The sequence below is a fragment of the Alnus glutinosa genome, chromosome 5, assembly GCF_958979055.1.
Source record: "Alnus glutinosa chromosome 5, dhAlnGlut1.1, whole genome shotgun sequence".
Taxonomy (NCBI): Eukaryota; Viridiplantae; Streptophyta; class Magnoliopsida; order Fagales; family Betulaceae; genus Alnus; species Alnus glutinosa.
Window position 1 is genome coordinate 5,169,043 of NC_084890.1, and position 144,179 is coordinate 5,313,221.

At 36.7% G+C, this 144,179-nt stretch overlaps 8 protein-coding genes and 4 pseudogenes across 8 annotated transcripts; 2 read left to right on the plus strand and 10 right to left on the minus strand.

The window, feature by feature from the left end:
- Positions 1-3,511: 3,511 nt before the first annotated feature.
- On the minus strand, positions 3,512-7,040 carry LOC133868854 (G-type lectin S-receptor-like serine/threonine-protein kinase RKS1; annotated as a pseudogene).
- A 1,702-nt stretch (positions 7,041-8,742) lies between these two features.
- On the minus strand, positions 8,743-9,162 carry LOC133868855 (uncharacterized). Its single transcript, XM_062305869.1, has one exon. It carries the CDS (start codon positions 9,160-9,162, stop codon positions 8,743-8,745), a length of 420 nt encoding a protein of 139 aa, XP_062161853.1.
- Positions 9,163-18,680: 9,518 nt separating this feature from the next.
- LOC133868856 (uncharacterized) lies at positions 18,681-37,165 on the minus strand. The gene is made up of 17 exons (XM_062305870.1): positions 35,771-37,165; positions 35,170-35,498; positions 34,841-35,051; positions 34,462-34,699; positions 34,111-34,261; positions 33,732-34,026; positions 29,749-29,935; positions 27,609-28,626; positions 23,684-23,739; positions 22,796-23,224; positions 22,101-22,678; positions 21,701-21,829; positions 20,457-20,650; positions 19,919-20,135; positions 19,593-19,830; positions 19,218-19,368; positions 18,681-19,117 (listed from the first exon to the last, which is right to left on the minus strand). The coding sequence occupies exons 1-17, from the start codon at positions 37,047-37,049 to the stop codon at positions 19,100-19,102; spliced, it is 5,718 nt and encodes a 1,905-aa protein (XP_062161854.1). The 5' UTR covers positions 37,050-37,165; the 3' UTR covers positions 18,681-19,099.
- Positions 37,166-39,985: 2,820 nt separating this feature from the next.
- LOC133868857 (FRIGIDA-like protein 4b) lies at positions 39,986-40,669 on the plus strand. Its single transcript, XM_062305871.1, has one exon. The coding sequence runs from the start codon at positions 39,986-39,988 to the stop codon at positions 40,667-40,669; it is 684 nt and encodes a 227-aa protein (XP_062161855.1).
- A 597-nt stretch (positions 40,670-41,266) lies between these two features.
- Positions 41,267-41,632, plus strand: LOC133868858 (22.0 kDa class IV heat shock protein-like). The gene has a single exon (XM_062305872.1). It carries the CDS (start codon positions 41,267-41,269, stop codon positions 41,630-41,632), a length of 366 nt encoding a protein of 121 aa, XP_062161856.1.
- A 14,806-nt stretch (positions 41,633-56,438) lies between these two features.
- On the minus strand, positions 56,439-58,126 carry LOC133868860 (receptor-like serine/threonine-protein kinase SD1-7; annotated as a pseudogene).
- Positions 58,127-63,528: 5,402 nt separating this feature from the next.
- Positions 63,529-77,241, minus strand: LOC133868861 (G-type lectin S-receptor-like serine/threonine-protein kinase RKS1). The gene is made up of 13 exons (XM_062305873.1): positions 75,928-77,241; positions 75,554-75,682; positions 75,016-75,206; positions 74,689-74,899; positions 74,314-74,551; positions 73,960-74,110; positions 73,586-73,880; positions 65,923-67,224; positions 65,547-65,675; positions 64,980-65,170; positions 64,653-64,863; positions 64,272-64,509; positions 63,529-64,074 (listed from the first exon to the last, which is right to left on the minus strand). Exons 1-13 carry the CDS (start codon positions 77,201-77,203, stop codon positions 63,873-63,875), a joined length of 4,764 nt encoding a protein of 1,587 aa, XP_062161857.1. The 5' UTR covers positions 77,204-77,241; the 3' UTR covers positions 63,529-63,872.
- Positions 77,242-89,988: 12,747 nt separating this feature from the next.
- Positions 89,989-95,499, minus strand: LOC133868329 (G-type lectin S-receptor-like serine/threonine-protein kinase At1g11410). Its single transcript, XM_062305176.1, has 7 exons — positions 94,121-95,499; positions 93,861-93,986; positions 92,937-93,130; positions 91,385-91,595; positions 90,991-91,228; positions 90,641-90,791; positions 89,989-90,563 (listed from the first exon to the last, which is right to left on the minus strand). The coding sequence occupies exons 1-7, from the start codon at positions 95,412-95,414 to the stop codon at positions 90,258-90,260; spliced, it is 2,520 nt and encodes an 839-aa protein (XP_062161160.1). The 5' UTR covers positions 95,415-95,499; the 3' UTR covers positions 89,989-90,257.
- A 3,790-nt stretch (positions 95,500-99,289) lies between these two features.
- On the minus strand, positions 99,290-100,671 carry LOC133868862 (cysteine-rich receptor-like protein kinase 19). Its single transcript, XM_062305874.1, has 5 exons — positions 100,650-100,671; positions 100,372-100,562; positions 99,889-100,099; positions 99,564-99,633; positions 99,290-99,461 (listed from the first exon to the last, which is right to left on the minus strand). The coding sequence occupies exons 1-5, from the start codon at positions 100,669-100,671 to the stop codon at positions 99,290-99,292; spliced, it is 666 nt and encodes a 221-aa protein (XP_062161858.1).
- LOC133868863 (G-type lectin S-receptor-like serine/threonine-protein kinase RKS1) lies at positions 99,895-102,075 on the minus strand (annotated as a pseudogene).
- Positions 102,076-108,061: 5,986 nt separating this feature from the next.
- LOC133868864 (uncharacterized) lies at positions 108,062-119,284 on the minus strand (annotated as a pseudogene).
- Positions 119,285-123,624: 4,340 nt separating this feature from the next.
- LOC133868865 (uncharacterized) lies at positions 123,625-135,518 on the minus strand. The gene is made up of 15 exons (XM_062305876.1): positions 134,096-135,518; positions 133,872-134,009; positions 133,590-133,780; positions 133,251-133,461; positions 132,931-133,168; positions 132,697-132,847; positions 132,309-132,609; positions 127,543-127,622; positions 125,981-127,286; positions 125,760-125,897; positions 125,288-125,478; positions 124,961-125,171; positions 124,641-124,878; positions 124,296-124,446; positions 123,625-124,213 (listed from the first exon to the last, which is right to left on the minus strand). Exons 1-15 carry the CDS (start codon positions 135,366-135,368, stop codon positions 123,908-123,910), a joined length of 5,124 nt encoding a protein of 1,707 aa, XP_062161860.1. The 5' UTR covers positions 135,369-135,518; the 3' UTR covers positions 123,625-123,907.
- Positions 135,519-144,179: the final 8,661 nt, after the last annotated feature.

The window sequence follows — 144,179 nt, forward strand, 5'->3', positions numbered from 1 at the left end:
TGGAGACAACCCCTACAGAAGAAACACATAGCAGTACCTTACATGATCTACATGCCAGAAATCTGAGGTCCGATCCCATGATTCGAGGCCATGAAAATCCGAGCCGAGGGTGAAAAATCCGAGGCAAGGGCAAAAAGTTTCCAAGGCGAAAAATTTTCCAAGTCTGAAAAAGTCTCCGAGACAAAAAATTTTCCTAGAGTAAAGAAGTCTCCGAGACGAAAAATTTTCTAAGACTAAAGAAGTCTCTGAGACGAAAAATTTTCCAAGTCTGAAAAAGTCTTCGAGACAAAAAATTTTCCAGAGTAAAGAAGTCTCCTAGACAAAAAAAATTTCGAGACTAAAAAAGTTTCCGAGACAAAATTTTCCAAGTCTAAAAAAGTCTTCGAGGCAAAAAATTTTCCGAGACGAAAAATTTTCCAAGTCTGAAAAAGTCTCTGTGACAAAAAAATTTTCCGAGAGTAAAGAAGTCTCCAAGACGAAATTTTTTCCAAGTCTAAAAAAGTCTCCAAGACAAAAAAAAATTTCAAGTCAGAAGAAGTCTCCGAGACGAAAAATTTTCTAAGTCTGAAAAAGTCTCCGAGACAAAAAATTTTCCGAGAGTAAAGAAGTCACTGAGACGAAAAATTTTCTGAGACTAAAGAAGTCTCTGAGACGAAAAATTTTCCAAGTTTGAAAAAGTCTCCAAGACAAAAAATTTCCAAGTCTGAAGAAGTCACCGAGATGAAAAATTTTCCAAGTTTGAAAAAGTCTCCGAGACAAAAAAATTTCCGAGAGTAAAGAAGTCTCCGAGACGAAAATTTTTTTTGAGACTAAAAAAGTTTCCGAGACGAAAAAGTTTTCCAAGTCTGAAAAAGTCTCCGAGACAAAAAATTTTCCGAGAGTAAAGAAGTCTCTGAGACAAAAAAAAAAATTCTGAGACTAAAAAAGTTTCCGAGACGAAAAGTTTTCTATGTCTAAAAAAGTCTCAGAGACAAAAAAATTTTCCTTGATTTCCGAGACGAAAAGTTTTCCAAGTCTGAAAAAGTCTCCTAGACAAAAAATTTTCCGAGACTAAAAAAGTTTCCAAGAGGAAAAGTTTTCCAAGTCTGAAAAAGTCTCCGAGAAAAAAAATATTTCCCGAGAGTAAAGAAGTTTCCGAGACGAAAAATTTTCCAAGTCTAAAAAAGTCTCCGAGACAAAAAAATTTCCAAGTTTGAAAAAGTCTCTGAGACAATTTTTATTTTTTTTATTTTTTTTCCGAGAGTAAAGAAGTCTCCGAGACAAAAAATTTTCCAAGTTTGAAAAAGTATCCGAGACAAAAAAATTTCCGAAACTAAAGAAGTCTCCGAGACGAAAATTGATGAGAAATTTTCCAAGCCTAAGAAATTTTCCAAATCTGAGAAAAATTCTGAGGCAAAAACAGGAAATTTCTCGAGACGGAAGTAAAATTTTGAGACAGAAACATCCTGAGGCTGAGATAGCTCGAGTATCTCGAATAGAAGATTGTCAAATAAAAAAAGATTACCGTATTCACACAGCTAGGAGATCTTCCGATTTGTCAACGGCCAGTGAAAGGCTCCAGTTGTGAACAACTTCGAGCATTCAAAATTTCTGCCACATGCAAAGTGAAATCTTCTACACTTAGTCTCCAAAGAGATTTCAAGTACCGAAGTCACAAGCACAATGGGGGTAAAAACTATGCCGCTTGCTAGGCACTCCGACAACCATGCTTTCCACCAGTGACTAACGATCAACATTGAATTCTCACTGTCAACGGTAAAAAAAGCCCCATATGCAAGTACAAAAGAAGATTCCCAATGCCCGACTAGTTGGACAAATCAACCAATGAGAATTGGGGGGTATCTGTTGGAGAAATTATCATCTCCTAGGCAAATGGGCCTATATCCGAATCTGGGCCCAGTTGATCTTGCTGGCCCAACTTGACCCGCTCAGTCACTAAGATTTAACAGAATCCTATAATGCCTTGAAGGCTATATTTGGAACACATGGGATAAGATACATGATTAAAATATCCTATGAAGAGTAAGTGTCCCACTCTTCCACTCAACCTCTATCTCATCCCACTAAGGGTCCCACTCAACCATGATATAAAGGTGGAACAATGCGGTTGATAATATGTGCCTATAAATAGGCTGCTACCCCAGGTACAAAATACATTATGAATATATACTGAAAATATACAAAAACTCTTGACTCTTAATACTCTCCAAAATGGCCCACTGACTTAGGCATCGGAGAGGGGACGTCAGGAGACCCCCCCTCTGACGCATCGTTTGTTTTTCCTTATAGATTACGAAGAAAAATGCGAATCAAAGATCCACACGTCACCAGACAGAAAACTGTTCTAACACCGCAATTTTCGGTAGAATCGGGATGGGTTGAACCCGGTAGTTTATCATTATGAGCTGTTGGGCCAAGATGATGACTCCCCCAACCGATTTGATCCATACTTTAACTGTTGCTGGGCTCGGGGGCTATTGGACTTGGCCCATATCTGGTAGGTTGGGATATTTTCCTAACACTTACCATCCCTGTCAATTAGGGTTTGATTGATTTGGGCGTCAGAGTGTCTCTATTTTTTAGACGGGAGGGATTTTCCTTATTTTGTAGATGCAAGTAAAACCCTTTCCTAAAAGGCGATTTGAAGTAAGTGTGAATGTTCTTTGCATCAACAAACCTTGTTAGAGTTTGGATCCAACCAAGATTTTCCGTAGTGTCAAACTGAGAGAGGGTGACATTGGGGACCCGGATGGCTGGCTCCTTATTAGAATATGTGGCTCTATCTTGATTGTTTAGTGTTTAATTAATAGCCTGCCAAGAATGACTTGATCATAGCCATGCTTTACAATCTAAAACTTAAGCCTCAGAAGATCTTTTGCATTGTAGAACTTTGTTAATTAGTGAGATAATTAACTGGAAGCTTGACAAGAGTGATTTGCGTTAAACCATACAAGGTAATAGAAAATAGATAAAAATTCTTTCAAATTGACATGTGCCCTTAAAACATGTGATTTTCACGTATAAGAATCATGAACTCTAAAAATACATGAGTAGTAGTTTATACTTAATTATAGGGATAATTGCATCATTGGTTCCTAAGGTATGCCATAATTATTTTTCACTCCCTATGGTTCAAAAAGTTCAAGAGAAGTCCTTGTGGTAAGCAATAATTACAAATCGATCATTGGAGTCAAATTCCGTTAAATTTTTTGACAGATTTTAATAAATTCATTTTTTTTATTAAGATGGACACATGTCGTTTTCTTATTGGTTTGACGTAGCATTTAACAAAATCTGTCAAAAATTTTAACGGAATTTGACTCCAGGGATCGATTTGTAATTATTGCATACCACAAAGACCTCATATGAAATTTTTAAACCATAAGGAGTGAAAAATAATTATGGCATACCACAGGGACCAATGGTGCAATTATCCCTTAATTATATTCTCTTGGTAATGATTTTATATTATATTCATATATAAAAGAGAAATACATATATCTGTGTACAATTGATTTACAGGAAATTAAGCTCAAGCTGTAATAGCATATTGGTGCACTATCCTAACAACTTGTGGTTAGCGAGCACTAATCATAGTAATTGTTACTTCATTTACAGAACAAGCACCTTCACTAATTGATCTATCTTTACTGTTGTAAGTGCTCTTCAGAATAAATGCTGGTTGTTTTGGATAAGAAAGATGTGTGTCATTACCCAACATAAAAACAACTGCTGACATAGTTGGTATATCTATTGCATATTCTTGCACACACAACAGACCAATTTGAATACATCTCAAAACTTCTTTAGCATATTGGTCACCCAGTGATGAATCAACTATTTCCATGGCTTTATCTTCTCTCTATAGGTCCCAAACCTACAAACAACATATTCATCACATTAGGTTTAAAAAAAAATAGCAGGCTGATTTGATAAACCCTTTGCCCATATTCTTACATGTCCAATCAAGTTTAAGGAGGGACCATCATGATAATAAGCACTGTTCTTTTTGCCAGTAATGAGCTCTAGCATCAAAATCCCAAAGCTATATACATCAGACTTCACTGAAAATAGCCCTTGCATTGCATACTCCGGTGACATATATCCACTGTAGTAGCAAAATAAAATGATCAAAGATAGCTTTATGTTTGTGCATTAACATGGCATATAAACTTTCTAAGAACACAATAGGAAAAAGAATTACAAAGGTTTGCTTAAAAACCACTTTGATTTGTACGTACTTTTAAGACATATAATAATGGAAGGTACCTAATAGGATGGAAACTATCTTTATTTTGTAATGCACTTACTATGTTCCAACGACGCGTTTTGTATTTGCTTCATTTTGGTCCCCTCCAACAATTTTAGCCATACCAAAGTCAGCAATTTTTGGATTCATTGCATTGTCAAGTAGAATATTGCTGACCTTTAAGTCTCTGTGGATAATTCTTAATTTTGAGTCTTGATGAAGATATAAAAGCCCTCGAGCAAACCCACAAATAATCTCGAAGCGTTTTCCCCAATCTAACAAGGACCTTTTTGTTTTGTCTAAATGAAGAAATGAGAAAATATATATGCTTCTGTATTTTTGCTACATACTAGGAATTAATTCATATGTTTGCAGTTGGAGGACCATTTTTGAGTGATATTGCAAGAAGTTTATGTGAAAAGTAGACATACTTACCAAAAATGAAAAAGTCCAGGCTTTTGTTTGGCAAGTACTCATAGATTAACATCTTCTCTTCTCCTTGAACGCAATAACCTAGAATCCTCACAAGGTTCCTGTGTTGGAGTTTAGCAATTATTTCAACTTCATTTTTGAATTCTTCTACTCCTTGTCTGGAAAACCTTGATAGTCTTTTTACTGCAATTTCCTTCTGATTATCTAAGAGACCCTGAAATTTAAGTACAAATCTCATTTAGTCATAATGCAGAGAAACAAATCTAGTGCATTAACACACATATGAATTGAAGTTACTCAAATTTTGGGACTTTTTCAAAGAGACTAGCTACCTTATAAACTGTGCCAAAACCACCTTCTCCAAGCTTGTTTGCATCAGAGAAATTATCTGTGGCTGCAGCTATGATATTTAGATCAAAGTATGGTAAATCTGAATTTCTTGTACTCTCATCAAACTCCCTGCTTTCTTGATGGTATTTTGAAGTTGAGGTACCACTAAACAGATTTTTCATCCTATTTTCATGCTCATTACGTCTTTTCACCCTTATTACCAGCCAATACACAATGGAGACTAAAAGAAACAACGTTACAGTAACAGAAACCACAAGAACTGCCAGCATCCTCTTGTTCCGAATAAGGCCATTTTTCTTTGAATATTGAGCTAAAAAAAAAACTTGTAAGAAACTTATATCGATTAAATAATTAAATTCATCATTTCTTATTAGCTTAAGTTCTAAAGATATGTGATGATTTAATATGATATCAAAGCAGACGTCTTAAATTCATAGGAGCTTAAATCCAGACATAAGTAAAGTGTTAAATATTAATTAAATTATTAAATTTACTCTTTTCTATCGATTTAAATTCAGATAACATTTTCCAATTCAACAAATAGTGACAAAAGAAAAGGCTATAAATGTGAAGAATACCTAATGTAGCTGCATCCACACGTACATACAAATCTTGTCCCCCATTGGCAAACGTTTTGGTGTCCACCAAGTCCCCGTGCCATGACAAGCACCCAATCCCACTCCTTGTCTCATCTGCACTGGTGGAAGCCGTACAAGAACAGTTCCTCAAGCACTCCTGCTCACATTCCTTCAAACTCAAACTCATGTCCACACGTGCTATAGAAGTATCCGGCACCTTCACACGTGGCAGCTTCACAAGCCCTTCTCCACTGTGGCACGCGGATACTCCTTGGCTCCTAACGCACCTGCCCGACTCGTCTCTCAAGTACCATTCACTGGTCAAATTGGGTTCAAACCCAGGTAAGCATGTGCACTAGAACTTGTTGGGATCGTATGGGTCGCAGTAACTATTTGGACCGCACTCTCCGTACGTATCACACAACTTTTTCGGTGTATACCAAAACACGAACCATCTACTCTCGTGCCACGTAGAACGAGCAACGACTCCTGATTCGTTCATCACCATTCTAGTGAAAATTTTAGGGTCGTTTACACTATGGGATTTGATTCATACACAACACTATCACAACAATCACACAACAACCCCTCACATGAGGGTGGGCCCCAGTATGTGGGGTCCACCATCATGTGAGGGGTTGTTGTGTGATTGTTGTGTTGGTGTTGTAAATTTAACATTTTCCTTACACTATACACCAACGTAACCTCATCTTGATTATTCACAAAACTAACGTTGAAAATAAAATGTTGATTCATTTCAGGTACACCTCTCCACCTTTGGCCAGTCCAAGGTCCGCCCCGCCACAATGGAAATCCACCCTTGTTTAAGAACAATTGTGGGTACCCAGTTGGGTCAATCTGTAATGAGCAGTTGCCAGTTGCCGGGTCATCTTCGGACTTCCAAGATGTTAGGTACCGGTTGAACCCAGTCCGCCTGTCCGGCCCAAATTTCGTGAACGCGAGCAGAGTATTCGTGGGATAATCGAAGCTTGCCATGTGAAATTTTGGCTGTCTCGTAGAACCAAAACAAGATTTCTAGAATCTAGGAGCCGAGCCGCCATAGAATTGTTCGTGGATGAGACTGAAGCGTTTGTTGACCAAACAGGAGTGCTTCGGTTTTTGCTGTTGAGAACGAGGTTTCCATAGCTGTTGATGGAGAGGACTCCAGAGGTATCATTGAGAGGGTTGTCTCTGTTTGCTACCCACACAACGGTTTGTTCAGGAACTTTGTTATACCATATTCTGACGTAGTGGCGGCCAGAGTTTCCGGGGCTGAAAAACCCATGGGCGAGAGTTTCTCCTTTCGAAACTAGGATGTCACCGTCTTTAGAGGGCTATTTCGGCGAAATGGTGTCAAGGGAAATGCAAAATCGGAAAATAATTAGGGAGAGAAGCAACCATGTATTCAATAGCTCTTTGGCAGGATTCATGGTGGTTTTTCCGGTGAAGATTATAGGTTGGTTGGCTAATGAGAATGCTTTGTGTCGGTGTTTGGGTTTAGAAAAATGAAGAATCAAACTCAACTTGAATAGGGGGACACTGAGGTCGAGATCTTAGGAGGAGAAAAATCTGGGAGGTAGGTGAGGGTTTTATGAAGGGTGATTGGTGCAACTGTTATGCACCTTTCAAGAAAGAGACTTGGGATAAGACCCACCTCATGTCTCTATGCTCTTGCATGAGCCTTTTTCCGGTTTTTAAATAGTAAGGTGCAAGAGGACGGGGAGGAAATAGCTAGGAAGACATTCAACTTTCTAACCTACTAGACGAGCCTGTTAATTCGTTTAAGGATAATCTTTTAGTATTGTCACATTTTTCTAAATTTAACAGCACATTATAGTTTTTACCTATCATTTTGAAATTCAGTCTAACAAATTTATTGATTCATTCCAAACTTGATTATACGATGATATATAAATTATTATATGTACCATTTTTTTTTTTAACAAGTTTAACTCCTTTCGGGCCATATTTGGATGTAAAATGAGTTTCCATTAGTAAAATAAAAAGCTATTACTAAGAATAAAAAAATGTGTTATGAAATAGCTATTCATATTCCTTTATTTAATTATAATACGGTAATAAAACTTAAATAATAATCAAACTTACTACAACGCCTAAGAATAGAACTTTAAATTACAATTTTCTCATTTCTCAAACTCGAGTCTCTCTCTTTTTTTTTTTTCTTTCTCTCAAGCTCTGTAATTCTTTCTATTTTGCTCGTACTCACCAGAAAAATCCTAAACATTTTCCAAAAATCAATAATATGCACGAGGGTTGCGTAAACTTTTGATTTGATCTCTATGTTGGTGCCTCTCTCTTTTTGGGTCCTTGATTTGAACTTTGACAATGCATATACAACTTCAACCGTCTTTCGGTGGTTGTTGCAGTTTCTATGTGGGGGTTCAAATAGGGTTGTCTTAATTTGCATCAATTTTACTTCTGTAACTGCATTATGCGGCCCATTAAGATGACTGAATTACTTTTTTGACTTTTTTTTTTTTTTTTAACCATTTATTTGTATTTTTACACCTTTTTCTTTTATTAAAAAAAAAAAATTCCTTTAGGGACTGTTGTTCATGTACTCAATTACTTGTAAAACCCTTTAATTCAATAACCCGTTAGCAAGATCCATGGTTTTCCTAACGAAGATTTTATATATATATATAACGAAGATTATATATATATAGGTCGTGGGCTAATCATATGAGGTTGCCGAAAGCATTGAAATCTAGCTAGGAGGTAGCTTGTAAGATTCACCCTTGGGACTTGGAAGTAGAAAGTTAGAAACCATGACAAAGACGTAATTTGTAAACTAATTAAAAGGCATAATTTGTTTTTTTTAGTAGTATCATTTGTTTATTATTTTCTATTCATTTTACACAGACTAATATAACATATATATATATATATATATATATATATATATATATATATATATGAATAAAAGCTTTCATTGAATCAACTCAACCATATACAACTCTCCAGTAAAATACTGGAGAAAACAATCACACTGTCCTTAAGATAGGAACTACACACTACAACCCAATTCTATACGCAAAAATGAAAACCAGGTAAACAGAACCAAATAGAGACCACAACCTACTGCAGAAAACAGAGAGACTAAACAGCAAACTAAACCAAAGTACTCAAATTCCATAGTTTAGCAAGCCTCTCATTTTGAGTAGATCTCTTGAACCTTCCTTTAGCCATCACCCTGGTCCGGACCTCCCATCTAATATTCTTCACCACCACCTCTTCTGTCCTAGGAGTGTTTCCATGACAAAGATCATTTCGGAGCTTCCATAAATGGTAGATTGATGCAACTAAGAATAATCTGCAGAGATTAGCCATTAAGCTTCTACCAATGAACTTAGCTTCATACCAGTCCTTTACTTTCTCCCATTCAATTTCAGGTCTTGTCATACATCCCTCCATAGCAGCTCTCCATACTCTATAGCTGAAACTATATTGGAAGAACAAATGCTCAACATTTTCCTGAGAGCTATAGCAGAAATGGCGCAGAGCATCTCCACCAAAACCCCAACCACACATTTTTTCTTTAGTGACAATGGCACCTCTAAAAACCAATCAAAGTATAAAAGCATGGCGATGTATTGCCAAAGGAAACCATACAACCTTAAACCTAGTAACTACAGGTTTTTTTTTTCCTAAGGAACTCCCAAGTTTCAGCACATGAATACAAGCCTTTCTTGGAATTCCAAATAGGCTGATCAGATTCACCTATAGGAATCTCAGGCAGCCGACTTTGAATTTGGACAAGTTGATCCGAACGAGCAGTCGGCCAGTACCACTCTCAATTTCTAATGATAGAAGAAACACGGGCATTCACATGACTACCTGCATCATACATTGCTCTATAACCATATTTCTCCAAAAGACACCCATCCGGATGCCAATGATCTCACCAAAGAAAAACTCTGTTGTCCCTGCCTATGGAGAATCGAATACATTTCTGAGCAAATTTTCTAAGCTTTAACAATTTCTTCCAACTCCAAGAACAAGAGCTTGGAACGGGGATATGCCAAAAGCTTGTCCCTTAAGCAAATTAAAATATAACGTATTTTAATTTTTTAATAAGACCGAGGATCAAATTATCGACATTGATCAACACACATGGGCAAGAAGTCGGCCATAGTTTTCAGCTTACTGGCTTGGAGCAAACGTGTCCAAATATTAATTGGTACCATGGAGATTATATAGTGGAAAAGAAAAAAAAAGCAAAAAAAAGTGCTGGAAAAATTCAATTTTCTATTGCACAATTTACACGTACTTTGACATTGACCTTAAACGTCTGTCCTCTTCGGAGGGTGATTTGTTGGTTTCAGTCAATGCCAATCTCTTTGGGGTGGATTCATTAGATGAATCTTCCAAATCATATCGCCTATTTGTGGTTTAGGGTTACCTTCACGGCCTGAGTATGACAATGCATTTTGGTATTTAAATATGAGACCAAAAATTGATTATGAGGGTACAAAGGTCCCCCATAGCTTGATGGTATCAGTTCAATGGAAGTTACATGACGATTGAAAAAGGGGGCACTACTGCATTTAAGAATGGGATGCCCATCATTTTATTTTATTTTATTTTTCTTTAACTCAAGTTGCCCCCTTCGTCGGTTTGAGTAACATAGCTAGACAATGACAAACAAGATTTAAAAAAAAAAAAAAAAAAAAAAAAAAAAAAAAAAAAAAAAAAAAAAAAAGGTCCATGGACAAAGATGAATTTCAGTAAAAGATGTGAAGAGAAAAGAATATTCAAATTCATTGAGGATAAAGGTTTTTCTCCAAATATATATAATGCATGTGATTATCACGTACATTTTCAAAATAGAGAAAATTCCATCATTTGGGAATATCATCCATCGAAAGCCATTTATTGATTTGTCAATTCAAATCAATTCAGATCTTAACATATAACCAAATAAAAGCTACATTTAATGCTGAAAATTAATACTCTTCTTTGTTAGAAAAGATAAACGAAAGCAGAAAAACGAAATGCTCTTAAGGCGCGTAACAACGTCGTTTTCCTTAAAAAATTATTTGCCCCCATCAGAAAGGTATGGAAAAAGGTTACAACAAATATTTCTCCAGGATACAATGAAGCCCAGAATCATCTTTTTGTTTAATTGCATTTTGCACTAACGAAAATTAAACCCGAACACTTTCAGATTTTTCTATTATAGCAAGAGACAAACAAAGACTTTTTTAATTTTAAATACAAAAGGTATCGGAAAAAGCATTGAAGATAAAAGAAATTTTGTTATTTCTTTTATTAAACACTGTACAACAGTTATTTTTCTGTATATTTCTGATAACTGGACAACAGTTACTTCTGTATAATATTGAAATAACTGCTAATCCAACCGTCCATAACTGCTGTTTTAACAGACACTTAACCACTGGATTTACCTAAGAAGCATCCTATGGTTTAGATTAAACCACTAGATCGATTGATCATGACCATCCAAGTGCGCCATCAAAACGCCACTAGCACCCTACAGCCCACTGCCACGCGCGCGCCCGTGTGCGTCCGATGCTTCGCACCGTACTAGAGTATACACATTAGAGTATACATCCAAGCATTACTTTAAATGCTTAAAGTGTGTTGGACCTTATAAATGCCAACTTCAGTTTCTCTTTTTTCCATGTGGGACTATCTTCATTTAATGCTTTTTAACACCATCCTTTTAACCATCCTTTTAAATCATTCCCAAGACACAAAATAAATATATATACATATTAATTTTGAAAATATTTTAACATTCTTTATTTTCAGTAATCAAGCATTGAAAATTAATACTTAATAGATTCTTCAAAATCTCTTCATTTTCCTAAATTTAGAGAAAAATCTCAAAAGAAAACAAAAAGCCACATGCATGAGATACTCTATAGATTTCTTATTTCTTATTTTAATTTTTAAATTAAAAAATATTTATCTCTCTTCTCTCCTCTTTGCCTCTCTTTGGAGACTGAATTGAGACTTGAGATTTTGTTAAAAAGACTTGCAGGTACGAAAGGAACTTGCATTTAGTAAAGAAAAAGGGGCACTTTATTTTAATAAAATTCCCCGTGACATTTACTCATTTAGGACCCCCTCTCCCATCCATGTGTAGACTTGACCTAGGGTCCATTAATTGATGAGGCAGGAGCACCTTACCTTTACCAACTTTTGCACGCTTTCTTGCAGTTGACAGAATTTATATATATACATACAGAACAACAATTTACAGGTGGATATTAATTGCTTTGTAGATGATGTGTACCGAGTCTTTCATGACTTATCTAATATCAGCCACACAAACACACACGATACTAATTCTAATTCTCACCTTTATTTATTTATTTTTTTCAACTCAAAAGATTGATTGATTTATTATAAATTTAATGATAAATTTAAAAGTTATATAAACTTTAAAATGACATAAGACAAACATAAAAGTGACGTGCAGCATTAGAAGTAAGAGTTTTGTCCTTATCATTTATAGGTGATAAGGACGACTCAAAGGCAATTTTGAGGACTTCATTCAAAGAAAAACTCTTTCAAATGTATTTATTATTAATAAAATTGAGAAATAACACTGATCGGGTAGCCATGCCGTCCTTAATGTGCTCCAATATAACTTAAGGACTTAGACCGGAAAAGAAAATTACAAAACTCACGTTATCACAAATTCACTCGAGTGAATGCTCTGTTTCTCTCTCGCAATTCCTCACTTGAGCGACCATCGATATTGAGTGAAAAATTTATTATAGTTTTGCTCGAGCAACCCTCGAGTAATAGTTAAGCAAAATATGTTGCTTGACCATAGTCAAGCAACCCTGTTATCAAAATGCTCCGAGGGTGATCACACTACCCCTGGATCTATATGATGCCTGGCGGACCACCCCAATGGGTGGTCGGCCAAGTAGTGTTCATGTAGTTTTTTTAAAAAAAAAAAAAAAAAATTGAAAAAAATTAAAAAATAATAAGTTATTTTATCTGGAAAATATAATTTATTCCTTTATAAATAACTATTTCTCTAATTTTTTATAGGAATAGTATTAAGAGAATAGTTATTATAACTATTTCAAGGAATAGACTCATACCATATAAAGTAATTACTATTCTTTAAAAATAAGGACAACGTACTTCACAAAATGGTATCTAATTATACCGCGTTTTGACGGAAAGGTACTGAACTATCATTTCTGTCGAACTTGGGGTTTTAACTATCAAAATGAGTCCTAGAAGAGCATTCTGTCTGTTATCGGCGTTAAAACGTGACAGAAGTTGATTCACGTGACTTCCACGTGACTTTTTTAATGCCATTTGTCCGTTTTGCCCCTCACTTTCTTGAATGTAAACACAACTCCTCAAGCTGGACCCACTCTCTACTCACACATGCAGATTGTAGTCGTCGTCATCAACCCAGAGAGAAGCTCTAAATGGTCCTTTGAGGAGTGGAAGAATCGACATGCATGACGACGTTAGAGAGACGAACCGGACAAGAGGAGACCGGCAGACGAAACTGGTTTAGTGAACAGAAAATGCCGCATGGTGCCGATGACGAGCTGCACACTCCTCTGGAGGGAGCTCTCGGACCACTTCTTGTCCTTGGAGCAAAACATCCTAAAGACGTCCGAGGCCCTCAGGAACAAAATCCAGACTGTAGACCACCAAACCAAGGCCTCCCTCAATGATCTCGAGAAGCGTGAGGTCACCATCCAAGGCAGCGTCGAGATCGTACTGGAGAAAGTGGAGGCAAAAACGGAGGCTGCACTCATGGCTCTTCGGAGGGCATCCCAAGAGGACAAGAACGGAGAGGTCGACAACGGCGAGGGCTTACTGCTGAGTCTAAAGTCGTTTTGCTTGAAAATGGACGCTCTTGGGTTTTGGAGGTTCATCGCTGGGAAGAAGAAAGAGTTGGACGCGTTGAGGGCTCAGATGCCTCTGGCTCTGGCCAATTGCGTGGATCCGCCGAGGTTCGTGTAGGAATCGATATCGAAGGTGTTTTCGGTCGACAAGAGGGTGGAGAAGAGTGATAAAGTGAATGATTTGGGCTGGGCTTGCATTCTAGTGCTGGAGTCGCTGATACTGTTGGTGGTGGATCCATGATCGGGAAGTCGAGGCTGCTGGTGATGTCGAGCGTGAAGGAGCGCACCAAGGAAATAGTAGAGAAGTTGAAGGCGAGCCTGGAGGAGTGTCGTGGGATCGAGAACATGACGATAGGCCTTCAAGCTTGTTAGAGGTCTCCTAGTCAATCTCACAGCCAAATCCAAAATATCTCTTGCAAGGAACATTGTAAATCTTCTTCTTCCCTGAATGCGAAGCCCATGCCTCTAATTAAGTGGCTTTTTCATGAGCCGAACCCCATTGGCTCAAACACTTTGTTACACTCTGTTTTGTGAAGCTAAAACAGAGGAAATTGTTTCATGAGTCACGTGACTTCCACTTTGCATGTGACCCACTCAAACAGTTTCCTGTAAGAATACATGAACTTCAAATTTCAGATCAAAGCTAATTTAAAAGTCATTCAGTGTTGAGCAATCAATGTGGTATTACTGGTAATCCTCACCAGATGTGGCTTCCAAATTCCGAGTTTCCAATTTGACATGGTTTGTACCCCAAGAAGCTCTTTTGGTTGGAGCCCTCCAAATTTCGCCACGTCTTTTACTTTTCCCCTTCCCTACATAAACAGCTAGTGTAGCACCGCCTCGCTCTTCACAAGTGAGAATCACAGAGCATGCTACAAGCCTACAACGCTCAAGCTCAACACCTCAATATCAGCGTTCTTCCACTTACCGAAACCTCTAAAACAAAAAAGAGAGAAATGAGATAACAAGCACAACAAGCTGTCCCCGCTTTGTTTGCTTGTTCTTAATGTTGGGTTCTCAAATGGGTCTTTGCTGCCACTCATAGATCGTACGGGGAGTATGTTGGCTGAATTCTGGGCAGGCCCATTTCCGAGTGTTGGAAAATATCCCATTTTGGCTCCATAGGGGCGACAAGTTCGATTGGAAAGAGACACCAAAAGGTCAAGTTATCATGCTGGATGTGCCAGGGTTGAAGGAGGAGGAGCTAAAGATCGAAGTGGAGAACCGGGTGCTGAGAATAAACGGAGAGAGGAAGAGGGAAGAGGAGAAGAAAGGGGATCATTGGCACCGGGTGGAGATATCGCATGGCAAGTTTACATGCATGAAAGTGAGGGGCAAAACGGACAAATGGCATTAAAAAAGTCACGTGAATCGACTTCAGTCACGTTTTAACGTCGAGAATAGACGGAATGCCCTTCTGAAACTTATTTTGATAGTCAAAACCTTAGGTTCGACAGAAATGATAGTTCAGTACCTTTTTGTTAAAACGCGGTATAATTCGATACCCTTTTGTAAAGTTGTCCTATAAAAATAATTATTCAATTTGAAATGCCTATTTCGCAAACCAAACCAGACATTTAAAGCAAAAGAAGTGATAACAAAAAAATATTTTGTGTACTCTATATAGACGTGTGACGTGAGGTGATATTTTTTATTTTCTAAATCTCAATAGAATCCAAAGGTCTTGAATGTGATTTATAACTATCTGTCAAAATCATTTGGTCATAAAAATATTAATGATCAAACGGTACAACTGACTTTTTTCCTTCTTAAAACTCACGTAACGAAAAACGGTAAATAAACAAATGATTGTGTTAAAAAAAAATAATAAAAAATAATAAAAAATAAAAAAATAAGCATTGATGGTTGTGTTAAAAACAAAGAAAAAAAATGTTGTGTAATATTACAAGATAAAATTTTTTCTACAAATCAGTTTATAAAAAATTTCTTACAATTCACATATAAGATTGACATGTGTCTGTTGGCATGTAAGAAGCAAATGTTATTTAAATAACTTGTGCTTTTTACATATTTTTTTAATAATATTAATAAAAAAATGTGTTTCTCACATGTTTAAAAAATATGTCCATTTTATATGTGAATGATAAAAAAATTTCTTACAAACCAAATTATAGAAAATTTCTATCAGTTAAAAAATATGGATAATTGCACCGTTAGTCCTTGTGGTATGCCATAATTATTTTTCATTCCCTATGGTTCAAAAAGTTCATGGGAGGTCCTTGCGGTAAACAATAATTACAAATCGATCCCTAAAGTCAAATTTTGTTAAAAAATTTGACAGATTCTGTTAAGTGCTACGACAACGCCATATCAAATCAATAAGATGGTGATACGTGTTCATCTGAATAAAAATATATAAATTTATTAAAAAAATAAATAAATAAACTTATTTTTTTAAAAAAAAAAAAGAAAAGAAAAGAATAAAAGAATAAAAAAAAACAAAAAATGGAAGGGTGGCTGGGCCACCCTTCTATTTTTTGTTTTTGTTTTTTTTTCTTTTTTTTTTTAAAAATAAGTTTATTTATTTATTTTTTAATAAATTTATATTTTTTATTCATATGGACACGTGTCACCATCTTAGTGGTTTGACGTGGTGCTGATGTGACACTTAACAGAATCTGTCAAATATTTTAACAGAATTTGACTTCAGGGATCGATTTATAATTATTGTTTATTACGAGGACCTCCCATTAACTTTTTAAACCATAGGGAGTAAAAAATAATTATAACATACCATAAGGACCAACGATGCATTTATCCCTAAAAAATAAATTCCGAGCTTTTTATGATCGAGACTGAATAGTTGACTGTTTTCCACTGCCGATGTCAGTGAATAACTGTCGACATTGTTGGCCGGTCGGCGGCACATTCTTGCACGCATAAAGTAGAAAGGTCAACTTCGATAGTTTTCAAAACTTTAAAGAGTAGCATAAAGATTACTTGACAGTTGACACTTTATCTTAAAAATTAAATAAAATAAAAGCATATTGCTGATTCACTGCTGACTCAGATTTGGCCACGAAAATTAATTTCATGGCTTGAAATTTGAAGAATATATAACTTAGAAGCACTTTATAATTTTACACACCAACTTTATCAAATCTAGGGATGAAATGGTTCTACTGGAGTAATAATAAAAGCAAGAGTAATCTTCTTATTGAACCATCCTAAAATTGATGTGGTTTTTATTAGATGTGTTAGAAATTATTATTGTATTTTGATTCAATAATAATTTTAAAAGATACATCAATTTCGATAGAATTTAAAGAGAATATGAATTCTCCTTATAACATTTACTCGTTAAATTGATGAGAGCAGACTGCAACAAATTTAAGGAATGGAAATGAAGAGAGTCTTCTTATTGAGCCATCTTAAAATTGATGTGGTTTTTATTAGATGTGTGATAAATTATTATTGTATTTTGATCTAATAATGATTTTAAAAGATATATCAATTTCGATAGAACTTAAAGAGAACATGAATTCTCCTTATAACATTACTCATTAAACTGATGAGAGCAGACCGCAACAAATTTAAGGAATGGAAATGACGAGAATAGACTGCATCGACCTTCAAGCATGGTAATCAGGTAATGGTCATCTCATTTAGAGAAGCAAGTGCTCCTTTAGAACCTGAGGAATCCATACCAGAATTAATGGTTCTGTTGATAAATGCTGGCTTGTTAGGAGATGGAACAGTTGCTTCATTTCCAAGCATGAAGACAATTTTAAGCATGGTTGACTAATCTGTGGTTTAATTGTTCTTGCACATATAAGAGCCCTATTTGAGTACATCTCAAAACTTAATGAGCAGATATTCCTGACAATAATGAATTGACTATTTCCAAGGCTTTTCCTTCCATCCATAAGTCCAATACCTGGAAAAATTGAAGAGTTTTTAACTTTTTCATGAGCTTAATTAAGCTTTTGAAATAAGAGGTGGGTTATAAAAAAAATAGTAGCAAAATGTATTCATTAAGGCATAACACATAAAATATTTAACTGAAATGTAAAATAAATTGACAGACACAAAGTTTGAACTCAAAACCTGTTACTCTGATACTATGTCAAGTACTCAACGTTTATCCCAAAAACTTTAAAACTTATAAAAAATAATAATAATAATAACTTAATCAATACTTTAACGCTAGCTGCGGACTTCTTCTACTGCATGCATGACTTTAGAAAATGTCATATGGTCCCCTGCCTTCTTCTGCTTCCTTAATCATGTAGCTTGGGTTAGCTGATTTGGCCTCGTGGCAATGAGTTGCTATCATAGATATTAATTGCTTTGTAGAATTAACATGTGTCAATTTTTTTCTGAAACCGATCGAGTGTTTGGGTACGTATCTAATATCAGCCATGTTATTTGAACTACTCCCACCACTATCATCACTCCTAATAGGTGATGGGGACGAGTTAAAGGCAATTTGAGGACTTCATACTAATGCAATATAAATTTGTGAGGGGCGTGGGTTTGAACGCAAAAGAGCTCTTCGATTATCGTGGGATCTTTTTTTTTTTTTTTTTTTTTTTTTTTTTTTTTTTTTTCAATTGGGACAAAAGAGGAGAACAAAATATTGCAAATGAGCGTCTTTACCACTCTTAATCTTTAAAGCAGAAAGAAAATGAGAGCTTTCGAGAATGCTTCCAAACACCAAGCAGGAGGCGGTCCATTTAGCAATCGAGCTACTGTGCTCGAGAGTTGGATCTTAAATTTGCTTTCAAGGAGATTGTGATGTTAAATTAAGTTGCTGAATTAGCTAAAAGTCATAGTGACGGGCGCAATTCAATTTGATCTAATTGACATTAAAAGGACCGTTCCCATCTGCTCAAACGTGGCGTGGTGAGGAGCATAATCAACCTTGAAATAACTCACAATTCTTTTGTAGATTTTAAAAAATTCTAAGACTTTGTTGCACATAAAAACCAATGAAAAAGAAAAAGAGAGAAAAAAATAAGAAGAAAAAAAAGAAGAAGAAAAAAGATAAGAAAACTAGGGAAGAAAGGAGAAAAAAGAAAGAAAGGGGAAGGGAGGAGAATGGAGACAAGCTCCATACTTCCTCCCTCAGTCACTCACCAAGGAGAAGAAGGATCTCACAAGATGGGGAAAATATGGCTGATTCACTACTGACTCAAATTTGGTCGCAAAAATTAATTTCACGTGTTGAAATTTTGAGGATAGAACTTAGAAGCACTATATATGGTACTCAACAATATTTATAATTTTACAGACCAATTTTTCAAATCTAGGGATCAAATAGTTCAACGGATGAGAGCAGACTGCAACAAGTTTAGGGCACGGAAATGATGATCATGAGAGAAGACTTCAACGACCTTCAGGCATGGTCATGGTTATCTCATTTAGAGAAGAAGGTGCTCCTTTAAAACCTGAGGAATCCTGACCAGAATTTGTGGTTCTGTTGATAAATGCTGGCTTCTTAGGAGATGGAACAGTTGCTTCATTTCCAAGCATGAAAACAATTTCAAGCATGGTTGGCCGATCTGTGGCTTGTTCTTGCACACATAAGAGCCCTATTTGAATACATCTCAAAACTTCTTGAGTTGGATATTCTTGACCCAATAACGAATCGACTATTTCCAAGGCTTTTCCTTCCATCCATAAGTCCCATACCAGCAAAAGTTGAAGAGTATTATGTTAGAGAAGTTCATCACTGAATCATAATGAAGAGTGATAATATATTTTGCTTACATATCCAATCAAATTTAGGTTGGCACTTCCAACGTGATGATAATTGTTTCTCTTGCCACTAATTATCTCTAGTGTCAAGACACCATAGCTGAAGACATCTGATTTTATAGAATATAACCCTTCCATTGCATACTCTGGAGACATGTATCCACTGCAATTGCACCAAAAAAGTAAATAAATAAATTTGAAGCTCGTCTAAGTTTTGCTTTTAATTAGCATTGTACGTTCATGTGTGTGCAAAATGTTAAATCACTACTAATTCCAAAATATATATAAAAAAAAAAAACTTATAAGAAGAGATGAATTTAATAATTTAATTTATATAATTGTAACAGAGAGAGAGAGAGAGAGAGAGAGAGAGAGAGAGAGACATACTATGTGCCAACAACTTTTCTTGTATTTGCTTCATTTTGATCATCACCAAACATTCTAGCCAACCCAAAATCTGAAATTTTTGGATTCATTTCCGCATCCAGTAGTACGTTACTCGCTTTTAGATCTCTGTGGATGATTCTTAGCCTTGAATCTTGGTGAAGATATAAGACTCCTCGAGCAATTCCATAAATAATTTGAAATCGCTTCCTCCAATCTAGCAATTTCCTTCTTATTTCGTCTGAATCGAAACATCAAACATGAATTTAAGCTTCAATCAATAATTAATACATATTGAAAACAATTGCATGCAAAAATATCAAATTTACCGAAGATGAAAAAGTCTAGGCTTTTGTTTGGCATGTATTCATAGATCAACATTCTCTCTTGTCTGTTAATGCAAAAATTACAACCAAAAAGCTTCACAAGATTCCTATGCTGGAGTTTTGCAATCAGGTTAACTTCATTTTTAAATTCTTCTGTGCCTTGTTTTAAACTTCTTGAGAGTGTTTTCACTGCTATTTCTTGTCCATTGGCTAGTTGACCCTGCATTTATTATAAATTTATAATGGGGACTTACACCAATTAACATATATTATTTGATTTTTTTTTTTCATTATATATATATATAACTTGCAGTGAAATGAATAGTGCTATAAGGCACATTTTCATCACACTATTAGCAGACTTTCTGTGCCTACGTGGCATATGGTGTGGTGAGATGAATTATAAAAGCTTCTCAAACTAATTCATCTCAACACACCATATACCACATAGACACAAAATTCTGCCAATATTATGATGAAAGTGTGCCTTATTGCACTACTTTATCATGTATCACGGGAAGAAACTAAACTTATTAATTACCTTATAGACCGGGCCAAAACCACCTTGTCCAAGCCTATTAGCCGGGGAGAAATTGTCTGTGGCAACAATTATGGTGCTCAGATCGAAAAATTGTACATCTAGTTTTCGACCAGTTTCATCAACCTTCTTAGAATCTTGGAAGGATGGTGAACTAGTAGTAACATCATTAAACAACACGAACTGTCTTCTGTTCCCTGTCCAATCATGCAAGCACATGCTTAATTACAATTTACAATATACAAATGATGGTTGTAAAAATTTTAAGCAATTATTTATATATGAAGCCTATTCAAATGAAGAGAAAATTAGGATTAAAAACAAAAAAAGCTATCGTCCTTCTTAATTTACATGAAAACTGAAAAATATGATTGAATATGGAAACCCTAAAATACATGACCTACTCAATTAAACTTTTTTTTTTTCTTTTTCTTTATGGTTAATACAAAGATGGGAGAAGGATAATTAAGGATGATGTTCCTTTTCAATATCCAGTCATAAATTAAGAAGACGAAATGAGGTATCAGAAGGAAAAAGAAATGGCTGGCTAATTTTTTACGAGGTTAAGAGGTGAGAAAATGAGGTTTTCTAAGAGTTTTCTTTACATGTAAAGAAGATAATGATATTTAAGAAAGCTGCTGCTAATGCTTTAAGAAATTAAGGCCAGGGGTAGCTCCGCCCCTGCTTGTAAACTGGGCGAAAACTACCTTCTCCAAGCTTGTTAGCAACAGAGAAATTATCGGTGGCTGCAACTATGATATTTAGATCAAAGAATGGCAAATCTGAATTTCTTGTACTCTCATTAAACTCCCTGCTTTCATGAAGGTATGTTGAAGTTGAGGTAACACTAAATAGATTTTTGCTTTCCCTGCTTTCTGTCGTCAAACACAGTTACAAATATTATTTCATGGTGCTAAGTTTTTGCAATGATGAATATATACCTACACAAAAAGCTCCCTAACGAAATTGATCGAGGAAATACAAGTAGAATTCAAGCTTATAGTTTTCATTTGTTATCATTGGTAGGTTTATAGTTCTTTTGCTAATTGAATAATTATGAATGTAAAAATTAACTCAGACTTTTTTCTTACCTCCTCAGTTACCAAACTAATTCTTTTTTAATATCTGATTATTGGTCACCTTGGCAGCATTCATTACCAGCCTTTAAATCAAAGAAATAGGTGAATAGAAACAAGAAATAAAAACTGCTTCAAATAAATTAAAGAGTGTAAAACAAGTTTACTTACCTGTTTTCTTCCTCATTACCAGCCAATACACAATGGAGACAAAAAGAAGCAACGTTACAGCAATAGAAACTACAAGAACTACCAGCATCCTCTTGTTCCGAATAAGGCCATTTTTCTTTGAATATTGAGCTAAAATAAAAATAAATGTAAGAAACTTAAATTAATTAAATGATTAAATTTATCATTTCATATTAGTTTAAGTTTTTAAAATATTATGTGATTTAACATGGTATCAGAACAGACGTCTTGAGTTCATTGGAGCTTGAGCCAACACATAAGTAAAGTGTTAAATATTAATTAAATAATCAAATTTACTCTTTTCTATCTATTTAAATTCAGATAACATTTTCCCAATTCAACAAATAGTGACAAAAGAAAAATCTATAAATGTGAAGAATACCTAATGCAGCTGCATCCACACGTACAAACAAATCTTGTCCCGCATTCGCAAACGTTTTGATATCCACCAAGTCCCCGTACCATGACAAGCACCCGATCCCACCCCTTGTCTCATCTGCACTGGTGTAAGCCGTACAAGAACAGTTCCTCAAGCACTCCTGCTCACATTCCTTCAAACTCAAACTCATGTCCACACGTGCTATAGAAGTATCCGGCAACTTCACATGTCGCAGCTTCACAAACCCTTCTCCACTGTGGCAAGCGGATACTCCTTGACTCCTCACGCACCCGCCCGACCCATCTCTCAAGTACCATTTACTGGTCGAATTGGGTTCAAACCCGGGTAAGCATGTGCACTGGAACTTGGTGGGATTATTGTATGGGTCGCAGTAACCATTTGGACCGCACTCTCCATACGTATCACACAACTCTTTCGGAAAATACGCAACCACGACCCATCTACTCTTGTGCCACGTGGACCGAGAAGCGACTCCTGGTTCGTTCGTCACCATTTTAGTGAAAATTCTAGGGTTGGTTACAGCAGACACCCAAGTGACCTCATCTTGATTATTCACATAACTATCTTTGAAAATAAAATGCTAAGTCATTTCAGGTATACCGCTCCATCTTTGGCCGGTCCAAGGTCCGCCCCGCCACAATGGAGATCCACCCTTGTTTAAGAACAATTGTGGGTACCCAGTTGGGTCAATCTCTAACGAGCAGTTGCCGGTTGCTGGGTCATCTTCGGACTTCCAAGATGTTAGGTACCGGTTGAACCCGGTCCGCCGGTCCAGCCCAAGCTTCATGAACCCATACAGAGTATTCGTGGGATAGTCGAAGCTTTGCCATGTAACCCTTTGGCTGTCTCGTACAACCAAAACAAGATTTCCAGAATCTAAGAGCTGAGCCGCCATAGAATTGTTCGTGGATGAGACTGAAGCGTTTGTAGACCAGATAGGAGTGCTTCGGTTTTTGCTGTTGAGGACGAGGTTTCCATGGCTGTTGATGGAGAGGACTCCGGAGGTATCATTGAGAGGGTTGTCTCTGTTTGCTACCCACAAAACGGTATGTTCAGGAACTTTGTTATACCATATTCCGACGTAGTGGTGGCTAGAGTTTTCCAGGCTGAAAAATCCAAGGGCGAAAGTTTCTCCTTTCGAAACTAGGATGTCACCGTCTTTAACGGTCTCGTTCGGTGAAATGGTGTCAAGGGAAATGCAAAATCGGAAAACAAGTAGGGAGAGAAGCAACGACATATTCAATAGCTCTTTGGCAGGATTCATGGTGGTTTTTCCGATGAAGATTATAGGTTGGTTGGCTAATGAGAATGCTTTGTGTCGGTGTTGGGGTTAAGAAAAATCAAGAATCAAACTCAACTTGAATAGGGGGACACTGAGGTCGAGATCTTAGGAGGAGAAAAATCTGGGAGGTAGGTGAGGTTTTTAATTAGTAGGGAAGTGTTGGAAAAGGGGAATGATAAAAAAACTCCTGCTGCACAACTTGTGTCTTGTGCACTCACTCCTGCTGCATAACACCTCATCGATATTAAGTAAAAAATTACCCTCGAGCAATAGTCAAGCAAACCTCTTGAAACGTTCTTCCTCGATCCTCTCAAACCTCTTCATGAAGCTATGGGCAATCTAATCTACATACATGGGTGGAACCAGAATATCAATAGAGTGGCAAAACTAATTAAAACAAAAACTTTTCAAGTGGTAATTAAAAACAAAATTTTAAAGGGTTTATTCCATTAAAAAAAAAAAACCTATAATTTGAATGAATTTTCAAAATTTTGGTCGAGTTACTGCCCCTTGTGTCCTCATTTGCACAAGGGATACAACTATTTAATTACGTAGGATGGTATTAATGAGTACTGTGAATTATTTTTATTGTTACCACATCTAATGAAGAAGCTCCTCCTTCAGCTTGCTGTTACCGAGTGTAAAATGTTGTAAAATTAATTTTGATGGTGCAAAATATTTTATTAATACTAAATAATATTAATAAAAAAAAATTAACAGTAAGATAAATATAATACAAAAAAAATAAAATAAAATAAAAATTAATAACTGCCGATCAACATTGTTGACTGAATAGTTGACTGTTTCCGACTGCCCAAGTCTGTCGATGTCAATGAATAACTGCCGATCGACATCGTTGGCCGGTCGGCGGCACATATTCTTGCACGTATAAAGTTACGGGCAAGGTCAATTATAAAGATGACTTGACAGTTGACACTTTACCTTAAAAATAAAATAAAATAAAAGCATATGGCTAATTCACTGTTTACTCAAATTTGGTCACGAAAATTAATTTCTTGGCTTGAAATAGTTCAACTGGAGTAATACTAAAAGCAAGAGTAATCTTCTTGTTGAATCATCTTAAAATTGATGTAATTTTTAAAAATATTATTAAATATGTGATAAATTATTATTAAATTTTGATATAATAATAATTTTAAAAAATATATTAATTTTGATAGGACTCAAAAAGAACATAAATTCTCCTTATAACGTTACTCGATGAACTGATCAAAGCATACTATAAGAAGTTTAAGGAATGGAAATGACGAGAGTAGACTTCATCGACCTTTAGGCATAGTAATGGTCATCTCATTTAGAGAAGCAGGTGCTCCTTTAGAACCTGAGGAATCCAGACCAGAATTTATGGGTCTGTTGATAAATGCTGGCTTGTTAGGAGATGGAATAGTTGCTTCATTTCCAATTTTCCAAGCATGAAGACAATTTCAAGCATGGTTGACTGAGCTGTGGTTTAATTGTTCTTGCACACATAAGAGCCTTATTTGGATACATATCAAAACTTAATGAGCAGGATATTCCTGACCCAATAATGAATTGACTATTTCCAAGGCTCTTCCTTCCGTCCATAAGTCCAAGACCTGCAAAAATTGAAAAGTTTTGACTTTTTTATGAGCTTAGCTTTTGAAATAAAAAGTAGATTAAAAAAAAAAAAAAAAAAAAAAAAAAAAAAAACCATGCATTCACCAACAATTAAACCATGTCCCCTCTATGACCAACAAAAAAAAAAATGACCCTAAATTTTTTTGATTAAGACAAAAATGTATTTATAAATTCGAAAAAAAAATAATTAAAAAAAAAGGAAAAAAAATAATAAAAAAGAACGATTTTCTTTTTTAAGAAAAAAAACAAAAAACAAAAAATAGCTGAAATATATAAAAATAATTTTTTTAAAAAAAAAAAAGAAAAAGAAAAACCAGTTTTTTTTATTAAATTATAAAACAAAAAAATATATATTTTTTTTTTGAAAAAAACAAACGAAAGAATAACTGAAAATTAATTTTTTTTTTTTTTAAAAAAAAAAGAAAAACCATTTTTTATTTTTTATTTTGTATAAATTTTTGTTATTTTATATTTTGAAATAATTTTTTTAGTTTTTATTTCATTTTAATAATTTTATGAAGGGAGTTTTTGTCATTATGAGGACACTGACATTTTTTTTGTAGTTTAGGGGGGGGACATTGACAATGTGATAGTAGTTTGAGGGAGTTATGTGTACTTTTCCCATAAATTATCAATGCAAAAATAAGGACAGAAAATCGAATTAGAAAAACAAAAGCACATAAAATAAATACAAACAAACATATTATTTACAATTCTATTATTCGGTGCTTGAACACAACCTCTGCAAACTTAAAAGCCAAACTACAAAAGCAAATGCTAAAGAAAATTTTTATCATTAAAAAAAGGGAAATTTTAATTTACGTGGTTGTATATATATACACACACATAAACGAAACTACTTTTAGAACAAAAATTAAAAATAATATATAAATTAGAACTGAAAATAATAACAAAAAGAAGAAACAAATGAACAGAACCACAGTTAATAAAAGACAAATTGAAAATGAAAAAAAAAAATACTAATACAATAAAAAAAAAAATTTGTCTATTTATATACTTTCCTCTATTTTAGCAATATTCATAGCATTTTGGAGATATGATTATATTGTGGGCATTGCCTGTTGTATACATATATAATCCAATGCAATGCGAACGAAAGCAAACAAAAAACATCACATATATGCATGTATGGGTACCATAAATTTTGCTATTGATCGGCACAAACAAAAACCACTATATGTTCAACCACTATATGTTCATGAGAGTTGCAGATTAATTGCTGATTCATTGTTTCATGCATCATTTTAAGATTGAAATATGATCAAGTAAAGTAAAAAATCAACACTTAATACATGAATTCTGGAAAATTGCAGAAAGACATTCATTAACCTCTATTTTCTTTGGTTTCTTTGTTTAAAAACTGCCATTATTTTGTTGTTTGCAGACTTGCCTTAAAAATGGGATGCTAATATATGCAAGACACACAAAATAAAATAAAATGTACAATCGGTTATTTTGTTGTTTGACAAAAACTAAATTCAACTTTTCACTAATGGCTTCAACGTTTCACTAAGAGCGATGCATGGGAGGAGGAGAAAATGCCAAATGTGAAACAAAGTGTTTTTCCGTTCAAAAAAACTTGACGGAAACTTGTCAAATTTTTAAGCAACCACTTGTCATAATTATAGGCACTACTCTTATTGATTCCCCTATTAAATAGGATACAATTATTTGCTAGGAAAAAAAAAAAAAAATTCTTTTACAATGTTATTAAATGTACGGTTTAACTTTAAAAGGATACTTGGCTGCATTTTAAAAGACCACTTGTCACAATATTATGCAACGCTCTAAGTAATTCTCCTATTATATATATGATGTGCTTCTTACTTGCTTTTTTAAAAGCATTAATAAAAAGAATATATGTTTCTTTTATGTTTAAAAGACACATGTCAATCTTTATCAAACAGTGGGCAAAGAGTAGAAGAAGAAACATTGAAGTAACAAGTATAGCCACCACCACGTACAACTGCCAGCCTCCTTTTATTTATTTATTTATTTTTTTGAACGGAATCAATTATTATTGCAACTCTGTAAAGAATACATCAATATTGATCCTATGAAAATAGGATCTTAGGGACAAAGTTGTTCCCTAAAAACAATGTTACGAACACTCAAAGGAGTGTCTTCCAGCCAATAAAGATCTACATTATTATGAGCGGCCTCCTTAGCCAGCCTCCTTTTATTAGCAAAGGATCTCTGACTTCTTTCTCGAACCTGTAGTGGAAGAAACTTCCATTGTCATGCAACAAAAGCAGTAAGTGCTGTAAAGACCAAAAAATTAAATAGAAAATTTAACAATTTAATAAATTATGTTTATTAAATGGATGAGATTAATAATTATATTCTAGATGATTGTATTTATATTATCAAAATAAAATAAATCTGAAATGTAATAATAATAATAATAATAGAGGATCATAGTGAACAATTAATTATAGTAGATGGGTGGTGAGTAATTAAATTAAAAGTGGGGCTAGACGTTAATTAATAAATGATAAAAATAAAACAAGATGGGGTCCTACTATAATTAATAATAGTTGAGAGCTTTAAATGAAATGAAATCCTACCTTGCCACTTGTCTCGTCTGCGCAGGCGTAAGCCGTACAAGAACAGTTCCTCAAGCACTCCTCCTCACATTCCTTCAAACTCAAACTCATGTCCACACGTGCAATTGAAGTATCCGGCACCTTCACACGTGCCATCTTCACAAACCCTTCCCCGCTTCGGCACGTGGATGCTCCTTGCCACCTCACGCACCCGCCCAACCCGTCTCTCAAGTACCAATCACGGGTCGACTTGGGTTCGAATCCGGCAAAGCACATGCACTGGAATTTGTCAGGATCGTATGGGTCGCAGTAACTATTCGGACCGCACTCTCCATGCATATTGCACTCTTTGGGGACGGACCAAAACACGACCCATTTGTTATCGTTCCATGTGAACCGTTCAAGGGCTCCTGATTCATCCAGCACCACTCTTGTGAAAACTTCAGGATTAGTTATGCCATACATGCCAGTGACCTCATCTTGATTGTCCACAAAACTAAGATTCATGAAATTAGTTATCCTCATGGGTGCACCGCTCCATCTTTGGCCAGTCCAAGATCCGCCCCGCCACAAGGGAGTCCCGCCCTTGTGCAAGAACAATTGTGGGTACCCATTTGGGTAAATCCCATATGAGCAGTTGCCGGTTCCCGGGTCGTCTTTGGACTTCCAAGATGTTAGGTACCGGTTCAATCCGGTCCGCCGGTCCACCCCAAGTTTCATGAACCCAAGCAGAGTATTCGTGGGATGGTCGAAGCTCTGCCATGTAACCCTTTGGCTATCTCGTAGAACCAAAACAAGATTTCCAGAATCTAAGAGCTGAGCCGCCATAGAATTGTTCGTGAATGAGACTGAAGCGTTTGTAGACCAGATAGGAGTGCTTCGGTTTTTGCTGTTGAGGACGAGGTTTCCGTGGCTGTTGATGGAGAGGACTCCGGAGGTATCATTGAGAGGGCTGTCTCTGTTTGCTACCCACACAACTGTCTGTTCAGGAACTTTGTTGTACCATATTCCGACGTAGCGGCGGCTAGAGTTTCCAGGGCTGAAAAACCCAAGTGCGAAGGTAAAACCTTTCGAAACTAGGATGTCACCATCTTTAATGGACTTGCTCGGCGAAATGGTGTCAAGGGAAATGCAAAATCGGAAAACAAGTTGGGAGAGAAAGAGAAGCAGCCATGTATTCAATAACTCTTTTGTTGGATTCATGATGGATTCTCCGATGAAGATTATAAGTCGGCTAATATGTCGTTGCTTTGTGTCTGTTTTTTACTTGTGGGACACACGTCACTACAAAAAAAATTGTTTTTTGCCACTTGCATTTCGCCACGTGTACAGTCACTGTACACATGGCGAACTGTTGGCCACGTGTAAGTGGCCACATGAAAACACGTGGTAAATTCTGGTAGCACTAAATGCACATTTCGCCACGTGTATTTTAATACACGTGTCCAAGTGGCCACGTGTATTAAAATACACGTGGCTGACAGTTAGTCACGTGTACTACAGTACACGCGGCTAACAGTTAGCCGCGTGTACTTAAATACACGTGACCACTTGGCCACGTGTTCTACAGTACACGCAGCCAACATTTGGCCGCGTGTACTGTAGCACACGTGGCCAAATGCTTCAGTTTTTTCAAAAAAAAAAAAAAAAAAAGGCGGCTTCTCTAATTTTATTATTTTTTTTTATTATTTTTTTTTTCACCGGTATTTTCTTTCGCCGGAACAACAAAACAACAACAGAATCCAACAAAACTTCTTCCGGCCAAAAAACCACCAACAAAACAACAGATTTTTTTTTCCCTTCCGGAAACATCTTCGAGGCCAAAAACACCAAAAAAATCCTAGACAGCAAAACAACACCGAAACAGCAAAAAATACCAACATAATAGCAAAATATCAACAAAACTGCAAAATCTCCGGAAATTTTCATTCTGGCCCAAAATACCAACAAAACAGCAAAAAATCACCAACAAAGACACAAAGTCGCCCAGTCGCCAGAAATTAGATTCAAAACTACAAAAATCAAGAACCGTCCACCCATATTTTTTTTTATAGATACTTTGAAAGAAACAAGCAACAGGTGGAGAGAGCCCCTTATATTCCAAGGGCCTTGCAGGAGAATAAGATCAACATGGCTTTGTAAGGAGACAACAAATAAAAACTTGTTTGGTGCAAGAACCTCTATAGCAAGTGGTGCAGCAAACTTCCAGGCTATTGCTAGCGTAGCTTTGATCAATTGAGAGTGGAGAGGTTTTTTTGTTAAAAGCTTACCAATAAGGGCAAAGCCTTCACGATTTGGGGGGGCTTCTTCAAGGACAGGGAAGTCCCATACTGGAGCTTTCATCTCGTCTATGAGTTTTTGAACAACGGCAGTAGAGCAAGGCAGTTGAGATTGATGGTGAAAGAGGGAAAGACAAGGTGTTGGAGGTTGATGGTGAAAGAAGGAAAAATCAGGCTTTCAGAAAAGTTCTGTCAAAGAGGGCACAGGGAGAGCTCAAGAGAGAGAGCGAGCATTACCGTCCACCCATTTTTTTTTTTTTTTTTTTTTTTTTTTATATATATATATGACCTCATATTAAACTGTACTGTCCACCCACACATTTCGAACAAACATTTCTTTTTGTTCGAAATGTGTGGCCAGGTGCCGCGCGGGAATTGTCCCGCGTGGAGCACCTGGACCAGTGGCGACGTGGCTCAAAGCCACGTCGCCATTTTAAAAAAAATTTAATACTAAATGTGCCGTCCGTCCATCCATTATCCGAAGGGAGAAAAAAAAAGAAAAAATAAATGATAAGAGAAGTCAAAGAAGACGGCGGTTGCAGAAGAAAAAAATAAAATTGAAAAGATTGAAATTGGCAACGTTTATTTGATACACGCGGCCAATTGGCCGCGTGTGAAAAATAAACGCGGCCAATTGGCCGCGTGTAATAAATACACGCGGCCAATTGGACGCGTGTACAAAATACACGCGGCCAATTGGCCGCGTGTACAAAATACACGCGGCCAATTGGACACGTGTACAAAATACACGCGGCTAATTGGCCGCGTGAATTTATTACACGTGGCTACTTGTTTTTCGTAAACAGTTTGCCACGTTGTCATTAAGACACGTGGCTAATTGACCGCGTGTCTACAGTAACAGTTACTGTAGACACGCGGCTAATTACAACTTTTTTTGTAGTGCGTGTACAGTATGATAATTTTGATTTCAACGAGAGCATTGAACCTGCCTCAAATTCCAAAGGCTGTGCAAATTTTACGTACAATGAACTTCGTCGGGCCCAACAACCGACAACTCTTCCAAAAAAGGACGCGCTCATGAGGCCACGACCTGTGAAGATAGCAGCTTTCGACCCGAACTGGAAAAGGCTTGAAAGACAAATTCCTATTTCCTTTGTATGTGATGTGAGAAACAACGATACCCAAACTCCCTATTTGTGTGAATCTACACGGAAACTACTAAATAGAGCAATATATATGCAAAATATATATTCAAATACCACGAGCACAAGACACAATTTTTAAGTGGAAAACCTGCTCAATGTGAGAAGGAAAGGAAAAACCACTGGGTCACTCAAACAATTCCACTATCAACAATTACGGAATACAAGAGTCTTCTCTAGTCTCAACTAGAAGCATACAATCAGCAATCATCTTCAAGAAGTACAATTTTTTGGCTTAAATCAACTTTTAAAAGAATAAAAGAAAGATCTCACCAAAGAGGAGGTTACTGTTCACGGGCTGAAAAATGACCACCGGCTGCTCAGAATCTGATCTCCACCGTTCACAATGAAGATTCACGTGTCATGAACATCCCCACAAAATTTCAGCTCAATCGGACCACAAACGCTCGTTGATCGTAGCACTTAATCAAATCTGAACGGAAACTCCAGAAACTGGCGGCAGCACTCTTTTTCTTTTCTTCATGTGTTTTCTGATTGCTCCCTCTCTTACCTCTTTGCTACAGTAAAATATAGTGTTATTAACCCTCTTTGGGCCTCTCTACCCATGGGCCGAAAACATAGACAAACTTTGGGCCACTCTCACTTATGAGGGAAACCCAAACCCAACAGTATGATCAGTTCACTAATTAATTAGGGAATTGAGGAACTACTCTAGGACTATATCACATACTGATGGGCCTTCAAAGGCCTGACTTGTAAAAATGCCCAAGGAGACTTAAAAGACGTACACACCAACTTAGTGGAAGGCCCAAACACACGCTAAAACTACCACACTGCTAGAGGTACTCTCCATATATACACAGCTGACACGCCCCAGATGAATTCCCTTACGTTTTTATCTAGCTTTTTTACTAATCTTATAGTTAAAATAAATTTATGTCCGGTGACGTGTTGATCTTTAAAAGACTTCAATATGCAAGAAAGAAAACTGAGTTGGAAGGCTGACAATCCCACTCTGATGCTTAAATTAGTATTAGCTTAATTATGAGATGTTTAGAATAATAGAGAGTAATCCTTTATGTCTGTGCATTAATGAGGTATTTATAGGCGAAATAGTAAGAGTAATTCCTCTTTTTCATTGGGCCACATGTCAGGCTTAGAGGGCTAGTATTTGAATTCAAACACTCTATATGTGACAGAGTTTGTTTTGGACTAGGAGTCTTGCCGAGGGAAGCTTTTTCCCTTATAGTTCAATCTTCATGGCATGCATGCCGCAATTTTTGGTAGAATCGGGATGGGTTGAACCTGGTAGTTTATCATTATGAGCTGTTGAGCCAAGATGATGACTCCCAACCGATTTGATCCATACTTTAATTGTTGCTGGGCTCGGGGGCTATTGGACTTGGACCATATCTGGTAGGTTTGGATATTTTTCTAACACTTACCATCCCTCTCAGTTAGGGTTTGATTGATTTGGGCGTCATAGTGTCTCTATCTTTTAGACAGGAGGGATTTTCCTTATTTTGTAGATGCAAGTAAAACCCTTTCCTAAAAGGTGATTTGAAGTAAGTGTGAATGTTCTTTGCATCAACAAACCTTGTTAGAGTTTGGATCCAACCAAGATTTTCCGAAGTGTCAAACTGAGAGCTGGTGACATTGGGGACCTGGATGGTTGGCTCCTTATTAGAATATGTGGCTCTATCTTGATTGTTTAGCGTTTAATTAATAGCCTGCCAAGAATGACTTGATCATAGCCATGCTTTACAATCTAAAACTTAAGCCTCAGAAGATCTTTTGCGTTGTAGAGCTTTGTTTATTATTGAGATAATTAACTGGAAGCTTGCCAAGAGTGATTTGCGTTAAACCATACAAGGTAATAGAAAGTAGATAAAAATTCTTTCAAATTGACATATGCCCTTAAAACATGTGATTTTCACGTATAAGAATCACAAACTCTAAAAATACATGAGTAGTAGTTTATGCTTAATTATAGGGATAATTGTATCATTGGTCCATAAGGTATGCCATAATTATTTTTCACTCCCTATGATTCAAAAAGTTTATGAGAAGTCCTTGTGGTAAGCAATAATTATAAATCGATCCTTGGAGTCAAATTCCGTTAAATTTTTTGACAGATTTTGTTAAATGCCACATCAGCGCCACGTCAAACCAATAAGATGGTGACACATGTCCATCTTAATAAAAAAAAATATAAATTTATTAAAAAAAAATAAATAAATAAAATAATTATTGTGGTAAGTAATAATTATTTTTCACTCCCCAATGGCCGGGGACCCCCGGCGGCCCCCCCTTTGCCCTTCCCTTTTTTTTTTTTTTTTTTTTCGTTTTAAAAAAAAAAAGTATATTTATTTATTTTTTAATAAATTTATATTTATTTATTAAGATGGACACGTATCGTCTTCTTATTGGTTTGATATGACATTTAACAGAATCTGTCAAAAATTTTAACGGAATTTGACTCCAGGGATCGATTTGTAATTATTGCTTACTACAAGGACCTCCTATGAAATTTTTGAACCATAGGGAGTGAAAAATAATTATGACATACCACAATGACAAATGGTGCAATTCTCCCTTAATTATATTCTCTTGGTAATGATTTTATATTATATTCATGTATAAAAGAGAAATACATATATCTGTGTACAATTGATTTACAGGAAATTAAGCTCAAGCTGTAATAGCATATTGGTGCACTATTCGAACAACTTGTGGTTAGCGAGCATTAATCATAGTAATTGTTACTTCATTTACAGAACAAGCACCTTCACTAATTGATCTATCTTTACTGTTGTAAGTGCTCTTCAGAATAAATGCAGGTTGTTTTGGATAAGAAAGAAGTGTGTCATTACCCAACATAAAAATAACTGCTGACATGATTGGTCTATCTATTGCATATTCTTGCACACACAACAGACCAATTTGAATACATCTCAAAACTTCTTTAGCATATTGGTCACCCAGTGATGAATCAACTATTTCCATGGCTTTATCTTCTCTCCATAGGTCCCAAACCTACAAACAACATATTCATCATATATATTAGGTTTAAAAAAAAATAGTAGGCTGATTTGATAAACCCTTTGCCCATATTCTTACATGTCCAATCAAGTTTGAGGAGGGACCATCGTGATAATAAGCACTGTTCTTTTTGCCAGTAATGAGCTCTAGCATCAAAACCCCAAAGCTATATACATCAGACTTCACTGAGAATAGCCCTTGCATTGCATACTCCGGTGACATATATCCACTGTAGTAGCAAAATAAAATGATCAAAGATAGCTTTATGTTTGTGCATTAACATGGCATATAAACTTTCTAAGAACACAATAGGAAAAAGAATTACAAAGGTTTGCTTAAAAACCACTTTGATTTGTACGTACTTTTAAGACATAATAATGGAAGGTACCTAATAGGATGGAAACTATCTTTATTTTGTAATGCACTTACTATGTTCCAACGACGCGTTTTGTATTTGCTTCATTTTGGTCCCTTCCAACAATTTTAGCCATACCGAAATCAGCAATTTTTGGATTCATTGCATTGTCAAGTAGAATGTTGCTGGCCTTTAAGTCTCTGTGGATAATTCTTAATCTTGAGTCTTGATGAAGATATAAAAGCCCTCGAGCAACCCCACAAATAATCTCGAAGCGTTTTCCCCAATCTAATAATGACCTTTTTGTTTTGTCTGAATGAAGAAATGAGAACTTAAAATATATATGCTTTTGTATTTTTGCTACATACTAGGAATTAATTCATATGTTTGTAGTTGGAGGACCATTTTTGAGTGATACTGCAAGAAGTTTATGTGAAAAGTAGACATACGTACCAAAAATGAAAAAGTCCAGGCTTTTGTTTGGCAAGTACTCATAGATTAACATCTTCTCTTCTCCTTGAATGCAATAACCTAGAATCCTCACAAGGTTCCTGTGTTGGAGTTTAGCAATTATTCCAACTTCATTTTTGAATTCTTCTACTCCTTGTCCGGAAAACCTTGATAGTCTTTTTACTGCAATTTCCTTCTGATTATCTAAGAGACCCTGAAATTGAAGTACAAATCTCATTTAGTCATAATGCATAGAAACAAATCTAGTGCATTAACAAACATATGAATTGAAGTTTCCCAAATTTTGGGACTTTTTCAGGGAGACTAGCTACCTTATAAACTGGGCCAAAACCACCTTCTCCAAGCTTGTTTGCATCAGAGAAATTATTTGTGGCTGCAGCTATGATATTTAGATCAAAGTATGGTAAATCTGAATTTCTTGTACTCTCATCAAACTCCCTGCTTTCTTGATGGTATTTTGAAGTTGAGGTACCACTAAATAGATTTTTCATCCTATTTTCATCCTCATTACGTCTTTTCACCCTCATTACCAGCCAATACACAATGGAGACTAAAAGAAGCAACGTTACAGTAACAGAAACCACAAGAACTGCCAGCATCCTCTTGTTCCGAATAAGGCCATTTTTCTTTGAATATTGAGCTAAAAAAAAAAAAAATTTGTAAGAAACTTATATCGATTAAATAATTAAATTTATCATTTTTTATTAGCTTAAGTTCTAAAAATATATAATGATTTAATATGATATCAAAATAGACGTCTTAAATTTATAGGAGCTTAAATCCAGACATAAGTAAAGTGTTAAATATTAATTAAATTATTAAATTTACTCTTTTCTATCTATTTAAATTAAGATAACGTTTTCCAATTCAACAAACAGTAACAAAAGAAAAAGCTATAAATGTGAAGAATACCTAATGTAGCTGCATCCACACGTACATACAAGTCTTGTCCCCCATTGGCAAACGTTCTGGTGTCCACCAAGTGCCCGTGCCATGACAAGCACCCAATCCCACCCCTTGTCTCATCTGCACTGGTGTAAGCCGTACAAGAACAGTTCCTCAAGCACTCCTGCTTACATTCCTTCAAACTCAAACTCATGTCCACACGTGCTATAGAAGTATCCGGCACCTTCACACGTGGCAGCTTCACAAACCCTTCTCCACTGTGGCACGCGGAAACTCCTTGGCTCCTCACGCACCCGCCTGACCCGTCTCTCAAGTACCATTCACGAGTCGAATTGGGTTCAAACCCGGGTAAGCATGTGCACTGGAACTTGTTGGGATCGTATGGGTCGCAGTAACTATTTGGACCGCACTCTCCGAACGTATCGCACAACTCTTTCGGAGTATACCAAAACACGAACCATCTACTCTCATGCCACGTAGACCGAGCAACGACTCCTGATTCGTTCATCACCATTCTAGTGAAAATTTTAGGGTCGTTTACACTATACACCATCGTGACCTCATCTTGATTATTCACAAAACTAACGTTGAAAATAAAATGTTGATTCATTTCTGGTACACCGCTCCACCTTTGGCCGGTCCAAGGTCCACCCCGCCACAATGGAGATCCACCCTTGTTTAAGAACAATTGTGGGTACCCAGTTGGGTCAATCTCTAATGAGCAGTTGCCGGTTGCTGGGTCATCTTCGGACTTCCAAGATGTTAGGTACCGGTTGAACCCGGTCCGCCGGTCCAGCCCAAATTTCATGAACGCGAGCAGAGTATTTGTGGGATAATCGAAGCTCTGCCATGTGAAATTTTGGCTGTCTCGTAGAACCAAAACAAGATTTCCAGAATCTAAGAGCCGAGCCGCCATATAATTGTTCATGGATGAGACTGAAGCGTTTGTTGACCAGACAGGAGTGCTTCGGTTTTTGCTATTTAGGACGAGGTTTCCGCGGCTGTTGATGGAGAGGACTCCAGAGGTATCATTGAGAGGGTTGTCTCTGTTTGCTACCCACACAACGGTTTGTTTAGGAACTTTGTTATACCATATTCCGACGTAGTGGCGGCCAGAGTTTCCCGGGCTGAAAAACCCAAGGGCGAAAGTTTCTCCTTTGGAAACTAGGATGTCACCGTCTTTAAAGGGCTCGTTCGGTGAAATGGTGTCAAGGGAAATGCAAAATCGGAAAACAAGTAGGGAGAGAAGCAACGACGTATTCAATAGCTCTTTGGCAGGATTCATGGTTGTTTTTCCGATGAAGATTAATCATAGGTTGGTTGGCTAATGAGAATGCTTTGTGTCGGTGTTGGGGTTAAGAAAAATCAAGAATCAAACTCAACTTGAATAGAGGGACATTGAGGTCGAGATCTTAGGAGGAGAAAAATCTGGGAGGTAGGTGAGGGTCTTTAAGAGGGGCGATTGGTGCAACTGGGGTGCACCTTTCTAGAAAGAGACTTGGGATAAGACCCACCTCATATCTCTATGCTCCTGCGTGAGCCTTTTTCCGGTTTTTAATTAGCTAGGTGCTAGAGCAAATAGCTAGAATGACATTCAACTTTCTAACCTACTGGACGAGCCTGTTAATTCGTATTGTCATGTCATTATCGACGTTGATCAACACACGTGGGCAAGAAGTCGACCATAGGTTTCAGCTTACTGGCTTGGAGCAAAGGTGTCCACATAATCGGTACCATGGAGAATATATGGTGGAAAACAAAAAAATGCCAAAAAAAGTGCTGGAAAAAATCAATTTTCAATTGCACAATTTGCACGTACTTTGACATTGACCTTAAACGTCTGTACTCTTCGGAAGGGTGATTTGTTGGTTTCAGTCGATGCCAATCTCTTTGGGGTGGATTCATTAGGATGAATCTTCCAAATCATATCGCCTATTTGTGGTTTAAGGTTATCTTCACGGCCTGAGTATGACAATGGATTTTGGTATTTAAATATGAGACAAAAAAATTGATTATGAGGGTACAAAGGTCCCCCATAGCTTGATGGTATCAGTTCAATGGAAGTTACATGACAATTGAAAAATGGGATGCCGATCATTTTATTTTATTTTTCTTTAACTCAGGTTGCCCACTTTGTCGGTTTGAGTAACATAGATAGACAATGACAAACAAGATTAATAAAAAAAAGAAAAAAAAAAAAAAAAAAGAAGGTCCATGGACAAAGATGAATTTCAGTAAAACATGTGAAGAGAAAAGAATATTCAAATTCATTGAGGATAAAGGTTTTTCTCCCGGTATACATAATGCATGTGATTATTGCATGCATTTTCAAAATAGAGAACAATTCTATTACTTGGAAATATCATCGATCGAAAGCCATTTATTGATTCGCCAATTCAAATCAATTCAGATCTTAACATATAACCAAATAAAAGCTACATTTAATGCTGAAAATTAATACTCTTCTTTATTTCAGTAATCAAGCATTGAAAATTAATACTCAACAGGTTCTTCAAAATCTCTTCATTTTCCTAAATATAAAGAAAAATCTCAAAAAAAAAAAAAAAAGAAGCCACATGCATGAGATAATCTATAGATTTCTTATTTATTATTGTAATTTTTAAATTAAAAAATATTTATCTCTCCTCTCTCCTCTTTGTCTCTCTTTGGAGACTGTATTGAGACTTGAAATTTTGTTAAAAAAACTTACAGGTACGAAAGGAACTTGCATTTAGTAAAGAAAAAGGGGCACTTTATTTTAATAAAATACCCCATGACATTTACTCATTTAGGACCGCCTCTCCCATCCATGTGTAGACTCGACCTAGGGTCCATTAATTGATGAGGCAGGAGCACCTTACCTTTACCAACTTTTGCACGCTTTCTTGCGGTTGACAGAATTTATATATATACAGAACAACAATTTACAGGTGGATATTAATTGCTTTGCAAAAGATGTGTACCGAGTCTTTCATGACTTATCTAATATCAGCCACACAAACACACACGATACTAATTCTAATTCTCACCTTTATTTTTATTTTTTTTCAACTCAAAAGATTGATTAATTTATTATAAATTTAATGATAAATTTAAAAGTTATATAAACTTTAAAATGACATAAGACAAACGTAAAGGTAACGTGCAGCATCAGAAGTAAAAGTTTTGTCCTTATCACCTATAAGATGACTCAAAGGCAATTTGAGCACTTCATTCAAAGAAAAACTCTTTCAAATGTATTTATTATTAATAAAACTGAGAAATAACACTGATCAGGCGGCCATACCATCCTTAATGTGCTCCAATATAACTTAAGGACTTAGACCGGAAAAGAAAATTACAAAACTCATGTTATCACAAATTCACTCGAGTGAACGCTCTGTTTCTTTCTCGCAATTCCTCGCTTGAGCGACTATCGATATTGAGTGAAAAATTTATCATAGTTTTGCTCGAGCAACCCTCGGGTGACAGTCAAGCAGAATATGTTGCGCAACCCTCATTATCAAAATGTTCTGAGGGTGATCGTACTACCCCTGGATCCATATGATGCCTGGCCGCCCATTGGCCAAGCAGTGTAAATGTGGTTTTTTTTTTTTTTTTTTTTTTCTATTTTATTTTAAAAAAAATTGAAAAAAAAATTAAAAAATAGAGTTATTTTATCTGGAAAATGTAATTTATTCCTTTATGAATAATTATTTCTCTCATTTTTTAGAGGAATAGGTATTAAGATAATAGTTATTACAACTATTTCAAGGAATAGACTCATACCATATAAAGTAATGACTATTCTATAAAAATTTGGACAACTTCACAAAAGGGTATCGAATTATACTACGTTTTGACGGAATGATAATGAACTATCATTTCTGTCGTACCCAGGGTTTTAACTATCAAAATGAATCCCAGAAGGACATTCCGTCTGTTCTCGGCGTTAAAACGTGACGGAAGTTGATTCACGTGACTTCCACGTGACTTTTTTAATGCCATTTGTCCATTTTGCCCCTCACTTTCTTGAATGTAAACACAACTCCTCAAGCTGGACCCACTCTCCATTCACACAAGTAGATTGTAGTCGTCATCATCAACCCGGAGAGAAGCTCTGAATGGTCCTTTGAGGAGTGGAAGAACCGACATGCATGACGACGTTAGAGAGACGAACCGGCCAAGAGGAGACCGGCAGGTGAAACTGGTTTAGTGAACGGAAAATGCCACGTGGTGTCGATGACGAGCTGCACACTCCTCTGGAGGGAGCTCTCGGACCACTTCTTGTCCTTGGAGCAAAACATCCTGAAGAAGTCTGAGGCCCTCAGGAACAAAATCCAAACCCTAGACCACCAGACCAAGGCCTCCCTCAACGATCTCGAGAAGCGTGAGGTTACCATCCAAGGCAGCGTTGAGATCGTACTGGAGAAAGTGGAGGCGAAAATGGAGGCTGCACTCACGGCTCTTCGGAGGGCATCCCAAGAGGATGAGAACGGAAAGGTCAACAACGGCAAGGGCTTACTGCTGAGTCTAAAGTCGTTTTTCTTGAAAATGGACGCTCTTGGGTTTTGGAGGTTCATCACTGGGAAGAAGAAAGAGTTGGACGCGTTGAGGGCTCAGATGCCTCTAGCTCTGGCTGAGTGCGTGGATCCACCAAGGTTCGTGCAGCAATCGATATTGGAGGTGTTTTCGATGGACAAGAGGGTGGAGAAGAGCGATAGAGTGAATGATTTGGGCTGGGCCTGCGTTCTAGTGCTGGAGTCGTTAATACTGGTGGTGGTGGACCCGATGATCGGGAAGTCAAGGTTGCTGGTGATGCCGAGCGTGAAGGATTGCGCCAAGGAAATAGCCGAGAAGTGGAAGGCAAGCCTAGAGGAGTGCCGTGGGATCGAGAACATAAAGACAGGCCTTCAAGCTTGTTAAGACAAGCCTTCAAAGCTTGTTAGAGGTCTTCTAGTCAATCTCACAGTCAAATCCAAAATACCTCTTGCAAGAAACATTGTAAATCTTCTTCTTCCCTGAATGCGAAGCCCATGCCTCTGATTAAGTGGCATTTTCATGAGCCGAACCCCATTGGCTTAAACACTTTGTTTTGTGAAGCTAAAACAGAGGAAATTGTTTCATGAGTCACGTGACTTCCACTTTGCATGTGACCCAGTCAAACAGTTTCATGTAAGAATACATGAACTTCAAATTTCAGATCAAAGCTAATTAAAAAGTCATTCACTGTTGTGCAATCAATGTGATATTACTGGTAATTCTCACCAAATGTGGCTTCCAAATTATGAGTTTCCAATTTGACATGGTTTGTACCCCAAGAAGCCCTTTTGGTTGGAGCTCTCCAAATTCCGCCACGTCTTTTACTTTTCCCCTTCCCTACATAAACAGCTAGCGTAGCACCGCCTCGCTCTTCACAAGTGAGAATCATAGAGCACGCTACAAGCCTATAATGCTCAAGCTCAACACCACAATATCAGCGTTCTTCCACTTACCGAAACCTCTAAAACAAAAAAGAGAGAAATGAGAGAACAAGCACAACAAGTTGTCCCCGCTTTGTTTCTCCTACTCTTTCTTAATGTTGGGTTCTCAAATGGGTCTTTGCTGCCACTCGTAGATCGTGCAGAGAGTATGTTGGCTGATTTCTGGGCAAACCCGTTCCGAGTGTTGGAAAATATCCCATTTTGGCTCCACAGGGGCGACAAGTTTGATTGGAAGGAGACACCAAAAGGTCACGTTATCATGTTGTACGTGCCAGGGTTGAAGGAGGAGGAGCTAAAGATCGAAGTGGAGAACCAAGTGCTGAGAATAAGCGGAGAGAGGAAGAGGAGAAGAAAGGGGATCATTGGCACCGGGTGGAGATATCGCATAGCAAGTTTACATGCATGAAAGTGAGGGACAAAACGGACAAATGGCATTAAAAAAGTCACGTGAATCAACTTTCGTCACGTTTTAACGTCGAGAATAGACGGAATGCCCTTCTGGGACTTATTTTGATAGTTAAAACCCCGGGTTCGACAAAAATGATAGTTCAGTATCATTCTGTCAAAACGCGGTATAATTCGATACCCTTTTGTGAAGTTGTCTCATAAAAATAGTTATTCAATTTGAAAGCTCTATTTCGAGAACCAAACCAAATATTTAAAGCAAAAGAAGTGATAATAAAAAAATATTTTGTGAACTCTAACCTGAGGTGATATTTTTTATTTTCTAAATCTCAAGAGAATCCAAAGGTCTTGAAAGTGATTTATAACAAACTGTCAAAATCATTTGGTCATAAAAATATTAATGATCAAACGGTATAACTGACTTTTTTCCTTCTTAAAACTCACGTAACGAAAAACGGTAAATAAACAAATGAAGTATACTTAAAAAAAAAATAAAAATAAAAATAAAAAAAATAAAAATAAAAATAAAAATAAAAATGAAGCATTGATGGCTGTGTTAAAAACAAAGAAAAAAAAAATGTTGTGTAATATTACAACATAAAACGATAAAATTTGTTTTCAAATCAGTTTATAAATTTTTTTTTACAATTCACATATAAGATTGACATGTATCTCCTGACATGTAAGAAGCAAATGTTATTTAAATAACTTGTGCTTTTTACATATTTTTTTTTTTTAATAATATTAATAAAAAACTGTGTTTCTCAAATGTTTAAAAAATGTCCATTTAATATGTGAATGATAAGAAATTTCTTACAAACCAAATTATAGAAAATTTCTATCGGTTAAAAAATATGCATATGCACCCTTGGTTCTTGTGGTATGCCATAATTATTTTTCACTCCCTATGATTCAAAAAGTTCATGGGAGGTCCTTGTAGTAAACAATAATTACAGATCGATCCCTAAAGTCAAATTCTGTTAAAAAATTTGACAGATTCTGTTAAGTGCCACGATAACGCCACATCAAACCAATAAGATAGAGACACTTGTCCATCTGAATAAAAATATATAAATTTATTAAAAAAATAAATAAATAAGCTTATTTCTTTTAAAAAAACAAAAATGAATAAAAGAATTAAAAAAACAAAAAAATGGAAGGGTGGCTGGGCCATCCCTTTGGGGGTGGCCCAGCCACCCTTCTATTTTTTGTTTTTATTTTTTACTTAAAAAAAATAAGTTTATTTATTTATTTTTTTAATAAATTTTTTTTTTTTTTTATTCAGATGGATACGTGTCGCCATCTTATTAGTTTGACGTGGTGCTGATGTAACACTTAACAGAATCTGTCAAAAATTTTAACAGAATTTGATTTCAGAGATTGATTTGTAATTATTACTTATCACGAGGACTTCTCCTAAACTTTTTATACTATAAAAAGTAAAAAATAATTATGACATACCATAATGATGATGCATTTTTCTAAAAAAATAAATTCCGAGCTTTTTGCTATGGAGACCGAATTGTAGACTGTTTCCCATTGCCAATGTCAATGAATAATTGCCGACATTGTTGACCGGGGAGTGATAGTTGTACACCAAGTGTACAACAAATGCACAACACCCCTTCACAAGGGGTGGGCCCTACAGTGTGTGGGGGCCACCCCTTGTGAAGGGGTGTTGTACATTTGTTGTACACTTGGTGTACAACTATCATTATTCTTGTTGACCGGTTGGCGGCACATTCTTGCACGCATAAAGTAGAAAGGTCAACTTCGATAGTTTTCAAAACTTTAAAGAGTAGCATAAAGATTACTTGACAGTTGACACTTTACCTTAAAAAATTAAATAAAATAAAAGCATATTGCTGATTCACTGCTGACTCAGATTTGGTCACGAAAATTAATTTCATGGCTTGAAATGTGAAGGATATATAACTTAGAAGCACTTTATAATTTTACACACCAACTTTATCAAATCTAAGGATGAAATAGTTCTACTGGAGTAATAATAAAAGCAAGAGTAATCTTCTTATTGAACCATCTTAAAATTGATATGGTTTTTATTAGATGTGTTATAAATTATTATTGTATTTTGATTCAATAATGATTTTAAAAGATATATCAATTTCGATAGAATTTAAAGAGAATATGAATTCTCCTTATAACATTTACTCGTTAAATTGATGAGAGCAGACTGCAGCAAATTTAAGGAATGGAAATGAAGAGAGTCTTCTTATTGAGCCATCCTAAAATTGATTTGGTTTTTATTAGATGTGTGATAAATTATTATTGTATTTTAATCTAATAATGATTTTAAAAGATATATCAATTTCGATAGAACTTAAAGAGAACATGAATTCTCCTTATAACATTACTCATTAAACTAATGAGAGCAGACTGCAACAAATTTAAGGAATGGAAATGATGAGAATAGACTTCATCGGCCTTCAAGCATTGTAATTAGGTAATGGTCATCTCGTTTAGAGAAGCAAGTGCTCCTTTAGAACCCGAGGAATCCATACCAGAATTAATGGTTCTGTTGATAAATGCTGGCTTGTTAGGAGATGGAACAGTTGCTTCATTTCCAAGCATGAAGACAATTTTAAGCATGGTTGTCTAATCTGTGGTTTAATTGTTCTTGCACAGATAAGAGCCCTATTTGAGTACATCTCAAAACTTAATGAGCAGATATTCCTGACAATAATGAATTGCCTATTTCTAAGGCTTTTCCTTCTATCCATAAGTCCAATACCTGGAAAAATTGAAGAGTTTTTAACTTTTTCATGAGCTTAATTAAGCTTTTGAAATAAGAGGTGGGTTATAAAAAAAAATAATAGCAAAATGTATTCATTAAGGCATAATATATAAAATATTTAACTGAAATGTGACTTTGGAAGATGCCAGATGGTCCCCTGCCTTCTTCTGCTTCCTTAATCATGTAGCTTGTGTTAGCTGATTTGACCTCGTGGCACTGAGTTGCTATCATGGACAATTGGATATTAACTGCTCTGTAGAAGATGTGTCAATTTGTTGCTGAAACCGAGTGTGATCGGCACGTATCTAATATCAGCCACATTATTTCAACTACTCCCACCACTATCATCACTCTGTTCACTCACAATTGGTGATGGGGACGCGAGTTAATGGCAATTTGAGGACTTCATGCTAATTCAATTTGACAATTTGTGAGGGGCGTGGATTTGAACGCAAAAGAGCTCTTTGATTCTTGTGGGATCTTTTCTCTTTTTCTTTTCTAATTTTTTTTTCAAGTGGGGAAAAGGAGAAGAAGAAAATATTGTAAATGAGTGTCTTTACTACTCTTAGACCTCGTTTGGTCTGCGAAATGACCATTCCATTAGGAAAAGAAATAGCTATTCTTGAGAATAAAAGGTAGTGGAATGGAATGACTATTCCTATTCTTTTGTTTGGTAATAACTCACACATTTTAATTGGAGTTCAAAAAAGAATTACTAAAAAAACCCTACATTATATATATATTTTTTTTAAAAAAAAATCAAATTAAAAAAAAAAACAAAAAAAAAAAATTGAAATAAACTGGTGAGTGGCTGGCCACCCACCGTTGAACCGGAGGTGGCTGTAGCCACCCCCAATTGGCCTCCGGGGGTGGCCAGCCACCCCTGATGAGACGAGGACCGGGGGTGCGGTAGTCGCACCACCTCCGAAACGCCTCAATGGTCCCCTTGAGACATTCTAGGGGTGGTGCAACCACTCCTGACCCTCCACAGTGGCTGGCCGACCACCCATTGGGGTAGCCGGCCAACCACTTTGGGGTTTAGATTTACTTTTTTTTTTCCTTTTTTTTTTTTAAAAAAAAAAAATGTCGTCTTTACCCCACGGAATAGCTATTCCTCTAATTTTTTGAGATGAATATGTATTCCTCTTTGTAAGGGAATAGCTATTTCATGGAATATACCCCTACCAAACTAAAGAATTGTTATTCCTATAGAATAACCATTTCATTCCAGTGGTCTATTCTGCGAACCAAACGATGCCTTAATCTTTAAAGTAGAAAGAAAATAGGAACTTTCGAGAATGCTTTCAAACACCAAATAGAAAGCAATCCAATTAGTAACCGAAGTGCGCTTGAGAGTTGAATCGTAAATTTGGTTTCAATTCAAGGAGATTGTGATGTAAATTAAGTTGCTGAATTAGCTAAAAGTCATGACGCGCGCAATTCAACTGGGACTAATTGGCATTAAAAGGACCATTCCCATGCCATCTGCTGAAACGTGCAGGCGTGGTGATCGAGGAGCATAACCTTGAAATAACTCACGATTTTTCTATAGATTTTAAAAAGTTCTAAGACCTTGTTGCAGAAAAACACCAATGAAAAAAAAAAGAGAGAAAAAGAAAGAAAGAAAAAATATAAGAAAACTAGGAAAGGAAGGAGAAAAGAGAAAGAAAGGGAAGGGGAGGAGAATGAAGACAAGCTCCATATTAGAGAATATATTTCTTATATTGAAAGGAAATATATTATATTGATATTATACGTTACTTTGTTGATTGTAATTAATTAGGTTGGATGATACAGTAATCAAATCAATCAAATTTTTTTTTTCATTCTTACCTATCTCAATTTTGTGGACGTAGATTATAGATCGAACCACGTAAAATCTTTTGTGTTCTTATTTTATTATTTCCGCATTTTATCTTTAGTTTTCCATTCAATTATATATGTTTTCTTTCACTCCATACTTCCTCCCTCAGCCACTCATCAACGAGAAGAAGGATCTCACAAGGTAGAATAATTCATTTTTATACTTCTCAAAACTTAATTAAAGCGTAGTATATGGCTGATTTACTGCTGACTCCAATTTGGCCGCGAAAATTAATTTCACGTCTTGAAAGTTGAAGGATAGAACTTAGAAGCACTATATATGGTACTCACATTACAAACAAACAGGTGTTTTGAATCGTTTTTTTGAGCTGTTTTAAGGCATTAAAACGGCTCAAAATGTTTTGTGCCCCTTTTTTGAGCCGTTTTCAAAATGGCTCAACATATTGTGTATTAAAGTCTCGGTTTGAGCTATTTTGGACTAAAACGACTCTAATTATTTAGAGTCGTTTTAAAGAACCTAAAACAGCTCTAAATTTTTTTTAAAAAAAATCCATTAATTTCTTTAGAGCCGTTTTAGGGTCCCTAAAATGACTCTAAATAAAAAATTTTACAAAAAAAATATTTTTTTAGAGTCGTTTTAGGGACTCTAAAAAGACTCTAAATAAAAAGAAATTAAAAAAAAATATATATATATATCAAAATCCCTTTTTAATACACTATATACATCCGATCAAAATAACTCCAAATCAAAATACCTATCAACAAAGGTCACAAACCAAACCCACAAATACTCATCTAAATTTATCACAGCATCAAGACCATTAGGTTACTAACATTACCACAACCCACAATACACAACTTGCCGGAACACCACACCACCAGAAAACCGTCAAAACATAATCACATTCACGGCTAAGTCCATCAAGAACCCCAAAACAGAGAAACATCCGGTTAATACCAAGAATAGTGCAAGCAAACCTGCATTGGTAGCATTGTTTATTGCAACTGTTGCAATTGGGACACCCCTTGGCATCTGCATAATCATAAAAGAGAAAAAAAAAAAAAAAAAAAAAAATTAGGACTGTCTGCCTAACAATTGAAAAAAATAAAAAATAAAAAGAATCAATAAAAAAAAAAGAAAAAGAAATAGAGATCAAATATGGACTGGGAGATCATAAATAAAGCAACGTATTTTACAAGAGTTATTTACCTAGATGATTTTCGTAGAAAATCCACCGGAAATCATGTCTCATGCCTCTGGAAATTTCACCAGAAGCCTCCCCTGGTTCTGTCGTAGTCGACCCCTTGTCCAGCCGCCGGAAATCGCTCCTAATCGCCCGAAATCGACTTTCTGGCTGGGTGTCTTGAGACCCAACCAGACGGTGGTCGTAGAGAGAGAGAGAGAGAGAGAGAGAGAGAGAGAGGAAGAAGAAAAAAGGGGGGTAATTACCTTTTCCCCCATCAACTACCAGCCATTGTCAACATGCCCCCATGAATTGACACATCGACCAAAATAGAGTATTCAACTACCAGCTTTACATATTTTGCTCCCTTCCGTCAGTTAGACTCATTATGTTGGATGGTCAAATGGTCTCATATATAGGGTTGGCAATTTTTGACACGATCCGCGAACCCGACACGAACACGACATGGGAAAATAGGATTTTGGTTTTACATAATCGGGTCGACCCGATTATGACCCGATTAAAATCGTGTCTAGTGGGTTGACCCACCAGACACGATTATCACCCGGTTATATTATATATATATATATATATATATTACAGAACCTTCAGGAAACGAGCAGGCCTTTTCTTCTTTTCACTTTCACTCGTTTCCTAACTTCCTTTTCACTCCACACTGGCCCTCTGGAAGAGCTTTTTCTCATCTCCGGCGGTTGACTCCTTTGTGTCGTCAGGCGAAACGACGCCGTCTGCACTCGGCTCCGGCACCTTCTTCTTGGCCCGCTTGGACGAATCCTTGCTATCGGCCTTGGAAATCGGCCACTTGGTCGCTATCGATGATCTTGAGGCCGACGAGGCTCGCTTGGATCTGGGCTTGGTGGTGGCCTTCAGGGCCAAGTCTTCCAAGGGCTTGGATGTGATGGGCTTTACGGCGTTCACACTCGTGCTCGAGGTGGAGGGTTTTGGAAACTAGGGTTTGTTTGTTCATTGAGAGACAGTGAGTGAGGATTGTGATTTTTGGATTGTGTTGTTTGCTTCTCTCGACTGGATGATCCTTCATCCTTCTTCTTCTTCTTCTTCTTCTTCTGAGTTCTGGTGATTGTCACACCGGGTTATCCAGGTCGAATTCGGGTAACACAGTTGGCAAGTGGGTCGTGTTCGGGTTCCAAAACTCAACCCGATTAATAATCGGGTCGGGTTCGTGTTGAACCCGAATATGTAATCGGGTCAGTCGTGTCAACACGAACCCGACCCGCTGACCCGAATTGCCAAGCCTACTCACATGCCATTTAACACTTTTTTCTCCAACCTTTTCCCTTCTATTGTTAAACGATTCTCAAACAAAAAATATTAAAAAATATCCTTGTTGACAATGGCCACGTCATCGTCTTCTTCCTTGGTCACCCCCTCTGTTCCATCACTCCATGATCCAGCCCATGGCTTCCCCTGCAACTTCGTGGGCATTCTGCAAGTCCAAGTCTGTGTCGTCCATGGGAGAATACACAGGCGGTTCCATAAGGAAATGGTGGGACTGGAGCTGGTCATGGGTTCTCTCACGGAAGCCCATTTTCGCTTCAAATTTGAAAATGATAGACATTGTCCAGTTTTCTTGATTGTTCCAACTGTTTAGGGAACTAATAATTATTCACCAAAGTTGAAAGTAGAGCAACGTATTGAAGTAGATCTTAGAGGAAGTTAAGTCACGTTGGCCTCTGAGAAAGACTTGAACATAGGAGAATCCATATCATGTGCATACTGGAATTTTTTTGTTCAGAATAAACTCAACCAAGTCCTCTGTTCTATACTTTACTATATATATATACACACACACACACACGCGTATACAGAAACATGTTCGCCGAAACTGTCCAACAGTTCCTTGATGGACACGTGGACTTCACCTATGTTTCTGTCTCTGAAGTTTCGTTCCGACTTGCACTTGACAACGAGGGTGAGGTGGTTCTGCTCGGCGGCGGCACTATCTATGGTGAATTTCATGGGGAAGTTCCATTTGGGGTTCGTACCGCAGTCTTTCTCTGTGGGTGTCTTTTGCTTGGAGGATTTGAGGTTGTGGTCTCCGTGGATTATGACGACGGCGTAGACGTCCATCTTGGAGAAAGATTCACGTCCTTCCTTTCTGTGGATGTAATATCCACAGCAAGCAAGAAGATGAAGTGCAATCAACAGTTGGCAACTTCCTCTGTTTCAGTTCCCATAAACAGAGTCTAACAGAGTATGAGAGAGGTTGTCCATGAGATCTGTAAGGCTGAAAATTGTTCGTGCGGTGAAAATTGTTCGTCCTAGGAAGAAGAAGTTGTCTATATTGGTAATTCTCTGTTAACAAAATAATCTTTTATTTAGCAGCATGCATTACATCTAGCCTCATAGTTTACAGCTACCAAAGGCACATAATAATCATGTGCATAGTTATCTTGAAGTTAATAGGTACGTATATTAGTTTCGATCATGTGCTGAGAATATTGAAGGAAATGGAGGGCCTGAAACCATCAAGAAGATCACATTTACTGAAGGTGTGTAATTAGTTTCGATCCTCTCATTTTTCCTTGTATATATGTATCATAGATTCATACGTACGTCGTCGTAGATACATACTGCACGGAAGAAGTAACATGTTCTTTTATATATATATTTTTCAAGCAGCCATGTCAAGTACACACAAAAGTCACGTATATTTTTGACTGTTTCTTACGTTGTTTTCTAGTGTTTTATGTTTTTGTTAACTGAAAGTTGTTTTTTTTTTACTTTTTTTTTTGGAATAAGAAGTTGTTATCTGTTAACACACAAAAGTCACGTAATTTTGAGAAGGAAAACCAAGAATGAGATCTTAAAAATGAGTGATATGTCATAGTGATATGCCACAACTATATTATTTATACTTTTTTTTTTCTATCTTTCTTCTTCCTACCGAGGGCCTTCCACAGATGAGCTGTCAACTTGAACTTGTAGTGAGATTTTGGACATGCCTCTTGTATGTATCTTAACAAGGCTCTGTTACAGAACAAACGTGACGCAATGAAGTATACACTCAATGGTCCGTATATATAGAAAGCTTCAATCTTTGAACAAGTAGTAGTAGAAGAAGAAGGCCCTTTTTAGTGTTTCTTCCACCTTTTGTCCAATTTTTATTTTTATTTTTTAAAAAAAAATTAAATAGACTTCTAATTTTAATAAGTGTGTGTGAACAGTGTGCAACAAACACTACAAAAAAAATAGTAATTAGCCGCGTGTCTACAGTAACAGTTATTGTAGACACGCGGCCAACTAGCCACGTGTCTTAATGACTACGTGACAGATTGTTTGTGAAAAACAATTGGCCGCGTGTATTTTGCACACGTGGTCAATTGGCCGCGTTTATTTTTTACACGCGGCCAATTGGCCGCGTTTACTTTTTACACGCGGCCAATTGGCTGCGTGTATCAAATAAACGTGGCAAAGTGATTTAAAATTCCCTCCTTTTCTTTTTTTCTTCTACACCGCCCGCATTGTTTGACTTTTCTTTATCATTTCTTTTTTCTTTTTTTTTCTTCCTTCGAGGATAATGGACGCCAGTTCCTTCTTCTTCTTTTTTGTTTCTTCTTTTTTTCTTTATCATTTCTTTTTCTTCTTTCTTCTTCCTTCAAGGATAATGGACGGCCGGTTCTTTCTTCTTCTTTTTTCTGCCTTCTTCCTTCTTTCTTCCCCTTATTTCTTTTCTTCCCCAGCCTTATTTCTTCACACAGTCACAGAGAGCCAGAGAGGGAAATGGAAGACGGAGACCGAGAGAGCTGGAGATCCGGTCTGTGGTATGATTTCCGCGTGTATTTTTTCTTTTCCTTCTTTCCCTTTTTCCCACGCTCTTTGTTCCTAAATCTCTTTTTTTTTTTTGTTCTTTTCTTCACACAAAGGGAGATGGAAGAGGGAGACCGATCGGAGCTGGAGATGGAAGAGGGAGACCGATTTTCGGCGACCGATTCTCAGGGATTGGTATTTTTTTTTTCTGGTTTTATTTCCGGCGATTTGCTGTTGTTTGGGTGTATTGAATTTGATTTTGGGTTTCGGGCGTTTTGGTTTGATAATTTCCGGCGAATTGGTTTGATGATTTAGGGTTTCTCTTGTATTGATTTTTTTTTTTTCCCATTTTGGGTTTTATTTCCGGCGTGATGTTGTTGTTTTGGTCCCGGCGTGATGCTGTTGTTTTTTTTCCCATCTTGTATTGATTTTGGGTTTCGGGCGACTGGGTTGAATGGCCGGGTTCTTGCTATTTTTTCTGGCTTCTTGCTGTGTTTTCTGGGTTTGGGTGTAATGAATTTGCTGTTGTTTTGGTTATGGATTAATGGGTTGAATGGCCGGATGTATGCCAGATTGGAGAAGAAAAAAAAAAAAACAGAACAGAATTCTGTTATGTTTTTTCTTTTTTCTTTTTTTTTTTTTTAAAAAAAAGGACAAAAATTTTAGCCGCGTGTATTGAAATACACGCGGCTAGAATTTCAAAAAAAATAAATTTCTGTTAGCCACGTATTTCTTGCAAGTGGCTAAATGATACATGGCTAAATAGCCACATATATAAAGGGACACACGGCTAATTGTGCATTTAAACACAACAGGATTTACCACGTGTAATTGGCAGTGGCTAAATGCAATTAGCCATGTGTATGACCCTATACACGTGGCTAATTGCAAGTGGCTAATAACAAAGTTTTTTGTAGTGAAAATATTAAATGCGAAAATTAAAGGAGATAAATATTTTGTTGACGAAGTGAAAACTCAATTAAGAAAAAAACTATTCCGGGGCAGCCAAACCCAAGATATCCACTATTCAGAAGACAAAGCTAGTTACAAAGCAATAACACTCACATACCCCTGATGCAGTGGTCGTACCTTGAACTCTAACGTGTAACCCAACACGAACGCCTCCCAACTAGGTCTCCTACCTGAAGGGGTTTTCAATGGAATCATTTACCTTAGGGCTAACTCCTAAGATAGACTTCACAGCTGATCAAATCATACACTGCGAAAAGATAGAGAGCTAGCATATCTTCAATATCTCCCTAAACACCATCTCCAAGCTGTAAGGAATTCACTACTGAATTCTGTGTCAAATACATGCCTAGAACCTCTTATTTATAGGTTTTAGAAGTCCTAAATCAGGTCAGAATCGGAGTCTCTGGCACGCGCGTCCGGACGGTAGCCTTGGGCGTCCGCATGGGCAACTGTTTCCGTTTCTAGAAAGCAATTCTGAAAAATTCTCAAATTTTGGCAGGGCCTTCCGAACGATTCTATTGGCCGTCCAGACCATCAAATTGCATCATTTTTCGTTAGCTTTCCAATGACGCCAATTTCGTCCCAATCCGATATTTGACCAAAAAGTTATGATCAAAATACTCGAGGGTGTCTGAACGGCTTGATCGAGCGTCCGGACGGTCAACTGCAACCACCTTTCCAAAATAGCGCTGAAAGCTTCCATAACAAGGCTGTGTCCGGACGGTGTTGCCCTAGCGTCAGGACGGTTGCACTTCGGCTTCATGTAATTACCATAATAAGGCTTTGAGCGTCTGGACCCTGAAAGCTGATGTCCGGATGGTTGAACTGGTGCACGCAATTTCCATATATGATGCTTGATCGTCCGGACGGTTGAACTTTGTATGCACGACTTGCCTTGTGGAGGACATCGTCCAGATGGTTGCACCCGTCTTCCCATAACTGTGTCTTGAGGCAAAAACCCTAATGCTTGTCAAACATTGAATGGCGTCCGGATGGTATAGCCACGTCGTCCGAACGGATTCACTGGAACACTGGGATCTTCTCGAACTCTGAAGAGCGTTCGGACGATTTGCCATTACATCCGGACAGATGAAACCTTGAACTATTCGAAGCTTCTAGACACTGATGAGTGTCTGGACGGAAAGTTCTCGTCGTCCGGACAGATGTTGCTGACTGATGAGCGTCCGGACGGAATACCGCGTCGTCCGGACAGATGCAAGGGAACTGAACTGACTAATTTGAATTCTGTACAGAGTCTTCTTGAAGCTCATAACTAAAGTGTAGACTCTGAATAAAATAGCATTCCTGTGAAAGCAACAACATTACATAGAAGTGATTTTGTCCAATATAATGCAGCCAACACAAAAACTAACATTTTTTATGATTAAGAATGGAAAGGAAATTAGCTCATTCAGTACGTACTGTTTCCCTTTGCTCATCCAAGCACCTCTTCAAACCCTCCACCATAGCTTATTAATTAATAATGGCCTCACTTTTTCAAACCTTCACAAGTTGTCAATAGTGGAAGCAAGAAGCAATTTTGTTGACAAACTGAAAGAGAGATGGGACTGAGGAAGCTGTGGCAGCATAGGGGCATAATCAGAGAAGCATGGGATCAAACCATGGCTGTGGCAACGTTACCTGGCCTCCAAGTCACCAACACTGACCTCTGCACAATTGGCTTGCTAAGTGAAAGAACGAAAATCCTCGTTACGCCTCTGCGGACAAGTTGGAAATGATAATGTGGTGCGAGCAGGCCTACGGATTAGCTGCTCTTTCCCATGAAACGGTCACCAAGTAGTGGCTAGCTATCGAAGAGCAACGAGGAGTGATGAAAGAGGTCGTAAGGGGCCTACAGGCTGTCCAAGGGACATGAGTTCTTAGAGTCGAGCCTGAGCCAGGGCATGCCCTTGCCACTCCAATGCAAGAGGCTCACTGGTCCAGGGTGAACAGTAGAGATCTTCTCGTTGACCTCTGGTTCTGGCTATGCATCACCACCTGACCGTGTTCTGCCATAGCAGCTCCATAAGGTACCAAATGTGGATAGCTGGTGAACAACCATGACGTTGGAGGAGAGGCCCAGTGGGAGATAAGAGAGGGAGAGAGATAATTGCAGAGATGAGAGAGAGCAAGCGAGAAATATTATGAGAGAGAGAGCAAGCGAGAAAGAGAGATTAGAGAGTGAGAGGACTAAGGGAATGAGGGCAAAATGGGGAGAAAAATTATTAAAATGGCACGTGAGGTGCACATGACCCTTGGACCGTCCAACATAACGGGTTTGACTGACAAAAGGGGGCAAAATATGTAAAGTTGGTAGTTGGATACTCTCTTGTGGTCGATGTGTCAATTCATGGAGGCATGTTGACAATGACTGGTAGTTGATGGGGGAAAAGGTAATTACCTCAATATAGGGAGAAAGGAAAACATGGAGAGATAAGAGTGACGGATCATAGATAGAGTGAGGAGATATTTTATGGGTGTGTGAAAGGAAAAAAGAAATTAAAATTCAAAACTTGAATTTCTCTTTGGCTGTGCGCGCACGGGACTCGAAAATTTTGTGTCCCACGCACAAGGCCCTAAAATCTAAAGTCGTTTTCTTCCAAAACGGCTCCAACTGGGAAAAGAACACATAAAATATATTTTTAAAAAAATAAATTAAAAAAAATTAAAAAAATTAAAGAAAAAAGAAAAACAAATAAAAAACAAATTTTTGTTTAAAAAAAAAACTGAAAATTATAAAAAATAAATAAATAATAAATAAATTTATAAACAAATGAAAAAAAAAAATTAAAACTAGCTTTTATTTTATTTTTTTCTAGAATTTATTGTTATTTTATATATATTTTAAATTTTATGAAGGGTATTTTTGTCATTATGGGGAACATTGACATTTTTTGGTAATTTGAGAGGGGACATTGATATAATTGGTAGTTTGGGGGGACATTGACAATTAAATGGTACCACGGTCGATATAGATCGTGCCATGGTCGATCACATAGATCGTCTCGTGATTGATCACATAAATCTTACCACAAACCGTCATATTGATCGTACAACGATCAATCACATGGATCATACCACAACCGATCACATAGATTGTACCACAATTGATCACATTGGTAGTACCACGATCGATCACATGATCGTACCACGATCAATCACATGATCGTACCACGACCGATCACATAGATCGTTCGATCGATCCATGTGATCGGTCGTGGTACGATCAATGTGATGGTTCGCGGTATGATCTATGTGATCGATCGCGGTACGATCTATGTGCTCGATCATGGTGCGATCATGTGATCGATCGTGGTACGATCTATGTGATTGATCGTGGTACAATCTATGTGATCGGTCGTGGTACGATCAATGTGATTGGTCATATACAATCTATATGATCGATCGTGGTACAATCTATGTGATGGAACGTGGTACGATCTATGTGATCGATCGTGGTATGATCTATGTGATCGATCGTGGTACGATCATGTGATGGATCGTAGTACGATCTATGTGATGGATCATGGAACGATCATGTGATTGATCGTGGTATGATCATGTGATCGATCGTGGTACTGCCAATGTCATCGATCGTGGTAGGGCCAATGTAATCGACCGTGATACGATCTATGTGATCGATCACGGAACAATTTATGTGATCGGTCGTGGTACGATCTATGTGATCGATCGTGGTACGATCAATGTGATGATTCGTGGTACGATCAATGTGATAGATCGTGGTACGATCTATGTGAGACCTTTTTTTGTTTAAATGGCTCTAATTTGAGACTTTTTTTTCTTTTTTTTTGTTTAAACAGCTGCAATTAGAGCCGTTTTGATCAAAACAGCTCTATTTCGAACTGTTTTCGTTAAGACGGCTCTAACTAGAGCCGTTTTAAAAACGGCTCTAATTTGGGCCGCTTTTGTTAAAACAACTCAAACTAATTTGAGCTATTTTTAACTAAAACGGGTCCAATTGGAGCCGTTTTTACAAAAATGGCTCGAAATTAATTAGAGCCGTTTTAAAAAAGCGGCTCTAATTAGTGCCCTTTTTATTAAAACATCTTTAATTAGAGCCGCAAAAACGGCTCTTAATGGAGCCGTTTTAATTAAAAATGGCTCAAATTAGAGCCGTTTTATTAAAACGTTTTTTTTTTTTTTGTAGTGTCAACATTTATAATTTTACAAACTAATTTTTCAAATGTAGGGATCAAATAGTTCAACTGATGAGAGCAGACTACAACAAGTTTAGGACACGGAAATGATCATGAGAGAAGACTTCAACGACCATCAGGCATGGTGATGGTCATTTCATTTAGAGAAGCATGTGCTCCTTTAGAACCTGAGGAATCCTGACCAGAATTTGTTGGTCTGTTGATAAATGCTGGCTTCTTAGGAGATAGAACAGTTGCTTCATTTCCAAGAATGAAAACAATTTCAAGCATGGTTGGCCGATCTGTGGCTTGTTCTTGCACACAAAAGAGTCCTATTTGAATACATCTCAAAACTTCTTAAGCAGGATATTCCTGACCCAATAATGAGTCGACTATTTCCAAGGCTTTTCCTTCCATCCATAAGTCACATACTTGCAAAAATTGAAGAGTATTATGTTAGAGAAGTTCATCACTGAATCGTAATGAAGAGTGATAATATATTTTGTTTACATATCCAATCAAATTTAGGCCGGCACTTCCAACGGGATCACAATTGTTACTCTTGCCATTAATTATCTCTAGTGTCAAGACACCATAGCTGAATACATATGATTTTATAGAATATAACCCTTCCATTGCATACTCTAGAGACATGTATCCACTGCAAAAATAAAAAATTGAAGCTCATCTAAGTTTTGCTTTGTAATTAGCATTGTAAGTTCATGTGTGTGCAAAATGTTAAATCACTACTGATTCCAAAAAAAAAAAAAAAAAGAAGCTTATAAGAAGATATGAATTTAAAAATTTAATTTATATAATTGTAACACATAGAGAGAGACATACTATGTGCCAACAACTTTTCTTGTATTTGCTTCATTTTGATCATCACCAAACATTCTAGCCAACTCAAAATCTGCAATTTTTTGATTCATTTCCGCATCCAGTAGTACGTTACTCGCTTTTAGATCTCCGTGGATGATTTTTAGCCTTGAATCTTTGTGAAAATATAAGACTCCTCGAGCAGTTCCAAAAATAATTTCAAATCGCTTCCACCAATCTAGCAATTTCCTTCTTATTTCGTCTGAATCAAAACATCAAACATGAATTTTAGCTTCAAGCAATAATTAATACATATTGAAAACAGTTGCATGCTAAAATATCAAATTTACCAAAGATGAAAAAGTCTAGACCTTTGTTTGGCATGTATTCATAGATCAACATCCTCTCTTGTCTGTTGATGCAAAAATTACAACAAAAAAGCTTCACAAGATTCTTATGCTGGGGTTTTGCAATCAGGTTAACTTCGTTTTTAAATTCTTCTGTGCCCTGTTTTGAACTTCTTGAGAGTGTTTTCACTGCTATTTCTTGTCCATTGGCTAGTTGACCCTGCATTTATTATAAATTTATAATGGGGACTTACACCAATTAACATATATTATTTGATCTTTTTTCATTATATATATATATATATATATAAAACTTGTAGTGAAATAGGAATAGTAATATTGGTAAATATTTACATTTAATATAAGTTGACAATTCTGAGATTCTTATCATCATATCATGTATAACGGGAAGAAACTAAACTTATTAATTACTTTATAGACTGGGCCAAAATCACCTTGTCCAAGCCTATTAGCCGGGGAGAAATTGTATGTGGCAGCAATTATGGTGCTTAGATCGAAAAATTGTACATCTAGTTTTCTACCAGTTTCATCGACCTTCTTAGAATCTTGAAAGGATGGTGAACTAGTAGTAACATCATTAAACAACGCGAACTGTCTTCTGTTCCCTGTCCAATCATACAAGCACATGCTTAATTACAATTTACAATGTACAAATGATCGTTGTAAAATTTTTAAGCAATTATTTATATATGAAGCCTATTCAACTGCAAAGAAAATTAGGATTAAAAACAAAAAAAGCTATCGTCCTTTTTAATTTACATGAAAATTGAAAATATGATTGAATATGGAAACCCTAGAATACATGACCTACTCAATTCAACTTTTTTTTTCTTTTCTTTTCTTTATGGTTAATACAAAGATGGGAGAAGGATAATTAAGGATGATGTTCCTTTTCAATATCCAGTCATAAATTAAGAAGACGAATTAAATGAGGGATGAGAAGGAAAAAGAAATGGCAAACTTTTTACGAGGTTAAGAGATGAGGAAATGAGGTTTTCTAAGAATTTTCTTTACATGTAAGGAAGATAATGAGATTTAGGAAAACTGCTGCTAGTGCTTTAAGAAATTAAGAGTTTTTTTTTTTTTTTTTTAATATATATATATGGCTTGTGTCTTCTATAATGATTAATTAATGATATCTATGACCATCAAAATCTTGTTCTAGCTATCATGTTATTTTTTGATTTCCAACCAAATATAGATATGTTCCTAGATTCCTTACAATTTATCAAAAGTACTTGTATTAGTTCACCAACAGGCAGCTTGAGATGGACGAAAAAAGAAAACACTGCAAAATAAAATAAAAAGAAAAATTAGTATAACATAAAATGACAGAAATTTCATACAAACCGATTTGTAGGAAATTTATTACAACCCACATATAAGATTGACATGTGTTCCTTGGCATGTGAGAAACATATGTTATTTAAATATCACGAGCATGTAATAACCCGTGCAATGCACGGATTGTTTTTTAATTGTTTACTGTTATTATTATTTCCAGATTTAATTAACAAAAAACAATTACTTAATAATAACCAACCTTTTTTCTAAATTGTTAAACAAATTATATTTCTCTGGTTCTAATGAAATCTTGAAAGCTAATGTCGTCCATCGATTAAGCACGTAAACAATTTGTATTACACAAAGTAAAAAAAAAAAAAAAAAAATAGAACCATAGAAAATATAAACAAAAAATGAAAAATACTAATATAATAGAATAGAGTTATCTTTTCTGTACACTTTTCCGGTTCATATGAAGCCTTGAAAGTCAATGTTGTCTATCAATTAAGCACGTTAACAATGTGCATTACACAGGAAAAAAAAAAAAAAAAACAATTCAGTGAACAACGTAAACTAAAAATCGTCATACCTAGTACGAAAAACAGCAATTAATGTAAACTCTCTCTCACCATGGTTTCCTGGAATTCAATGTAAAATGTAGAAAAAAAAAAAAGAAAAAAAAAAGAAAAAAGAAAAAAATAAGCAGTTTGAACAAAAGAAAATAATATAAATTAGAAAATAGGGACAAAAAAAATGCAAACGAAAGAACAAAATCACAGGAAATAAAGTAAAAAAAAAATGTAAAATGATAACCACTAACATAACAGAAAATAACTTCTTCTTTTTTCTTTTTTCTTTTTTTTTTTTTTTTTTTTTAATATATACTTTTCCCAGTTCCAATGAAATTTATAAGTATAGGAAGAAGTCTCGTCAAATAGAGATTTTTTCTTTCGGTTATCCTTCTTATATGTAGTATAAAAGAAACTACTTTTTGAAAAGAAATTAAAAACAATATATTTTTTTTATAAGTAGAAATTAAAAATAATATATAAATTATGAGAAAAGTACACATATCCCCTTCAAACTACCACTCAATTGTCAATGTACCCCAAAAATTATCAATTGTATCAATATACTCCCTCAAACTACCAAAAAATGTCAATGTCCCCCTTAAGACCAAGAAAAAGACAAAAATGACCCTAAATTTTTTTGAATAAGACAAAAATGTTTTTATAAATTCGAAAAAAAATAACTAAAACTAAAAAAGAAAAAGTAAAAAAAAAATAATGAAAAAAAAACGAAAAAATAGGTGAAAAATATAAAAATAATTTTTTTTTTTAAAAAAAAAAGAAAAAGAAAAACCAGTTCTTTTATTAAATTAAAAAACCTTAAATATATATATATATATATATATATTAAAAAAAAACAAACCAAAAAATAACTGAAAATTATATAAATAATTTTTTTTTAAAAAAAAAAAACCAAAAGAAGAACCAGTTGTTAATTTTTTTTTTTTGCATAAATTTTTGTTATTTTATATTTTGAAATAATTGTTTTTAGTTTTTCTTTTATTTTAATAATTTTATGAAGGGTGTTTTTGTCATTAGGGGGACATTGACATTTTTTGGTAGTTTAGGGGGGGGGACATTGACACAATTGGTAGTTTGGGGGGACATTGACAATGTGGTAGTAGTTTGAGGGGGTTATGTGTACTTTTCCCATAAATTATCAATGCAAAAATAAGGACAGAAAATCGAATCAGAAAAACAAAAGCACATAAAATAAATACAAACAAACATATTATTTACAATTCTATTATTCGGTGCTTGAACACAGCCTCTGCAAACTTAAAAGCCAAACTACAAAATCAAATAAAGAAAATTTATATCTTTAAAAAAAGAAAAATTTTAATTTACGTGGTTGTATATATATACACGCACATAAAAGAAACTACTTTTAGAACAAAAATTAAAAATGATATATAAATTAGAACTGAAAATAATAACAAAAAGAAGAAACAGTTGAACAGAACCACAGTTAATAAAAAGACAAATTGAAAATGAAAAAAATACTACAATAAAAAAAATTTGTCTTTTTGTATACTTTCCTCTATTTCAATAAATTCATAGCATTTTGGAGATATGATTATATTGTGGGCATTGCCTGATGGATACATATATAATCCAATGCAATGCGAACGAAAGCAAACAAAAAACATCACATATGCATGTATGGGTACCATAAATTTTGCTATCGATCGGCACAAACAAAAACCACTATATGTTCATGAGAGTTGCAAATCAATTGCTGATTCATTCTTTCATACATCATCTTAAGACTGAAATAAGATCAAGTAAAGTAAAAAATCAACACTTAACACATGAATTCTGGAAAATTGCAGAAAGACATTCATTAACCTCTATTTTCTTTGGTTTCTACATATGGTGCTGAATATTTGTTTAAAAACTGCTATTATTTTGTTGTTTGCAGACTTGCCTTAAAAATGGGATGCTAATATATGCAAGACACACAAAATAAAATAAAATAAAATGTACAAACGGTTATTTTGTTGTTTGCCAAAAACTAACTTCAACTTTTCACTAATGGCTTCAACATTTCACTAAGAGCGACGCATGGGAGGAGGGGAAAATGTCACATGTGAAACAAAGTGTTTTTCCCTTCAAAAAAACCTTAACCGATACTTGTCAAATTTTTAAGCAACCACTTGTCATAATTATAGGCACTACTCTTATTGATTCCCCTATTAAATATGATACAGTTATTTACTAGAAAAAATAAAAAATAAAAAATAAAAAATAAAAAACTTCTTTTACAATGTTATTAAACGCACAGTTTAACTTTAAAAAGATACTTGACTGCATTTTAAAAAATCACTTGTCACAATATTATGCAATGCTCTAAGCGATTCTCCTATTATATATATGCCATGTAACCCTTTGGCTGTCTCGTAGAACCAAAACAAGATTTCTAAAATCTAAGAGCTGAGCCGCCATAGAAATGTTCGTGGATGAGACTGAAGCGTTTGTAGACCAGATAGGAGTGCTTCGGTTTTTGCTGTTGAGGACGAGGTTTCCATGGCTATTGATGGAGAGGATGCAGGAGGTATCATTGAGAGGGCTGTCTCTGTTTGCTACCCACACAACGGTTTGTTCAGGAACTTTGTACTACCATATTCCGACGTAGCGGGGGCTAGAGTTTCTAAGGCTGAAAAACCCAAGTGCGAAGGCTTTTCCTTTCGATACTAGGATGTCACCGTCTTTAATGGACTCGTTCGGCGAAATGGTGTCAAGGGAAATGCGAAATCGGAAAACAAGTAGGGAGAGAAGAAAACATGTATTCAGTAACTCTTTAGTTGGATTCATGGTGGTTTTTCCGATGAAGGGTATAGGTCAAAATATGTTGCTTTGTGTCTTGTGGGACACACGTGTACAGTATGATAATTTTGACTTGAACGAGAGCATTGAACCTGCTTCAAATTCCAAAGGCTGTGCAAATTTTACGTACAATGAACTTCGTCGGGCCCAACAACCGACGACTCTTTCAAAAAAGGATGCCCTCATGAGGCCACGACTACCTGTGAAGACAGCAGCAGCTTTCGACCCGAACTGGAAAAGGCTTGAAAGACAAATTCCGAGTTCCTTAGTATGATCAGTTCACTAATTAATTAGAAAACTGAGGAACTACGTACTCTAGGACTATATTTCATACCGATGGGCCTTCAAAGGCCCAATTTATTAAAAAGCCCAAGGAGACTTAAAAGACGTACGCACCAACTTAGCGGAAGGCCCAAACACACACTAAAGCTACCACACTGCTAGAGGTACACGATCGATCTCCATACACACGCAGCTTACACGTCCCAGATGAATTCCCTTACGTATTTATCTAGCTTTTTTTACTAATCGTACTGTTAGAATAGTTCCGTCCGGAAACGTGTTGATCTTCAAGAGCCTTCAACTTGCAAGAAAGAAAACTGCGTCGGTGGGTATTGGACTCGGCCCATATTTGGCAGATCGGGATATTTTTCTGACACTTACCATCCCTCTTAGTTAGGGCTTGACGGATTTGAGCGTCAAAGTGTCTCTATTTTTTAGATAGGAGGGCTTTCTAACTACGCTTTTCTTATTATGTAGATGCAAGTAAAACCCCGGCCATTCCTAAAGGGCGACTTGAAGTAAGTGTGAATGTTCTTTGCATCAACAAACCTTTGTTAGAGTTTGGATCCAACCAAGATTTTCCCAAGTGTCAACCTGAGAGCTGGTGACATTGGGGACCCAGATGGCTGGCTCCTTATTAGAATATGTGGGTCTGTCTTGATTGTTTAGTGTTTAATTAATAGCCTGCCAAGAATGACTTGATCATAGCCATCTGCTTTACAATCTAAAACTTAAGCCTCAGAAGATCTTTTGCGTTGTAGAACTTTGTTAATTAGTGAGATAATTAACTGGAAGCTTGCCAAGAGTGATTTGCGTTAAACCATACAAGATAATAGAAAGTTGATAAAAATTCTTTCAAATTGACATGTGTCCTTAAAACATGTGATTTTCACGTATAAGAATCACAAACTCTAAAAATACATGAGTAGTAGTTTATACCTAATTATATTCACATGGTAATGGTTTTATATTATATTCATATATAAAAGAGAAATATATGTATCAGTGTACAATTGATTTACAGGAAATTAAGCTCAAGCTGTAATAGCATATTGGTGCACTAACCTAACAACATGTGGTTAGCGAGCATTAATCATAGTAATTGTTACTTCATTTACAGAACAAACACCTTCACTAATTGATCTATCTTTACTGTTGTAAGTGCTCTTCAGAATAAATGCAGGTTGTTTTGGATAAGAAAGATGTGTGTCATTACCCAACATAAAAACAACTGCTGACATGGTCGGTCTATCTATTGCATGTTCTTGCACGCACAAAAGACCAATTTGAATACATCTCAAAACTTCTTTAGCATATTGGTCACCCAGTGATGAATCAACTATTTCCATGGCTTTATCTTCTCTCCATAGGTCCCAAACCTACAAACAACATATTCATCATATATATTAGGTTTAAAAAAAAATAGCAGGCTGATTTGATAAACCCTTTGCCCATGTTCTTACAAGTCCAATCAAGTTTGAGGATGGACCATCATGATAATAAGCACTGTTCTTTTTGCCAGTAATGAGCTCTAGCATCAAAACCCCAAAGCTATATACATCAGACTTCACTGAAAATAGCCCTTGCATTGCATACTCCGGTGACATATATCCACTGCAGTAACAAAATAAAATGATCAAAGATAGCTTTATGTTTGTGCATTAACGTGGCATATAAACTTTCCAAGAATACAATAGGAAAAAGAATTACAAAGGTTTGCTTAAAAACCACACTTTGATTTGTACTTTTAAGACTAATAATGGAAGGTACCTAATAGGATGGAAACTATCTTTATTTTGTAATGCACTTACTATGTTCCAACGACGCGATTTGTATTTGCTTCACTTTGGTCCCCTCCAACAATTTTAGCCATACCGAAATCAGCAATTTTTGGATTCATTGCATTGTCAAGTAGAATATTGCTGGCCTTTAAGTCTCTGTGGATAATTCTTAATCTTGAGTCTTGATGAAGATATAAAAGCCCTCGAGCAACCCCACAAATAATCTCGAAGCGTTTTCCCCAATCTAACAATGACCTTTTTGTTTTGTCTGAATGAAGAGATGACAACTTAGAATATATATACGCTTATGTATTTTTGCTACACACTAAGAATTAATTCATATGTTTGTAGTTAGAGGACTATTTTCGGGTGATACTGCAAGAAGTTTATGTGAAAAGTAGACATACGTACCAAAAATGAAAAAGTCCAGGCTTTTGTTTGGCAAGTACTCATAGATTAACATCTTCTCTTCTCCTTGAACGTAATAACCTAGAATCCTCACAAGGTTCCTGTGTTGGAGTTTAGCAATTATTCCAACTTCATTTTTGAATTCTTCTACTCCTTGTCCCGAATACCTTGATAGTCTTTTTACTGCAATTTCCTTCTGATTATCTAAGAGACCCTGAAATTTAAGTACAAATTTCATTTAGTCATAATGCATAGAAACAAATCTAGTGCATTAACACACACATATGAACTGAAGTTACTCAAATTTTGGGACATTTTTAAGGAGACTACCTTATAAACTGGGCCAAAACCACCTTCTCCAAGCTTGTTAGCAACAGAGAAATTATCTGTGGCTGCAACTATGATATTTAGATCAAAGAATGGCAAATCTGAATTTCTTCTACTCTCATTAAACTCCCTGCTTTCATGAAGGTATGTTGAAGTTGAGGTAATACTAAACAGATTTTTGATTTCCCTGCTTTCTGTCGTCAAACACAGTTACAAATATTATTTCAGGGTGCTAATATAAGTTTTTGCAATGATGAATACCTACACAAAATGCTCCCTAACGAAACTAAGAAAATACAAGTAGAATTCAAGCTTATAATTGTCATTTGTTATCATTGTTAGGTTTATAGTTCTTTTGGCAATTGAATAATTATGAATGTAAAAATTAATTCAGACTTTTTTCTTGCCTAGTTACCAAACTAATTCTTTTTTAATATCTGATTGTTACCAAACTAATTCTTTTTTAATATCTGATTATTACCAGCCTTAGAATCAAAGAAATAGGTGAATAGAAACAAGAAATAAACGCTGCTTCAAATAAATTAAAGAGTGTAAAACAAGTTTACTTACCTGTTTTCTTCCTCATTACCAGCCAATACACAATGGAGACTAAAAGAAGCAACGTTACAGCAACAGAAACCACAAGAACTGCCAGCACCCTCTTGTTCCGAATAAGGCCATTTTTCTTTGAATATTGAGCTAAAATAAAAAATAAATGTAAGAAACTTATATTAATTAAATGATTAAATTCATCATTTCGTATTAGTTTAAGTTTTTAAGATATTAGGTGATTTAACATGGTATCAGAACAGACGTCTTGAGTTTATTGGAGCTTGAGCCAACGCATACGTAAAGTGTTAAATAGTAATTAAATTATTAAATTCAGATAACATTTTCCAATTCATTAAATAGTGACAAAAGAAAAAGCTATAAATGTGAAGAATACCTAATGCAGCTGCATCCACACGTACAAACAAATCTTGTCCCGCATTGGCAAACGTTCTAATGTCCACCAAGTCCCCGTGCCATGACAAGCACCCGATCCCACCCCTTGTCTCATCTGCACTGGTGTAAGCCGTACAAGAGCAGTTCCTCAAGCACTCCTGCTCACATTCCTTCAAACTCAAACTCATGTCCACACGTGCATGTGAAGTATCCGGCAACTTCACATGTCGCAGCTTCACAAACCCTTCTCCACTGTGGCACGCGGATACTCCTTGACTCCTCCCGCATCCGCCCGACCCGTCTCTCAAGTACCATTCACTGGTCGAATTGGGTTCAAATCCGGGTAAGCATGTGCACTGGAACTTGGTGGGATTGTATGGGTCGCAGTAACCATTTGGACCGCACGCTCCATACGTATCACACAACTCTTTCGGAGTATACCAAAACATGACCCATCTACTCTCGTGCCACGTGGACTGAGAAGCGACTCCTGGTTCGTTCATCACCAGTCTAGTGAAAATTCTTGGGTCGGTTAAAGTATACAGATACGTGACCTCATCTTGATTATCCACATAACTAACGTTGATAATAAAATGCTGAATATTCATTTCAGGTATACCGGTCCATCTTTGGCCGGTCCAAGGTCCGCCCCGCCACAATGGAGATCCACCCTTGTTTAAGAACAATTGTGGGTACCCAGTTGGGTCAATCTCAAATGAGCAGTTGCCGGATGCCGGGTCATCTTCAGACTTCCAAGATGTTAGGTGCCGGTTTAATCCGGTTCGCCGGTCCAGCCCAAATTTCATGGACGCGAGCAGAGTATTCGTCGGATAGTCAAAGCTCTGCCATGTAACCCTTTGGCTGTCTCGTAGAACCAAAACAAGATTTCCAGAATCTAAGAGCTGAGCCGCCATAGAATTGTTCGTGAATGAGACTGAAGCGTTTGTAGACCAGATAGGAGTGCTTCGGTTTTTGCTGTTGAGGACGAGGTTTCCATGGCTGTTGATGGAGAGGACTCCAGAGGTATCATTGAGAGGGTTGTCTCTGTTTGCTACCCACACAACGGTTTTTTCAGGAACTTTGTTATACCATATTCCTACGTAGCGGCGGCTAGAGTTTCCAGGGCTGAAAAACCCAAGGGCGAAAGTTTCTCCTTTCGAAACTAGGATGTCACCGTCTTTAACGGTCTCATTCGGCGAAATGGTGTCAAGGGAAATGCAAAATCGGAAAACAAGTAGGGAGAGAAGCAACGATGTATTCAATAGCTCTTTGGCAGGATTCATGGGGGTTTTTCTGATGAAGATTAATTATAGGTTGGTTGGCTAATGAGAATGCTTTGTGTCGGTGTTGGGGTTAAGAAAAATCAAGAATCAAACTCAACTTGAATAGGGGGACATTGAAGTCGAGATCTTATGAGTACAAAAATCTGGGAGGTAGGTGAGGTTTTTAATTAGTAGGGAAGTGTTAGAAAAAGACTCGTCACACAGGTGGACTCACCCATACGAGAGGGGTGGTGTGTAAATTGTGTGTAACAAATGCTTTTATATCATTTCCCTAATTAGTAAGGTGCAAGAGGGAGGAAATAGCTAAAAAGACATTCAACTTTCTAACCAACTGGACAAGCCTGTACGTTTAAGGATGATCTTTTAGTATTGTCATGTCAGCATCACATTTTCCTAAATTTAACAGCACATTATAGTTTTTACATCTCATTTTGAAATTCAGGCTAACAAATTTATTGATATATTTGAAATTTAATTGTATGGAAATGTGTAAAGAATTGTGTGTATTATTATTATTATTATTATTTTACAAGTTTGCCCCCTTTCGGTCCATTTTTGTGTGTAAAATGAGTTTTCATTAGAAAAATAAAAAGCTATTACTAAGAATAAAAAAAATGTGTACAAACGGTAATAGAACTTGAATAGTAATCAAACTTACTAGAACACCTAATAATACAATTTTAAATTACTATTTTCTCATTTCTCATTTCTCAAACTCAAGTCTCTCTCTTTTTATCTTTTTTTTTTTTTTCTTTAAAAAAAAAAAAAGCGCTCTTTCTTTCTATTTAATTTGCTCGCACTCACGCAGGAAATCCCAAACATTTTTCAAAAATCAATAATATGCACGGATAATTATATTCCTGTCATTATCACTATTTTGCTCGAGCGACCCTCGAGCAATAGTCAAGCAAACCTCTTGAAACGTTCTTCCTCCTCTCAAACCTTTCATGAAGCTATGGGCAATCTAATCTAAATACAAGGGTGGAACCAGAATATCAATAGAGTGGCAAAACTAATTAAAACAAAAACTTTTCAAGTGGTAATTAAAAACAAAATTTTAAAGGGTTTATTCCATTAAAAAAAAAAAAAAAAACCTATAATTTGAAGGAATTTTTAAAATTTTGGTCGAGTTACTGCCCCTTGTGTCCTCATTAATTTGCACAAGGGATACAACTATTTAATTACGTAGGATGGTATTAATGAGTACTGTGAATTATTTTTATTGTTACCACATCTAATGAAGAAGCTCCTCCTTCAGCTTGCTGTTACCGAGTGTAAAATGTTGTAAAATTAATTTTGATGGTGCAAAATATTTTGTTAATACTAAATAATATTAATCAAAAAAATTAACAGTAAGATAAATAGAACACAAAAAAAAAAATAAAAAAATAAAATTAGAGGTAAGAAAGATCTTAAAAAAATGTTATAAAATCATGTAAAAACGTTTTTTTAAAGGTTGATTTTGTGTCTATCGGACTATTTAACGCGGTGCAATTAGGTGATCTTTTGAACCTTCTAAGATTAGATTATAACGTTGATCTTCGTTAATAATATAATTTAAAATATGAAAATTAAATGAAGAACCTTTTAATCAAAATGGACGAAGGACAACATTATTTCACCCTCTGTGTCACTCACTATGGAATTGTTTGAAAATAAGTATTTTTAATTAACACTGTATGCTTTTTCTTTTTCTTTTTTCTTTTTTTTCTTTTGAGAGGAACGCCGTATGCTTTTGGAGCCAAAGAAGTGATAATAAAAAAATATTATGTGAACTCTGTATAGACGTGTGACGTGAGGTGATATTTTTTTTCTATTCTTTATTTTCTAAAGGAATAATTGCACTACTGATCCCTGAGGTATGCCATAATTACAAATCACTCTCTATGGTTTAAAAAGTTTATGGGAGGTCTTTGTGGTAAACTATATTTACAAATTGATCCATTGAGTCAAATTCTGTTAAAAATTTTGACAGATTCTGTTAAATGCCACGTCAACGCCACATTAAACCAATAAAATGGCAACACGTGTCCATCTGAATAAAAAAATATAAATTTAGTAAAAAATAAATAAATAAACTTATTTTTTACAAAAAAGAAAAAAAGAAAAGAAAGAAGGGGTGGCTGGGCCACCCCTTTGGGGGTGCTACCACCCCCAGAGGTGGCCGGGGGTGTCCGCGCGCCAACCTAATGGCCGCTGGGGGGTGGCCTTCAGGTCATCCCTGGACCTTTAGGGAGTGGCCCGATGGCCACCCCAGAGGTGGCCTGGGGTGGCAATGCGCCACCCTCGACGGCCACTAGGGGTGACGCATGGCCACCTCCACTGGCTGGGGGTGGGGGGGTGACCCAACCACCACTTTCTTTTTTGTTTTGCTTTTTTTTTTTTTTTTTTTTTAAGTTTATTTATTTGTTTTTTTTAATAAATTTATATTTTTTTATTTAGTTGGACATGTGTCGCCATCTTATTGGTTTGATGTGGCGCTAACTTGGCATTTAACAGAATCTGTCAAAATTTTTAACGAAATTTGACTTCATGGATCGATTTGTAATTATAGTTTATCACAAGGACATCTCATAAATTTTTTAAACCATATAGAGTGATTTGTAATTATGGCATACCCCAAAAATCAGTGGTGCAACTATCCATTTTCTAAATCTCAAGAGAATCCAAAGGTCTTGAAAGTCATTTATCACTAACGGTTAAAATCATTTGTTCATAAATATATTAATGATCAAATGGTATAACTGGCATTTTTCCTTTTTAAAACTCATGTAACGAAAAACGGTAAATAAACAAATGAAGCAATAAATAATTTGTTCATATATATATATATATAAACGTACAATTGATGTGCAAAAAGTATTACTCAAAACACATTGGGTTGTTTGAAATAGATTCTAGCCCTGATCGGCAACCCCTTCCCTCAAATATGAGGAGAGTTTTTTTTTTTTTAGTGATAATAAAAAGTGATTGATGTGATATAAATTAGAAATAATTTAGGAGAGTGATTCCCTCACAACCTCTCCCATACAACCCCCACACAACCCCTTTCACATTGTGTGAGTTTCATACATATGGGTGGGACTCACACAATGCTTCACACAATACGAGAGAGAGTTGTGTGGGAGTTGTGTGGGGGTTATAAGGGAAACATTACTCAATATATAATTTATACAAAAAAGTGGAAAACAATTATATTTTATTAAATTTTTTTATTTAAATAGTAATAAAAAAATTATTGATGTGATATAAAAAATGAAAAAAAAAAAAGAAAAAAGAAAAAAGAATGTTTTGAAGTTAATGCATTTTTTAAAATAAATGAAAAAAAAGAGGGAGAGGGGGAGGGGGGGGGGGGGGGGGGGAGAGTTGTGAAATAGAGCCCGAACATTTTACCAGACTGAATAGTTGACTGTTTCCGACTGCCTATGTCCGCCAATGTCAGTGAATAACTGCCGATAGACATCGTTGGCCGGTCGGCGACACGTATTCTTGCACGCATAAAGTTATGGGCAAGGTCAATTATTAAATATATGATAAATTCTTATTAAATTTTGATATAATAATAATTTTAAAAAATATATTAATTTTGATAGGACTCAAAAAGAACATAAATTCTCCTTATAACATTACTCATTGAACTGCTCAGAGCATACTACAAGAAGTTTAAGGAACGGAAATGATGAGAGTAGACTTCATCGACCTTCAGGCATGGTAATGGTCATCTCATTTAGAGAAGCAGGTGCTCCTTTAGAACCTAAGGAATCCAGACCGAATTAATGGGTCTGTTGATAAATGCTGGCTTGTTAGGAGATGGAACAGCTGCTTCATTTCGAATTTTTCAAGCATGAAGACAATTTCAAGCATGGTTGACTGATCTGTGGTTTAATTGTTCTTGCACACATAAGAGCCTTATTTGGATGCATATCAAAACTTAATGAGCAGGATATTCCTGACCTAATGATGAATTGACTATTTCCAAGGCTCTTCCTTCCGTCCATAAGTCCAAGACCTACAAAAATTGAAGAGTTTTTGACTTTTTTTTTTATTTTTTTTATTTTTTTTTATTTTTTATGAGCTTAGCTTTGAAATAAAAAATAGATTATAAATAATAATAATAATAATATCAAAATGTATTCATTAAGGCATAATATGCAAAATATTTAACTTAAATGTGAGATAAGTTGACGGACACAAAGTTCGAACTCAGAACTTTTTGCTCTAATATCATGTTAAGTATTCAACACTTATCTCAAAAAGTTTAAAACTTATAAAAAAATAATTAATAATTTAATCAATACTTTAACACTAGTTGCGAACTTATTCCATTGCACTACTTTGGAAGATGCAAATTACCCCCTTCCTTCTTCTACTTTCTTAGTAATAACTTAATTAGTACTTTAACGTTAGCTGTGGACTTCTTCTACCGCGCGACTTTGGAAGATGCCAGATGGTCCCCTGCCTTCTTCTGCTTCCTTAATCATGTAGCTTGTGTTAGCTGATTTGACCTCGTGGCACTGAGTTGCTATCATGGACAATTGGATATTAACTGCTTTGTAGAAGATGTGTCAATTTGTTGCTGAAACCGAGTGTGATCGGCACGTATCTAATATCAGCCACATTATTTCAACTACTCCCACCACTATCATCACTCTGTTCACTCACAATAGGTGATGGGGACGCGAGTTAATGGCAATTTGAGGACTTCATGCTAATTCAATTTGACAATTTGTGAGGGGCGTGGATTTGAACGCAAAAGAGCTCTCTGATTCTTGTGGGATCTTTTTTCTTTTTCTTTTCTATTTCTTTTTTTCAAGTGGGAAAAAGGAGAAGAAGAAAATATTGTAAACGAGCGTCTTTACTACTCTTAGACGTCATTTGGTTTGTGAAATGACCATTTCATTAGGAAAAGAAATAGTTATTCTTGGGAATAAAATGTGGTGGAATGGAATGACTATTCCTATTCTTTTGTTTGGTAATAATTCACACATCTTAATTGGAATTCAAAAAAGAATTACTAAAAAAACCCTACATTATGTTTTTTATTTTTTTATTTTTTTTAAAAAAATCAAATTAAAAAAAAAACAAAAAAAATTGAAATAAACTGGTGAGTGGTCGGCCACCCACCGTTAAACCGGAGGTGGTCATAGCCACCCCCAATTGGCCTTCGGGGGTGGCCTGTGCCACCCTCACTTGCTTCAGGGGTAGTCGCACCACCCCCGAAACGCCTCAGTGGTCCCCTCGAGACATTCCAGGGGTGGTGCGACCACCCCTGGCCCTCCACAGTGGTTGGCCGACCACCCATTGGGGTGGTCGGCCAACCACTTTGGGGTTTAGATTTACTTTTCTTTTTCTTTTTCTTTTTCTTTTAAAAAAATATATTTGAAAGAAAATAAAAAATATGTTTTTTTTTTTAAATGTCGTCTTTACCCCGAAGAATAGCTATTCCTCTCATTTTTTGAGAGGAATATGTATTCCTCTTAGTAAGGGAATAGCTATTCCATGGAATATACCTCTACCAAACTAAAGAATTGTTATTCCTATGGCATAACCATTCCATTCCAGTGGCCTATTATGCGAACCAAACGATGCCTTAATCTTTAAAGCAAAAAGAAAATGGGAGCTTTCGAGAATGCTTCCAAACACCAAATAGAAAGCAATCCAATTAGTAACCAAAGTGCGATCGAGAGTTGAATCGTAAATTTGGTTTCAATTCAAGGAGATTTTGATGTAAAATTAAGTTGCTGAATTAGCTAAAAGTCATGACGCGCGCAATTCAATTTGGACTAATTGGCATTAAAAGGACCATTCCCATGCCATCTGCTGAAACGTGCAGGCGTGGTGATCGAGGAGCATAACCTTGAAATTACTCACGATTTTTCTATAGACTTTGTTGCAGAAAAATACCAATGAAAAAAAAGAAAGAAAAAGAAAGAAAGAAAAAAGATTAGAAAACTAGGGAAGGAAGGAGAAAAGAGAAAGAAAGGAATTGGGAGGAGAATGAAGACAAGCTCCATATTAGGGAATATATTTCCTATATTGAAAGGAAATATATTATATTAATATTATACGTTACTTTGTTGATTGTAATTAATTAGGTTGGATGGTACGGTAATCAAATCAATCAATTTTTTTTTTTTCCATTCTTACTTATATCAATTTTGTGGATGTAGGTCATAGATCGAACCATGTAATAGCAGTGATTTTCACGGATAAGAATCACGAACTCTAAAAATACATGAGTAGTAGTTTATACTTAATTATATTCTCTTAGTAATGGTTATATATATATATATATATATAAGTGTACAATTGATTTACAGGAAATTAAGCTCAAGCTGTAATAACATATTGGTGCACAAAACCTAACAACATGTGGTTAGCGAGCATTAATCATGGTAATTGATACTTCATTTACAGAACAAGTACCTTCACTAATTGATCTATCTTTACTGTTATAAGTGCCCTTCAGAATAAATGTAGGTTGTTTTGGATAAGAAAGATGTGTGTCATTACCCAACATAAAAACAACTGCTGACATGGTCGGTCTATCTATTGCATGTTCTTGCACGCATAAAAGACCAATTTGAATACATCTCGAAACTTCATTAGCATATTCCTCACCTAGTGATGAATCAACTATTTCCATGGCTTTATCTTCTCTCCATAAGTCCCATACCTACAAAAAACATATTCATCATATTCGCTTAAAAAAAAATAGCAGGCTAATTTGATAAGCCCTTTGCCCATGTTCTTACATGCCCAATCAAGTTTGAGGAGGGACCATCATGATAATAAGCACTGTTCTTTTTGCCAGTAATGAGCTCTAGCATCAAAACCCCAAAGCTATATACATCAGACTTCACTGAAAATAGCCTTTGCATTGCATACTCTGGTGACATATATCCACTGCAGTAGCAAAATAAAATGATCAAAGATAGCTTTATGTTTGTGCATTAATGTGGCGTATAAACTTTCCAGGAACACAATAGGAAATAGAATTACACAGGTTTGCTTAAAAACCACTTTGATTTGTACTTTTAAGACATAATAATGGAAGGTACTCAATAGGATGGAGACTGTAATATATCTTTATTTTGTAATGCACTTACAATGTTCCAACGATGCGATTTGTATTTGCTTCATTTTGGTCCTGTCCAACGATTCTAGCCATACCGAAATCTGCAATTTTTGGGTTCATTGCATTGTCAAGTAGAATATTGCTGGCCTTTAAGTCTCTGTGGACAATTCTTAATCTTGAGTCTTGATGAAGATATAAGAGCCCTCGAGCAACCCCACAAATAATCTCGAAGCGTTTTCTCCAATGTAACAAGGACCTTTTTGTTTCGTCTGAATGAAGAGATGATAACTTTGAATATATATGCTTCTGTATTTTTATTACATACTAGGACTTAATTCATATGTTTGTAGTTGGAGGACCATTTTCGGGTGATATTGCAAGAAGTTTATGTGAAAAGTAGACATACCAAATATGAAAAAGTTGAGGCTTTTGTTTGGCAAGTACTCATAGATTAACATCTTTTCTTCTCCTTGAACGCAATAACCTAGAATCTTCACAAGGTTCCTATGTTGGAGTTTAGCAATTATTCTAACTTCATTTTTGAATTCTTCTACTCCTTGTCCGGAATACCTTGATAGTCTTTTTACTGCAATTTCCTTCTGATTATCTAAGAGACCCTGAAATTTAAGTACAAATTTCATTTAGTCATAATGCATAGAAACAAATCTAGTGCATTAACACACACATATGAATTGAAGTTACTCAAATTTTGCGACATTTTCAAGGAGACTACCTTATAAACTGGGCCAAAACCACCTTCTCCAAGCTTGTTAGCAACAGAGAAATTATTTGTGGCTGCAACTATGATATTTAGATCAAAGAATGGCAAATCTAAATTTCTTGTACTCTCATTAAACTCCCTGCTTTCATGAAGGTATGTTGAAGTTGAGGTAACACTAAACAGATTTTTGCCTTCCCTGCTTTCTGTCGTCAAACACAGTTACAAATATTATTTCAGGGTGCTAATATAAGTTTTTGCAATGATGAATACCTACGCAAAAAGCTCCCTAACGAAACTGAGGAAATACAAGTAGAATTCAAGCTTATAATTTTCATTTGTTATCATTGGTAGGTTTATAGCTCATTTGGTAATTGAATAATTATGAATGTAAAAATTAATTCAGACTTTTTTCTTGCCTCCTCAGTTACCAAACTAATTCTTTTTTAATATCTGATTATTACCAGCCTTAGAATCAAAGAAATAGGTGAATAGAAACAAGAAATAAAAACTGCTTCAAATAAATTAAAGAGTGTAAAACAAGTTTACTTACCTGTTTTCTTCCTCATTACCAGCCAATACACAATGGAGACTAAAAGAAGCAACGTTATAGCAACAGAAACCACAAGAACTGCCAGCATCCTCTTGTTCCGAATAAGGCCATTTTTCTTTGAATATTGAGCTAAAATAAAAAATAAATGTAAGAAACTTATATTAATTAAATGATTAAATTCATCATTTTGTATTAGTTTAAGTTTTTAAGATGTTATGTGATTTAACATGGTATCAAAACAAACGTCTTAAGTTCATTGGAACTTGAGCCAACAATCAGATAACATTTATTCTTTTCTATCGATTTAAATTCAGATAACATTTTTCAATTCAACAATCAGTGACAAAAGAAAAAGCTATAAATGTGAAGGATACCTAATGTAGCAGCATCTACACGTACAAACAAATCTTGTCCCCCATTGGCAAACGTTCTGATGTCCACCAAGACCCCATGCCATGACAAGCACCCAATCCCACCCCTTGTCTCATTTGCACTGGTGTAAGCCGTACAAGAACAGTTCCTCAAGCACTCCTGCTCACATTCCTTCAAACTCAAACTCATGTTCACACGTGCTATAGAAGTATCCGGCACTTTCACACGTGGCAGCTTCACAAACCCTTCTCCACTGTGGCACGCGGATACTCCTTGACTCCTCACGCACCCGCCCGACCCGTCTCTCAAGTACCATTCACTGGTCGAATTGGGTTCAAACCCGGGTAAGCATGTGCACTGGAACTTGGTGGGATTATTGTATGGGTCGCAGTAACCATTTGGACCGCACTCTCCATACCTATCACACAACTCTTTCGGAACATACCAAAACACGACCCATCTACTCTCGTGCCACGTGGACCGAGCAGCGACTCCTGGTTCGTTCATCACCAGCCTAGTGAAAATTCTACTATCAGTTTCAGCAGACACAAACGTGACCTCATCTTGATTATTCACAAAACTATCTTTGAAAATAAAATGCTGAGTCATTTCAGGTATACCGCTCCATCTTTGGCCGGTCCAAGGTCCGCCCCGCCACAATGGAGATCCACCCTTGTTTAAGAACAATTGTGGGTACCCAGTTGGGTCAATCTCTAATGAGCAGTTGCCGGTTGCCGGGTCATCTTCGGACTTCCAAGATGTTAGGTGCCAGTTGAACCCGGCGTCCAGCCCAAGTTTCATGAACCCAAATAGAGTATTCGTGGGATAGTCGAAGCTTTGCCATGTAACCCTTTGGCTGTCTCGTAGAACCAAAACAAGATTTCCAGAATCTAAGAGCTGAGCCGCCATAGAATTGTTCGTGGATGAGACTGAAGCGTTTGTAGACCAGATAGGAGTGCTTTGGTTTTTGCTGTTGAGGACGAGGTTTCCATGGCTGTTGATGGAGAGGACTCTGGAGGTATCATTGAGAGGGTTGTCTCTGTTTGCTACCCACACAACGGTTTGTTCAGGAACTTTGTTGTACCATATTCCGACGTAGTGGCGGCCAGAGTTTCCCGGGCTGAAAAACCCAAGGGCGAAAGTTTCTCCTTTCGAAACTAGGATGTCACCGTCTTTAACGGTCTCGTTCGGCGAAATGGTGTCAAGGGAAAAGGAAAATCGAAAAACAAGTAGGGAGAGAAGCAACGATGTATTCAATAGCTCTTTGGCAGGATTCATGGTGGTTTTTCGGATGAAGATTATAGGTTGGTTTGCTAATGAGATTGCTTTGTGTCGGTGTTGGGGTTGAGAAGGAATCAATGATCAAACTCAACTTGAATAGGGGGACACTGGGGTCGAGATCTTAATTAGGAGGACAAAAATCTGGGAGGTAGGTGAGGTTTTTAATTAGTAAGGTGCAAGAGGGAGGAAATAGTAGAAACACATTCAACTTTCTAAATTTAACACCACATTATAGTCGTTACATTTAATTTTCAAATTTATTATTGATTTATGGAATTCATATTGAGTCTATCAAATTTATTGATTGATTTAGAACTTGATTATGGTTTTCCTAAGTTAGAAACCATGGCAAAGACATAATTTGTAAACTAATTAAAAGGCATAATTTGATTTTTTTTTTTAATAGTATCATTTGTTTATTATTTTATATTCATTTCCTACTGACTGATATAACGTGTTTTTAATAAGACCGATGATCAAAATTATCAACGTTGATCAACACACATGGGCATGCAAGAAGTTGGCCATAGTTTTCAGCTTACTGGCTTGGAGCAAATGTGTCCAAATAATCGGTACCATGGAGAATATATATATATATAGTGGAAAACAAAAAAAGCAAAAAAAAGTGCTGGAAAAATCAATTTTCTATTGCAAAATTTGCACGTACTTTGACATTGACCTTAAACGTCTGTCCTCTTCGGAGGGTGATTTGTTGGTTTCAGTCAATGCCAGTCTCTTTGGGGTGGATTCATTGGATGAATCTTCCAAATCATATCGTGTAACTACCCAAGGAAAAGCGCTAGCCAAATCTGCGCTATCATCCCAAAATGACTAATCAATTTGAAGCTTTCTTAGAATCCATTATAAAGCCCAGTTTCACCTAGTAACTAGGCAATCTCACTCTGTGAACTATTCATCTCTTCCCAATATGGGACTGGGGGTGTTACATATCGCCTCAATGGAAGTTACATGACGATTGAAAAAGGGCATTGCTGCATTTAAGAATGCATGTGATTATCACATGCATTTTCAAAATAGAGAAAATTCTGTCATTTGGAAATATCATCAAAAGCCATTTATTGATTTGCCAATTCAAATCAATTTAGATCTTCATATATAACCAAATAAAAGCTACATCTAATGCTGAAAATTAATACTCTTCTTTATTTTCAATAATCAAGCATTGAAATCTAGGAAGTATGTAGTTAGAACACTTTCAACAGCTTTTTCAAAATCTCTTCATTTTCTTAAATGTGGAGAAATTTTTTTTTAAAAAAAAAAATTAAAAAAGCCACATGCATGAGATACTCTATAGATTTCTTATTTCTTATTTTAATTTTTAAATTAAAAAATATTTATCTCTCCTCTCTCCTCTCTCCTCTTTGCCTCTCTTTGAACACTGTATTGAGACTTGAGATTTTGTTAAAAAGACTTGCAGGTACGAAAGGAACTTGCATTTAGTAAAGAAAAAGGGGCACATGCAAGACCCCCTCTCACCTCTCACATGCATGTGTAGACTCTAGGGTCCATTAATTATGAGGCAGGAGCACCTTACCTTTATCAACTTTTTTACTCTTTCTTGCAGTTGACACAATTTATATATTTATATATATATAGAATAACAATTTACAGGTGGATATTAATTGCTTTGTAGATGATGTGTACCGAGTGTTTCCACACAAACACACGATACTAATTCTAACTCTCACCTTTTTCTTTTTCTTTTTTTCACTCAAAATATTGATTTATTATAAATTTAATGGTAAATTTAAAAGTTATATAAACTTTAAAATGACATAAGACAAACATAAAGGTGACGTACAACATTAGAAGTAGGAGTTTTGTCCTTATCACCTATAAATGATAAGGACAACTCAAAGGCAATTTGAGGACTTCATACAAAGAAAAACTCTTTCAAATGCATTTATTATTAATAAAATTGAAAAATAACATTAATCAGGCTGCCATGCCGTCCTTAATGTGCTCCAATAGAACTTAAGGACTTAAACCGGAAAAGAAAATTACAAAACTCACGTTATCACAAATTCACTTGAGTGAACGCTCTGTTTCTCTCTCAACACTTCGCTTGAGCGGCCATCAATATTGACTGAAAAATTTATCACAGTTTGGCTCGAGCAACCCTCGAGTGATAGTCAAGCAGAATATCAGTAGGGTGGCAAAACAAAAACATAATATTTTTAAGGATAATTAAAAACAAAAGTTTAAAGGGTTTATTTCATTAAAAATAATAATAATAAAAACCTATAGTTTTGAAGGAATTTTTATAATTTTGGTGGAGCTACTACCCCTTGTATCCTCATTTGCACAAGGGATAAAACTATTTGATTACATATGATGGTATTAATGAGAACGTACTCTGAATTATTTTTATTGTTACTACGTCTAAAGAAGCTCCTGGCCTCCAGCTAGCTGTTTACCCAGTGTTAAACGTTGTGAAATTAATTTTGTTGGTGCAATTTTTTTTGTTGATACTGTATAATATTAATCCAAAAAATTAACGGTAAAATAGAAAAACAATAAAATAAAATTAGAGCAAAGAAAGATCTTACAATATTATAGAATCATGTAAAAATATTTAACGTGGTACGATTGAGTGATCTCGATCTTGGCTCTAATTAGAGCCGTCCTTGTTAAAACGGCTCCAACAAATTAAAATGGCTCAAAAAGCCATTTTTTTGTAGTGTCTTGACACTTAACCTTCTAGGATTAGATTATAAAGTCTACTTTCCTTAATGACACACTTTAAAATACGAAAATTAAATGAACAATCCCTTAATAATAATGGATGAAGGACAACAATTAATGGCACAAAAATTTATGAATTGCAAATACTATTTCACCCTCCCATCACCCACTATGGAATGATTTAAAAATAAGTGTATTTAACATTATCCTCGTTTGGTTTACGGAATGAGTATTCTATTAGGAAATTGAATAGTTATTATCGAGAATAAAAAAGAGTGGAATTGAATAATTATTCATGCTCTCTAGTTTGGTCACAACTCATATACTTTAATTGGAATCTAATCAAAAAAAATTTAAAAAAAAACCCACATTATTTTTTTTTTTAAAAAAAACTCAAATAATAATAATAATAAAGAAATTTTTTTTTTTTGAAAACTAGTGGTGGTCGGCCACCCACAAAATGAGCGGGGGTGGCCTTTGCCACCCACAAATGCTCCGAGGGTGATCGCACTACCCCTGGATCCATATGTTGCCTAGCCTACCACCCCAATGGGTGGTCGACCAAGCAGTCACTACAAAAAAAGACGCAATTAGCTGCGTGTCTACAGTACCGATTACTATAGAGACGCGGGCAACTAGCCACATGTCTCGATGACAACGTGGCTGGTAGTATAAGCAGAACAAGTGGCCGCATGTATTTTTTACACGCGGCCACATAACTGCGTGTAATAAATACACTCGGCCAATTGTACATGTGTATAAAATACACGTGTCTGATTGGACACGTGTATTAATACACGTGCCTGATTAGACACGTGTTTCAATATACGCGGCCAATTGGACGCGTGTATTAGTACACGCGTCCAATTGGCCGCGTGTATTTGTTACACGTGTACAATTGGCCACTTATATTTACTACACGCGGCCATATGGCCATGTGGATTTATTACACGCGGCCATGTGGCCGCGTGTATTATTACACTTGTCCGAATGGACACGTGTATTTTTACACGCGGTCATATTTGGCCATGTGTAATAAATCCACGTGGCCAACTGTTATTTTTTTCCAAATATATATTAAAAAAAAAAAAATTGTAGTTAGGATTATGTACATAATGCATATAAATCATTGTATCACTTTGTGTTTTTTTTTTTTTTTTTTTTTTTTTTTTAAAAAAAAAATCTTATTTTCTTAACTATATATCATAATCTTAAATTTGTGCTATAGTATATACACATAAGGTTAAGTTTTAAGGCTATATGATATATGCTATATGCTATATGCTATATGCTATATGTAAATACTATACTTGACGTTTACATGTTGAGTTCCTTATATATATATATAATGTACTTATAAGTATGTAAACCCTAACCTAATTTACATATTGTACTATATGCATAATTAAACCTAATTTGGTGCTATATATATATATATGCACAGTAATTTATAGTATATATATATAACACCAAATTAAGGTTTGGTTTTGTACACCATCTACGTTTAGGAACAAAAAAAAAAATGCAACATAAGAAAGTTAAAAAACCTATAATTAATACTATATATATATATATATATATATATATATATATATATATATGCATGCATGCATATAAACGGTTTAGAAACTATATACATTTATAATGACTTGCATATACCCTAACCTTGGGGTTTATGGCTATATATAGTAAATGCAATTATTTTTAGGGTTCCGTGCTATATATAAATAGTATACTTATGGTTTAGTCCCTTATATAGTACATACACTTAGGATTAGGGTTTAGGGCTATATATAATACATACACTTAAGGTTAGGATTTATGATTATATATAGTATATACACTTAGGGTTAGAGTTTATAGCTATATATAGTATATACACTTAGGGTTAGGGTTTATAGCTATATATAGTATATACACTTAGGGTTAGGGTTTATAGCTATATATAGTATATATACTTAGGGTTATGGTTTATCGATATATATAGTATATACACTTAGGGTTAAAGTTTATAGCTATATATAGTATATATACTTAGAGTTAGGGTTTAACGATATATATAATATATACACTTAGGGTTATGGTTTATAGCTATATATAGTATATATACTTAGGGTTAGGGTTTATCGATATATATAGTATATACACTTAGGGTTAGGGTTTATAACTATATATAGTATATACACTTAGGATTAGGGTTTATAGCTATATATAGTATATATAATTAGGGTTAGGGTTTATCGATATATATAGTATATACACTTAGGGTTAGGGTTTATAACTATATATAGTATATACACTTAGGGTTATGGTTTATAGCTATATATAGTATATATACTTAGGGGTAGAGTTTATCGATATATATAGTATATACACTTAGGGTTAGGGTTTATAGCTATATGTAGTATATATACTTAGGGTTAGGGTTTATCGATATATATAGTATATACACTTAGGGTTAGGGTTTATAGATATATATATAGTATATACACTGAATGGTGAGGGTTTATAGTTATATAGCTATATATAGTATATACACTTAGGGTTAGGGTTTATAGATATATATAGTATATACACTGAATGGTGAGGGTTTATAGTTATATATAGTACAGACACTTAGGGTTATGGTTTATGGCTATATATAGTATATACATTTACGGTTAGGGGTTTTAGGGTATAATTTTATGGTTAGAGTTTAGTTTTAATTTAGGGTTTAGTATAGTATATATACTTAGTGTTAGGGTTTAATTTTAGGGTTAGGGTTTAGTTTTAAGGGTTAAATACCTTTAAGGTCCCTGAGTTTTGACAACTTTATTTTTTAATCTCTGAGTTTCAATTCGCATCACAGATGATGCATCAATTTTGGGAAATGACCAAATTAGTACCTCGGTTAACTTCTCCATCCAAAAATTAACGGTCCGCCACGTGTCAACCTCAGAAGTTGATACGTGGCACTATATAAAAAAATAAAAAATAAAAAATAAAAAATCTTTAAAAATTAATTAAAATTTTTTTAAAAAAATTGAAAAAACTAAAAAAAAAAAGGGGGTGGCTGAGCCACCCCCTTGGCCACCATGGGGGTGGCCGGCCACCCCCATTTTGGCCAGGGAGGTGTCCGGCCGGTCTGGGGGGGCCGAACCACCCCCATGTGGTGGTTCGGCCACCCCCTGGACAGAAAAAAAAAAAAAAAAAAATTGGGTTTAGGGTTTTGCCCTTGGGGTTGGTTCAACCACCCCCAAGGGGTACAGGGGTGGTTCGGCCACCCCCAGATCGGCCGGTCTGGGGGTGGCCGAACCACCCCCAAGGGCCACGGGGGTGGTTCGGCCACCCTAAGGGGAAAACGGGAAATTTTTTTTTAGGGTTTATTTTTCCCATTTTGCCCTTGGGGTGGCCGAACCACCCCCAAGGGCCACGGGGGTGGTTCGGTCACCCCCAAGGGCAAAACCCTAAACCCAATTTTTTTATTTATTTTTTTTTCTGTCCAGGGGGTGGCCGAACCACCACATGGGGGTGGTTCGGCCACCCCAGACAGGCCGGCCACCTCCCTGGCCAAAATGGGGGTGGCTCAGCCACCTCCTTTTTTTTTTTTTAGTTTTTTCAATTTTTTTTTTAAATTTTTTAATTAATTTTTAAAGATTTTTTATTTTTTATTTTTTTATATAGTGCCACGTGTCAACTTCTGAGGTTGACACGTGGCAGACCGTTAATTTTTGGACAGAGAATTTAACCGGGGTACTAATTTGGTCATTTCCCAAAATTGATGTATCATCTGTGATGCGAATTGAAACTCAGGGACTAAAAAATAAAGTTGTCAAAACTCAGGGACCTTAAAGGTATTTAACCCTAGTTTTAATTTATAGTTTACGGTTTAGTTTTAGGGCTTAGGGTTTAGCAATATGTACAGTACATGTACTTAGGGTTGCATGGGTTTGTATTTGTGTTTACGTGACTAAATTATATATATATATATATATATATATATATATATATATATATATATATATATATAATTATAATACAATTTTTTTATTTAATAAAACTGCTACAATTGGCTACGTGTATTTTAAATACACGTCGCCAATTGGGGACGTGGCATAATACCACGTCCCTGATTGGACACGTGTACTTAGTACACGTGTCCAATTGTTTGGCCAGGTCCACTGCGCGGGAGTTCTCCTGCGTGCCACCTGGCCATACAATAAAATAATTTAAATTTAAATTATTTAAAATTAATTAAATTAATTAATTAATATAATATATATATATTATAAATGGGTAGCTTCCAGAGAGGAAGCTACCCATTTCACTCTCTCTCTCTCTCTCTCTCTCTCTCTCCGTCAAGCACAACCGGAGACAGCCCATTCCACCGCCTCTCGACCTTGTCTCCGGCGTGGTGACCGTCCACCACTGATCATCTCTCTCTCTCACCGGCTATCTCTCTCTCTCTCTCCCTCTCTCTCACGTATATACACCGGATCTCTCTCTCTCTCTCTCTCTCTCTCTCTACTGGGACTACTCTCCGGTAGCCCACTCCAGCCGTGCGTGGATTTGCTCCGGTAATGGTCAACTTGGTTGAGCTGATCATTTTACTCTCTCTCTCTCTCTATCGATTTCTACATATATACATGTAGATATTTAATTTCCTAACTTTTTTTCTTCTTTGTTCCTCCAAATATGCAGGTATATATATAGGCTAGCAACCCTAAATCCATAAACCCCGAAATCTATTGTGAGTATTTTGTCCCTCATTTTCTGTATTTAAATTTTTTTCTTCTATATATATATCCCTGTGCATTTTGTTCATTTCCTTGTGATATTGTGTGATTTAAATTAGGTTGGAGTATTGGGCAAACAGCAGGGTTTTTCCTAATATATATATATATATATATATATATATATATATATATATATATATATATATATATATATATATATATATATATTATTGCAATGTTACTAATTTATTGTAATTTGAATACATATGATTTTGGTTTTTTTTTTTTTTTTTTTTTTTTTAAAAATTCCCCCTTCTTTCTTGAAGCTTTCGGTTTTCAGCTCTTTCTTCTTTGACATCTTTTTCCAAACACCCTAGTTGCATAAATGGCCTTTTCCACAAACCCAACCACGCCAGTTACCTCCTCACCCACCAACACTCCCATCTCCACAAAAACAAATCCTCCCATCCCCACTGAAATTCACGCTACCCATAACCCATCCCCTGCCTCTCTTTCCAGTTTTGCTCAATCCATTTCCAAACTCACCAAGACCAATTTCTTGGTCTGGCAGCATCAACCTGAAACCTATCTGCAAGGCCATGATCTATATGGGTTCGTGGATGGTACCAGAATACCATCCCACCCATATACCTCTACTTCAGCTGATGGATCTCTTACCATCTCCACTGATTCAACAACGCTCTAGTGGTTCCGCCAAGACCAACTCATCCTGAGTATGCTAATGCCGCCATCTCCGACTAGCTCCTTCCGCAAGTCCTCGGTTGTCGCACTGCCCAAAAGCTCTGGAATTCTCTTTGCCAGACCTTTGCTTCAACCACATGTGCTTGGACGATGAGTCTTCATTACGAGCTTGCCACTGCCAAAAAGGGCAGCTCCTCTGTCACGGATTACTTCCAGCGGATCAAGCAGATTTCCACCACTCTCGTTGCTCCCAAACAACCGCTCAATGATTACGAGTTCACCTGGTATTTCCTTGCCAGTATGGGTCCTGAATACAACCCCCTCGTCACCTCCATCACGACACGGCTCGAGCCCCTCTCCATGATCTCCTCGGGCACCTCCTTGCCCATGAAATGTGGATTGAGAAGCACAACTCCACTACCACCCATCATCGAAACTCTGCTCGTGGTCGAAGCTGGCACAACCATGCGTGGCGCCATTTTACATCCTCTGGAATGTCCAGATTTTTTACCCATGGATCGAGACCATCTGGTGCCCCAAGACACAATGGTCGTGGTTTATTACCCACACCACCTTCCGAATCCTTCTCTCAAAATGGGTCCACTACCCACTCTGGCCCACAACACTCTTCAAGGTCTACATGCCAAGTCTATGGCAAAATGGGCCCCATTGCTCTAGCTTGTTATCGCAGGTTTGACCATGCTTTTCAAGCCGTCGAGCCCACTCTTACAGCCTACACTGCTAGCCCATCACAACCACGGGATCTCAATTGGTATCTCGACACAGGCGCCACTCATCACATCACTTTCAACCTCAACAATTTGAATCTTCACTCTGAAGCCTATGATGGACCTTGATGAAATCCAAGTGGGCAATGGTACCCGTTTTGCCATTAAAAATACAGGCATCTCTAAACTCTCTCCTAACTTTATTTTACGTTCTGTTCTTCATGTTTCTCAAATTATCAAAAATTTACTTTCTATTAAAAAATTTACTTATGATAATAATGTTTATATGGAATTTCACCCATCTTGTTTTTTTGTTAAGGACCGTACCTTCGGAAAGATTCTACACCACAGCCTAAGTAGACATGGCTTTTATTATTGGTTTCCTCCTACATTTGCACCACCCAGTATTTTCTCCACTTCTCGCACTACCTTTGTGAACTGGCACACTCGTCTTGGTCATCCAGCGGATCACATTGTTCACCATGTTTTGTCAAAATTTCAACTACCTTCTATTTCAAATAAGAAGCTCACTGTTTGCCCTGCCTGTCAGCAAGGCAAAAGTCATCAGCTTCATTTTTCCCTTTCTGAAAATAAATCAAGTGCTCCACTTGAATTAGTTTTTTTCGATGTTTGGGGACCATCCCCTATTTTATCTAATAATGGTGCACGTTTTTATGTTATTTTTGCCAATCATTGTAGTAAATTTACTTGGCTTTATCCAATTGTTTGCAAATCTGATGTTTTCTCTATTTTTTCCAAGTTTCAGGCTTATATTGAACGCCAATTTAATCATAAAATAAAATCCATCCAAACCGATGGTGGTGGCGAATTCACAAAATTACACCATCTTTTTGTATCACATGGCATCCATCATCGAATCACATGTCCCCACACCCATCTACAAAATGGGTCCATCGAACGCAAACATCGCCATATTGTCGAAATGGGCCTTACTTTCCTAGTTCCGCTCCTCTTCAATATTGGGTGAGGCATTCCAAACTGCATGTTACATCATAAACCGTTTACCCACACCTGTCCTAAACAATGACTCACCCTTTCAAAATCTTTTTCCCTCTTTACCTAATTTTAATTTCATGCGCGTTTTTGGATGTGCTTGTTCGCCTCACCTTCGACCTTACAATCAGCATAAACTCGACTTTCGCTCCAAAACCTGCATCTTCATCGGCTATAGTCCCTCCCACTGTGGCTACAAATATCTTCATTTACCTAATGGCCGCATTCACATATCTCGCAACGTCATCTATGAAGAATTTGTTTTTCCTTTCCAAGCCTCATTACCATCTCCCCCCAACCATTCTCCCAACTCCCACACCACACTCTACCCTCCCTATTTAGAGAACTTTACCACTCCCCCTCCCCCCAGGTGCCCCAAACCCAACCCCAGCACCCTCCCCTCCTGGCCCTCCCGAGGCGGTCCCTCAGGAATCCCCTCTTCCTCACACTTCATCATCACCTTCCCCTATTAACACTGTTTTATCTCCTCCTGTGCAGGTCCCCTCTGACGATCCTGACCCCACTCTAGTGCTCCCACTTCCGCAGCACGCCATGCAGACTTGCTCCAAGAACAACATCTTCATGCCCATGACGCTCTCCAATGGTTTCATCCACTATCCTCTTCCTAGAGCACTCACTGCCACCACAGGCGCCGCTGATGTTGAACTAACCTCCTACTCTACAGCTTCTAAGCACCCGGCTTAGCGTGATGCCATGAATCTTGAGTTTGATACCCTTCTCCGCAACGGCACTTGGACCCTTGTTCCTCCCACTTCTAACATGAACATTGTTAGGTGCAAATGGGTGTTCCACCTCAAAAGCCGATAGCTCCGTTGATCGCCAGTCGCCACAAGGCTCGCCTTGTCACCAAAGGATTCCACCAACAACTCGGTGTCGACTTTGAAGAAACTTTCAGTCCAGTTGTCAACCCTACTACTATTAGACTTGTTCTCTCCCTTGCCACCTTTGCCGGCTGGCCCATCTGCCAAATCGATGTCCAGAATGCCTTCTTACATGGATGGCTCTCCGAAGATGTGTTCATGACTCAACCCCCCGGCTTCATTCATCCCCAATTTCTCAACCACATCTGCAAGCTCCACAAAGCGCTCTATGGCTTAAAGCAAGCTCCCCATGCCTGGTTTTCTCACATTAGTGATCGCCTCCTAGAACTTGGTTTTACCAGCTCCCGCTCCGACCCCTCCCTATTCATTCATCGCACACCTCAAGAAACTACCTTTGTCCTCATCTATGTTGATGAAATCTTCATCACTAGTTCCCTCCTTCAAGGCACTACATCTCTCATCCAATCTCTTCGTGCTGAATTTGCAATCTAGGACTTAGGCCTCCGTCACTACTTCCTCGGTATGGAAGCCACCTCTACTCCCGATGGCCTCATTCTCTCCCAACAACGCTACATCCTTGATCTTCTCCACAAGAGCCACATGTCCGAAGCCAAACCCGTCAAGACTCTTATGTCCACAGCACATGCTTTCTCCCTCCTCTTTGGTGACCCCTTTATCGACCCCTCCTCCTATCATAGTCTTGTTGGCTCCCTACAAAATCTCTCCCTCACCCGTCCTGATATATCTTTTGCTATCAACAAAGTCTCACAATTTATGCATCGACCTACTTCCTTCCACCTACAAGCCGTCAAACGTATCCTCAGGTACCTCAAATCCACAATTTCTTATGGCCTACTCCTTCGTCGCTCCTTATCCCACACCCTCCAAGCCTACTCCGATGTTGACTAGGCCAGTTGCCCTAATGACAAAAAATCTACTGGGGGCTTTGTATTTTCCTCGGTCCTAATCTCATCTCTTGGTCCTCCCGCAAACAACGAACAGTTGCTCGATCCAGCACTGAATCTGAATACCGCACCCATGTTACAACTGCCGCCGAGCTCATTTGGCTCCAATCCATGCTCCGCGACCTTGGCATTTTTCTTTCCTTTTCACACACCCTTTGGTGTGACAAAATTGGAGCCACCTACCTATCCGCAAATTCGGCCTTCCATGCTTGCACCAAACACATTGAAATTGATTTTCACTTCGTTTGTGACAAAGTCGCCTCCAAAACCTTGGCTTTCCACTTCATCTTCAGCAAAGACAACCTCGTCGACATTTTTACCAAACCCACTGCCTCACCATATTTCTCTCTCATGCGCACCAAGCTCAATGTCATGTTCCCTATGTCTCGCTTGCGAGGCCGTAATGAACCATCAAAGGAAAGCAACCAATAAGGAAATCACACCAACACACAACGGCTAGGAACCACACAAGGGGACCAAATCAACCCACAAAAAGCAACATCTCAAGAAGGAAACTCAATCAACACCATTGGCTAGCAATCTCAAGAAGGAAATCAACACAACAGCCAGTAATATTATTTTCTGTCTAATCACATGATTTATTTCCATTTGTAAAATATAAAAAATGTGTATAAATACCAACTATCAATAGAATGAAAAGCAAAAAAAGATATTCTTCGAATTACCTCTTTTCCTCTATTCTATACAAAGGAGCTTGCTGGGAGTGCCAGCTTGCCCCTCTTCGATGCTTAAGTCAGTCTTTGGAGAGAACTTATATCAAGTCTTTTTAATCAATAAATCATATAAAGAATACCTGGTAGTGTGCACCTATTTATAGATGTGACTTCACCTACTTAATCCGGATAAGGTGGAAACTAATTCCTAGATTCCGATATTTCTTTCCGGCCTACCCGAGATTTGAGCGATCCGAGTATCTTGGGATTTGACGTTCTAGATCCGAGTATCTCAAGATTTGATGCTCCCGAGATAATTCTGGCTTCTTGTGAATTATTCCTAAATGGGATTTAACTTTTGTTTCTTGATGGGCCTCAGCTAAAACTGTTAATATATCTAAATGGGCTTGTAGGAATTAAATAAGCCAATCTATTAACTATTGGAAATATTTCCCAACAATTGGGTATATGAGACTGAATCAGTTTATTGGGGACAATAAAGTTAATTTACTACTGACTCAAATTTGGTCACGAAAATCAATTTCACGTCTTGAAATTTGAACGATAGAACATAGAAACACTAAGGTACTCAACATTTATAATTTTACAGATCAATTTTTCAAATCTAGGGATCATATAGTTCAACTGATGAGAGCAGACTGCAACAAGTTTAGGGCACATAAATGATGATCATGAGAGAAGACTTCAACGACCTTCAGGCATGGTGATGGTCATCTCATTTAGAGAAGCAGGTGCTCCTTTAGAACCTGAGGAATCCGGACCAGAATTTATGGGTCTGTTGATAAATGCTGGCTTCTTAGGAGATGGAACAGTTGCTTCATTTCCAAGCATGAAGAGAATTTCAAGCATGGTTGGTCGATCTGTGGCTTGTTCTTGCACACATAAGAGCCCTATTTGAATACATCTCAAAACTTCTTGAGTAGGATATTCCTGACCCAATAATGAATCGACTATTTCCAAGGCTTTTTCTTCTATCCAAAAGTCCCATACCTGCAAAAATTGAAGAGTATTATGTTAGAGAAGTTCATGACTAAATCGTAATGAAGTGTGATGATATATTTTCTTACATGTCCAATCAAATTTAGGCTAGGACTTCCAACATGATGATAATTGTTTCTCTTGCCACTAATTATTTCTAGTGTCAAGACTCCATAGCTGAAGACATCTGATTTTATAGAATATAGCCCTTCCATTGCATACTCTGGCGACATGTATCCACTGCAATTGCACAAAAAAAAAAAAAAAATTATATATATAAAATTGATGCTTATCTAAGTTTTGCTTTTAATTAGCATTTATATTGTTCGTTTATGTGTGTGCTGAGTGTTAAGTCACTACTGATTCCAAAAACTTAAGCTTATAGGAAGATATGGATTTAATAATTTAATTTATATAATTCTAATAGAGAGAGACATACTATGTGCCAACAACTTTTATTGTATTTGCTTCACTTTGATCATCACCAAACATTCTAGCTAACCCAAAATCTGAAATTTTTGGATTCATTGCTGCATCCAGTAGTACGTTACTCGCTTTTAGATCTCTGTGGATGATTTTTAGCCTTGAATCTTGGTGAAGATATAAGACTCCTCGAGCAATTCCAGAAATAATTTCAAATCGCTTCCTCCAATCTAGCAATTTCCTTCTTATTTCGTCTAAACCGAAACATGAAATTAAGTTTCCATCAATAATTAATACATATTGAAAACAGTTGCATGCTAAAATAACAAATTTTGCTCTCAGTGTCTCTTTTTTTCTTTTTCTTTTTTTAAGTTGAAAATTAGTGGTGATTGAGGATAATGCATACGTACCGAAGATGAAAAAGTCTAGGCTTTTGTTTGGCATGTATTCATAGATCAACATCTTCTCTTTTTGGTGGATGCAACAACCAAAAAGCCTCACAAGATTCCTATGCTGGAGTTTTGCAATCAGCTTAACTTCATTCTTAAATTCTTCTGTGCCCTGTTTTGAACTTCTTGAGAGTGTTTTCACCGCTATTTCCTGTCCATTGGCTAGTTGACCCTGCATTAATTATAAATTTATAATAAGGACTTACACCAATTAGAGAAATGATCCCTACACTCATTTTTCACAACAGCCCCACAACAAGCTGACGTGGCTGGTATTATTTTATTATTTTTTTTGTTTTCTTTTTGTAAAAAAATAATAAAATATTACCAGCCATGTCAGCTTGTTGTGGGGCTGTTGTGAGAAATGAGTGTAGGGATCATTTCTCCACCAATTAACATAAATTATCTAATTAATTTTTTTATTTTATAAATATATGTACATACACACACACTATTCATGTAGCCATGCATGCATGAAAACCATGTGAATCCCTCCATCAAATATTATTTTAGGTGCATTTTAAAGTATTATTTAAGTTATTAAATTCATTATTTTTTATCAGTTTAAACTTTTGATATAAGAGGTGGTTTAACATCAAGAAATCCGATTATTACAAATTTAAATAAAATGATATCATGAGAGCTTCTTCCCCATATTCGTACAATAAATTGTGATACTAGCTACGTATCAAGCTCAACCCTAACCTCTCTCTCTCTCTCTCTCTCTCTCTCTCTCTATATATATATATATATATATGTATATATAAAACTTGTAGTGACATAGGAATAGCAATATTGGTAAATATTTATGCACGGTTTGTTTCGATGTAAAATGTTTTTTGTTGTAAAATATTTTTAACGAAATGATTTTCCTAAAAATATTTTCCGGCGTTTGGCTTGTACGAAAAAATCACCAACGGCGATAAATCACTGGTGACGAGATTCCGTCACTAGCCGGCAGGATTCTTACCACTTTCACCAGATTTCAACTACTTTTGCTGGATTCCGGGGATAAAGGCCAGAATCCGGCGACAATGGCAAGATTATGGCCAGTTTCTTCGGAATCCGGCCTAGTACCGCCAGACCAGTGAAACTAGCCGAAATTTGGCACAGTACAGCCGAGCGATCGGATACCAAAATTTGAGAACCTTCAATAGTAGATTCGGGCTACCAACATATTTTGATGCCCGGCGGTGGCGGATTCTGACAAAAGTGCTTGCAAAAATAAAGAGTTTAAATCCAGAAAATGATTTACGGTTTTTCTTTTTTTTTTTTTCTTTTTTTTTTTTTCTAAAAAAATCGTAAATCGTTTTCTAAAAATTAAGGAGACTTTTACGGTCAAACTGAAAATGATTTTCATTGACCATCATTTTGAGTTGCATCAAACGCTAAAAAATACAAAATATTTTTCAAAAAATATTTTACACTCAAACACAGACCATTACATTTAATATAAATTGACAAAACTTAACTTACCACCATATCATGTGTAACGGGAAGAAACTAAACTTACCTTGTAGACCGGGCCAAAACCACCTTGTCCGAGCCTTTTAGCTGGGGAGAAATTGTCTGTGACAGCGATTATGGTGCTCAAATCAAAAAATTGTACATCTGGTTTTCTACTAGTTTCATCAAGTTTTGCAGTATTTTGAAAGGATGGTGAACTAGTAGTAACATCGTTAAACAATGCGAATTGTCTTCTGCTCCCTGTCCAATCATGCAAGCACATGATGGTTGTAAAAATTTTAATCAATTATTTGTACATAAAGCCTATATTATATATTCAACTGCGGAGAAAATTAGAATTAAATATGATTGAATATGGAAACCCTAGAATACATGACCTACTCGATTCAACTTTTTTCTCTTTATGGTTAATTAATACAAAGATGGGAGAAGGATAATTAATGATGATATTCCTTAATTCTCAATATCTAGTCATAAATTGAGAAGACAAATTGAGGTAATTATGAGAATGCTTTTTGAGAAAAAAAACAAAAAGGAAAGAAAAGAAAAGAAGAAAGTGGCTATTTTTTACGAGATTATGTGGTCAGAAAATGAGGTTTTTTAAGGGTTTTTCTTACGTATAGAAAAGATAATGAGATTTAGAGAAGTTACTAAGAAATCACACAAAAATTTAAACAAAAATTTCACAACACAACCACGCACCAATCGCATTTTACATGACTTTTGTTTTTTTATGGCTTCTGTCTTGTGTAATGATTAATTAATGATATCTATGACCGTCAAAATCTTGTTCTACCATTCATGTTATTTTCTCATTTCCAACCAAATATAGATCTGTTCCAGATTCCTTACAATTTATTAAAAGTACTTGTTTTAATTAGTTCACCCACAGGCATCTTGAGATGGATGAAAAAAGAAAACTGTAAAATAAAATTAATAAAAAGAAAAACCATTATAAAATCTTGCTAACCTTTTCTCTTCCTCTTTATCAACCAGTGGGCAAAGAGTAGAACAAGAAATATTGAAGTAACAAGTATGGCCACCACCACAATTGCCAGCCTCCTCTTATTAGCAAAGAACCCCTCTGACTTCTTTCCTGTAGTGGAAGAAACTTCCATTGTTATGCAACAAAATACTTAACTGTGCAAATAATAATGCAAAAAGAAGATCATGGTAGGAAAAAGTTAGCTAAAAAATTACTCAGAAAATTATTGATGATCTGATCAGTACCTAACTCGAGCGCATCCACACGTACGTACAGGTTTTGGCCCCATTCCTTAAACATTCTTGTATCTATCAAATCTCCATGCCATGTTATGCACCCTCCTTCCTCTTGAATATCCACACTTGCATAAGCCAAGCAAGAACAATCCTGCAAGCACACTTCTCCACAATCTCCGAAACTTACATTCCGGTTAACTCTTGCTACTGAAGTATCCGGAACCTTCACGCCGGGCACCCTCACGAAGCCTTCACCGCTCCGGCATAGGGACGCCTCTCCACGCTTCCTCATGCACCCGCCTGATGCATTTCTCAGGAACCCCGGTAGACAAGAGCACTTGGAATCGTTAGCAACGGTAAAATTGCAGTTACCAAACGCACCACACTCGCCGTAAGTGTCGCACCCATCGGGATAGGGTACTGAGCCCAGAGGAAGCCAGGTTTTCTCTCCCTTCCGGAGCAAAGACCGCTGGAGTAATCCGGACTCGTTTAAGACTAACATTGATAAGATTACATTGTAGGGCGCGGGTGCGGCGATACTACTCCAGGCCGCGGTAGTCTCACTCTGGTTGTCCACCAAGCTGAAACTGAAGAGATTATTGGCTATCAAGGTGGGTACGCCGCTCCATCCAAGGCGAGTCCAATGACCGGAGCGCCACCGCAGAACGTCTTTGTTGTACAAGAACAACTGAGGGGTGCCGTTGGTGTGGATCTTGTACGACCAATTTCCAGTCCCCGGGTCATCTTTGGACTTCCAAGATGTTAGGACCCGGTTCAGACCCGTCCTCCGGTCAATCCCGATTTTCATTTGTGGAAGCTGGGTGTTTGTTGGATGGTCAAAGCTTTCCCATAGTACCTCCCCTCTTCCATTGTCACTGATCAAGGCTAGATTTCCCGAGTCCTCGAGCCGAGCGAGAGTACTAATGTTTCCTGATTCCGAGACAAGATTTGTGGACCAGATGGGTGTGCTCCGATTGCTGGCGTGGAGTACCAGGTTTCCATGAACATCAATTGAGAGAACTCCAGAATTGTCGTTAATAGGAGTGTCTCTGTTTGCAACCCACACCACGGGTTTTCCTGGAGGCCTATAATACCAAATCCCAACATAGCGGTGGGTGGACTTACCGGGAGTAAAGAAACCAAGCGCAAAGATTTCTCCTCTAGAGACTAAAACCGCACCAACGTCTGGTCCGTCTCTAATGATTTGGCCGGTAGTTATGGCGTCCAGTGATGTGCCAAACCGGAGGAGGAAGTGAAGCAACGTTTGCAGAAAGAGAAACCGCTTCGCACAATACACGATCATAGCAAGTGAGGTAGCAGGCAGACTTGATTGATGCAAGAAGTATATGATTCTCGAGTAATCCTACATATTCGAGTATTGGGGGTGGCTAAAGTATCAACTGCAATTAATGTTGGTAGATAAATAGTAGAACAATTAATATTAAATGCATCTACCCATATTTCTCACTTTTTGCATGGCAAAGTCGTTGGTTTAGTTTATTATTGTAGAAAAACCCATGGATCCTAATCCAAATGTCAAATTCCACCCCTGGCCTTAAAAAAGTGATTTTAAGGAGACGACTTGATGAGATGAGAGATCGATCAGGAAAGGGGAACAGATGACCATCTGCCGCGCGTAAGGGTAAGAGTAATGCTATTCGATCGTGATTCTACTACTATTAGACACAAAGAACTTAATTTACGCCAAATTCCTATTGAAATTATTCTCGTTTAGTAATATTAAGAATAATTGAGCATGCTTAATTTACCCACTTTTCATTATAATTGCCTTCCATCTTGCATGCGACAAACATATACCAAAATTAAAGCGGGTAGCTGGGGGGTGTACTGGAGGACCTGTAAGTTGGTGGCTCATTAATATTTGCCCGGCCTCTTAGGCCCGTTTGTTTTGACCTAGTTTTTTTCTTCTTTCTTTCTTTTCTTTTCCTTTTTTTTTTTTTTTTTTTTGGTGATTATAACGTCCAAAAATCTTTGTCAAAAAGAAAAAGTTTCCGTTAAACAGAAAACCTCATTTAAGTTGCATAAAATGGTTTTATTTAATTAATTAATAGATTTTTTAATTTCTGTAAATCATTTTTTGAGTTTGAACATCTGTTTCTTGCATGCACTTTTTCTTCCAGTTCATTTTCCGTTGCCGCCAGAGGTTGCTAGAATTCGTCGCCGATGGAGTTCATTGCTATCGCTGATTTTCCGTACGTGCCAAATGTCAAAAAATGTTTTCAGCTGAAATCATTTTTCTCTGAAAATATTTTCCTACAAAAAACATTTTACATCCAAACAAATAAAGCCAAGCTCGCACGGCACTGGTCCCACTAGAACCTCATCGTCAAACTTTTGAAACTACCAAATATAGTCTCATGAATATTTACTACGCGTTTGGCTTTTCAAATCGATCTTAAGGTGTCGATGATGTCCAAGATTTTGTGTTGACTCCAAGTACTCCCATACAATAATATCTTTATCTAAACATCGGATCCATGCAAAGTTTCCCTCCACACGGATTAGTTAAGATTTCAATTAACTTCGTCGGCAGACATGATCTCAATGAATTGTTTGCACTTAAAAAAATTTGAACCTTAGATCTAATGGGGTTCTGGGGATGCCACAAATACCAAGACCCTAGCTTACCACTTAAGCCAACCCTTAGGATTATTTTGACAAGTATCTAAACTTCAATCTTGAAGTTAATTCAATTTGTTTGCCGAAAAAAAGGTGGTTTGGGTATCAATCAAAAGGGTTGATGAATATTGGAACCAAGCCGCTGTTATATACGCGCTGGAATCTTTTCACGAAAGCTGGTGAGAAGTACTAAACAGATGCATGGCTGATGATCCTCCTATAGTTTTGGAAGAAATTATAAGGTGAGAAATAAATTTGGCCATTCTTTTGTAATCAGTCCATTTTCCCTAATCATCCAATCTATTCAATCTATTCAATATTTCAATTCTATCTTACAGATTACATTTCACCATTCTCTTCATCCCATAAACCATTCTTTCGTATAGATCATACAATCCTGATAACTCAAAAATAGTAGAGAAGTGTTACATTTTATCTGTAAATTATGCAAACTGATCATCGAGGAGTTGTTTTGGTTGAGCTGATTTTTTGCAGCTAGTATCCAGTCTTTACTGGAGCGTGAGTTGTACTCAGATTTGGTACTGTTTTTAGTAAAGTTGATTCTTATTCATTAAAAAAAATAAATTTTAAGCACTATTGTAATTTGAGTTTAGTTGGATGAAAATTAGATAGGAAATGATTCTATGTAAGAAAGTGCTACACACTCTCATGTACTAACTCTTTTATGTGGCTAGCAAAAATCACAATTAGATGAAATAACAAATGATAATATATATAGTACCCAATGATGATTTTCATTGTTAGGTCAGAAAGTGATCAGCAATTGAAAGTATGTAAAACATTTCTCCTTTATTTATACAGAGAGAATATGGTCATTGGGACAATATGTCCGTTGAAAAATATGATCAATGACAATTACTACTGCTGAAAAATATAATTATTGGCAAATACGATGATTTAAAAAATGACGGTTTGAAAAAAAAGAAAAAAACCCGTTAAAAAAATACCGTCCTTAGAAAAAGAAAAGATATTTTTCATGGTATAGAGAAAAAGTAAATAACCAGATGTGAAGTGCATGTATCTGATAAACCAATAACTAAAAATAAAAAATAAAAAAACGAAACTTTTAATTAGATATATTAAATAAAAATGTAGATATAGCCATCGAATGCTATTGCAATTAATAATATTGTTGAATGAATCCGTGCTACCACTATAGAGAATCTGTATGACGACGTTAAATGCTCTTCCAATACTAATTGTTAGGAGAAAAGTTGCTTTCGTTTCTCTGCATGATTACTACTTGCAGATTGGTCCTTGCACAGCTAGACCCTAAATTTTGTTCATCTCAAAACTTCTTGACTAGGTACGTACCGAAACACAAGATTTTTTCTTTGAATTGGATTATGAAGAAATTTTTACGTACAATTTAATCTATAAAATTGATATTTGTTATTAAAACATGTTATTTTGTATAAAATTAACAAAGCATGTGGCATAACTAGTCTCGATTTTGATAGTGGCATTTTTAAAAAAAATTGTCCTTGACTATTAACCCAAAGATAAGTCAAGAAATCAACCATATCCGACCCGGCCAACCCCTTTTATTTTGTCCTCGATCAAGACATTAATTAAAGTTGATTTTAGAATGGCCACTTTAATTTTGTGGTTAAACGTCAGCGTCTAGCCAACTAAGATAATTTGCGCGCATTTACTGATATTTATAGCCATGAATGATGAACCCTAACGAATTCCATCACATGAAACCAAAACCCGAGATCAATCCTCCTGAGTCTTCATCATTGTTTAATCAATTGAGATTAAAGCACTTTGGCCGACTGTTATGACATAGAGTTGATGGCTGTTCTTGTTTTCTAACACTTCTCTCTTCACATAGGCAGGGCGGATGGCCATGGCCCCTACTGGAAAAATTTGTCAAAAAAAAAAAAAATAAGGAATTTTTTTTTAAAAAAAAAGAAGCCTAAAAATAAATAAATAAAAACTTGCTGCACAATCACGCCCTCCCAAGATTAAATTTTTAGTTTTGTCCCATCCTCATCACGTGTAGGTTCTAACTTCTTTTTAATAAAGTGAGGACTAATTTTTTTAATTTTTTTTACAACATTTATGTCATTCCATATAGGCACTAGAAGAATATTAGAAGGAACTCTAACATTCCTCCTTTTTTTTGTTGTGTGCCTCCGACATGCCTTGCCATGGCCAGTGAAACATATGACTCAACATCTATGCATGAATCAACTATGTCCAGGACTCTATCTGTGACGTCCCACATCGCCTGGGAATGAGGATGTGCTTATATGTATAAATGCACCCTATATGACACAACGCGTTTTAAAGCCATGATGGCCATGAACCGATCAGAACTCCGCAGTTAAGCGTGCTGCTGCGAGAGCAATCCCAGGATGGGTGACCTCCTGGGAAGTTCTGTTTGGGGAGCCAAAAGTGGACAATATTGTGTCATTGGGGGTGGGTCGTTACACTATCTTCTCTCCATAGTTCCCAGACCTGTGTGGTTCGATCATATATAGTATTATTTGTAAAGGGTGTACGTGTTTCCTAAAATGCAAATGGAAAATATTCTAGTTTTCTTGCCAAGGAAGAATGCTCCTGGTAAGAATGGTTGTTCTTCTTGCCACTTACAATCTCCAATAATATGACACCGAAGCTAAAAACATATGATTTTGTTGAGAATTCCCCAAATGCTGCATAATCCGGTGACATATAACCACTACATGTGAAACAGTATCAATTAGGTAATCTTAAAAATCAGTGCATGGGAAATTGGGAATTACAACATCAACGGTAATCTTGAAGTCTGCATTGTACTCACTATGTTCCAACAACTCTGATTGTCTTGTCTCGAATTTGGTCTGCTTTGAATATGCGAGCCAAGCCGAAATCTGAAATTTTGGGGTTTATCTCAGCATCTAATAGAATATTACTTGGTTTAAGATCTCTATGGATAATTCTTAGTCTTGTGTCTTGATGAAGATACAAAATCCCAAAAAGCAATTCCCATGATGATTTCACAGCGTTTCCTCCAATTCAAGGATGAACTTCTTGTATGATCTACAACAGAATTTTGCTACAGTTGAAAATTGCAGTTTGATGCACTTTAATTTAAATTAAGCAAAATTTTGAGAAATCAGGCATACCAAAGATTAAGAAGTCCAAGCTGTTGTTGGGCATGTATTCATAAATCAGCATCTTTTCTTCCCCCTCAATGCAACAGCCTAAAATTTTGACAAGATTCCTGTGTTGAAGTTTCGCAATCAACATGACTTCATTTTTGAATTCTTTTATTCCTTGTTCCGAGCTCTTTGATAACCTTTTAACAGCTATTTGTCGTCCGTTAGACAATTGACCCTGAAATCATCTTCAAATTCCAAACTTAAGCTTACTTGTAACTATTAAGCAATTAAGCTCAAACTACTCCTTCACTAAACACACTTTTACAATAAAAAAGATAAAAATTAGCTACAAACCAGTTCGTAACCAATTCAAACAAAACCAGTCTAATAAAATCAAATTGATTCTTGAAGCATGTGAGAAATACATACTTTCTTATTAATACTATTAAAGCAACGTGTGAGAATATCATATATATGGACAATATCATAGATGAATTGCGACTGTACCATAAAAACAGAGCCAAAACCACATTCTCCAAGTTTGTTGGTCGGAGAGAAATTGTCAGTTGCAGCAACTATAGAGCTTAGATCGAAAACAAGTGCATCCGGATGTCTTTTACTTTCTGCCAGCTGATTTCCCTCCAATGAGCTTTCGGTACCAGTAAAATCTAATGATTGATTGTTTGATTTTCTCTTCTCTGTGGTAAAACACATTGGGAAATATTGCTTACTAGAAATTCGTAATTGAGCAAATACACACACACACTGGAAGTGACTTTGTTTACCTTTTGTTTTCCTCCTCTTCATTGACCAGAGACAGGCTTGTAGGGATACCAGAAACAAGAGCGCAACAACAGATAATACTGCAATAACCAGCTTCCGATTCTTGGCAAGAAAACCTTTGGACTTCGTTTTATACTTGGTTGAAGGGAAAAAAGTAAGCCTTGATCAAAGAAGTGAAAAGACAAAAAAAAAAATTGAAAATTCACGAAAATGCAAGAAAAGAATACCTAACTCAGTCACATCCGCACGAACATTTAGCTCCCACCCTTCATCTTCATCCCCTGCACTGTCCATCAATTCACCATAATATGCCAAGCAACCAGTCCCCGTCCCATTAAGATCCACGCTGACATAAGCTGTGCAAGCGCAATTGTTCAAGCACGCCTTCTCGCACTCTGCACTACTCATACTCGTGCCCACCCAATCAGCATTCGATGTATCAGGAACCTTCAAACCTGCCACCTTCACAAACCCTTCTCCATTCCCGCACATAGATAACCCCAGCTGGTTCCTCACACACCCCTCAGAACCATTTCTAAGATACCAATCCCTTCGATTCTTGGGTTCATATCCTGGCAAACACGCACACTCAAACCTATTTATATTGTCAGGACTACATACACTATTTGGACCGCATAGTCCGTACTTCTCGCACCGGTATCTAGGTGCTAACCAGATTTCGCTCCATTGACGACCATCACCATCCCACATAAGTAGCTGGATCGATCCAGAGTTATTAAGGAATAATCTCGTAATGATCGAGGGGTCATCGAAAAAGTAGGAGTAAGATGTCTCGTCTTGATTGTAAACAAAATTGATATCGTAATCAATCGATCTTGTGTCTATTGATGAGCACCATGGCCATGGCCAACTCCGCCGATGCAGGGTCCCGCCCTTATACAATTAGAACTGTGGAGAGCCAGTAGGATCTAGCTTACAGAGGCAATCCCCTGTTCCGGGGTCATCTTGTGACTTCCAAGATATTAAGACCGTGTCGAGCCCTGTTTTCTTATTCAACCCAAACTTAATGCCTGGAAGCAAAGTATCTGTAGGATCGTCAGAGCTTTACCATAACACCCTCTTGTTATCTCCCTGGACCAATTCCAAGTTTCCTGAATCTAGAAGCTGAGCTACAATGGAGGTTGTCGCTGGGACAGAAACATTTGTAGACCATAGAGAACGGTTATAACTGTCGTAGAGGACAAGGTTTCCGTTCTGGTTAATTGAGAGAACTCTAGAGGAATCATTCCTGTTCGCAACCCACACCTTATTTTGTTCTGACACATTGAAAAACCAAATACCTAGAGAGTTTTTGTATATTTTTAAGTATATAATCAGTGTGCATTCCACCTTCTTGTCATGGCTGAATAGGATCCTTAATGGGATGAGACAGAGGTTGAGTAGGAGAGTGGGACACTTATTCTTCATAGGATATTTGAATGATGTATCTCATCCCATGTATTTCAAATATAGCCTTCAAAGTATTATAGGATTCTGTTAAATCCTAGTGACTGAACGGGTCAAGTTAGACAAGCAATATCAACTGGGCCCTAGTTCGAATATAGGCTCATTTGCCTAAGGGATGATAATTTCCCCAACATTATGCAAACTGATCATCGAGGAGTAGTTTTGGTTGAGTTGGCTTTTTGCAGCTGGCATCCAGTCTTTACTGTACTCAGATTTGGTGTTTTTAGTAAAGTTGATTCTTATACATTAAAAAAAAAAAATTTGAGCATTGTAATTTGAGCTTAGTTGGATGAAAATTAGATAGGAAATGATTCTATTTAGAGGAGTGCAAACACATATTCTTACGTGCTAACTCTCTTATGTAACTAGTGAAAATTACAATTAAATGAAATAACAAATGAAAGTACATATAGCATTCAATGATGATTTTTCATTGCTAGGTCAGGAAGTGATCGGCAATTAGAAGTATGTAAAACATTTTTCATTTATTTATACCGAGAAAATATGGTAATTGGGACAATATGTCCGTTGAAAAATATGATCGATGACAATTACGACCGTTGAAAAATATAATTATTGGCAAATACGATGATTAAAAAAATAACCGTTTGAAAAAAAAAAATTATATATATATATATATATATATATTCAAAATGGTATAGAGAAAAAGCAAATAACCAGATGTAAAGGGTATCTGATAAACCAACAACTAAAATTAAAAAAATAATAATAAAAAAAAAAAAAAAAAAAAAAATAAGGAAACTTTTTTAATTAGGTAGTTTAAACAAAAATGTAGATAAGCCATTGAATGCTCTTCCAATATTGTTCAATGAATCCGTGCTACTACTGTAGATAATCTGTATGACGACGTTAAATGCTCTTCCAATATTAATTGTTAGGAGAAAAGTTGCTTTCGTTTCTCTGCATGATTACTACTTGCAGATTGGTCCTTGCACAATTAGACCCTATATTTTCTTCACCTCAAAACTTCTTGACTAGGTACGTACGTACCGAAACACAACATTTTTTCTTTAAATTGGATTCTGAAGAAATTTTTACAATTTAATTAATCTAATAAATTAATATTTGTTATTAAAACATGTGAATTTGATTTGCATTTTTTTATAAAATTAAAAAAGCATGTGACATAACTAATCTCTGTTCTTAGAGTATGTAATAATTTTCATATACATTTTTAATAAAATTAGATGTGATTTTGATAGGCATTTTTTAAAAATCTGTCCTTGACTATATAACCCAAAGATAAGTCAAGAAATCAACCGTATCCAACCCAACCCAACCCCTTTTATTTTGTCCTCAAGACATTAATTATGGGTTGATTTTAGAAGGGGAGAGATTGCTGCACTCCCGGTGCACAACAATTGCACTCTCCCAAGACACGTTGCGCGCATTTACTGATATTTATAGCCATGAACCCTAATGAATTCCTTCACATATATTAAACAATGCGCGCATTTACTGATATTTATAGCCATGAACCCTAATGAATTCCTTCACATATATTAAACAATGCGCGCATTTACTGATATTTATAGCGATGAACCCTAATGAATTCCTTCACATATATTAAACAAAGGATTCGGCTTCAGTGCTGAGTTTAAAACTACAGCATATCTGCTGTAAAAAAATAAAGGGCTGAGATCTATTTTTCCAAAAACACTCCGTTTCACTTATTGCAAACAAAACTGAAAAATAAAACAAGCAGAAAACGTCCGTTTGAAGAAGGAGGAACGAGGAACGTCTGTTTCGACTCGACCGAGTTTCCCACTCCCTTACCTTACAATCCCCCCAACCACCATCCCACCTCTGTCTTCTTCTTCTTCTTCTCTTTTGTCAATTTTTGTTTCGAAAATTTGTTGATAATAAAAATGACGGGCCATGAAGAAGTTGACGTGCACGAATCCCGAGAAGAAATGGAATCTTTGGTCCTCAACGAGCCATCCAACGGCCGAACTTCCTCCGATGATCCACTGCTATCGTCTACATCATCTTCCTTCAATGCCTTCCTGGACCCATCGTTCTACGCCGAAGTGATCTTCAACGGCCATGATGAAAGCCCCTGACTTTCCTCCAAATCCAACCCTCGGAGCTCCGATTACCTCCACATCTCGATCTCGGACCTGCAAAAGGAGCAGGAGATATCCAATTCACTAGTCCCGAGTGGGGAAGAGAGAGAGAGAGGCAAAGACAAATTAAGGCTCGGTACTGTACCGAAAAGGTCTCTGGGTTTGATGGTTGTTTGATGTACATCCTCTCTCTCCAATTATTTATTTATTTATTTATTTCTCAAAACATTCAACTCCTAAATAAAACCAGTGTGGTTTTCAGCTTCAGTTTAAGCTTATCGCCCAACCCTTAAAATGCGCCTCCACCCAACCCCTCAAGTCTCTGTCTTTATTGCCAACGACCCAATGTTCCATTTCCTCAGCTTTTTCTAGATGGATTTTGGGGTGTTGAGTTTGGATGGGTTAATGGGTTCAGATGCTGGTTTTTCTTCTCTTGCTTCAGATCCTGAGACAAAGCAGAAATGGTACGGAGGTCGGTTCCTCAAGCAGGAGAGATCTGCTGGCACGTCCCTCAAGCAGGAGAGATCTGCTGGCACCTTTGACGATGACTGGAGGAGCTCAAAGTTGGCCAAAGACTGATGATTTCTCTGCCTCCCCACCTCCTCAAACGGCGTCAAGTAGACGTTTTCTTGTGTTTGCGTAAGTGAAACGGAGTGTTTTGGGAAAATAGATCCGGCCCTTTATTTTTTACAGCAGATGTGCTGTAGTTTTAAACTACAGCACTGAAGCTAGATCCTTAAACAAAAACCTGAGACCATGCACCTTCGCCATTTACATATATTCCACAACATTGTCTTAAGTAGATAAGGGATCAAGCCCCCTGATTCTTCATCATCGTTTAATCAATTGAGATCAAAGCACTTTGGCCAACTGTTTTGAGATAGAGTTGATGGCTGTCCTTGTTTTCTAACCCTTCTCTCTTCACTATGGATGGGTAGGCAGGAGTTGAACCCGGATTTGAGATAAGTGGGGACGAAACTTTAAGGGTAAGAAATTAATTTTGAAGGGTCGAACTCATAAAAAAAATAAAATAAATTTAAGAGAGTTCTTAAAAAATTTTGAGGTTTTAAATAATTTTGGGGGGACACAATCCTAAGGGCAGTTTTGCCCCTGGACCTCCATTGCCCCAACTAGCAAAATTTGTTAAAAAAAAAAATTTTAGGATTTTTATTTTTATTTTTTATTTCTTTTTTCAAGAAGCCAAAATAAATAAATAAATAAGAACTTGTTGTACAACCTTACCCTCCCAAGATTAAATTTTTAGTTTTGTCCCCTCCTCACTTGTAGGTTTTAACTTATTTTTAATAAGTGAGGCCTAATTTTTAGTTCATCCTCATTCCTCACCTCAATGGCCATGGCAAGACTATCATAAAATAAAGAGAATGACAGAAACAGAGAAGGAAGAAGGGAAGAACACAGATAACTTTAAGGACTACATTGTTGCTGATTACACTTCTTGTTCTGATTACAAATACATTAACATATAGGCTTTAACAAAGGTTAAAGACCATAGCATAAAAACATAAACTAAAAGAGAAATACAAATGGGTATGGTCTTTTGAGCAAGGAGTGGTTAGGAATGGGTTGGTGCAGTATGGGAATGGCTAATGACTTGTTGCAGAGAGATGATGCTTCTGATCTGGCGTGATGCAGTGGTGAAGAGATCTTGAAGTGGTGAAGTTTCTTGCTGCAAAGGTTTATCCTCTAATATTTTCCCGCAAACTGATGGTAGGAACTTCTTTCAGTTTGACTGTTGCTTCTGATTATTTTTTATTTTTTATTTTTTTAATAGCAATTAAACATAGAAATTACAACAAAAGGGTCTCAAAACAGCAAGCTTAAAAAAAAAAAAAAAAAAAAAAAAAAAAAAAAAAAAAAAAGGAAAGAAAGAAGAAAGAAAGTGAAATACTTCATAGAAGCAAAGATACAAAAAGAAATGAAAGGCATAAAAGAAACAAGCCAAATGGCTTTTAAAATGGGCGTGGAACTTTGACATTTTCACAAGCAATTGGGTCATTAATGGCCTAGAGAAAAGAAAAAAAAAAGGCCAACAAAAGGTTGACATGAGCTTGGGCTCCGAACATTTATCACAAGCAAGACATTGGGCCAACAATAAGTCAAGAAAAGAGTCATCGAAGGGCTGATATAGGGCTCGAGACTTTAGACATTTGCCACAAGCTAGACAATAGACAGACAATCAGCCGAAACGATGAGGGCCAACTATGAGAGAAACCTCATTTTTAATTTCATAAACTGCTAGCATCGTTTGATGCTTTTGGGGACACACCGAAGGAGATGAGAAGAAATAAGAGAGAGTGAGAAAGAGAGGAAGACTTCTAGCATTTTTTATGCTTTTGGCTTTGAGAAGATACTGACCAAAATAAAACAAAGAAAAGAAAAAAATGGAGAGCAAAGAAATGAAAAGAGAGAGGGAGACCGGGAACAAGGATAGTAAAGAAAAGGAGAAGAAAAGATAGAAAAGAAGAGGGGCACTGAGCTGCTGACAGGAAAATAAAGGAGAGGAAGACGTGTTAGGCGCAGGAGGGAGGGAGACCTGAAAATTTTTGGAGAGGGATACTTTCCTGGAAGACGCGTGAAGACTGAAAAACAGCTGGAGAGGGTATGGGCTAGGAGCTGCTGACTGACACGAGATGGGCTAGCTGCTACTGACTGACACGAGGGAAAGGGAAACGGTGGCGAGAAAGAGAGGTTTAGGAACCATTTTTGGTCTGAAAAAAGAAAAAAGAAAAAAAGTCTGCAGTAGGACGTGAAACACAGGGGAGGAGAGGACTTTTCCGTCCTTTTTTGTTACAAGCCGAGAGAAAGAGATAAGGAGAAGACTCATATATGAACGCAGCAGGGAGACTGGGCCGAGTTTTGGAGGAGCTGATGACAGCTCACGGGTTGACTTGACGAGGGAAGACATTTTTGAGGGAGTGAGGAACCTGGGTGGACTTGACGAGGTTGAAGAAAGAGAGTAAAGAGTGAGGTGTTTTACTTTCTGTGTGGCTGGACAAATAGAGGGGAAGATCATGTGTTTGACAGAATGACGCAGAGAAGCTGCAGAAAGAAAAAGAAGACGACGTTGGTCGATTTTGAAGGCTGTTTATTTTTTGTGTTTTTTTGTTTGAGAAAAGAGAGATTTGGGGAGAACAGTGGAGCGGTGAGGAGTGGTTGCTGCAGTGACTTGCTGTGGTGACTTGGAGCGGAAAGAACTATTTCTGCAGAATTTGAGTGGAGGAACTGAATTGGCGTTGGCCATATTAGAAAAGAGGATTAAGACAGAAAAGAGATAGAAGAGAGGATCTTGAGGTTAAGGTGTTTGACAAAAGGCCTTGAAGAAAGGTCGGGCTGTTTGGGAAAAAAAAAAAAAAAACTGGAAAAGGAGAGGATCTGAAGTGGCGTTTAGCCTTGAAGCTCTGATACCATATCATAAAATAAAAAGAATGACAGAAACAGAGAAGAAAGAGGAAGAAGGGAAGAACACAGATAACTTTAAGGACTACATTGTTGCTGATTACACTTCTTGTTCTGATTACAAATACATTAATATATAGGGTTTAACAAAGGTTAAAGACCAGAGCACAAAAACATAAACTAAAAGAGAAATAAAAATGGGTATGGTCTTCTGAACAAGGAGTGGTTAGGAGTGTTTAGGAATGGGTTGCTGTAGTATGGGAATGGCTGATGACTTGTTGCAGAGAGATGGTGCTTCTGATCTGGCGTGATGCAGTGGTGATGAGATCTTGAAGTGGTGAAGTTTCTTCCTGCAGAGGTTTATCCTCTAATAGAAGGAAAGGGTTAAAAGGGGGGAGAAGAAACGAATTCCCTCCTCCTAAAATAGGGCCAATAGGCTATCCTTGGCGGCTAGAGATATAACGCTTAACAATATTATTAGTAGTAGTAATAACTGAAAAAGAAGAATAAATTACAATTTTCTATTGACCGGAAAACAGAAAAATGTTAATTAGTCCCCCAAATCCGTACGTATAGAAGAAATTCCAGTTTTTTTACCGAGCCTCAACCTTGGTTATTGTCACCTCATTTACAGAATGAGGTCCTTCCTCTGCGACTGAGTCCAAATCCTTGGAAGGTCTTCTGAAAATGAAAGCAGGCTGTTTAGGAGAAGGAAGAGCTGTATCGCTACTCAGCATGAGAACAACTTCCGACATTGTTGGTCGATCCATTACATCTTCTTGCACGCATAAGAGCCCGATTTGTATGCATCTCAACGCTTCATGGGAAACGTATGACTCAACATCTATGCATGAATCAACTATGTCCAGGACTCTGTCTACTCTCCATAGTTCCCAGACCTGTGTGGTTCGATCATATATAGCATTATCTGTAAAGGGTGTACGTGTTTCATAAAATGCAAATGGAAAATATTCTAGTTTTCTGTTACTTACATGCCCTATCAATGTCAGGGAAGAATGCTCCTGGTAAGAATGGTTGTTCTTCTTGCCACTTACAATCTCCAATAATATGACACCCAAGCTAAAAACATCTGATTTTGTTGAGAATTCCCCAAATGCTGCATATTCCGGTGACATATAACCACTACATGTAAAACAGTATCAATTAGGTAATCTTAAAAATCAGTGCATGGGAACAACATCAACGGTAATCTTGAAGTCTGCATTGTACTCACTATGTTCCAACAACTCTGGTTGTCTTGTCTTGAATTTGGTCTACCTTGAATATGCGAGCCATGCCGAAATCTGAAATTTTGGGGTTCATCTCAGCATCTAATAGAATATTACTTGGTTTAAGATCCCTATGGATAATTCTAAGTCTTGAGTCTTGATGAAGATACAAAATCCCACGAGCAATCCCCATTATGATTTCATAGCGTTTCCTCCAATTCAGGGATGAACTTCTTGTATGATCTGCAACAGAATTTTGCTTCAGCAGTTTGATGCACTTTAAATATATAAAGCAAGATTTTGAGAAAGCAGACATACCAAAGATTAAGAAGTCCAAGCTTTTGTTGGGCATGTACTCATAAATCAGCATCTTTTCTTCCACCTCAATGCAACAGCCTAAAATTTTGACAAGATTCCTGTGTTGAAGTTTCGCAATCAACATGACTTCATTTTTGAATTCTTTTATTCCTTGCCCTGAACTCTTTGAGAACCTTTTAACAGCTATTTGTTGTCCATTAGGCAATTGACCCTGAAATCATCACCCAAACTTAAGCTTACTCATAACTATTAAGCAATTAAGGTCAAATTACTCCTTGACTACAATAAAATGACAAAATTTAGCTACAAACCAATTCCTACAAACCAGCCTGATAAAGTGACATGTATTCTTAAAGCATGTGAGAAACATATACCTTTTTATTAATACTATTAAAACAACATGTGAAAACACATGATAACTAATAGGACATGTCACTTTACGTTTGTAGGAATTGGTTACAAACCAGTTTGTAGGCAATTTTTCTCCGTAATGGATAATGAGCAAGGAACATAAATGTTCAAGATATCGACAATATCATAGAAGAATTGCAACTGTACCTTAAAAACAGAGCCAAAACCACCTTCTCCAAGTTTGTTGGTCGGAGAGAAATTGTCAGTTGCAGCAACTATAGAGCTTAGATTGAAAACAAGTGCATCCGGATGTCTATTACTTTCTGCCAGCTGATTTCCCTCCAATGAGCTTTTGGTACCAGTAAAATCTAATGATTGATTGTTCGATTTTCTCCTCTCTGTGGTAAAACACATTGGGAAATATTGCTTACTAGAAATTCGTAATTGAGCAAATACACACACACACTGGAAGTGACTTTATTTACCTTCTGTTTTCCTCCTCTTCATTAACCAGAGACAGGCTAGAAAAGATACCAGAAACAAGAGCGCAACAACAGATAATACTGCAATAACCAGCTTCCGATTCTTGGCAAAAAAACCTTTGGACTTCGTTTTATACTTGGCTGAAGGGAAAAAAGTAAGCCTTCATCAAAGAAGTGAAAAGACCAAAAAAAAAAAATGAAAATTCACGAAAATGCAAGAAAAGAATACCTAACTCAGTCGCATCCGCACGAACATTTAGCTCCCACCCTTCATCTTCATCCCCTGTACTGTCCATCAATTCACCATAATATGCCAAGCAACCAGTCCCCGTCCCATTAAGATCCACGCTGACATAAGCTGTGCAAGTGCAATTGTTCAAGCACGCCTTCTCGCACTCTGCTTTGCTCATACTCATGCTCACCCAATCAGCATTCGATGTATCAGGAACCTTCAAACCTGCCACCTTCACAAACCCTTCTCCATTCCCGCACATAGACAACCCCAGCTGGTTCCTCACACACCCCTCAGAACCATTTCTAAGATACCAATCTCTTTGATTCTTGGGTTCATATCCTGGCAAACACGCACACTCAAACCTATTTATATTGTCAGGACTACATACACTATTTGGACCGCATAGTCCGTAGTTCTCGCACCGGTATCTAGGTGCTGACCAGATTTCCCTCCATTGACGACCATCATCATCCCACATAAGTAGCTGGATCGATCCAGAGTTATTAAGGAATAATCTTGTAATGATCGAGGGGTCATCGAAAAAGTAGGAGTAAGATGTCTCGTCTTGATTGTAAACAAAATTGATGTTGTAATCAATCGATCTTGTGTCTACTGATGAGCACCATGGCCATGGCCAACTCCGCCGATGCAGGGTCCCGCCCTTATACAAGCAGAACTGTGGGGAGCCAGTAGGATCTAGCTTATAGAGGCAATCCCCTGTTCCGGGGTCATCTTGTGACTTCCAAGATATTAAGACCGTGTCCAGCCCTGTTTTCTTATTCAACCCAAATTTAATGCCTGGAAGCAAAGTATCTGTAGGATCGTCAGAGCTTTGCCATAACACCCTCTTGTTATCTCCCTGGACCAATTCCAAGTTTCCTGAATCTTGAAGCTGAGCTAAAGTGGAGGTTGTCGCTGGGACAGAAACATTTGTAGACCATAGAGAACGGTTATAACTGTCGTAGAGGACAAGGTTTCCGTTCTGGTTGATTGAGAGAACTCCGGAGGAATCATTGATTGGATCATTCCTGTTCGCAACCCACACCTTATTTTGTTCTGACACATTGAAAAACCAAATACCCAGATACCGATAGCTAGAGTTGGGGGGGCCGAAGAAGCCTAACTCGAATTTCTTCTCTTTGGACACCAAAGATTGGCCGTCCTTGATGGATTGGTTTAGTGTTAAGGTGTCAATGGACGTGCAAAATGGGAAGAAGAAAAGAACAACTAGAATCAAAGACTTGAACATTGGAACGTCCAAAGAATAGTTTAAATTGATCATTGCAAAACAAATTTGTGAAAGAAGCTTGTTTGATAAAGTTTTGATATAAAGAAGGATATTCTCAGGCAATCACTGTTAGACCAGATTGATCCATGCATGCGAAGGATTAGAACGAGTCAAATAACATTGATATGCCTGCGAATTGAAAGTCATCTACCGATGTCTAAACACAAGGAGAATAAATAGGGCTGCGTTGAATTTCACCAAATCTTCTGTCGCCATATATAGAGGACTAATTAACCCGATAAACGTTAATGGGCAGTCAATGATATTGATCTGTGCGTGATTAATTATATACGATTATAGGAAACGGACATGTAAAGGCTCATTAGTCCTTTTACCAATCCAACCTCTCACTTTCATTGATTCCATCGCGTTCTGTTTCTCTTCGAAGACTAGTCAAATTGAACAATTTCAATATGCATGTTGTGACAAAAATACTTAATTTATCGAGATGTATAGGTCAAATACGGCTCCATCGAGTTCTAGATGAAACAGTTAGAATTGATGAAACGCCTAAGAGAAGCTTTGTTTCTTCCATTGTTATGATTGCTGGGTCTATGAGCTAGCTTGTGGGAGCACTCCCTAGTTCTGAATTATCAGTGCGTTTAACACTAGGATTTTAAATTGAACGTTTTAAAGTTGTCGGATTCAACCTTTGCCACTTCGGTCCAGTCGCTGGCTTGGACATTTGATAGTCATATCCCCCGTTTGGTTAACGAATCATGAGGTCTTGACTCAGGATTTTCAGCTAAAATTTGAGTGAGAGGACTGGACTTAACACGAGCAATGCGCTTGGGGTCCCCTTGAACGAGTTGAAAATTAACTTGTGCTTCTTTGTCTTTTGATCGAAAGAAAACACAAGCCAAGGCTTGAAAAAGCCATTAAACTCTGCAGAATATATTATAAGATTTCTCAAAGGTTCAAAGTTGAAATTACACATCTTCTTTTCCCTATTACTTAGAGAAATAAAAGAGCCCGAGTCTAAATAGGGACTAACTTAGGAGGAGAAAATACTGAATTGAAAGCAAATCAATTTTAGCAAATAAAATCCTTCATCCGATTGGCACTAAATTTCTATCTTCAACCAAATCTGCTGAATTTCGGAATTAAAATAGGTTCAATAAGGATTTTGAGAGAGATAAAAGAAGAGAAAATTCCAGTGTGTTTAAAACTGATATGAAGTAACTGGGCAGTATAAAGTTCAATTTAGTAGTTTTAATGTCTATTTATTAACTGACAGACATTAAAATTTGACAATTCGATATTAACATACACTAAATATTGGCTGTTATATTAAATTTATAATTAATGGTTATTTAAATATAACTGTTAGATCATAATTATTAGTAATGATTACTTAATTTAATCTTAAAAGTGAGTTTACTCAAAAAAAATATATATATATATATATGATGATTGATTGCTCCAAAGAGTAACACTAAGTGCTAAGTCCAACATCAACCCAAAGGCCAGTTCCGAGAGCTATACCTCAAGAATACCAACACATTCTTCTCCATTAAGCACACGAGTCAAGCAAAGACTGCGCTTGTGTGGACTTCAATGTGTCAATTTGTAGAACAAGATTAGCCAATCAAGAAAATGTTGGAAAACCGAAAACAAAACAGACAACAAAAGAACTTCATCCTTTGCAACAATTCGAAGCAGGTCCTTTTTCCAGCCTCGAGAAGGATCCTCGTGACGAAGGAAGCGAGCAGCAAAGCTGTCAACAGTCCTCATTATAACCTATGGCGAAAGTTGCACGCACAGTTTAAAGAGTAATTTTAAAAGTCATTTTTGTGTTATTTTTGGATCCCTCTAAGAATTATATGGTTTTAAAATCAGCACTTTCATGGTCTCGAAATATCTCCCGGTGGCGATTTTTCCTCTGAAGGCAAAAATCGTGTGAGTTTGGTTTTGCGGGAGAGGGAGGCTCTTCGTCTCCCTCTCCCGGTGGTGTGTCTGTTTTGTTTTAGTGTTTAGTTCCTCAGCTTTTAGAGTTGTAGGGTTTTTGTTCCCCCGGTTTTGATCCGGTTGGGGTTGCTGTTCACCTAGCCCTTGGGCTATGGTGGTTTGTGATTTGTTTGGCTCAGGCAGTAAGTCTCATCGCTTGTTGTTCCGGTTGGGGGTGTGGCCGGTTTGTGTGTCGTAGTCGGAGTGTTTTTGGCCGGTCTTTTCTTGTTTTTATTATGTTTTTTGATGCCAGATCTACGCACGTCCGCCGATTTCTGCGACACACGCGCCCCTCAGCCGAGTTCTCCGTCGCCGTCTGCTCTTGTTGCCGGTCGCACAGGTCACGCCGCTTGTCGGAGTTCGGCGCGTAGCCGGCACGCGCCAGAGAGTCCTCTGCTCTTTGGTGCGCGTGACAGCCACGTTCCGCGATTTTCAGGCCTTGCACGGTGGGGATGGGGCCTCCGGTGGCTGATCTTCGGCTGGGTGGTACTGGTGATGGCGCGTGTTTCCCACGCGCCGTCGTCTCCGGCGGAGGCCGCCTCTGTATCTTCTGCCGGCAGTTGCGATGGTGTTTCCTGCTTGGGTCTTCTGTTGCAGTTTACCTCAGTAATTTTTAGACATTATGGGACTGTTTGATGGCTTGTTGCTAGATCTGCCTTGTTTCTTTGTAATCGGTTGTGCTTTATTGTTTAAAGAGGCTTAAAGATTACTTTTTGTAATGTTTATTTATTATTTGGGTAGCTGTTGTTTATGTATATTCTTGATCTTTCTCACAATCTATCTTATTTGATAGGCTGTTTTAAGTCAGGTTTTCCTGACTTAGTGAGTGGAGTTTCTATATCTCTAGTCACATTAGAGCCTACGGGCAGTGGTTTTTGTTTTCGGGCATGTATGAGTTCCTATTGTATTTCTATTGGCCTTTTGGTCAGCTGTATTCCCTTTTGGGGCTCATATTCATAATGAAATCTTCAGTTTATTTTCAAAAAAAAAAAATCAGCACTTTCATCAAAATTCAATTGTGATTAATAAAAAGCTCAACAATGATTTTAAAAGTAACATCTTTCTTAAAGGGGCGCAAGAATGACATAAGTGACTTCTAAAATTACTCACAGTTAAAGGCTCCAAAAAAATTCTTAATTGAGAAAATTATACATATCCCCTTCAAATCACCAGTCACCATTCAATTGTCAATGTTTCTCCAAACTACCAATTGTGTTAATGTCAATTCTCAAACTACCAAAAAATATCAATGTCCCCCCTAAGACCAACAAAAAGACAAAAATGACCATAAATTTTTTTCAATAAGACAAAATGTCCTTATAAATTTGAAAAACCTAAAACTTAAAAAAAAAAAACTGAAAATTCTGAAAAAAAAAAATAAAATAACTGAAAATTATTAAAAACAAAAATTATTTTTTTATTTTTTTTTAAAAAAGAAGAAGACAACAAACCAGTTTTAATTCTTTGTTTTTTTCTAACTTTTTGTTATTTTAAGTTTTTAGTTTTTATTTTAAAAAAACAGAATTGATAATTTTATGAATGATATTTTTATAATTAGGAGGGACGTTGACATGTTTTGGTGGTTTAAGGGAGACATTGACACAATTGATAGTTTGAAGGGGGACATTGACAATAAGATGGTAGTTTGAGAAAGTTACATGTACTTTTCCCTTCTTAATTTTATGCCAGATTTTGAAGCAGCTAATTATAAGACTAAGAGATAACTGAACAAGAAGTAAAGGAGTCCATCCAAAAACTTGTAATTTTCTTTGCACCAAAGTCAAAAAGAAATTTCATTGCACCAAAATGGATCCACTAAAAGAGAGAGCTAGAGGAGCAGGGATAGAGGACTTTCAGATATATACCAAATGGAACCTGTAACGACTCACCCCCAATGACACAAATATTGTCTGCTTTTGGCTCCCCATATCAGACTTCCCAGGAGGTCACCCATCCTGGGATTGCTCTCACAGCAGCTCACTTAACTGTGGAGTTCTGATAGGTTCATTGCCATCACGACTTTAAAACGCATTGTGTCATATAGGGTGCATTTATACATATAAGCACATCCCCATTCCCAAGCGATGTGGGACGTCACAGAACCAAAAGGGGAGACATCACGTACAGCCCACTCATGCCACGACAACGCATGGCATGCACTCGTGGGAGCAAAACCTGATGGAGGGGTGACCCGTGATGGTGGAGAAAAGTCGTGTCGTCAGTGTAGGTGACTCGTGATCATGAGAGAAGACTTCAACGACCTTCAGGCATGGTGATGGTCATCTCATATAGAGAAGCAAGTGCTCCTTTAGAACCTGAGGAATCCTGACCAGAATTTATAGGTCTGTTGATAAATGCTGGCTTGTTAGGAGAGGGAACAGTTGCTTCATTTCCAAGCATGAAGAGAATTTCAAGCATGGTTGGCCGATCTGTGGCTTGTTCTTGCACGCATAAGAGCCCAATTTGAATACATCTCAAAACTTCTTGAGGAGGATATTCCTGACCCAATAATGAATCGACTATTTCCAAGGCTTTCCTTCCATCCATATGTCCCATACCTGCAAAAATTGAAGAGTATTATGTTAGAGAGGTTCATGACTTGAATCGTAATCAAGTGTGATAATATGTTTTGCTTACATGTCCAATCAAATTTAGGCTGGGACTTCCAACGTGATGATAATTGTTTCTCTTGCCACTAATTATCTCTAGTGTCAAGACACCATAGCTGAAGACATCTAATTTTATAGAATATAATCCTTCCATTGCATACTCTGGAGACATGTATCCACTGCAATTGCACAAAAAAATAAAAAATAAAAAATTGATGCTTGTCTAAGTTTTGCTTTTAATTAGCATTTATATTGTACTTTTATGTGTGCTGAGTATTAAGTCATCACTGATCTCAAAAGCTTAAGCTTATAAAAAAATATATATGAATTTAATAATTTAATTTATACAATTCTAACACACAAAGAGAGAGAGAGAGAGAGAGAGAGAGAGAGAGAGAGAGAGACATACTATGTGCCAACAACGTTTCTTGTATTTGCTTCACTTTGATCATCTCCAAACATTCTAGCCAACCCAAAATCGGAAATTTTTGGATTCATTGCTGCATCCAGTAGTACGTTACTCGCTTTTAGATCTCTGTGGATGATTTTTAGCCTTGAATCTTGGTGAAGCTATAAGACTCCTCGAGCAATTCCAGAAATAATTTCGAATCGCTTCCTCCAATCTAGCAATTTCCTTCTTATTTCGTCTTAATCGAAACATGAAATTGAGCTTCCATCAATAATTAATACATATTGAAAAACAGTTGCATGCTAAAATATCAAATTTACCGAAGATGAAAAAGTCTAGGCTTTTGTTTGGCATATATTCATAGATCAACATCTTCTCTTCTTTGTGGATGCAACAACCAAAAAGCCTCACAAGATTCCTATGCTGAAGTTTTGCAATCAGCTTAACTTCGTTCTTAAATTCTTCTATTCCCTGTTTTGAACTTCTTGAAAGTGTTTTCACCGCTATTTCTTTTCCATTGGCTAGTTGACCCTGCATTTATTATACATTTATAATGGGGACTTAACACCAATTTACATTTAATATAAGTTGACAATTCTAAGATGCTTATCATCATATCGTGTATAACGGAAAAAAAACTAAACTTACCTTATAGACCGGGCCAAAACCACCTTGTCCAAGCCTTTTAGCCGGGGAGAAATTGTCTGTGGCAGCAATTATGGTGCTCACATCAAAAAATTGTACATCTGGTTTTCTACCAGTTTCATCAAGCTTCGCAGTATCTTGAAAGGTTGGTGAACTAGTAGTAACATCATTAAACAGTGCGAACTGTCTCCTTCTCCCTGGCCAATCATGCAAGCACATGCTTAATTAGTACAAATGATGGTTGTAAAAATTTTAGGGTAAATTACTTTTTGAAAACTTTATTTTTTCGGTAACAGTTTCAATTCGTATCACAGATGGTATTTGAGTTTTAAGAAAAAAGGGACTTGGTACGTCCGTTTATTTTTCTGTCCAATATTTAATTTAAAAAAAAATTGAAAAAAAAAAAAAGAAGGGCCGGCTTAGTCACCCCTTTGGGTCGTAATTGAGCACATACACACACAATGGAAGTGATTTTATTTACCTTTTGTTTTCCTCCACTTCATTAACCAGAGACAGGCTAGCAAAGATACCAGAAACAAGAGCGCAGCAACAGATAATACTGCAATAACCACCTTCCGATTCTTGGCAAGAAAACCTTTGGACTTCGTTTTATACTTGGCTGAAGGGAAAAAAAGTATGCCTTGATCAAAGAAGTGAAAAGACAAAAAATAAAAAATAAAAAAAATGAAAAGAATGCAAGAAAAGAATACCTAACTCAGTCGCATCCACACGAACATTTAGCTCCCACCCGTGTTCATCATCCACTGAACTGTCCATCAATTCACCATAATATGCCAAGCAACCAGTCCCCGTCCCATTAAGATCCACGCTGACATAAGCTGTGCAACTGCAATTGTTCAAGCACGCCTTCTCGCACTCTGCTCTGCTCATACTCATGCCCACCCAATCAGCATTCGATGTATCAGGAACCGTCAAACCTGACACCTTCACAAACCCTTCTCCATTCCCGCACATAGGCAACCCCAGCTGGTTCCTCACACACCCCTCAGAACCATTTCTGAGATACCAATCCCTTTGATTCTTGGGTTCATAACCTGGCAAACACGCACACTCATAGTCCATACAAATACCATTTGGACCGCATAGTCCATACTTCTCACACCGTTGTCTAGGTGCTGACCAGATTTCCCTCCATTGACGAACATCATCATTCCAGAAAAGTTGCTGGATCAATCCAGAGTTGTTAAGGAATAATCTCGTAATGATCGAGGGGTCATTGTAAAAGTAGGAGAAAGATATCTCGTCTTGATTGTAAACAAAATTGATTTTGTAGTAAAGTGAATCAGCCGGTTTTTCGTAGTCTAATGACGACCATGGCCATGGCCAACTCCGCCGATGCAGGGTCCCGCCCTTATACAAGCAGAACTGTGGAGAGCCAGTAGGATCTAGCTTATAGAGGCAATCCCCTGCTCCGGGGTCATCTTGTGACTTCCAAGATATTAAGACCGTGTCCAGCCCTGTTTTCTTATTCAACCCAAACTTAATGCCTGGAAGCAAAGTATCTGTAGGATCGTCAGAGCTTTGCCATAACACCCTCTTGTTATCTCCCTGGACCAATTCCAAGTTTCCTGAATCTTGAAGCTGAGCTAAAGTGGAGGTTGTCGCTGAGACAGAAACATTTGTAGACCATAGAGAACGGTTATAACTGTGGTAGAGGACAAGGTTTCCGTTCTGGTTGATTGAGAGAACTCCGGAGGAATCATTGATTGGATCATTCCTGTTCGCAACCCACACCTTATTTTGTTCTGGCACATTGAAAAACCAAATACCCAGATACCGATAGCTAGAGTTGCCGGGGCTGAAGAAGCCTAACTCGAATTTCTTCTCTTTGGACACCAAAGATTGGCCGTCCTTGATGGATTGGTTTAGTGTTAAGGTGTCAATGGACGTGCAAAATGGGAAGAAGAAAAGAACAACTAGAATCAAAGACTTGAACATTGGAACGTCCAAAGAATATTTTAAATTGATCATTGCGAAACAAATTTGTGAAAGAAGCTTGTTTGATAAAGTTTTGATATAAAGAAGGATATTCTCAGGCAATCACTGTTAGACCAGATTGATCCATGCATGCGAAGGATTAGAACGAGTCAAATAACATTGATATGCCTGCGAATTGAAAGTCATCTACCGATGTCTAAACACAAGGAGAATAAATAGGGCTGCGTTGAATTTCACCAATTCTTCTGTCGCCATATATAGAGCACTAATTAACCCGATAAACGTTAATGGGCAGTCAATGTTATTGATCTGTGCGTGATTAATTATATACGATTATAGGAAACGGACATGTAAAGGCTCATTAGTCCTTATACCAATCCAACCTCTCACTTTCATTGCTTCCATCACGTTCTGTTTCTCTTCGAAGACTAGTCAAATTGAACAATTTCAATATGCATGTCTTTGTAAGAAAAATACTTAATTTATCGAGATGTATAGGTCAAATACGGCTCCATCGAGTTCTAGATGAAACAGTTAGAATTGATGAAACGCCTAAGAGAAGCTTTGTTTCTTCCATTGTTATGATTGCTGGGTATATGAGCTAGCTTGTGGGAGCACTCCCTAGTTCTGAATTATCAGTGCGTTTAACACTAGGATTTTGCATACTCAAAGTATGATTTTGAATCAAATTACAAAAAAGTTTCGTTTAAACAAAAGAATGCGTTTTTAAAAATGCACGATTTTAAAAACTAAACTATAATATTATCAAAAACTTTTTTTGAATTACATATTTTTAAATTGAACGTTTTAAAGTTGTTGGATTCAACCTTTGCCACTTCCGTCCAGTCGCCGGCTTGGACATTTGATAGTCATATCCCCCGTTTGGTTAACGAATCATGAGGTCTTGGGTCTGGATTTTCAACTAAAATTTGCGTGTGTTGATGCCTTTGAACTCTTTATGATGATGATTGATGCCTTTGAACGAGTTGAAAATAACTTGTGCTAGCTTCTTTGTCTGTTTATTAACTAACAGACATTAAAATTTGACAATTCGATATTAACATACACTAAATATTGACCATTAGATTAAATTTATAATTAACAGTTATTTAATTAATTATAACCGTTCGAATATTCCTAGTGAGCTCTCTAAATTTTCTCCAAATTTTAGCTAAACAATCTACTTTTGTTATTTTATCTATAACTTTTAACAAACTTCATATACAAAACTCTCCAAATATATCTCTATTTCAACTAAATATTAATTTTTTATTGGTTTTAAGCAACTACTTCTAACAAATGAGGAGAGAGGAAAAGTGAAAAGTGAGATGAAAGGAGAGAGAAATGATAAATATTTACTAGCTCATGAAATTTGTGAGCCAAATTTGGAGTGAAATTATGACAAGACACAAAATAGAGAAATTATAGAGAGTTTATTGAAGTAAACATTTTTGAGTTTTTTACCAAATTTTGGTGAAAATTTTGAAATGGAGAGCACGTTATGGATGCTCTTAGATCATAATTGTTAGTAATAATTACTTAATTTAATCTTAAAGTTGAGTTTACTCAAAAAAAGAAGAAAAAAAAAGGAAAAAGAAAAAAGAAAAAAAGATGATCGATTGCTCCAAAAGAGTAACGCTAAGCGCTAAGTGCAACATCTAGACACTCTACAACCTACTACCACGCACAATTACACACGCATACAGACAATTGCATATATTCAAATATTAGAGCATTTACAGCAACTTCCCAACCATTTTTCCTAAATTTAAAGAAGAAAATCACTTTTTGTTTTTCGAAGCAAAAACACTCCAAAATAGCTTCTCTTTATTTTCTCCATAACAATAAAATATTATTTTTAATTTTTTCTTTTGTTTTTTTATTCATTTCTTTTCTTCTCTCGTTGTCTCTTTCTCCCGCAAGGTGCAGCAGGCCCCATCCCTTCCGTTATTGTCCTAATTAACCCGATCAACGTTAATGGGCGGCAGCCAATGATATTGATCTGCGCGTGATTATATATCGTTATTGGAAACCGACATGTAAAGGGTCATTAGTCATTATACTAATCCAACCTCTCACTTTCATTGCTTCCATCACGTTCTGTTTCTCTTCGAAGACTAATCAAATTGAACAATTTCAATATGTCTTTGTGAGAAAAATACTTTATCGAGATGTATAGGTCAAATACGGCTCCATTGAGTTCTCTGATAAACGTAGCGCCGAGTATGTTTGACGAAACGCCTAAGAGAAGGTTTTTTCTTGCATAAGTTGCATTGTTGTGATTGCCGGTGTTAAAGATAGTTTCTAGTACGGTGATACAAGCTTTTGTAAAGTCATTCATTCCTCCTTGTAAAATAATAAAGATCAGCAAAGGAGCTTGCTGTGGTGCCAGCTGGCCCCACTCCGATACTTAAGTCAGTCTTTGGGAAGAATTTCTATCAAGTCTTTTTAATCAATAAATCATCTGAAAAATATCTGGTAGTGTATACCTACTTATAGATGTGACTTTACCTGTTTAATCAAGATAATGTGGGAACTAGTTTCCCTATTCTGAGATTTCTTCCCGTCTTACTCGAGATTTGGGCGATCCGAGTATCTTGGGATTTGATACTCTCGAGCTAATTCTGTCTTCTTGTGAATTATTCTTGGATGGGCTTTAACTTTTGTCTCTTGATGGGCCTTAGCTAAAAGTGTTAATATATGTAGATGAGCTTGTAAGAATTAAATAAGCCAATCTATTAACTATTGAGAATATTTCCCAACAGCTAGGTATGTGAGACTGAATCAATTTATTGGGGCCAATAAAGTTAAGCTTGTGGCAGCACTTCCTAGTTCTGAATTATAGTAAGTTATGATTTTGCAGAGTAAAAGTATGATTTTGAATCAAATTACAAAAAATTATTATTTAGCTTGTAAACAACGGAGTGTGTTTTAAAAAATGCACGATTTTAAATACTATACTACAATTTTATCAAAAACTTAACTACATTTTCAAATATATTTTTAATCACACATTTTTAAATCGAACATTTTAAAGTTCTCCGATTCAACCTTGCCACTTCCATCCAGTCGCTGGCTTGGACATTTGATAGTCATATCCCCCGTTTGGTTAACGAATCATGAGGTCTTGACTCAGGATTTTCAGCTAAAATTTGAGTGAGAGGACTGGACTTAACACGAGCAATGCGCTTGGGGTCCCTTTGAACGAGTTGAAAATTAACTTGTGCTTCTTTGTCTTTTGATCGAAAGAAAACACAAGCCAAGGCTTGAAAAAGCCATTAAACTCTGCGGAATATATTATAAGATTTCTCAAAGGTTCAAAGTTGAAATTACACATCTTCTTTTCCCTATTACTTAGAGAAATAAAAGAACCCGAGTCTAAATGAGGACTAACTTAGGAGGAGAAAATACTGAATTGAAAGCAAATCAAGTTTAGCAAATAAAATCCTTCATCCGATTGGCACTTTCTATCTTCAACCAAATCTGCTGAATTTCGGAATTAAAATAGGTTCAATAAAGATTTTGAGAGAGATATAAGAAGAGAAAATTCCAGTGTGTTTGAAACTGATATGAAGTAACTGGGCAGTATAAAGTTCAATTTAATAGTTTTAATGTCTATTTATTAACTGACAGACATTAAAATTTGACAATTCGATATTAACATACACTAAATATTGGCTGTTATATTAAATTTATAATTAATGGTTATTTAAATATAACTGTTAGATCATAATTATTAGTAATGATTACTTAATTTAATCTTAAAGGTGAGTTTACTCAAAAAAAAAAAAAATGATGATTGATTGCTCCAAAGAGTAACACTAAGTGCTAAGTCCAACATCAACCCAAAGCCCAGTTCCGAGAGCTATACCTCAAGAATACCAACACATTCGATCTTCTCCATTAAGCATCACGAGTCAAGCAAAGACTGCGCTTGTGTGGACTTCAATGTGTCAATTTGTAGAACAAGATTAGCCGATCAAGAAAATGTTGGAAAACTGAAAACAAATTAGACAACAAAAGAACTTCATCCCTTGCAACAATTCGAAGCAGGTCCTTTTTCCAGCCTCGAGAAGGATCCTCGTGACGAAGGAAGCGAGCAGCAAAGCTGTTATTAAAAAAAAAAAAAAAAAAAAAAAAAAAAAAAAAAAAAAAAAAAAAAAAAAAAAAACTGAAAATTATTATAAAAAAAATTTTATTTTTTTTTATTTTTTTTAAAAAAGAAGAAGAAGACGACAAACCAGTTTTTATTTTTTGTTTTTTTTTCTAACTTTTTGTTATTTTAAATTTTTAGTTTTTATTTTAAAAAAACAAAATTAATAATTTTATGAATGATATTTTTATCATTAGGAGGGACGTTGACATGTTTTGGTGGTTTAAGGGGAACATTGACATAATTGATAGTTTGAAGGGGGAAATTGACAATATGACGGTAGTTTGAGAAAGTTACTTATACTTTTCCCTTCTTAATTTTATGTCAGATTTTGAAGCAGCTAATTATAAGACTAAGAGATAACTGAACAAGAAGTAAAGGAGTCCATCCAAAAACTTGTAATTTTCTTTGCACCAAAGTCAAAAAGAAATTTCATTGCACCAAAATGGATCCACTAAAAGAGAGAGCTAGAGGAGCAGGGATAGAGGACTTTCAGATATATACCGAATGGAACCAAAAGGGGAGACATCACGTACAGCCCACTCATGCCACGACAACGCATGGCATGCACTCGTGGGAGCAAAACCTGATGGAGGGGTGACCCGTGATGGTGGAGAAAAGTCGTGTGGTCAGTGTAGGTGACTCCTGATCATGAGAGAAGACTTCAACGACCTTCAGGCATGGTGATGGTCATCTCATATAGAGAAGCAGGTGCTCCTTTAGAACCTGAGGAATCCTGACCAGAATTTATGGGTCTGTTGATAAATGCTGGCTTGTTAGGAGATGGAACAGTTGCTTCATTTCCAAGCATGAAGAGAATTTCAAGCATGGTTGGCCGATCTGTGGCTTGTTCTTGCACGCATAAGAGCCCAATTTGAATACATCTCAAAACTTCTTGAGGAGGATATTCCTGACCCAATAATGAATCGACTATTTCCAAGGCTTTTCCTTCCATCCATATGTCCCATACCTGCAAAAATTGAAGAGTATATATTATGTTAGAGAAGTTCATGACTGAATCGTAATGAAGTGTGATTATATGTTTTGCTTACATGTCCAATCAAATTTAGGCTAGGACTTCCAATGTGATGATAATTGTTTCTCTTGCCACTAATTATCTCTAGCGTCAAGACACCATAGCTAAAGACATCTGATTTTATAGAATATATCCCTTCCATTGCATACTCTGGAGACATGTATCCACTGCAATTGCACCAAAATAAAACTAAAAATAAAAATTGATCCTCGTGTAATTTTTGCTTTTAATTAGCATTGTACGTTCATGTGTGTGTAGACTGTTAAATCACCACCGATCCCAAAAAGATAAGCTTATTAGAAGAGATGAATTTAATAATTTAATTTATATAATTCTAACAGAGAGATCGAGAGAGTCATACTATGTGCCAACAACTTTGCTTGTATTTGCTTCATTTTGATCATCACCAAACATTCTAGCCAACCCAAAATCAGAAATTTTTGGATTCATTGCTGCATCCAGTAGTACGTTACTCGCTTTTAGATCTCTGTGGATGATTTTTAGCCTTGAATCTTGGTGAAGATATAAGACTCCTCGAGCAATTCCAGAAATAATTTCAAATCGCTTCCTCCAATCTAGCAATTTCCTTCTTATTTCGTCTGAATCGAAACATGAAATTGAGCTTCCATCAATAATTAATACATATTGAAAAACAGTTGCATGCTAAAATATCAAATTTACCGAAGATGAAAAAGTCTAGGCTTTTGTTTGGCATGTATTCATAGATCAACATCTTCTCTTTTTTGTGAATGCAACAACCAAAAAGCCTCACAAGATTCCTATGCTGAAGTTTTGCAATTAGCTTAACTTCGTTCTTAAATTCTTCTATTCCCTGTTTTGAACTTCTTGAAAGTGTTTTCACCGCTATATCTTTTCCATTGGCTAGTTGACCCTGCATTTATTATACATTTATAAAGGGGACTTAACACCAATTTACATTTAATATAAGTTGACAATTCTAAGATGCTTATCATCATATCGTGTATAACGGGAAAAAACTAAACTGACCTTATAGACCGGGCCAAAACCACCTTGTCCAAGCCTTTTAGCCGGGGAGAAATTGTCTGTGGCAGCAATGATGGTGCTCACATCAAAAAATTGTACATCTGGTTTTCTACCAGTTTCATCAAGCTTTGCAGTATCTTGAAAGGTTGGTGAACTAGTAGTAACATCATTAAACAGTGTGAACTGTCTTCTCCCTGGCCAATCATGCAAGCCCATGCTTAATTAGTACAAATGATGGTTTTAAAAATTTTAGGGTTAAATACTTTTTGAAAACTTTATTTTTTCGGTAACAGTTTCAATTCGTATCACAGATAGTATTTGAGTTTTAAGAAAAAACGGACTTAGTACGTCCGTTTATTTTTCTGTCCAATATTTAATTTAAAAAAAAATTGAAAAAAAATAAAGGAGGGCCGGCTTAGTCACCCCTATGGTTCGTAATTGAGCACATACACACAATGGAAGTGATTTTATTTACCTTTTGTTTTCCTCCTCTTCATTAACCAGAGACAGGCTAGCAAAGATACCAGAAACAAGAGCGCAGCAACAGATAATACTGCAATAACCACCTTCCGATTCTTGGCAAGAAAACCTTTGGACTTCGTTTTATACTTGGCTGAAGGGAAAAAAGTAAGCCTTGATCAAAGAAGTGAAAAGACAAAAAAAATGAAAATTCACGAAAATGCAAGAAAAGAATACCTAACTCAATCGCATCCACACGAACATTTAGCTCCCCCCCATCATCATCATCCACTGAACTGTCCATCAAGTCACCATAATATGCCAAGCAACCAGTCCCCGTCCCATTAAGATCCACGCTGACATAAGCTGTGCAATTGCAATTGTTCAAGCACGCCTTCTCGCACTCTGCACTGCTCATACTCATGCCCACCCAATCAGCATTCGATGTATCAGGAACCTTCAAACCTACCACCTTCACAAACCCTTCTCCATTCCCGCACATAGACAACCCCAACTGGTTCCTCACACACCCCTCAGAACCATTTCTAAGATACCAATCCCTTTGATTCTTGGGTCCATATCCTGTCAAACACGCACACTCATAGTCCATACACATACCATTTGGACCGCATAGTCCATACTTCTCACACCGGTATCTAGGTGCTGACCAGATTTCCCTCCATTGAAGAACATCATCATTCCAGATAAGTAGCTGGATCGATCCAGAGTTGTTAAGGAATAATCTCGTAATGATCGAGGGGTCATCGAAAAAGTAGGAGTAAGACGTCTCGTCTTGATTGTAAACAAAATTGACATTGTATTCAAGTGAATCAACCGATGTTTTGTGTACTGATAACAACCATGGCCATGGCCAACTCCGCCGATGCAGGGCCGAGCCCTTATACAAGTAGAACTGTGGGGAGCCGGTAGGATTTAGCTGATAGAGGCAATCCCCTGTTCCGGGGTCATCTTGTGACTTCCAAGATCTTAAGACCGTGTCCAGCCCTGTTTTCTTATTCGACCCAAACTTAATGTTTGGAAGCAAAGTATCTGTAGGATCGTTAGAGCTTTGCCATAACACCCTCCTGTTGTCTCCCTCGACCAATTCCAGGTTTCCTGAATCTAGAAGCTGAGCTACTGTGGAGGTTGTCGCTGGGACAGAAACATTTGTAGACCATAGAGAACGGTTATAACTGTGGTAGAGGACAAGGTTTCCGTTCTGGCTGATTGAGAGAACTCCGGAGGAATCATTGATTGGATCATTCCTGTTGGCAACCCACACCTTATTTTGTTCTGGCACATTGAAAAACCAAATACCCAGATACCGATAGCTAGAGTTGCCGGGGCTGAAGAAGCCTAACTCGAATTTCTTCTCTTTGGACACCAAAGATTGGCCGTCCTTGATGGATTGGTTTAGTGTTAAGGTGTCAATGGACGAGCAAAATGGGAAGAAGAAAAGAACGACTAGAATCAAAGACTTGAACATTGGAACGTCCAAAGAATAGTTTAAATTGATAATTGCGAAACAAATTTGTGAAAGAAGCTTGTTTGATAAAGTTTTAATATAAAGAAGGATATTCTCAGGCAATCACTGTTAGATCGGATTAAATCGATTGATGCGAAGGATTAGAACGAGTCAAATAATATTAATTGATATGCCTGCGAAAGTCGGCTACCGATGTCTAAACACACAACGATAATAACTAGGCCTGCGTTGAATTTAACCAAATCTTCAGTCACCATAGAGGACTAATTAATTAACCCAATAAACATTAATGGTCAGTCAACGAGAAACGGACACGTAAAGGCTCATTAGTCCTTCCACCTATCCAACCTCTCACTTTCATTGATTCCATGACGTTTTGATTCTCTTCGAAGACTAATCAAATTGAACAATTTCAATACGTCTTTGTGAGAAAAATACTTTATCGAGGTGTATTGGTCAAATACGGCTCCATCGAGTTCTCTGATGGAATGTGTTCTAGATGGTACAGGTAGCGCCGAGCATGTTTGATTGAAACGCCTAACAGAAGGTTTGTTTCTTGCGTTGTTATGAATCTCATGATTGCTGGGTATATGAGCTTGTGGGATCACTCCCTAGTTCCCAATTATCAGTGCGTTTAGCACCACAATCTTGCATACTTAAAATACAATTTTAGATCAAATTACAAAAAAAATTCGTATGAGAGTTAGTAAACAAGAGAGTGCGTTTTAAGAAATGTACGATTTTAAAGTCTAAACTATAATTTTATCAAAAACTTAAACTGCATTTTTAAGAAGTACGTTATTGAATCACACTTTTTTAAATTACACGTTTTAAAGTTGTCCAATTCAACCTTGCCACTTCCGTCCAGTTGCTGGCTTGGACGTTTGATAGTCATATCCCCCGTTTGGTTAACGAAGCATGAGGTCTTGATTCTGGATTTTCAACAAAGATTTGCGTGAAACGACTGGAGTTAAGACGAGCAATGTGCATGCTTGGGGGTTCCTTTATGTCATTGAGGATGACTCATGTCTTTGAAGTTTGAAGTTTGAACGAGTTGAAAATAACTTGTGTTAGTAAGGAAGTTTAAAAAATATAAAATAAAAAAATAATAATAATAATTCTTGAGGTACGTTATTGTTGACACAGTAGATTGCTTATGGTCTGTTTGGGTGTTGAATATGAATATTATTTAAATTCATTGCACGAATTACGAGATTTGACTTTGTGAAATAAATTTTGAAAAAATTTGAAAAAGTTCAATAAAATATGATTTATTTTTTAAAAAAGTAGAATATTATTCCAACCAAACACATATTAAGAAACACGAACCAAAGCTTCTTTGTCTTTTGATCAAAAGAAAACACAAGCCAAGGCTTGAAAAAGCCAATAAACTCCACAGTATTATATTATAAAATTGGGATAACTTTATAAAAAAGTATCGAACTATAAGCTGTTTTGAAAAAAAGATACTCAACCATTAAAACGTCTCAAATTGGAGTATTACTATTTCTCAAACATCTCACTTAAACATACTACGTTAGGATTTGCTGTTAAATCCTACCAAAAATTTCAAAATACGTCTTTTTTTTTTTTAGGAAAAATAAAAGGTAAAATTTAGATGTTGGTAAGAATTTAACGAAATTTGCAAAAATACTCGTGCTTGAATCTTTAAAAAAATTTATAATTTTTTTTAAAAAAATAAACACATGAGTATTTTGAAAATTTTGACAAGATTTAACAGTAAATCCTAACGGGAATACCAATAAGTGAGACGTTTGAAAACTTAGATACCACAATTTGAAACGTTTGTTAGTTCAGTACCATTTTCTCAAATGGCCGATAGTTCAATACATTTTTGTGAAGTTATTCCTATAAAATTTCTCAAAGATTCAATGTTGAAATTACACATATTCTCCTTCCCTATTACTTAAGGAAATAAAATAAACGGAGTCGATCTATATAAGGACTAACTTTGGAGGAGAAAATACTGAATTGAAAGCAAATCATTTTCAGCAAATAAAATCCTTCATCCGATCTGCACTTTCTAGTTTCTAGTTTCTATCTTCAACCAAATCTGCTCAATTTCAGAATTAAAATAGGTTCAATAAGGATTTTGTGAGAGATATAAGAAGAGAAAATTTCATTGCGTTTAAAACGAATAATTTATAAGTTTCTCATATGTTCTTTCAACAATGAGGTAAGTTTTAAAATCACTATTTGATTCAAATTCAGTAGTTATCAATCACAAATCCAATGGTAATTTTAAAAGAGACAAAAATTTTCTACAAACTAGTTTGTAAAAAAATTTATACAACCCACATATAAAAGTGGCATGTGTCATTTAAGATTGTGAGAAGCACATGCTATTAAACTGAGTAATTCTATATGTCATACCCATATACCTCTTGTGTCCTTCTAAAAATGATATACCTTTTAAAATTACTTTTTGATCAAAATTGAATTTTGATCAATTACAAGCTCAATGGTGATTTTAAAAGCCATCTTATTTTTAGAGGCATACAAAAGGGATATGAGTATGACTTCTAGAATTACTCTATTAAACCACCTCAGTTTTTAAGGGATACAAAAGCGATACAAGAGAAACTTCTAGCATTACCCGTCTAAAACCGGTTTGAAGTGGTCTATATAAAGTTCAATTTAATAGTTTTAATTTCTGTTTATTAACATTAAAATTTGACAATTTAATATTAACATACATTGAATATTGATCGTTAGATTAAATTTATAATTAACGGCTATTTAATTATAACCGTTAGATTATAATTTGTTAGTAATGATTATTTAATTTAATATTAAACTTGAGTTTACTAAAAAAAAATGATTGATTGCTCCAAAGAGTAACCCCAAGTGCTAAGTGTAACCCTATTACCCTACAACCTACTGCCATGCATAATTACACGGATTTGGATCCTCTCCAATTTTAATGAACCGGAGAGGAGCCGATCGATGACTCGGATCTTTTAAGGCAAAAAAAATAAACCACGTGGCTCAAGAAAAAAAAAAAAAAAAAAAAAAAAAAAAAAAAAAAAAAAAAAAAAAAAAAAAAAAAAAGACTTAAACCCATACACGTCCCGTTCTGCCGAAACTCCAAGAAGCAGACAATCTCTCTCTCTGGCTCTCATGGCGTCTCGTTCGTGCGACTTAAGCAAATCTTATGGTTATGTGCCTGTTCATAGACCGGTATTTGAGTCTGTTTCTAGGTTGGTATTTTTATGTTTTTAAAAGCCTACTTGTTTGGAGAGTTCTTTCAATGCCTCTTTCTTATCATTGTTTTGCAGCTCGTTCACAGGCGTAAATTAACTCCACAGCCATCACCCTTGTGCCTTAGATGCCCATTCCTTTACTTTTAAAGGATTTTTAGCCCATTTCTTGCTGCAACACCATTTACAATTGGATGAAGGCTGTCCTCTGTCCTCCCTAGCCTAAACTGATCCCCACCCGGTTCCTGAACCTCCCGGTGTCCGTGGGTTTGCTGGAGATAGCCGAGGAAGAGTTTGGGTTTGGGTTTAGGTTTCAGGGAAATAGCGGTCTGGTTCTGCCCTGGGTTTTTCGTAGAAGTTTGGTTAAAATCAAACAACCAGAAAATTAAAATCAAACTCCACCCAAAAATGCCAATAATCCTCCAAGAAACCAGACAGGGGAGGGGAGGTTCCTATTTTTTGGCTTTGTTCGTGGTCCCTTCCAACTTAACTTATACGGTGCCAAAGAATAAAACTCACGATTTGCTTGAGCAGCACGAACGGGATTCCATGAGAGCCAGAGAGAGATGTCTGCTAATTGAGGAATTGGAGACTCGGCAGAACGAGACGCGTATGGGTTTTAGTTTTATTTATTTATTTTTTTTCTTAAGCCACTTGGCCTTGGATCTCTTTAAAAAGATCCAAACCATCAATCGACTCCTTAATGAACTGAGAGATCCGAATCGCAATTACACAAGCATACACGCAATTGCATATATTCAATTATGAAAAATGTTAAATTTACAACACCAACACAATAATCACACAACAACTCCTCATACGAGGATAGGCCTTACATACTGAACCCTACCCTCATGTGAAAAATTATTGTATGATTGTTGTAATGTTGCTATGTATGAATCAAAATCACTTCTATTATTACATTTGGAATCGTTCACGGCTGTTACTGACTAAAAAGATAATCAAACATTTTGCCACATCACTTAAGAACTGGTTAACGGCATCTAAAAACGTTGAACGTCAAAATCCCCTTCTTCCATCCCCACCCGTACCCCTGCGAGCTGCCTCAGCTTGCTCATCGCCTACTTTATGAAGACGAGTCATTAATTACTTCTTCCTGTAAATCAATACCTAGGATTGTTTAGCTCATCAAATTTGGTTTATTTATTGTATTCAATTCGTAACAATTCGAGTTTTCGTCTTTCTGGGTCTTTGTCTTTTGGTGGATTGGTTTGAGGGAGACTCGTTCAGAATATGGGGGAAACGGTAGGTTTTTTTGCTGTGTGTTTGGTTTAAGCTATGGGGGTTTTTGTGGGAAGGCTTGTGGCGCAGAAAACAGGTTGAGGGTGACTTCACCGAATCGTTGAAGGGTGTCTATGGATGTGCAATTGAGAATTTTGGGGTTCCTCAGAATGTCAGAACGATGGAAGAAGGGGGTTTGAGTTTGGATGGGAGAGGGAATTTGACGTTCAACTTTCCATGAGATGCTGTTAACCAGTTCTTAAGTGACGTGAATTTTCGACCTTAGATCTTTTTTAAGTCAATCACTAAGGCAACAAATTGAACGACCTGACCAAAACCCAGCTTCTTGTATCCAGATTGGAGACAGCGAAATCAAGCCTGATGTGAAACCAGGAAAGTCAAACCGTTCTTGTTTCGTGTGTTTTAAATGAAATGAAATGATATAATTTTCAATCTATACAAAGGAGCTCAACTACAAAGCCTTTTTTTTTTTTTTTTTTTGACCTTTTTCTGCTTTAAGAAAGTTCAAAACTTCATCTTAAAAGAAGCTTAAAAATGAAGCTTTTTTTAAGAAAGTTATATTTCCGAACACATTCCAAAGGCTCTTACCTTCAGCGAGGTTCAACATCAGTTATTGTCACCTCATTTGCAGAATTAAGTCCTCCACCTTCGACTGAATCCAAATCACTGGAATCTCTTCTGAAAATGAAAGCAGGCTGTTTAGGAGAAGGAAGAGCAGTTGCTTCACTACTCAGCATGAGAAGAACTGCCGACATGGTTGGTCTATCCATTACATCTTCTTGCACACATAGAAGCCCAACTTGAATGCATCTCAAGACTTCATGGGAAACATATGACCCGCTTATTGATGAATCAACTATGTCCAGAACTCCATCTTCTCTCCATAGTTCCCAGACCTGTGTTGTTCATGGCATTATTTATAAGAGATCGACTGTCTTAGAAAAGCATGCAAATGCTGAAGATTGTTGTTTTTTGTTACTTACATGCCCTATCAATGTTAGGGAAGGATGTTTATGATACGAGCCGTTGTTTCTCTTTCCACTTACGATCTCCAATAATATGACACCAAAGCTAAAGACATCCGTTTTTGTTGAAAACTTCCCAAATACTGCATACTCCGGGGGCATATAACCACTGCACATGAACAATGTAAGATGTGAACAGTTTTAAAGCTAACCTTAAATTTCTGTTGATGTTTGTGCGTGATATATACTTACTATGTTCCGACAATTCTGGTTGTCTTATCTTGAATTTGGTCCCCATTAAATATACGGGCGATTCCAAAATCTGAAATTTTGGGGTTCATCTCAGCATCTAAGAGAACATTGCTTGTTTTAAGATCTCTATGAATTATTCTTAATCTCGAGTCCTGATGAAGATACAAAATCCCACGTGCAATCCCCATGATGATTTCAAAGCGTTTACTCCAATTCAGGGATGAACTTCTTGTATGATCTGCAACAAAATTTTGCTCTAGTGTTGGAAAAAAACACCATACTACAAAGTAAGACAATTGACTTACAGAAATCAGACATACCAAAGATAAAGAAGTCCAAGCTTTTGTTGTGCATGTACTCATAAATCAACATCTTTTCTTCCCCCTCAATGCAACAGCCTAAAATCTTGACAAGATTCCTGTGTTGAAGTTTCGCAATCAACATGACTTCATTTTTGAATTCTTCTATTCCTTGTCCTGAACTCCTGGACAACCTTTTTACAGCTACTTGTTGTCCGTCAGATAATTGACCCTGAAATCATCATCCAAACTTGAGCTACTTGTAGCTATGACTGAAACAAATTTGCCCCATTTACACCTTCACAATACTGGAATGTGAAACATAAACAAAAACAAAAGCGTGCTGAATTGTGACTGTACCTTAAAAACAGAGCCAAAACCACCTTCCCCAAGTTTGTTGGTCGGGGAGAAATTGTCAGTGGCAGCAACTATACAGCATAGATCGAAAACAAGTATATCCGGATGTCCATTGTTTTCCGCCAGCTGATTTCCCTCGAAAGAGCTTTTGGTACCAGTAAAACTTAATGATTGATTGTTCGATTTTCTCTTCACTGCCATTAAACAGAACAGATTGGGAAACATTTGCTTACTAGAAATTCGAAATTGAGCAAATAATTTGCCACGACTTTGCAGATTACATACCTTTTGTTTTCCTCTTCTTCATTAACCACATACAGGCTAGTAAAGATACCACAAAGAATAGCAAAGCAACAGAAAATACTGCAATAGCCAGCTTACGCTTGTTGCCAAGAAAACCTTTGGACTTCGTTTTATACTTCACTGAAGGGAAAAAAGTAAGCCTTGATCAAAGAAGTGAAAAGACAGAAATGAAAATTTACGAAAATGCAAGAAAAAAAAAAAAATACCTAAGTCAGTCGCATCCACTCGAACATTTAGATCCCACCCTTCATCTGTATTCACCGAACTGTCCATCAATCTACCATAATATACCAAACAAGAAGTCCCCGTCCCATTAATATCCAGGCTGACATAAGCTGTGCAAGCGCAATTCTTCAGGCACGCCTGCTTGCACTCTGCGCTGCTCATACTCATGCCCACCCAAACCGCATCGGATGTATCAGGAACCTTCAAAGGCCCCACGTTCACAAACCCTTCTCCATTCCCGCACATCGGAAGCCCCATCTGCTTCCTCACACACCCCTCAGAACCATTTCTGAGATACCAATCCTTTTGATTCTTGGGTTCATATCCTGGCAAACACGTACACTCAAACTTGTTAAAATTGTCAGGACTACATGTACTGTATGGACCACATAGTCCATACTTCTCACACCGGTATCTTGGTGCTGACCAGAGTTCCTTCCATTGAAGATCACCATCATCCCACTGAAGTAGCTGGAGGAAACCAGAGGTTTGCAGGACTAATCTCGTAATGATCGAGGGGTCATCAAGAAAGTAGGTGTAAGATATCTCGTCTTGATTGTAAACAAAATTGCTCTTATAATCCAACGTTCTTGTTCTTGCTAACGAGCACGGCCATGGCCATGGCCAACTCCGCCGATACGGCGTCGAATCATTATACAAGAAGAACTGTGGAGAGCCTGTGGGATTTAGCTTATAGAGGAAATCCCCTGTTCCGGGGTCATCTTGTGACTTCCAAGATATTAAGAACCGGTCCAGCCTGGTTCTCCGATTCAACCCAAGCTTCATGCCTGGAAGCGAAGTATCTGTGGGATAGTCAAAGCTTTGCCAAAAAACCCTCTTGTTATCTTCCCGGTCGACCAATACCAGGTTTCCTGAGTCTAGAAGCTGAGCTTCAGTGGAGGTTGTCCGTGGAACAGAAACATTTGTAGACCACAGAGAATGGTTATAACTATCATAGAGGACAAGGTTTCCGCGCTGGTTGATTGAGAGAACTGATCCGGAGGAACCATTGATAGGATCATCCCTGTTCGCTACCCACACCAGAGTTTGTTCTTTCACTTTGACAAACCGAATACCCAGATACCGATAGCTAGAGTTGCCGGGTCTGAAGAAGCCTAATTCGAAATTCTGTTCTTTGGACATCAAAGATTGGCCGTCCGGCCAGTCCCGGATGGATTGGTTAGGTGTTAAGGTGTCAATGGCAGTGCAAAATGGGAAGAAGAAAAGAATGAACAGAATCCAAGACATGAACATTTTCTCAGCGTCGAGTTCTGAGCCCGTGATCTTAAAGAACTATTTTAAGTGGTAGAGGGAAAAAATAAATGATATATGGTTGACTTGACAGATACGAAGTTTTATATGTTTCTCTGTTCTTTTCTTCTCGGACGTGGCGCCCCCCTGATTGGAACCAAAGAATTTCGAAACAAATATGGGCATTCCGTTAAGCATCACGAGTCAAGCAAATACTGCGCTTGTGTGGACTTCAATGCGTCAATTTGTGGAAAAAGATTAGCCAAGCAAGAAAATGATAGAAAACCAAAAACAAAACAGACAACAAAAGAACTCCATCCTTCCTTTGCATCAATTCAAAGCATGTCCTTTTTACAGCCTCGAGAAGGATCCTCGCGACGAAGGAAGCGAGCAGGAAAGTTGTTCATTGGCGGCTCGAGCCTTAATAATTTAGACCGTAGTCTAAGGCCCAATTGAATAAAGCTTTGACTAATAATTATACAATAAATACATATATATTTTTTTAAAAAAAAAATTAAGGCACAAAAAAATAATTTAAGGCTCTAATATGATAAAAAGTTAATAAAATACTCTTTAATTAAGGTCCCAACTTAATAATTGTATAATAAATGTTATTTCCAAAACAAATTTTAACATTCTAATATGGTAAAATTAAAATTTAATAAATAGTTTCTAATTAAGACCCTCAATCATGGTAAAAGTAATTACAAATTGAAAGGCTAAAAAAAATCCATACATTCTCGGAAAGTTCTACTTATTTACTCTATTTAAAAGCCCAATTTTTACATTTATGAAATTAGTCCAACGTGCATTATTCTTTCTCTAACTTTTATTTGAATTGAATGTTTAAAAAAATATGAAAAGTCTCAAAGTGCATAAATTCTCATTGTTTGCGTTGTGCATAATATATAGAATTACACCCTCAGTGAATCTTCAATGTCCAACAATTTTTTCCACATTATATTCTATTACAAATCAATTGTTATATAACTTATTTCTAATTTTCTCTTTATTTTTCTTTAAATTTATTATTTCATTTCTTTGAATCAAGTCATAAGTCATTCTATATATAATAAGTTATAAAAAAAAAAATTAAAATACATTTTACAAATAGAAGAAAGTGCTTAAATAAAAAATATATAATATGAATATTAAAATAAATTTATTTTAATTAATATTTAAATTTTAAAAAAATAATCTCACTTAAACTCATCGACTTAGGCATTAAAATTTATCGAGCCGGCCTCGAAGCTGTCAATAGTCCTACTAGCTTATGGCAAAAGTTGTAGGCATAATTAAAAGGCTCCCTAAAGATTCTTAATTTTATGCCAGATTCTAAAGGAACAAGTAAGACTAAGAGATAACTGAACAAGTAGTAAAAGAGCCCATCAAAGAACTTCAAAATGAATCCACTAAAAGAGAGAGCTAGAGAAGCAAGGATAAAAGACTTTCAAATATCTACCGAATGGAACCAAAAAAGGGAAGACATCGTGTGCAGCCCACTCACGCCACAACCCACTCACGCCACGACAACGCATGGCGTGCACTCACGGGAGCGGAGACTGATGGAGGGGTGACCGGTGATGGTGGAGAAAAGTCGTGTGGTTAGTGTAGGTGGAGGGATTACAATAAATTAATCTGATATCCAAAACCCAAAACAAATAACAAAAAAAAAAAAAAAACTAGAAAAGATTGAAGAAGAATCCATGCGAGAAGCTCACACTCGGGTCATGATTTTTTTTTTTTTTTTTTAGTGAAATAAAAATAATTCATTTTACAATTAAAATTTTATTTTATTGCATTTAAAATAGTGTACATAGTCATTTAAAATCTTTAAATAACCATAATAATGAACGCTAAGAATGAGAAAGTGTTCAAAAGAATTTATAGAATTTGATACACCTACAAAAGCCATCTACTATGTCTAAAAAATATGAGAATAAGCTTTTATATAGAAAATCCTTATAGAATTTTTCTTTTATGGACTCTTATAATATTAAATAAATAAATAAAAAGAGGGCCTTTTTAGAGTTTTACCAAAGCTTAGGTTACCATAGAGTACTTACCCGACAAACATTAATGATCAGTCGATTATATTGATCTTTGACTATATGTCATTAAATGAAAGATACATTCAAAAGCTCATGGCCCTTTTCACCCAGCCAACCTCTCTTTCAAAATGTGTGATTGATACGTTTCGGTCAAATAATTGGATCATTTCGGCCCCATCGAGTTCTCAATGAGATGGGTTTAAGACGTAATTAAGGATTGCAGCCTTGGGTTGCCAGTTAAGCTAGTTTCTGTTTGGCAGAGTTAGTGTCGCGTATGTTTGATGAAATGCCTAGCAGAAGCTTTGTTTCTTGTATTGCTATGATTGCTGCGTATGTGAGACTGAATCGATTTAAATAAGCGCTATTGTTCGCATATCTGAACCAGGTAATTTAACTATGTTAATGTGGATAGCCAGTAGAGTTGAACTAGTAGGAGCACTCTTAATAAATAATGCTACTTTTTAAATTAATTTTATATTGGTTGATATGACGTATTTTAATTAACTTTTTATTACTCTTACTATTTTTTGACGGACAAAAAAAATTACTTAAAACGCAATACGTCAGTTAATAGAAAATGGGTGTGAAAAGTATTATTAATTAATCCGCATAATTCCAGTATTAAGTTTTCAATATGTTCAAAACGGGTCCGCCCTGGTCATCTAATTCAACCCCGTAAACCAATAGGCAGGTGGACTTTTGACTTTTATATAATTATTTTTGTCGTTTGATTGACAATTATGAGGTCTTTAGTCTAAATTTTCGACTATAAGTTGCACGAAAAGACCAGTATTGCATAAAAAATGTATTTCACTAAGCACAGCTGGTCAACAAAAGCTGCACATAATTTTTTAGGTATTAAATTTCGAGATTTGGCTTTTTTGAAAAAGTTAAATAAAATATAATTTATTTTTAAAAAAATTAAATAAAATATAATTTATTTTTAAAAAAAAATTAGATCATATTCTTTTTTTAAAAAAATTATGTTGCCAAATAGATCATACTCTCTACGAAAAAACTCTCTGCCTTCTCTCTACACTATCTGCAACCTCACACCTCTTCCATTCTCTAAAAGCTTATGTCCATCAACCAATTACATACATAACCCTTTTATCCCCCTTTCTTTCACCAAAAGCCAATGTCCACCAACCAAAAAACTCATTTATATGCACCAAATGCTATGGAGTATAAAATTATTCATCATGAAATTTGGTGAGCATTGTAACAGCTCACCAATTTTTTGTAAAATAATTAGTTGATGAAGTTGCATTTTCACCAAATTTGCATATTGGCTAGTCAAAATAACCTCATAGTATCTTGAAGTTTTTAGATCTGCTTGTTTCCAAGTCAGATCTACTAACTGTAGGTGGTCTCTCCACTCATTCCTCCATACCACCAAGTTCCATGACTTTCCAACTTTGATCCATCAATCGCGGCGTCAGCAATGAACTTCTCCAGGCCAGCGCGTGTTCCACACGATGCAAATCTTGAGCCCCACTCTTTGGCATGTGTGCTCCACGCGCTGCCGCCCGTTCGTGATGCAACGGCTCACTTCCAACCTCCTCCGCTTTGACCGACTTCTATCGGTGGTTTGGCTGCCTCTGATGATGTTTTGTGGGTTATGTTATTGCTTTTTTTGTCTAATTATTTTTGGGTTTTCCCTTTATTTCCTCCCCATGTTCACTCATGTTATTGTATTTTGGGTCTTTGTGACTCAAATTACACTCTATATTACCTTCACTAGTAACTCAGAGTTTTGGCATCCGTGTCACGACTCTTTTGGCCTGCATCTTTGGAAGCATTGCTATCGAATACTTTCATTCTTAAGTTTAATTTTAGAATGCCTAGATCCTGTGTTTTATTTTTTTCTTATTGTTATTTCTGTTATGTATCTATAAAAAAATAATTAAAAGAATTAAAAAAAAAATGCTATACATGCTTGGGACCCATTTATGATGATGATGATTCATGCCTTTGACCGATTGACAATAACGCGTATGTGTTTGTTTCCAAATACAGGGGATGACCAAAACTCATCTTCTGTGAAGAAAAGTAAAAGAGGGAAAAGATTGTTTGCCTTGAGATTGATTTTCATTGACTTACGGCACATATCTTTATACAAGAAAATTCCTACAATCATGCTAGTCTATTATAGGTAGTCTAAGTACAAAAGGAAACTAAATAACTAATACATTATTCTGTCAATTGAATACCCAAATATTCTGTCTAGATATTAAGCAATATTTGGTCCGGATTTTATGTCCGAACATCAAGCCCTTCTCAACACTCCCCCTCAAGTTGGAGAGTGAATGTCAAGAACTCCCAACTTGCGTATCATACTTGAAAAAATTTCTTTTCCCAACAGCTTAGTGAACACATCCGCAAGCTGATTTGTCAAAGCGACATGTTTGGTTTCAATCGAGCCATCTTGTATTTTGTCACGAATAAAATGACAATCCATCTCTATATGTTTGGTTCTTTCATGAAAAACGGGTTTGGCTGCTATGTGTAAGGCAGCTGTGTTATCGCAATACAACAATGCTGGCTTCGAATGCAATATTCTCAAATCTGTCAATAATGAGCGTAGCCAGGATAATTCACAGCATGTACCTGTCATGGCTCTATATTCTGCTTCTGCTGAGGAGAGAGATACGGTTTTCTGCCTCTTTGTTCGCCAGGAAATAAGAGAAGATCCAAAAAATACACAATAACCTATAGTGGATCTATGAGATATTGGACAACCAGTCTAGTCCGAATCTGAAAAAGCTCGCAAAGACAATTCATTCTGAGATGAGAAAAACAAACCTTGGCCTGGACTGCCTTTCAAATAACGCAACACACGCAAGGCGGCTTCCATGTGTGGTTTGCGTGGTGCATGCATAAATCTGCTTAGCACATGAACTGAATAAGTGATGTCTGGTTGGGTAATTGTCAAATAAATTAGGCGTCCAACAAGTTCACAGGTTTAGAACCTGAAAGTCCACTATCTTTTAGGATTTCCAAAGTATATTTTCGTTGCGAAATGGAAATACCTTTCTTTGATCGAGAAACTTCGATGCCCAGAAAATACTTTAAATTACCCAAGTCTTTAATACGAAAATGATTATGCAAAAATTGCTTGAGAGCTGATATGGCATTAACATCATTACTCGTAAGAAAAATGTCATCGACATATATTTATAATGATGTAAAAGACTTGCCTTTCCGGTGTGTGAATAATGAGTAATCTGCTTTGGATTGAACAAATCCAGCAGCTTGGATAGCTGTAGAGAACTTGGCAAACTATTGTCGAGAAGCTTGCTCTAAGCCATATAACAACTTGTGGAGGCGACACACTAGATTCTCCCCCTGTTGCCGAAGACCAAGAGGTGGAGACATATAAATTTCTTCGTGGAGATCACCATAGAGAAAAGCATTGTGACATCGAGTTGGTGCAAGGACCAATTCTGAGTAGCGGCTAAAGCCAATAAACAACGAATAGTAACCATTTTAGCTGTGGGAGAGAAAGTATCATGGTAATCTATGCCTTCCAGTTGTGTGTAACCTTTCGCAACCAGGCGAGCTTTGTAGCGCTCTATGGTACCATCCGAATGCCTTTTAATTTTGTAAACCCAACGAGAACCAATGGGCGTTTTACCAGGAGGAAGAGAAGTGAGAGACCAAGTGTTGTTGGCTTCTAAAGCGGCCAATTCAGACAGCTAGCTTCTTGCCAATGGGAATGAGAAGCTGCTTCGGCATAGCCTTTAGGTTCAACGTCTTGACTGATAGCAGCAGTAAATGAGTAATGCTGTGGTGAGTAACGATGATAAGAGACAAAATTGCAAAGAGGATATCTCGTACCTTGTTATGGACGGGAGGACAAAGTCGGCAAATGGTTGGGAGACGTCACTTGGTTACATATGTAATTATGTAAAGCCGGTGGAGGGTGATGAGGTCGATGAGAACGGCGTAAAGGAGGTTCGGGAGGAGGATCAGCAACAAGGGGTGGCTGAGAAGAAACAGTTTCTGGTACTGGTGGGGATTGTTGGATGGGTGGGACAGGATCCGGTTGAGACGTGTCAGATACAGAGAGAGGAAGGACGGGAACAGAAGTGGATGAAGTGGGTGGAATGGACTCATATGGAAATATTGTTTCATGAAAAACAACATCACGACTAGTGAACATTTGATGAGTTGTGAGGTCATAGAGTTTATAAGCTTTATGAACGACGGCATAGCCAAGAAAAACGCAACGTCTGGCACGAGGGGCAAATTTATGGGAGACATGCATAGCAGTAGCATAGGCAAGACATCCAAAGACTCGAAGATGAGAATAAGAAGGGAGTTTTCCAAAAGTCTTTCAAAAGGAGTTTGGTGAGAAAGAAGTGGTGTGGGTAAACGGTTGATGATATGAACGGCAGTGGAAACACATTCGGCCCAAAAATGTAAAGGAAGGTGGGCTTGAAAACGAAATGCGCGATCGGATTCAAGAATATGGCGGTGCTTGCACTCTACAACCCCATTTTGTTGAGGAGTATAGACACAAGAATGTTGATAAATGGTCCCTTGTTGTTTAAAAATATCTCGCATAGAAAAGAATTCTCCACCATTGTCAACCCGAATGTTGGCTATAGAAACATGGAATTGTGTTTGGACAAATGAGAAAAAATTGGCAATTAAGTGTTGTGTCTCACTTTTGTGATGCATAAAAAAAACCCATGTGAATCTAGAATAATCATCCACAATAGTCAAAAAATATTTTGCACCAAAGGAGGAAGCAATTTTATAGGGGCCCCAAATGTCACAATGAATTAATTCAAAAGGTCTAACAGAAAAAGGAAGACGGCTCTGTTTAGGATGTTCGGGCGGATATCCATTCAGTTACTAGCACGTTTCTCGCACATGATGGTCACGGTCACAATAAGAGCAATGCAAAGGTGTTCGAGTAGTTGAGTTAGGACGAGAAGAGGAGGAACCTTGTCCATGGCGAACTGCTAAAGCCACTGGTTCAGCCCTTCGGACAGCCATGGCTGAATTCTCTGTTGTCTCACGTGCAGCGCCTAGACTTCGCTGCTTCTCCTCTTGTACAATTGAAGAATAAGCCTTGGAGACATCTGGTAATGGATTCATCAACAAAATCTGCCCTTGGATTGCACTGTAGGACTCATTAAGTTGTTAGAAAATATAAACGAAAGCAGAAAAACGAAATGCTCCTAAGGCGCGTTACAACGTCGCTTTCCTTAAGAAATTATTTGCCCCCACCAGAAAAGTATGCAAAAAGGTTACAGCAAATATTTCTCCAGGATACAATGGAGCCCAGAAACCTCTGTTTGTTTTAATCTCGTTTTGCACTTACGAAAAATTAAAACCGAACACTTTCAGATTTTTCTATTATATCAAGAGACAGACAGAGACTTTTTAATTTTAAATACAAAAGGTATCAGAAAAAGGCATTGAAGATAAAAGAAATTTTATTATTTCTTTTATTAAACATTGTACAACAGTTATTTATGTATATTTATGATAACTGGACAGCAGTTACTTCTGTATAATATTGAAATAACTGCTAATCCAACCGTCCATAACTGCTTAAGTAACAGTCATAAACTGTTGTTTTAACATACACTTAAATCTGACCATCAGATCAAATAACTGTCTATGATTGATTAATAATAACCATTAGATCGTTATTTATTAATCTCAACCATTAGATCAAATGTGATTTGACCTTACAGTTTATTTATTTGATTGTCCAGTAAATCCAACCACTGGATTTACCTAAGAAGCATCCTATGGTTTAGATTAAACCACTAGATCGATTGATCAGGACCATCCAAAATCGAAAGGTCATGATTAGATCGCTCCGAGCTCCGATGCTTCGTGCTAAGTGCCTAGTGCGCCATCAAAGCGTCACTAGCGCTCTACAGCCCACTGCTACAAGCGCGCGTGTGCGTGTGCGTCCGGTGCTTCGCACCGTACTAGAGTATACACTCAAGCATTACTTTAAATGCTTAAAGTGTGTTGGTCCTTATAAATGCCAACTTTAGTTTTTCTTTTTCCCATGTGGGACTATCTTCATTTAATGCTCTTTAATACCTTCCTTTTAAATCATTCCCAAGACACAAAATAAATATATATACATATTAATTTTGAAAATACTTTAACAATCCCCCACCATTTTCAAAATCAAAACTCAACTTGACTATAATAGGAAAAAGCATGCATAAATGAAGGTGTCTTGAGGACTTGAACCTTTACTTAGTGATAATATGCCAGAGCTAATCAGAATACCATGGTAGATAAGCTTTGAACCAGTTATCATATTTGAATAGCCGGGCACATTTCACACATGCTTTTTCTTCTCTTTGAGTAGATCTTGAAGCCGACACGTGGATTGGCCTTGTGTCAATATCCTGGTTTCACGAGAGCTCTAGAGACAAAACATTAGTCTCATAGAAGGCGGCACCACCTCCGACACTCATATAGGTAAGCTTATCAGAAGTGCCCTGTAACTAATACACTTCAACATAAATCTGTTATAAGCCTATTAAGTGCAAAAAGCACAGCCTCCATTTTAACATTACAGGTTCCAAGCACAATAACCTTAAGATGGTTTATTAGTTTAAAAACTAATAAAATATGGGTGCTTGCGATCACATCATATAGTGTACTTTAGCTCATTGAACTCAAGATCTTAATAATTTAAGTGTTGAGTTGAGTTTCCACTATTGGTGATCTAAAGGCTTTAATCCCATCTCCTTTGATGTTTTCCACACCAAATCCC

Excerpts from the sequence above, each read along its gene's own strand:
- LOC133868855 (XM_062305869.1), bottom strand. The coding sequence starts at position 9,162 with ATGTGTGGTTGGGGTTTTGGTGGAGATGCTCTGCGCCATTTCTGCTAT.
- LOC133868856 (XM_062305870.1), bottom strand. The coding sequence starts at position 37,049 with ATGAATCCTGCCAAAGAGCTATTGAATACGTCGTTGCTTCTCTCCCTA. Across the intron at positions 34,700-34,840 it reads CCTGGACTTTTTCATTTTTG|ACAAAACAAAAAGGTCATTA; the intron begins GTACGTATGTCT and ends TTCTTCATTCAG. Across the intron at positions 23,740-27,608 it reads CAGACGAGACAAGTGGCAAG|ATTGCCCATAGCTTCATGAA; the intron begins GTAGGATTTCAT and ends TATGTAGATTAG.
- LOC133868857 (XM_062305871.1), top strand. The coding sequence starts at position 39,986 with ATGACGAGCTGCACACTCCTCTGGAGGGAGCTCTCGGACCACTTCTTG.
- LOC133868858 (XM_062305872.1), top strand. The coding sequence starts at position 41,267 with ATGAGAGAACAAGCACAACAAGTTGTCCCCGCTTTGTTTCTCCTACTC.
- LOC133868861 (XM_062305873.1), bottom strand. The coding sequence starts at position 77,203 with ATGAATCCTGCCAAAGAGCTATTGAATACATCGTTGCTTCTCTCCCTA. Across the intron at positions 65,676-65,922 it reads TGTGGATGCAGCTGCATTAG|CTCAATATTCAAAGAAAAAT; the intron begins GTATTCTTCACA and ends TTTTTATTTTAG. Across the intron at positions 64,075-64,271 it reads AATCGCGTCGTTGGAACATA|TGGATATATGTCACCGGAGT; the intron begins GTAAGTGCATTA and ends TTGTTACTGCAG.
- LOC133868329 (XM_062305176.1), bottom strand. The coding sequence starts at position 95,414 with ATGATCGTGTATTGTGCGAAGCGGTTTCTCTTTCTGCAAACGTTGCTT. Across the intron at positions 91,229-91,384 it reads CCTAGACTTTTTCATCTTCG|ACGAAATAAGAAGGAAATTG; the intron begins GTACGTATGCAT and ends GTTTCGGTTTAG. Across the intron at positions 90,564-90,640 it reads GCCTAAATTTGATTGGACAT|GTATGGGACTTTTGGATAGA; the intron begins GTAAGAAAATAT and ends CAATTTTTGCAG.
- LOC133868862 (XM_062305874.1), bottom strand. The coding sequence starts at position 100,671 with ATGAAGAGGAGGAAAACAAAAG. Across the intron at positions 100,563-100,649 it reads GAAGAGGAGGAAAACAAAAG|AGAAGAGAAAATCAAACAAT; the intron begins GTAAACAAAGTC and ends GTTTTACCACAG. Across the intron at positions 99,462-99,563 it reads ATCAGAGTTGTTGGAACATA|TGGTTATATGTCACCGGATT; the intron begins GTGAGTACAATG and ends TTTCACATGTAG.
- LOC133868865 (XM_062305876.1), bottom strand. The coding sequence starts at position 135,368 with ATGTTCATGTCTTGGATTCTGTTCATTCTTTTCTTCTTCCCATTTTGC. Across the intron at positions 127,287-127,542 it reads GGACTAATGAGCCTTTACGT|CTTCTTTCACAAATTTGTTT; the intron begins GTCCGTTTCTCG and ends TTATCAAACAAG. Across the intron at positions 124,879-124,960 it reads CCTAGACTTTTTCATCTTCG|ACGAAATAAGAAGGAAATTG; the intron begins GTAAATTTGATA and ends GTTTCGATTCAG.